The 144179-nt window shown below is 38.4% G+C and overlaps 1 protein-coding gene and 4 pseudogenes across 1 annotated transcript; 3 read left to right on the top strand and 2 right to left on the bottom strand.

Annotated features, from left to right (window-relative positions):
• The first annotated feature begins 13323 nt into the window (after nucleotides 1-13323).
• On the top strand, nucleotides 13324-15354 carry LOC127204418 (elongation factor 1-alpha 1-like; annotated as a pseudogene).
• An 8711-nt stretch (nucleotides 15355-24065) lies between these two features.
• On the top strand, nucleotides 24066-134653 carry Rock1 (Rho associated coiled-coil containing protein kinase 1). Its single transcript, XM_051163273.1, has 33 exons — nucleotides 24066-25062; nucleotides 53747-53828; nucleotides 58550-58650; nucleotides 59078-59215; nucleotides 63374-63549; nucleotides 64749-64833; nucleotides 66928-67072; nucleotides 67588-67726; nucleotides 69771-69862; nucleotides 79038-79197; nucleotides 83031-83091; nucleotides 86119-86207; nucleotides 92125-92173; nucleotides 96358-96493; nucleotides 98175-98266; nucleotides 98360-98606; nucleotides 103033-103139; nucleotides 104304-104454; nucleotides 106668-106828; nucleotides 108890-109074; nucleotides 110367-110436; nucleotides 111287-111381; nucleotides 112581-112746; nucleotides 114323-114416; nucleotides 115602-115690; nucleotides 117321-117509; nucleotides 118754-118913; nucleotides 128556-128626; nucleotides 128829-128917; nucleotides 130772-130850; nucleotides 131243-131504; nucleotides 132297-132504; nucleotides 134596-134653. Exons 1-33 carry the CDS (start codon nucleotides 24970-24972, stop codon nucleotides 134597-134599), a joined length of 4065 nt encoding a protein of 1354 aa, XP_051019230.1. The 5' UTR covers nucleotides 24066-24969; the 3' UTR covers nucleotides 134600-134653.
• Nucleotides 56509-56912, bottom strand: LOC127204340 (60S ribosomal protein L27-like; annotated as a pseudogene).
• Nucleotides 74575-75288, bottom strand: LOC127204454 (phosphatidylethanolamine-binding protein 1-like; annotated as a pseudogene).
• LOC127204339 (snurportin-1-like) lies at nucleotides 87536-88585 on the top strand (annotated as a pseudogene).
• Nucleotides 134654-144179: the final 9526 nt, after the last annotated feature.

Raw genomic sequence — 144179 nt, 5'->3', positions numbered from 1 at the left:
GTTTCCTTTTTACTTCTGCTTCTCTGTTGTCACAGAGGAAGCAATTTTGCAAGCATTTCTATGGCGTGAGCCATGTGTTAGTCACTTAAAATGGCTACTTTTTAAATCTCTCTAATGGCTTGTAAAACACACTGACCCCTTCACTCACACTGCCTCAGATTTGGATTCTGCCCTTCCGAGGAAGAATACCATGGAGGAAAGAAAGAAAGAGGGAGAAAAAGCATAAAGAGACCAGAACAGAAAGTATCAGACCGCCCTCTCTTCTTCTAAACAAGCTGTGCAAACTTCCTGAGATCTCTCTGAAACACATGCAATGTTTTTTTTTTAGTAACAGGGTCTAACAGATCCCCCCTCCCTGCCCCACCCTCCCCCGTCCCACCCCCGTCACAAACACACTTAGCTATGCTGCTTCTCAAAGTTGCATCTTCTTCCCTCAGAAGCTCTCTTTCTGTGAACACAGCTCTCTACAGAGAGATAGACAAGTAGCTCGGTCGTGTAAACAAAGCCTGTTCAGTATCCCTCAGTGCTGAACTGAACTAAATATAATAGACAAAAAAAAAAAAAAAAAAAAAAAAGAGTAGCATGCATGACACTAGAGCAGGAGGTAAACAGTATTTTAATCGCCTTCCTTCCTCTTTTCCTTCCTTCCTTCCTTTTACCCTTCATTCCTATGTGTTGACGAAGCTGATATTAATGCTATTTTACATCCCCCAAGCACAGAGCAGGTGCTTAAGGCCATCCATGGTAAGAACTAAGCTAAAATTATCCTGAAAAACTCCACCTCTCATATATGCTTTATGTGTCTGCATCACAAACATTCACTTGGCTTATCTTAATTAGATGATTAAATGCTATTTATCCTATGTGTATAGTCTACATAAGTCCACTGCTAGGAAGACAGGAGCGAGGACTACTTTTTATTTATGATGCACCCCAAGAATCCAGCCCAATATAGAATAAACACACTCAACAAATATTGAGGGGGAAAGTGCTTTTGTATCACTTTTTCTGAGCATTGACAAATAAACAAATAAAGAAAACCACTGAAGCAATCATGCAAAAACAGTTTGATCTTGGCAAAAAGTACACCATAGCTTCCATAATTTACATACTCAAGTCAAATTTCTTTTAACTAGCTTTCATCTACAGACAGAAACTTTATAGTCCTGTTTAGACCTCAAAGTGAGGCTGAGACGGAGGGCAGTCTGGGTAACACAATGGGACCTCATCGGAAAAACAAACAGAAAGCCTGTCAGCAGTTCAAAGCAATTGTAATAAGGACTAAATGGAATAGAACGCCCAGAAACAACCCATGTGTGACTAGCTGGTCCTTGCTGACAAAGGCAGAGGCAAATGAATACAGAGGGAACAGTCTTTTCAACGAATGGTGCTGGAATAATTGACTACCCACATGTGGAGAACTGTGGAAGGATCTAGACGGAGATTTACCTTTCAGAAACTTTGACTAAGTAAATCAAAGACCTAAGCGTAAAATGTTAAAACTGTGAAAACAGAGAAGGGGAACAGTGGCAATACAGTGAACTAAAGGAAAATCTGATAAAATGGACTTCATTAAAACAAAAAAAGCTCGGGCTGGAGAGATGGCTCAGAGGCTAAGAGCACTGCCTGCTCTTCCAAAGGTCCTGAGCTCAATTCCCAAGAACCACATGGTGGCTCACAACCATCTATAGTGAGATCTAGTGCCCTCTTCTGGTGTGTAGGCATGCATGTAGGCAGAATAGTATATAAATAATAAATAAATAAATCTTTTAAAAAACAACAAACAAACAAACAAACAAAAAAGCTGTGCGCTAAGAAGGGCATGATGGCAAGCATCTACAAGTCCAGTTCTACAAAGAAGCCGAAGGAAGATGATCACTAGCTCAAAGCCAGACAGAGCTGCAGAGCAAGACTGTCTTTATTTTATTTTACTTTATTTTATTTTTGGTTTTTCGAGACAGGGTTTCTCTATGTATCCTTGGCTGCCCTGAACTCACTTTGTAGACTAGGCTGGCCTCAAACTCATGGAGATCCGTCTGCCTCTGCTTCCACAAATGCTGGGATTAAAGGTGTGCACCACCGTGCCTGGTCCTACAAATAGTTCTTAAGCATAAAAACAAACAAACAGGGCTGGAAAGATGACCCAGAGGTTAAGAGCACTGACTGCTCTTCCAGAGGTCCTGAGTTCAATTCACAGCAACTACATGGTGGCTTACGACCATCTATAATGAGATCTGATACCCTCTTCTGTCCTGCAGGTGTACATGCAGGCAGAGCACTATATACATAATAAATAAATAAATATTTTAAAATACAAAACAAAACAACAAACAAACAAAAAACCACTTAATTCAAAATGGAAAAGATCTACACAATCAAACATTCCAGGAGACAAGTTATGTAAGTGGAAAATAAACATGAAATGATGCACAGTATGGTATGTTATAAGGAACTGGATGTTAAAACAACAGTAATATACCACTGCCTGTCTATCAAGGTAACCAAAATCCAAAACAGTAACATTAAATGCTGATAAGGATGTGGAGCTATGAGAACTCTCTACTGTAGGTGGGGATACAAGTTAAGAATGTTTCTTATAAGACTAAACTATCCGTATCACAAGCCAATAACATTAATCTTTATTTAGTCACGTGAGTTAAAACGTAACATCTACACAAACTTGAACATAGATACCTACTGCCTCTTTGTTCATAGTTGCTGCAAACTGGAAATTAGATCTTTCTGTGTGATATATCCAAACAATAGAAAAGAAATCATCAGAAAGGAAAAACACAAAGAAGCCTTGAATGCAAGTACTAAGTGAAGGAAGCTAATCCGGAAAGGTGACTGTATGACTTGAACACAGCATTGGACATAGCATTCTTTAAGCTTGTGTGCATGCTCCCACGCACACACACACACACACACAATAAAAATGATCAGTGGTTGCCAAGAGCAAAACAGAGGAATAGACAAAACATAGAGAATTTTTAGGGCAACGAAATTCTGTATGATACTATAATGGTAGTTACACATGCTATTTTATGTTTGCCAAGGCCCAAAAAATGTATTTGGTCAAAAAACGAGTCTTCACAAAAACTATAGGTGATAACAGTGTATGGTCATCAGCTGTAACAAAAGCCAGGCGCAGTGGCGCACGACTGTAGTCCCAGCACTCGGGAGGCAGAGGCAGGCACTCTGTGAGTTCGAGGCCAGCCTGGTCTACAAAGTGAGTCCAGAACATCCAGGCCTACACAGAGAAACCCTGTCTCAAGAAACAAACAAACAAAAAGTACCACTCTAATGTGGAAGGATGAGAGAGAGGGAGGCTGGTGTGTCTGAGGAGGCAGGGATGTAAAACTGGTTTCGCTGGGAGCCAGAAACTGACTTTAAAAAGTCTACTAAAACAACAACAGGAAAACAAAACTCAAGAAGGCTCATAAAGCTACTATACAATAAGAAAAACATTGAGATGAAAGGACATTACTATTACACTTTAGAATGGTAGAGAGCTTGTCCAGAAGCCTTCTAGAGACACAGAGCAAAAAGATAATAATCAGAATTGGATTGGATTTATCAGCAGTAACCTGGATGCTGGAAGACAATGAGTCAACTCTCTAAAAAAAAAAAAAATCACAGAATTATTATATTATTATTATTATTATTATTACTATTATTATTATTACTATTACTACTACTACTACTACTACTATTAGTTTTTTTGAGACAGGGTTTCTCTAGGTAGCCTTGGCTGTCCTAGACTCACTTTGTAGACCAGGCTGGTCTGGGACTCACAGCAATCCACCTGCCTCTGCCTCCCAAGTGCTGGGATTAAATGGGATTAAAGATGTGTGCCACCACGCCCAGCTAGAGCATGTTTTCAATAGTGCTTCATAAAGCTTCTACCAGTGGTCATCACATGTAGGTGCATGAAGTTGATGTTCAGAGATAGATTGCTAACACACCCTAGGACTGGAGAGATGGTTAAACTCAGTGTAATCGGTGCCAATTACAAATAAAACTACATTTTAGTTATTTTATTACTATCAAATGACTGGATATGAAATCTGAGAACCTGAGCTTCGGAATTCTTCTGAGAACTGGTATTTAGGGGTGCTGCATTTTTGAAAGAGCAGGGGATTTTTAGCTTTCAATTTTAGTCTGTACAAGATAAAATGCCCCATATATGTTCATGAAAAACTCTGTATGCTTGAAATACCAGCTTTAAATTAATATGAATTCTTCAAGAATAATGTGGGTGGATTTAATCATCATGTTGAAGATGGAAAGCAAAGCAGTAAATTAAAAGGATAAAAACTTTAAAACAATTTGCTGAGGGTTTGGGATTTAGCTTAGTGGCACACTGACCTACACTGCAAGGCCCTGGGTTCAGTCCCCAGCACTGGGTGAAAAATCCTGAAATGCCAACTGCCTGTCTCTCTAAAGTAAAACAATTTGAAGCCGCCCCCCCCCCCCCCGCCAACCCACATTCTTGAGGGATAAAAGCAGTAAGGTGATAAATCCTTTTGGTATATAGAGAAATGCGTATTAGTAGCAAACATCAGATGTTTCATAACATACTAAGCTCTAGTTAATTATTTTATTTTTAGTATATTTTATTTATGTATTGTGCTGTATATGAAGAGCAGAGAACAACTTGAAGCAGTCAGTTTCTCTCTCTATGTTGTGCGACCCAGGGACAGAGCTCAGGTCATTCATGCTTGGCAGGGAACGCCTTACTCTACTGAACAACAACCTCCTGAGGCGTGAGTTAGAATCCTCATGTTCCAGAAGAGAGACCTGAAACCCAGCAAGGATGCCCCCATTTTCGTCATGTAGCCTCTCTGCCAAATCTCACCAAAGCCAGTGCCCTCTCTCTGACTGTTTGGGCTCTTTTCTGGTTTGTAGCTTTTTTTGCTTTGGAAAGGGGTGTTCAAGGAAAATAACAGCCACGAAGTACATTTTCCCCCACCAATGGCACAGCCTGCTGTGTTGGTGTATGCTGCCTTGTTAGGACTAAAAACAACCTGACAAAATTCTCCACTGCCCACAGATCCAGAAATAGGTATCTTGTAGATCTTGGCTCTTTCAGGAATTTGGGTTGGCATCTAGGGAGTGTGTGTGTGTGTGTGTGTGTGTGTGTGTGTGTGTGTATGTGTATGTGTGTGTGTGTGTGTGCGTGTGTGTGAGAGCGTGCGTGCTTTGCATGCTCTGCCATGGTAAATGGGAGAGGGTGTTACTGAGATGCTTATTTGTCATGAAGTTTGCTGGGGAAAGGTTAGTTTTGAGAAAATATAACTAGAAACACAGGCTGGAGGTCCTAAAATGTAGGAGAAAATCTGAAATGTAGGGTTCTGTGTACCATTTTAATTTACGTTCAATATGCTAGTTCACAGAATACTTTCTAAAAGGTTTCCTTTTGGGGAATGCAAGATGGCCTTGTATGTGGAGTTATATGCTTTAGTCACACAATTCTCAAGTTGTCCCAAGTCCAATAGTTCTGTTTTTAGAAACATGTAAACTACTGGATTTTCTGACTAAATTAGATTAAGATATCTGACTTGGGAATGTGAGATGGAACAGTTCCAGGTCATGAATTTGGACAGCTTACATTGAAGGAGATTTAGGAAAAGAAGTATTATTATTGAGAAAAGAAGACATAGCACAATTGCAGATGGGTAGCCCACCAAAAGAAGTGATAATTCTAAATGTGCATATAGCTAACAATGGGCTTCAAAATATATGAAACAAACCAAATGGAGACAAAGGAAATACCAGAAACCCTTGCAACAATTCAGTTATTTATTTATTTATGTATTTATTTATTTGGGTTTTTTTTTTTTTTTGAGACAGGATTTCTCTGTGTAGGCTTGAGTGTGCTGGACTTGCTTTGTAGAGCAGACTAGCCTTGAACTCACAGCAATCCTCCTGCCTCTGCCTCCCGCTTGGCTCACACTTAAGTTTTAAAGTAGTGAAGTAGCTGGGGCTGAGGTTATAAGTATTTTATTTCTCAGGAGACTCAATCTGAAGGAGGATAAACTCTCCTTGGACTACAGCGTGAGTTAAAGGCCATCTGTGGCAGTTCTGCAAGACATTGTCTCAAAGTAACAAAAACAATAGGAGGGCTGCGATATAGCTCAGTGGTAGAGTACTTGCCTACCTTTTCTAGCACATGAAAGCCCTAGATTTAATTCCCAGAACCCAAAAAAGAGTGGAATATCACCTGTTGGAGACTAGAGTTAAGAATACTTGTTGCTCTTTCAGAGGACCTAGGTTTGGTCCCCAGCATCCACATGGTGGCTCACAACTATCCTTAGTCCAGATCAGGGGGATATGATGCTTTTTAAAAGTATATATATGTATTTTACATATAGATTCTTTCTTCTGATCTCTGTGGGCACGAGGCAAGCATGTGGTGCATCTACATACAAGCAGATAAAGCACCCAGAGATATACAATAAAAAATAAATGATCTTTGACCAATTTAACAATATTAACTTTTGGAGATTGTTCCACTAAACATCATCAGGATATACAAAAATAGAATAGCGTGAACCAAAAGACAAACTTAGTCTAAATAATCAATAACATGCCAGAAAAGGCATAAAGTAGCTACAGGAAATAGATTAGATGGTATGAGGGGGAAAGCAGATTAGAAGTCACAAGAATGGGTTATCTATATAGTTTTCCTCTCTCTCTCCCTCTCTCTTTCCGAGACGGGGTTTCTTTGTGTAGCTTTGGCTGTCCTGGACTCATTTTGTAGACCAGGCTGGCCTCAGACTCACAGAGACCCGCCTGCCTCTGCTTCCCCAAGTGCTGGGATTACAGATGTGAGCCACCTAGCCCAGTGGATTAATATTTTTCAATGGATGTGATTTTTAGCATATCAATGCAAAAAAACAAAAACAAAAAAACAAAGACAAACAAACAAACAGAAACAGACCAAAAAATCAAACAGAAAACAAAATAACAACAACAGAATTTCTGAAAAAGTTGGTCAGGCTATTGGCCACATGCTGGGTGGTTGAGTGCTTGATTGAGTGCTTGGTGCTCTGCCAGAGCTTTCATTTCCAGCACGTACATGGGGCAGCTCAGAACTGTTGCTCACTCCAATCCCAGGGGACCCAATACCCTCTTCTGGTCTCCGTAGGCATGTGCACACATGTGGCAATTACACTTAAAGGTACACACACACATATACACATATGCTTTTAGGTCTAAATAGATGTTTTATGTTGATAAAGATGTGATATGATAGATATTGATTTACATTCAGACACACCAAGGTAGGAAAGATGTTTTCTTCAAGGTTGCCAAATACAAATAGCCAAAGCACTATGAATGTGACATTTATATAATTCCTGATTGTTTCATGTTTCTTCTCGCTGTAGGTAGTTTATTATATATATGTGTCATAATATAAATGTATATGTAAAATGAAATAATAAAAAAGAAAATTTTTGAAAATAAACATGTATCAGACCATGTTAGGCATGGTGGCTTGTATCTACAATCTTAGGACTTAGGAGGCAGGTGCAGAAGATTGCCTCAACTGTGAGGACAACATGGCCACTGGGAGGTCTAGGTCAACCAGAGCTACATAAGACAACTTTGTGTCAAAAGCAAACAAAACAACCCCTTCTTTTGACAAACCAATGAAAAGTAGAAGGAAACACTCTTGGTTTTAATACATGCAGCTAATATAATGGTGCCAGTTTAAATGCTTTCCTCTAAAGATCAGGAGCAAGAGAGGTATCAAATGGCTATTCTCATTGCTTCTAACCACTGCATTGCCCAGCCAACCCAGCACAACAAAACAGGCAGAATGACATGACTACAAATTACAAGTAAATAGTTCTGGGCTGATGCCCTGCTATGTGGTGCTTTCTGGAGCAATGGTTTTGTGTGTGTGTGTGTGTGTGTGTGTGTGTGTGTGTGTGTGTGTGTGTGTGTGTGTGTGTATACATACCCACTCTCCCTCCTAAATGCATGCCATCATACATGATTTTTTTGAAGGAGGGATGATGAAAATGAGCATTAGTTACCTGTAACAGTGGTCAGTTAAAAGCTAAAACAAGGGCCAGATTGTACATTGTAGAAGAAGGAAGCAGTGTCATGAAAGCAATCCGATCAATGCTGGCAACTGAAGACATATCCTCAGTGGCTTTCCTTTGGAAAATTACTATTCTATCTATTGTGTGTGGTCCTTAGGCTGGTGTGTGGCTCAGGACCTGTGCACATTAGTGGGTGGCACTTGGTGGCTATGTAGGAAGACAGTCACAGAGGAAGAGGATGGGAAACGCCTGTATTTTTCTGGAAAGGCATAATCAGAGGTTGACCTCGTCTAGATAACTCTCCACAGGAATTCACAGAGGCTTGCCACCCCATGTTCCCCGCCCCAGCCGGGTGCTTCTAGATCCTGCACAACTGACCTTCTTAACCATCACAATCCATGCATCTCTTCTGTGACAGTGCTATGCTGTTCTGATTACTACAACTCTGTAATAGATTTTGAAGTTAGCTTTCTGTTTTCTTCTTTTTGCTCAAGATGGTTTTGGCTATTGCAGACTTTTTGTGTTTCCATATACATTCCAGGATTGGCTTTTTATTTTTTAAAGCTCTGTGTAAGTCATTGGGATTCCGTTGTCTACTTGTTCCCTTTATGTAATTTCATTCCTTTGCCAAGAAAAATATTTTTCTTTCCTTTTGTTTCATGTGTTTATTTTTATCTTGTGTAGCTTATTGATCAATACCTGCTTCAAAGCCTTTATCTGATCATTTAAACATACAGAGTATATTGATATTAGCATCTAATTTTTCCCTTGAGAATTAGTCATATTTTCCTGGTTCTTCATTTTTAGAGTCATTTTTATTGTGTTTAGGATTTTTTGAATATTTATTGTTTGGATATGAGTCTTGTAAAAACCTAAAAAGTGTTATCTTAAATAATTATTGTTAATTTTGAAGACAACCATATTAGCTTTAGATTGCGAGTTTTTAAAAATTCCATCTATAGACAATGTTTCTAACCTGTCCAGATCGTCATAAATTCCCATCTGTACAACACTTACACCTCTATGTACACTATAGACAGTGTTTCTAACCTTTCCAGATTTTTGTAAATTCCCACCTGTACAACCCTTACACCTCTATGTGCACTTCCAACGGCATGGTCTTTTGGGAGCTGCAGAGTTTGGCTGGCCCTAACTGGTGATAGGCATGCAGTGGATAGAGGTCAGAAGTGTTGTTGAACATCTTACATCGCACAGGACTGAACAATTAGTTATCTGGGTCAAAATAGCTGTGATGTTGAGGTTGAATGCCTCTATTCAGTTCTCAAAGTTATGAGTGTCTTCCCTTAGGCCTGTCTAATGTATCTACAGCTTTAGGGTAACTTGGGACTTTGGGGGCCTCTTACACACTTCTGGGGTCATTCTCTCTCTTCCTCGTTCACTTTTTTTTGCCCAGGATTCTTTCCACACTCTTTTTCTAGAGGTCTCTTTTCCCCAGATCTGTGCAGAGATCATTTCTTCCGAGAGTCTTAACACCCTGCATCATTGCTGCTAAGAAGTTTTGATGTTCAGTTTCCTCTTAGAGAAAAGCCACAGGAGAAGAGAGGGGGAAAGGTGGAAAACTCATTACATGTCAGTGCACTGTGTCTTTGGAGGCCTGAAGAGGGCACTGGATCCTTGAGAGCCACTATGTGGGTGCTAGGAATTGAGCCCAGGTCTTCTGAAAGAGCAGCTAGTACTCTGGAAGCCATGTCTCCAGCCCTGTGTTGTGTTTCTTTAAGTTTTGAGTCCATGTACGATTTGTCCACTGTGTTCACTCTGTAAAGTCCTGAGATAGCGTCTTAAAATTTTTTATCCAGTTTTGATTTGTAATCAGCTGGAGACAGAGGCCACTGCCAATGCCCTCTGTCTTGGTCAAAACTGGGAGTTACGTTCTGATATTTAATATAAAACAAAATGCCAAAGATACTTGGAGAGATTTTGTAAAATTAATCTAATGAAGCTCTTGGAGATCACACAGTGTGATGAAACTATATCAGTAGTTGCCTGGGGGAGGGAAAGGGCAAGTGCTATGTATAGACAACTAATCAAGTGGATTCTTAAAATAACTGGCTGTAGTCAAAACACAAGCATTCTAGTTATGCTAGATGACTTGGTGCATTTTCTCATACCCTTCTGCGGGGTAGTTTGCATAAATACCCCTCCATGGTATGTAGAATCCTGACTTAGAAATCATTTTACTCAGAGCCCTAGGCTGGGCACTTCTTGGGGCACTCCTGCTGTCAGAAGTGTTATGATGTGGTGAACTGCTGCTGCGGGCCTCCACCTCAACTAGAACAGCCCGTGTTTTAATTTTTTTCACATCTGAGCTGTTATAACTACCAAGTTTTATATTAGTAAATAGAATCATAGGGTCATAAATAAAACCACCAGTTTACAGTAAAGAACCTTTATTGCAATTCTGCTTGTAATCTATAGTCACTCTCAGGAGAATGGTTCAGCTTGGCGCTTTAGCACATATCGTTAACATTTCTTTTCATGCTTTGCCAGTTCTACATAGAAATAATCCATCTTAAATAATTTGCCAATTTCTGATATAAAAATCCTTTCTCACATAAACAGTGCCCTTCTCTTCACTGATGTATTAATAGCTACCAAATATTACTATGTCTATTACAACATGTATTTTTATTTGAATAACATTTTTCAATTGTGTCATTTTTTTAGGCTTAAATTTTGCTTTAAAAGGGAGCTGTATTATTACAGAAGGTGAGAAAACAAATGTATTTTCCAGCAGGAAAAGACACCCATAAAAGGAAAACACAAAACAATATTAGAAAATTCTGTTACTGTTGCTGGCTTTAAGCTTCAAAGTCTAATACCAACTTTTTTGGAGGGAAAACAAAATAAAACACATTAGTAAACACTAGAGAAGTATCAAAGGGCATCTATTCAGGTGGCTATGGATCAAGGCACCTGCTGTCAGCTCTGACAACCTGAGTCTGATCCCCAGACCCCACACGGTAGAAGTGAGAGCTGACTCCACACTTATCCACACACAAAACAAACTAATTTTAAAAGAAGTATTATATAAAATAAGTATATATTCTGTTGTATTTATGATGAATTATAGTGGTTATTAAAATATATTTAAGAATTTCAAAATAATTAAAGGCTTGTGGATACAGTAGGAGACTAGCAGAATGGCTGGGCAAAAGTATTAAGCATATCGTGTTCAACACTGTATTTTCATGTAATCAGGAAATAGTCAAGTCAAAAAACAAAACTCACAGTTAGGGTGGCAGCAAAATTTATATACTATCCAGAAATAACTACAGTAAGGAATATGTATGGCCATGTTGATATAATCCAGGAAATATATATATATATATATATATATGAAAAATTTTTTTTTTTGGTTTTTCGAGACAGGGTTTCTTTTTGTAGCCTTGGCTGTCCTAGACTCACTCTGTAGACCAGGCTATCCTCAAACTCACAGCGATCTGCCGGCCTCTTCCTCCTGAGTGCTGGGATTAAAGGTTCACGCCATCACTCCTGGCTAAGAAATATATTTTAAAATTAAAATTTTGTGTGAATGTTACCAATTGCTCATGGAGGAGATGGTATGTGCTGGGTATGGTGGCAGACACCTTTAATCCCAGCATTCAGGGAGGCAGATCACTGTGAGTTTGAGGCCAGTTTGGTCTACAAAGCAAGTCCAGGATAACCAAGAAACCCTGTCTCAAAAAACCAAAAGAAAAAAAAAAAAAAAAGAAAGAAAGAAAATGGAGAAGATGGTATGTCACAAAACTGTCTAAATTAAATTATACATTTAAAGTGTTTTGTCAATCAGGGCAGTCTGTGTCTGAAGTCCCAGATACTCATGTGGCTGAGTCGGAAGGATCACTTTAGTCCAGGACCTCAAGGCCAGCATGAGCTACAAAATTAGATCCCAGTTCAAAAATAAGTAAACAGTGTTGGAGTGTGGTCTGGTGCTTTGGGTTTTGTTGTTGTTGTTTACTTTTTAACTTTATTATGTATATGAGTGTTCAGTTTCCCTGTATGTCTGCATGACAGAAGAGGGCACCAGATTTCATTATAGATGGTTGTGAGCCACCATTTGGTTGCTGGGAATTGAACTCAGGACCTCTGGAAGAACAAACAGTGCTCTTAACCTTTGAGCCATCTCTCCAGGCCCTGGTGCTTTGCATCTGTTAATTGTTTGCCACCTCCCATTCTTACTGCAGACTGTCATGTACCCTAAGTATTGCTGTTTAACCTTGCCTCCCTGTTTGGCTAATAAAGAAAACCAGTAATTAGACATGGCTGGAGGAAGGTAGGTGTGGCAAAGGTTCCAGGGCTTTGGGGAACAGAGAGGATCTTGGGAAGGGAAGTGGAGAGACTGGGCTGGAGGAGGAGAATCACCATGGGATAGGAAAGAGTCATGTGGGCCCCAGAGGAGGAACTCTGAAGTTCCACATAAAAGAAATGGCCCAGATGAACAGCCTTACCGAGTATTTTGAGATTATGCAAGGGAGGTAGCCCAGATAGAACTTATTAGAACCGGCGGCATGGGATGGAAGTTGAGAGATACTGGAAGGCAGTTTAGAGGATTAGTATGTGCCCAGCTCGAGGTAAAATAAGGTGTATTCAAAATCACCATAGGTGTATGTCTTTTCTGTTATGATAGCAGGTTAGATATTACCACTGTAATAATTATAAGCCTAATAATAAACATTTATTAGGCCATACCATTAAACCAACAGCAACAAAACACAGTAAAACAATTGCAGCTAAAATTGAAACAGAAGGTGGGTGAGGTAAGGAGGTGCTCAAAGTTATTTTATAAATCATATTTAAGGACAAATAGTTAAAAAATTTAGCAACTTTTAAAAAAAAGAAAAGTAACAAAGTAATAATCTTGGTTGATGACCTTATATGTATGATAAAGGCCTCATAAGATTATCTTCATGGAGCTGATAGAGTTCACACTTAGCAGGTGTGAGATCCTGAGTTCAGTTCCCAGTCCTAAATAAAGTCATGGTCTGGCAACATTCATAGGCATTTATAGTCGTTAAACACTCTCTACAGTGTTTGTACAATAATTGCATAAGGACACATTTCTCATAACACACTCTAAGGGTGTGTGTATGTGTGTGTTTACTAGGTAATCAGAATTTTGTGTCAAGCAATTTTACCTTATCTCACTAGACTCATTTTCTGTTCTTAAGAGATGTACAACTGCTTTTTTGCAACAGGTTTGCCATCAGAATGCAAGTGTTGTGAGAACCACCACTGGTTCAAAGGTAGAATGGGAAAAGACAAGACTCACATCAACATCGTTGTCCTTGGACACATAGATTCCAGCAAGTCACCACAACCGGCCACCTGACCTACAAATGTGGTGGAACCAACAAACGAACCATTTTGAAAGTTTGAAAAGGAGACTGCTGAGATGGGAAAAGCCTCCTTCAAGTATATCTGGGTCCTGGACAAACTGAAGCTGAGTGTGAGTGTATTATCACTATTGACATCTCCTTGTGGAAATTTGAGACTAGCAAATACTATGTGACTATCACTCATGCCGCAGGACACAGAGACTTGATCAAAAACATGATTACAGGCACATCTCAGGCTGACTGTGCTGTCCTGGTTGGTTTTTTTTTTTTTTTTTTTTTTTCACTTTTTATTTTTTTTTTTATTTTTTAAATATATTTTATTAATTTATCCATAATACATCTCAATTGTTATCCCATCCCTTGTATCCTGCCATTCATCCCTCCCTCCCATTTTCCCCTTACTCCCCTCCCCTATGACTGTGACTGAGGGGGACCTCCTCCCCTGTATATGCTCATAGGGTATCAAGTCTCTTCTTGGTAGCCTGCTATCCTTCCTCTGAGTGTCTCCAGGCCTCCCCATTCAGGGGACGTGGTCAAATGTGAGACACCAGAGTTCTTGTAAAAGTCCCCACTCTCCACTCAACTATGGAGAATGTCCTACCCATTGGCTAGATCTAGGTAGAGGTTCGAAGTTTACGGCACACATTGTCCTTGGCTGGTGCCATGATTGTTGCTGCTGGTGATGGTGAATTTGAAGCTGGTCTCTCCATGAACGGGCAGACCCATAAGCATGCCCTACTTGCTTACACCCTGGGGGTGAAACAGCTGATTGTTGGTGTCAATAAAAGGGATTCCACTGAGCCAACCTTATAGCCAGAAGAGAGATGAGGAACTCGTTAAGGAAGGAAGGAAGGAAGGAAGGAAGGAACCTACATTAAGAAAAATGGCTACCACCCTGACACAGTAGCGTTTGTGCCAATTTTTGATTGGAATGGTGACATGCTGGAGCCAAGTTCCAATATGCCTTGGTTCAAGGGCTGGAAAGTCACCTGCAAAGATGGCAGTGCCAGTGGTAGCATACTGCTAAAAGCTTTGAATTGTATCCTGCCACCAACTCATCCAACTGACAAGCCCCTGTGATGGCCTCTCCAGGATGTCTATAAACTTGGTGGTATTGGTAACTGTCCCTGTGGTAACACCAGTGGAGACTGGTGTTCTCAAACCTAGCATGGTGGTTACCTTTGCTCCAGTCAGTGTCACAATAGAAGTAAAGTCTGTTGAAATGTACCATGAATCACTGAGTGAAGGTCTTCCTGGGGACAATGTGGGCTTCAATGTAAAGAACGTATCTCTCAAAAAATTTAGACATGGTAATATTGTTGGTGACAGCAAAAATGACCTACCAATGGAAGTAGCTGGCTTCACTGCTCAGGTGATTATCCTGAAACATCTGAACTAAATTAGTGTGGGCTATGCTCCTGTACTGGATTTTCACACAGCTCACATGGCATGCATGTTTGCTGAGCTTAAAGAAAAGATTGAATTTTTAAAAAAAGATTGACTGTTATTCTGGCAAGAAGCTGGAAGATGGCCCTAAAATCTTGAAGTCTGGTGATACAGCCAGTGTTGTGTGGTCTCTGGCAAGCCCATGTGTGTTGAGAGCCTTTTTGACTATCCTCCATTGGATTGTTTTGTGACATGAAGCAGGCAGTTGCTGTGGGTGTCATCAAAGCGGTGGACAAGAAGGCTGCTGAAGCTGGCAATGTCACCAAGTCTGCCCAGAAAGCTCAGAAGGCTAAATGAATAGCAACCCTAACACCTGCCACCCCACTCTTAATCGGGGCTGGAAGAACAGTCTCAGGCTATTTGTCTTAATTGGCCATTTAAGTTTAATAGTAAAAGACTGGTTAATGATAACAATGCATCATAAATCCTTCAGAGTGAAAGGAGAATGTTTTGTGGACGTGTGTGTGTGTGTGTGTGTGTGTGTGTGTGTGTGTGTGTGTGTGTGTTTGTCAGTTTTAAGTTATTAGTTTTCAAAATCAGTACTTTTTAATGGAAACAACTTGACCAAAAATCTGTCACAGAATTTTGAGACCCATTAAAACAAATTTAATGATTAAAAAAAAAAGAGAGAGAGATGTGCAACTATACATCTAGAATGGAATAGTATAAAAATATGTACAATTGTGTGGAACAATTCATGTTCATGCATATCAACAATGGTGTCATAATCATCAAGAAAAGTATTGTTTGGTGCTGTTAAAAGAATTGTCTAACAATTTAAAGGGCTGGAGAGATGAATCAATGGGTAAAGGTGCTTGCCGATGATATGCCTGATAATTTGAGTTGAATCCCCAGAACTCATACACTTGAAGGAGAGAACCAACAAACACAGTTGTCCTCTGATCTCCATACACATGCTGTGGTGCAGTGTACCCACTCACAAATAAATGAGTATTTTTAAATCGTTTAGCAATTTGAGAGCATACAATTTCTACCTTTATATCAATATTCCGGTTAGACTTCAGATGAAAACGCATACAACCAGGACATGGCAGAAGAGCAGAGGGACAAAAGAAAATATTACTAGAAGATGGAGAGACGGCTCCGTTGTTAAAAGCACCGGGTGCTCTTCCAGAGGTCCCGAAATGGATTCCCAGCACTTACACAGTAGCTAAGAACCTTCTGTAATTCCAGGGCTGGGGAATCCAGTGCCCTCTTCTGGTCTCCACAGACACTGCATGTATATGGCATACATAAGTACATGCAGGCAAAACACCCACACACATGAAAATTATTACTTTTTAAGTGGAACTAAAGCCGGGCGGTGTGGCATGTGCCTTTAATCCTAGCACTTGGGAAGCAGAGGCAGGTGAATCTCTGAGTTTGAGGTCAGCCTGGTCTACAGAGTTCGTTCTAGGACAGCCAGGGCTACACAGGGAAACCCTGTCTGAAAAAAAAAAAAAAAAAGCTCTTCGCCAGATCGCAGCCATCATGGGCCGCGTGCAGCCCATAAAGGTGGCTAGGGTAACCAAAGTGCTGGGCAGGACCGGGTCGCAGGGACAGCGCACGCAGGTGCATATGGAAATTAGGTATGGCACCAGCCTCTCTATCATCTGAAACGTCAAAGGCCCCGTTAGAGAGGGTGATGTGCTCACCCTATTGGAGTCAGAAAGAGGCTCGGAGGTTGCACTGACCCTGCTGCTGGGTCCTGGCTATCCACCACTTAACCCATGGGACGACCTGCAACTGTTAAAGAAAGCATTTGCATTAAAAATAATAAAATAAAAATAAATAAACATAAAAAAGAACCAAATGTACATCAAACCTTTAGAACACAGAAGGACACTTGAAACATAAAAAAATAGAAAAATTCTAAAGAAAAATGATGTCTTACAGAATTTTTAAAATATTTGGTTCTTAAAAATGTTCAAAATGTAAAAATCTGCAATTAGTTAAAGTTACAATATATATGTATATATATATGCATATGAATTTAGGAAGAATGTAAAACCAATAGATGAATATGTGCAAAGCATAAGTTAGTGCATAGAAAAATAAAAATCATGGGCTGGAGAGATGGCTCATTAGCTAAGAGCACTTGCTGCTCTTGCAAAGGACCTGGTTCTTACCACCTACATGGTGATTCAGAATCACCAGCAACTCCAATTCTCAGGGATTCAACACCCTTTTCTGACATCACTGGGCACTAGGCATGTATGTGATGTGCATACATGTTCTAATACATGTAAGATAAATAAATCTAAAAATTAAAAACATCAGCCAGTAAGTATGGAAAAAATCATCTTCAACCTCACAATTAAAGGTATATAATTAATACAAATGACTCAAATATAATGAAAAAGCCAGTGCTAAGAAGAGAATAAAAGGGCACAAAAATGCATTTTGAGAAATAACTTTACAAAATGATGTCCTCTAAAAGTGTTAAACTATTCTCACCTGGCTCTGAGAACCTCTTCTAAGGGAAAAAAAATTCTAAAGGAAAAAAACAAAACAAAACAAAAAAAAAGAAGTACATAATAGCACTATTTATAGATCAATAGGATGAAGGTTAGATAAATGATTATAATTTTCTGTTTGGAATATTATGCAGATATTAAAAGTAGGGTAAATAGGCTTGCAAGATTATATAAGCTGAGTGAAAAAATAGTATACAAGAATTATATATACAGCATGTAAAACAAATGTTTGCAGAGGGGAAAAAAAATCAAAAGAGACACCCCAAACACATCATTGGTGATTGTAACTGAGTGGTAAAGATATATAGGTGATTTTCTCTATGATTACTTTCTGTATTTTCCAAAATATTTTTAAAACATGTACTATTTTTATAATGAAAAGAAAACATGATGATTGCTTTTTAAATTTCTAGCTGTGCTCCAAGGAATCTATGAAGCAATACAGACAAGGCCACATAGATCAAATGTATACATTTAGCAAACAGATTATTTACACTATATGCAAATAAAAAGATATAAAGTATAAAAAGAATCATGTTTATTAATAAAATATACACAAAATAAAAAAATGGGCATGGTAGAGTTCACAGAGTCAGGAGAATCAAGAATTCAAGGGATCTTTAGCTACATAAGGACTTTGAGTCTAGCCTGGGCTACATTAAACTTGTATCGCCACCCCCCCCAAAGAAAAAAGGTGGGTGAGGGTGAAAAAAAATCAGTGGTTCTTTTCCATTTGCTGAGATTTTCCAGGAGATAACTGAATGATGGGAGTGGAAAACATTTTTCTTTTTCTCGGTACTTAGAAGGGCTGAAAGTTGGAAGTGGTATGCAATAAAAGAAAAGATGAAAGCCAAGTGCATCTTGGGTGGGAGCTGGTCGGTGCCAAAAAAGGCAACTTACCAAATAAAGAGCCTTAAAGAGAAATAAGTAAAAACCTGAAAAGCAATGGTTCTGAAAGCAAGCTCAGCTTTGGAATTTAATGGAGAGGTGTTTTTAGGTGGAACGAAGAAATCTAGATTGGGGACTTGGAAAAAATGAGAGGGAGTGTAACCAACTACGCGTGTTTCTATCACTGCCCTGAGCTGGGTGGTCACAGATAGACCACCGCAGAAGGTTCCAGATAGAAAATCCCCTACTTTGGTATATACTGGAATACTAGCCGTTTGCATGCTTGGGCTTGGGGCCGTGGTAACAGCAACGTCTCCGAGACAGCGATAGCATGAAGCAGGGGAGAAGCTAGTTTACAGACATCCCTTTCCTTCTATTTCTAGGGTCAACACAAGTATGTTTGCAGTTGAATGGAATAGCAGCTTCTAAGAAATACAAAACAGATGTTAGAGGAAAGCATTCCAGGGTGAGTCAGGAGAAGCATAAGGGCTCTGTGTGCTCCCAGCTTGCCATGCACTTTTCTTGCTGTAATCTTGACAGATTCCCGCATTCCCAACTCTGCCTAGGCAGGACCAAGGCTGTAGTAGATCTAAAAATGTCAAACTACATTTATTCCCAAGTCTGAATGTTCTGTGGAAAGAAAACAACACACACACACACTCTTGGCTGATCTCAGAAGAAATACTCTTAAGAAAAGGAACATATTCTTTCTAATTCACTTGTCAGACCAAGAAAAACATGTAAAAATAAACTACTTTGGGGTAAATATTAATCATGTAAAACCAACCTCTTGAAACAGAACTGAATCGAAGTTCTCATAACTTTCTGTTTACTAATGTTGCTCAGAATCTAGTGAAGTTGTTGTACACTTTAAAAAACATGATGCCTCTGGAAAGCTACATTAACCATAAAAACTATCACACTTTTCTGGAAGTGTTGGCTAAGGTTCTATTGGAACTTAGCTCCTTCTTCTTTTTCTTCTTCTTCTTCTTCTTCTTCTTCTTCTTCTTCTTCTTCTTCTTCTTCTTCTTCTTCTTCTTCTTCTTCTTCTTCTTCTTCTTCTTCTTCTTCTTCTTCTTCTTCTTCTTCTTCTTCTTCTTCCTTCTTCTTCTTCTTTGGGTTTTGGGTTTTTTTGGTTTTTCAAGACAGGGTTTCACAGTGTAACAGCCTGGGCTGTCCTGGACTCTCTTTGTAGACCAGGCTGGCCTTGAACTCAGAAAGATCTGCTTGCCTATGCCCCCTGAGTGCTGGGATTAAAGGTGTGTGCCACAATGCCTGGTGATACTTTTTTTTCTTTCTTTTTAAACAGGTAATTTTTTTTTTTAAAGTATATACTGTTTCCAGTTTCTCCTCTCCATATTTACTTGTGAATAAAACTTTTTTCTGGGGCAGAAGTGTTTTGTTTTCTATTTCTGAGAAACTACCTCAAAACAATAGACCAAAGCAAAAACTGTTTTGTTATTTTATGATTCTGGTGTGTAAGCAGTGCTTGACGGATCAGTCTCTTATTCCTTGTCTCACCAAAAGCTGGGGCTGGCAGGTATCTAAGTATCTGAGAGGCTAAGGAAAGAAGGTTGTAAGTTCAAGCACAGTCTGAGCTGTACAAAGGCCTGAGCTGCGGAGGGAGCTGGGCTTCCGGAACAGGCCAAGGGTGAGTTATCAATTTTCAGATACCCTCTGTGTGATTGCTTCTGGTGCTTGCGCCTCGGGGACTGTAGTTTAGTACAACTTCCGAGAGCACAAACCTGTTAGTTGTCGGACACCCTCAAAATCAGGCCTGGCCCAGTGCCTATGTTGCATCCTACTAGTAAAAGCACCCCCCCCCCCCTTGTTTCAGTGAGGGTGGGAATGCCACGAGGCTCACTAGAACCCAGTTTTGGAGGCTCACGACAATTTCCCCACAATACTTAGAAAAGAAATTCTATAAACCTTTAACCAAGTGTATTTTGCACCAAATAACCAAATGAGAGGAATGTGCAATTTAATTGTTTCACTATATTAAAGTCTACACCCCATCCTAATTTCCCCACGATCTCTCCCAACAATGCCTCATTCCAATTCAAGCACTGTAATTTCTTTACTGTTGGTTCTAGCACAAGTCTCATCTAAATTAAATGTTTCCAGATGTCTGAATCTCTAAGTCCATAAAAATTAAAAAGTATGACCAACTTAGTCTATGAATTTCTAAGTTTATAATCTTTTATCGCTAAGGACATTAAATAAAATATTCCAGGGGTTGGGGTTATAGCTTAGTCGCAAGACACACACTTAGCATATGTGAGGCCTCAGCCTCAGTCCTGAGCTACAACAACAAACCAAACAAAACCATTACATTCTTTAAAAGATTTTGTTGAACAACCTTTATAAACTCGCAAAATGTGTAAATACTTCATGGATTTGTTCTCCTGCACCCAGGTCACGTCAGCTTTTGATCACTTCAGAGCACTGAATGTAATGTGATCACTACGTTTTTTGTTTTTCTCGCTTTTGCTACAAATCATGGTAACTCAAAGGGATGCCACCGTTCCTTGGACCCAGTGTTTAGGAATGACAAGCCAATCCATTGTTATTAAACACTGTCAAGACCCTGTTTACTCTCAACCTACAAAATCATTTTACATCTTCCCTTAGGGACCATAGTCATATTGATCCTTACAAGGAATCATTTAAATCTGTGCCGATGCAAACAATACAGTGCACTGTTGGTTCTCCATTCAGATTGAACAGTTTTAACATAGTCAGTAGTGGCAAGTCTTCCCAGTGTTTACTACTGTTGGGAAATTGTCTTGGCCCTGTTCTGGTTCTTTTATGATTAATGAGCTTGCTAGGATCTTGAGCACGTGTCTCCCTATCTGTGCTACAGGTATGCGCATAACAGAGTTTGTTTGACATTATTATGTACATCTTTATTTCTATGTGTATGTGTGCATGTCTGAATGCCATGTGTGGAGGGGCAGAGGGAGGGAGGTTACCTTCAGTGGCCAGAAGATGTCAGATCCCCTGGAGCTGGAGTTACAGGTAGTTATGAGTTGCCTGAAACGGGTACTAGAAGTAAAACTCACAACTTCTACAAGAGCAGCCAAGTGCTAACTTCTGAGCCATCGCTTCAGTCCTTTAGAGGTTTTTTTTGTTGTTGTTTTTTTTTGTTTTTTTTTCCTCCCTCCAAACAGGGTTTGTCTGTGTAGCCCTGGCTGTCCTGGAGCTCACTCTGTAGACCAGGCTGGCCTTGAGCTCAGAGATCTGCCTTTCTCTGCCTTCTGAGTGCTGGGATTAAAGGCATGAGCCACCATTGCCTGGATCCCTTTGTTTAAGTTGTTTGTTTTGTTTTGAACACAGGATTTCTCTGTATGTAGCCCTGGCTGTCCTGGATCTCAATTTGTAGACCAGGCTAGCCACCAGTTCACAGAGATCTGCATGCTTCTGCCTCCCTGAGTGCTGGAAATAAAGGCGTATGCCACCACCCCAGTGCTCTTTGTTTAAGTTTTTTTTTTTTTTTTTTTCCAATACAAGGTTCTTTGTTTAAGTTTTAATGGGACAATATATAAAGTTTGTAGAGTAGTGGCTTGTCCTTGGCAAGCTATTTGTATGCATCTTAATATATTAAGTTTTAATAATAGAACATTATCCTCTATTACTTTTTGGGGGGGCTTTTTGAGACAGGGTCTTTCTGTGTAGCCTTGGCTGTCCTGGACTCACTTTGTAGACCAGGCTGGCCTGGAACTCACAGCAATCTGCCTGCCTCTGCCTCCCGAGTGCTGAGATTAAAGGCATGCTCCACCATCGCCCAGCTTATTTGTTTTTTGAGACAGGGTTTCTCTGTAATAGCTCTGGCTCTTCTGGACTCACTTTGCAGACTGGGCTGGCCTCAAACTCACAGCTAAAAGCCTGCCTCTGTCTCCCTGAGTGTTGGGATTAAAAGCATGCGCCACCATGTCTGGTTGGTATTAGTATTTTGTAATTGCATTTGGGATCTTAACATCCTTCAGTGTGATTTAAACTATAATTCCCTTGGAAAAAATTAGTCACATTTATACAAATATACACATATTTTTTAAGATTTCATTTAATATATTTTATGTGTATGTGCGCATGTCTGTGTTAGTGTATGCCATACACATATGGTGCCCCAGAGGACGAAAAGAGTGAGTTGTGAGCCTGACGTGGTGCTGGAACCCATCTCTGGTACTCTACCAGAGCAGCAAGCACTTCTTAACTATACCTCATTTCTCCAGCCCTCCTGTCCCTAATAGAATTTTAAAGATGGAGACTTGAATGCCATGGTTCTACTCTATAACACTTGGGTACTTTTTAATGTAAAAATAAATTTAGCTTGGTACCATGGCGTGCACCTGTAGTTTGGGCTACTTTGTCAAACATCTAATGCTAAAACATAAGTAATGGCACGTCCAGTTATCAGATAGCCTTGCAGGTAAATAAAGTATATTTATTCACATACACTTTCAGTAGCATTGTCTCAGTGTCTGAACTACCTGGACTTTCCTCATTTGTTTCCAAATGGAAAACAGCATAATGTTCAGTTCTCTGAGGGGGAAAAAATCCCAACAATACCTAAAAATGGTAATAAAGTAAAGGACAAGCAGGGTTTAGGAAATTTATTTCAGGGAAACTGCCAGATTATTTTAAGCCCTATGCTTAAAAATAAATCTAATTCACATGACTGACTTAAAATACTGGGGCCAAGAAAAGTCACTGCAAAAGAATTTAATGAAATACCTGGAGTTTGTGCCTAGTTTTCATCTTGGCTATGGTTTTCTGTGAAGGCTAACTTCCTATCCTGATTTACAAAGTCGATTTTACAGTTTATACATTTCTTGTATCTAATAAAATGAAAAAAAAAAAAAAAAAGAAAGAAAGAAAGAAACGTTTTCAAACAATGTAGTGCTTTCCTAACCTGTGGCTCCCTTGCTGACGTACTGTTCAGATGTCATGCATCGCGTTCTTAATATGGGGTCATTTGGTTCATTTGTCGCATTTTTCAATGTAGAGTAAAAGAGACCCACTTGTTCAATCAGCAATCTTTCTTTTGACCTGTGATCAAACCCAAGGGCTGATTAGAAATAAATACAGGTTGGACTACTGCTAAAGGCAGTGAAAAACATAATCAGAAAACTTCCAGCCTGTCACCCCACCAGTTAGTGAAGAAACTGAACTAGGAAATGCCCATTATTTTCATATCCCACATTAATTGTAATCAACCCCGCAAGCCGAACAGAACTACAAGTTGATGTGAGAAAACGAATAGGAATTGTTTAAAAACATTGATTTTTCTACGAAATTTTCCTCTTTAATTTAACTGCTTTTGACTTCTACTGATTCTACCTTCCAGAGTCAACATTTTAAGGCTCCCTTGACACACAGGGCTTGGGAACGCTGAGTGCTTTTTCCCATTGAATCATAAACAGGTTCAGCTTGGTGGGGCTCAAGAGGAGCCGACTAGAGTGCTCCGGAAAATCCGAACTGAAATAACTCTCAGGAACCTCCAGAAGAAAAGTACCCTCCTACTCCGCAGAAGGTATCTATCTCAGTGATAACAAGAGCCATTTTTTTTTTCCCTTGTTAGAATTCTGCCGACCACAGGCCGAAAGGAAACGACTGTAGGGAGCCTGCCAGCACCGCGACCAGTAGCTGGGAAAAGCGCCGCCGCCGGGACCTCCACTGCGGCTCCGACTCCTCCCCGCCGCCCCCGCCAGGCCCCGCCTCCCTCGCCAGGCCCCGCCTCCCCCGCCCGTCGCGACCTCGTCAGCCCCGCCCTGGCAGGCGCCAGCGTGCGCGCGCGCGCCGCCCGCCCGTTCCCCTTCCGAACGCCCGCGCCGCACATGCGCACTGCGCGCCGGCGGTCTCCGTTTGTTTGAACAGGAAGGCGGACATATTAGTCCCTCTCAGCCCTCCTCGCCCCACCCCCCAGGCATTCGCCTCCGCGACTCGCCCTTTTCCCAGCCGGGACCGCAGCCCCTCCCAGAAGCTCCCGCATCAGCAGCCGCTCGGACCCTGCGGTCGTCTTCCTCACCCGCTCGCCCTCTAGCCCGTCTTCCCCTGAGACTCCATCGGGCCACCGACCTCGCCCTGCCCGGCCGGACACCGCGGTAGCAGCCCCAGCAGCGACCGGATAAAATGGGAGAGTGAGCCTGTTGTGCGGGGACCAGCTCTTGGCCGAGGCCAGTCAACGCCGGGCCGGGCCGAGTGGGACCGGGGATGCTGGGCTAGTCCGCCTCCAGCGCCTCAGAGCGGAGCGGGGCGGCCCGGGGCCCAGGCGGCGGCGGCAGCAGCAGCTGGCGCAGCTCCTCACCCGCCCTTCGCTTTCGCCTTTTCCTCTTCGCCCTCCCTGGCTGCCCCGAGGGAGTCTCCACCCTGCTGCGCTCCCTCTTCCCGCCGCTGCCCTTCTCTGGACTGGGCCCCCGCCACGGCGAAGGCTGCCGGGGCCCGCTAGGCTGAGGCGCCTTGCCCGAGCGAGCGGGCTGCTGGCGACGGCGCTGTCGGCTGTCGCGAGGGGCTGCCGGGTGGGATGCGACTTTGGGCGTCCGAGCGGCTGCGGGTCGCTGTCACCCCCAGCCTGGGATCTGGAGAGCCGAGGTCCCCTCAGTGAGGGGGAGGAGAGGGTGCCGGGCGCACCTGGTGACCCCGAGGTTCCGGCTCCTCTGCCCCGCGGCTGCAAACCCACCGCGGAGGAAGTTGGTTGAACTTGCTTTCCGCCGCGGGTACGAAGATATTGTCACAAGTAGCAGCATCATGTCGACTGGGGACAGTTTTGAGACTCGGTTTGAAAAAATCGACAACCTGCTGCGGGATCCCAAATCGGAAGTGAATTCAGATTGTTTGCTGGTGAGTGCCGCTGTGTTCTCTGGGTTGCCTGGGGTTCCTCTTGTTTGCAGTCTACTTAACTGCAACTAGTCTCAGGTGTGCATAGTCATCTTGGGAAGATGCCAGGTTGCTCTTTTGCAAGAAGTTGGGAGCACCAGTAAACTATGAGGTTCAAGCCCCCCCCCCCCTTTTTTTAACAGTTTCACTGGTTCTGTGCTAGCTACTCTGAACTTCTGGTTTTGATTCAGCTCGACGTCAGTCCGCCGAACATACTTAGAAATTCCGAGTCCTATCAGAACGTTAACACGTTCATAATGTACAGTTTGTTGAAAGACTTAGTGTTAACCTTCCCGGCTTATTTGACAGAAGTATTGAAACATCTACTTTTTATTCACAGAATTAGTTCCCATGGGTTTGGAGTTTAGACTTGGAAATGGCAATGGAGAATTGATACCGAGGAAATGATTTTTAAGATAAAATTTTAGGTGTCTTGAGGCTAAAGAAGCTTTGCTGAACGTTAAGTGCAAACACCTAAGATAACTAATCTTAGGCCAGCACAAGGTTGATGGCTTCTAAAACACTGTTAGTAAATATATTTCATAATCGGTTTTGGTGGTGGTGAACTAATAATTGCTACTTTAAAGACATCCTAAAGCTCTTAGGTCACAGAAAGGCAAAATCCTACCTTAAAATGTGTCCAGTTGTTCATTGATAGCAAACATAATTATTTGTAAATAATAGGCATTTGAATACAGGCAGTACAGTTACTAACTGAATTTTTCCATTTGCTAACAACTGAAAATTATATATTAATACTTGTAGTTCAAACAAAACCACATGATCTCTAAAATCATATTTCAGTGTCTCTATGGACATGGGGACTTCAGAGAATTAGCTTTGTACACTCATAATTTGGAGACTTAAGAATAGTAGAATAGTGCCATTCAGAAAGATAACATTCTAAACTCATATTGGATCAGGAACTTTATAGATTAAAGTTAGTGTGCATTTCAGTTATTCTAAACATCCCTGTACAGTGTCAGTGTGTAAGGTTTCTCCCAAAGCTTTCACAATTGCTCTAAACATAATTAACTATGAAATGAGAACATGTGGGTAGTGTGTTTGAAGTGTCTCATCCACATTATAGATGTTCTTCATACTGAGAAACAAGGTTGATGCGTAACAAATTTGAAGTATTTTATTGAATAACTGAAGTGAAAGGAATTATAATACATATCTAATGTATTCCACATCTGATATATCTTTCAGTATTTATGTAAGTTGTTCTTAGATTTTATTGTTGTTGCTAGTGGTTCTGCCAGCTGAGCCCAGCACATGCTGGCAAGTACTCCATCATCCAGCTGCTCGTCCTGTTTTGCATTTGCTCCTCCTGTTATGAAGTAGATCATAAGGAAGGTGTAGGAGCATTTGTTTTGTTTTTTGTTTTTCTTTAATTGGTAGCTTTCACTTTTGCCACAGCATCATTTGGTAGGAATCTGATAGAGTTGAGAATACAAGGAAATAAGTGTATGTTACATGTACTGTTTGATTGAATCCACTTAGGAAAATATCCTTATACACACGAAGAAACAAAGTAAGAAAGTTTAAAGATTGAGAAAACTCCTGATTAATCTCAAATGACTATTTAGTATTTTTCTATCAATCATGTTATATTATGGAAACTGACGAGGAAAAATGGTTCTAAATTGAGAGTGCCAGGGTATGCTTAATGATCAGTTGGCTACTGAGTTGAGGATAGCATAAATAAAAGTTGGATGTGTCCATGACTGTGACATGTTTAAAGAAGATAAAGTTGGAAGGATGGGGTTAGAGTAGGATTTGAGTGCATTTAGGGCTGTCACAGAATGAATAAAGGTGATTAATCCAGTAGTTATATGTAAGGTAGGTTTGTATAGAAAAAGACTGGTGATAAAATGAGATTGGAGAATTTTCAGATTACCATAATAGTCCACACACAGTTGGAACACCAAGCTAGGACATGAAAATGAGGAAGGAAAAATTGATGGAACTTGATTGACAGAGATGAGAAACAGAGAAGCATTAATTAAATGATTCCAAAAATGTGAAGCCTGGCTTATTATGGTGAGAATGGTGAAAGTAATAAGGTTTGGTAATTGCTTGAGAAGAATAGACCTATAGATGTATTTTAAATTTGTTGTATTTGACAAGATAGTGGGTAGAGTGTGAAGAAATGGCCTGTAGACTTTTGGAGATGTGAAATTAAATTTACAGTAAAGAATGACGATTTGAAAATCATGTACATGTAATGAAAAAGAATAACCCAGAGAGAGAGATAAGGGTAAAAGATGAAGGTTGAGTAAAGAGGAAGAGCCAAAGAAGCAAGCGCTCAAGGTCTCAGTGTTAAGGCAGCCGCGTATTAGGAGCATAAGACTTTAAAGGAACGTTTGGAGAATGAATAGTGAATGGACAGATTTTATTACTTTCTCAGTGTTGTAATCTTACAATCTTGATCTTTTAAAAATTCTGTTATCAAAAGTGACTATTGAAATCTTATTATCAGATCACTCTGAACTTTAAAAGATTGGAATTTTCTTTGGAAACAGAACTCCATTTCCCAGTTTCATAGTGTCTAGAATGAATTTTCCTTGTACAATATTTTCTGTTTGCCATTGAGCATTCATTCATTCATTCACTCATTTACCGACTTTACTATTCATAGTGACTTATCAGGTCACTGTGCTTTTCAATGAGTCTGTTCTTGTTTTGTGTGGAGCGTGGACTTGTTTTAGATTGGAGAGATACTATCCCTTCCACCTTGGTTGCCTCTCTAGCTTTGTATATATGTGTGCCATGTGCATATAGGTGCTGTCAGAGGCCAGAAAAGGGGTCTCAGATCTCTTGGAGCTGGAGTTACAGGTGGCTGTGAGTCATCGTTTGAGTACCGGCAACTGAACCCAAGAGCAGCAGGACTTCTTAGCTTCTCTCCAGCCTCTGTTTAAATTAACCTTGCTGACTGATTTAGCTGATCCTGTGTTCATATTATTTGCCACATGTAGTACTTGTCATTCTAGTCTTTTAAAATCTCATTTATTTTATTTCCTTTTTTGGTTTTTTGAGACAAGGTCTCTCTTTGTTAGCCTTGGCTGTCCTGGAGTAGCTTTGTAGAACAGGCTGGCCTTGAACTCACAGCGATCCACCTGCCTCTGCCTCCCAAGTTCTGGAATTAAAGGTGTGCGCCACCATGCCAGGCTAATCTCATCATTAATAGCTGGTGGTTTTGTTTGCTTCTAGAACCACTCTTCAGTAATAAAAGCTTTGAAACTTTGTGGTTTCACAATAGTTTGTTGGCAAATGTCTTTAAATCTAACTATACCCAGAAAAAAAGTCCACTATTTTGGGGGGGGGGTGTGGATATGAGGCAGTAATAATACTATCAATATACCTGGAAGAAATGCTAATAAGAAGCTGTGCAACTATTTCTTCAAGAGCCTGACTTTCTTTTCAGTTTTCTTCTAACTGGTGAAGTGTAAGATGTGTGGGTAGATGAAGGGGAAGGAAACCATATTACTTACAGCATTTTAGCACTGTTGTGTCCCTTAGTCCATATTTGTAACTACTTTTTCTCAATTTTTTTTTCAGAATTTGAAATGCAAATGTAAAATGAATATTTGGATGCTGGTTTTCATTTTTCTTCCATGAAGTTATCTTTTCTGTATTCTTTTTTGTTGTTTGTTTGTTTGTTTGTTTGGAGACAGGGTTTCTCTGTAGCCTTGGCTGTCCTGGACTCACTTAGTAGACCAGGCTGGCCTTAAAATCACAAAGATCTGCCTGCCTCTGCCTCCCTGAGTGTTGTGATTACAAGTGTGTACCACAGCTCCTGGCTTCTTTTCTGTATTTTTAACTCGTACTTTCCCTATCTTTTCATTGCATATTTATCTTTTTTCTTTGCCTTTAATGTAATAGTTAATTCATTCCAAACTGGAAGCATCAGTTACTTACCACTCTCTCCATTATCTACAAATAATTTTATTTATATATTCATTAATTGTGTGTGTGTGTGTGTGTCTGTGTGTCTGTGCTTGCCATATAGATGTCAGAAGACAAATTTTGTGGAGTTGGTTCTTTTAGTTCACCTTTTTGTGGTTGCTGAGGAAGTAACTCAGGTTTCCAGGCTTGTGGTGCAAGTATCTTTATTGACTGAGTAACCTCGTTTGCCCTTTATTCTTTTATTTATTCCAAATCTTAAATATTCAACTGTCTTTTAGGCATCTCTACTTGTATAGCATGTTATGACCCAAATGTCTTATATTCTGAAATAAGATATTTGTGTTGTTAGTATCACTACTATCTCCATCACTCAACAGGACATTTTGCTTTTGGTAGTACTAGTCTGCATTTGAATTATTAAAAAAGACTGAGTAGATTGCTGCATAATCTTCATCCCTTTACCAGTTGGATTAATCACATTTGAGAATATGCTGCTGTTGGTAGAGTGAATAAAACCTAATATTCTTTTTACCTCAGTGCCTACTGGTTCATAGCTGTATGCCTGCTAATGTTCAAAGCTATGTGTCTTCTGTTGTCCAGAGCTGTGTGCCTATTAGTGCTCATGATTTTAAGTTTATGGGAGCTAGTAGGACATATGATTGATTTGGATCACATCTTTTTCCTTGGCCTTTTTTGTTTGTGTTTGTTTTTTTTTGTTTTAAAGAGATGGGGCTCTGTCTTAGTCACTGTTCTATAACTGTGAAGAGACACCACGACCAAGGCAATTTTTATAAAAGAAAGCATTTAATTGGGGCTTGCTTATAGTTTCAGAGGCTTAGTCCATAATCAGCTGAGAACTACATCCTGATCTGCAAGCAGAGAGAGAGACAGACACAGACAGACACACACACACACAGACAGACACACACACACACACACACACACACACACACACACACACTGAGCCTGGCTTGGGCTTTGAAAACATACTTCCTCCAGCAAGGCCACACTTACTAACCTTTCTCAAGTAATGCCACTTCCTTATGATTAAGAATATTCAAATATGTGAGCCTACGGGGAGCATTCTTACTCTAACCACAGGTTCTCACTATGATGCTGAAGGTAGCCCCCAAGAACTCCTGGCTTCAAGCAGTGAAATTCTTGCTTCAGTTTTGGAAACATGCATAGTTTAGACTAGACTGTTTTGATGTTCTGATTGTTAGTTTATAGCTAGGATATTTTAAAAAATTAGTCTATTTCACTTACACATTTAGTAAATGTTTTTGTAGATCTAAATATGACTTCAAATCTAGGCCTTGTCATGTGTGAGCTGGAGGATTTTAGGAGAGTTATTGTAACCTCTGAAAGCTCATTTTAGCCTCAAGAAAATGAGAGAGAGGTTATTGTACTAGTTTGTTAGAGAATTAAATAATATAAATTATCGTAGTTTATGATGGTTAGTAGTCTGATAATTGGTAACCATTATTGTCGTATTGTAGTGTTACTGGTACATTGTCTTCTTCAAGTACAGAGTAATTTACCTGACACTTAAGGCTATAATCCAGATATTGAAACAACCAAACCAAATATAACTGAAAATGTAGACATTTAGAGGAGGGGTTTCTGAAGACTCTTTACTTATGTTTTATTTTGTAGTTATGGGCATTAAGCCCAGGACCTTGCACATTCATGACAGATGAACCTCTGAGTTACATCTTCAGCCCTGTAGTCAGGATTTAAAATATATTTGTGGTTGTTTGACTAGGAATGGCCCTGTATGCTCACAGATTTGAATGCTTGGTCATTAGGGAATGGTGCTACTTGACACCATTAGGTGGGATTAGGAGGTGTGTTGGAGGAGTGTGCCACTCGGGGTGGGCTTTGAGGTTTCAGAAAGCCCGTTCTAAATGCAGAGACTCTCTGTCTTCCTGCTGCCTTTGTATCCATATCTGCCAGCCTCTTTCCATGCTCCCCACCTTGAGGATGATGGACTAAACCACTGAAACTGTAAGCAAGGCCCAATTAAATGCTTTCTTTTATAAGACTTGATGTTGTCATGGTGTCTCTTCACAGCCACAGAATATACTGACTAAGACAATACCTAATTTTACTAAGGTTTTAGGTTAGTACGAAAGGCAGTTGGGAGTTAATTAGGATTTAGATATTATCTTCTTCTCTTTTTATGTGTCTCCTCTGTACTTTGAGTGTGTCTTCTGTAAGGGGCCCTCTTGCACCACAAGTACACTATGGGTGTACAGAGAAGTGGATCACAGTGACAGGCAAGACATGAATCGGGTCATTCATTAAATCTGATTTAGATGTTTTTAACTCAGAAAAGGGAGCTGCATATAAGATTTATAAGATTTAGATTAATTAGCCTTTATAATATTGCAGTTCAGTTTTATGTCATGGTTATACATTTTGGTATACAGACAGTGAAAACTACAGATTCTATAGTGGAAATTACAGATGAGCTTATATATCAGGAAATGTAAAGATCCACTAGTATCACTTTCCTATTCCCATATTCACACAAAAAAGAACCATGTGGTTAGTTGAAGTCCACAGCATAGCTGTTTATAGCACACATGTTTATGTGTAAGAAGAGATGCATAGCTGCTCGTCACTTAAAGGAACAGCCTCAGCTATATCCTTGGGACCCACGTGGTGGAAGGAGAGATTGACTTCTCTTAGTTGTCTTCTGACTTCCGCATGTGTTATGTGTGCCTGCGCACACATACTGTCTTAGTCACTACCATAGTGCATGAGGAGACCCATGGCCATGGCAGCATCTAACTAGTCGCGTGCTTACAGTCTCAGAGGCTCAACTCTGTCATCATGGCAGGGAGCATGATGGCAGACCTGCTGCTGTAGCTATAGCTTGAGAGCCACATTCTGATCTGCAGGCAGGGGAGGGAGTCTGGGTCTGTCATGGGCTTTTGAGACCTCAAAACTCACCCCAAGTAACACTACTTCTTCCAGCTAGGCCATACCTCTTAATTCTTCACAAATAATGCCACTCCCTGAAGGCTTAGGCATTCAAATACATGAGTCTATGGAGGCATTCTTACTCAAATGACCACAAATACACATACAAAATAAGTCAGTGTACTTTTTTTTTTAAGAGGTGAACATCTAGATAGTACTGTAATTTATAACAGGAAATGATAATTAAAAAAAAAACCATGCTGTTGGCATGATGGTAGTGAAGAGAACACTGGACTGAACGTTCAAAGCATTCTCATAGTCTTGTTATTTATTAACTTCTTGCAACCAATTAAAATTTTTTCTTGTCAGCTACTTTTTGTAGAATGATAAAGAATTGGGTCAGATAGTTATTTATGAGCTTTGTATCTGTGCAGTCTAAGTCATTATAGTTTTTAAATTATCTTTGGGGCTGGAGTTAGCAGTTTCAAGAGCACCTGTTGCTCTTGCAGAAGACCCAGTTTTAGTTCCTAGCATTCAAATTGTGGTTCATAACCATCTGTAACTCCAGTTCCAAGCGATCTGATGCCCTTTTCTGACCTCCAAGGGCACCAGGCACATGTGTGGTATATATACATACGTGCAGGCAAAACAGTCATACACATAAAATAAGTCTAAACATTCTGAAGATTTATCATTGGTTTGTTACTTAAGCAATAAAATTTACAGATTTAAATGTACTGGGATAGAAGTACAACTATAGGAAATATCTTTGGGCCATGCTATTTTTGGAAGTAATTCCTAAACTAATTTTTAATTGTTCTATTTGGCACTTGGCTTTGTATTTTGTAACTTTTATAACTCAAGAGTACAGGTTCTCCAACCCTCCTAAGGCTGTGACCTGTTAATACAGTTCCTCATGTTGTGGTGGCTTCCAACTATAAAGTTATTTTTGTACTACTTAGTAATTGTAATATGTTTTCCAGTGGTCTTAGGCAACTCCTGTGAAAGGGTTGTTCAACACTCCCCAAAGGGGTCATGACCCACATGTTGAGAACTGCTGCTCTAGGGTTTGTGCATTTTGAACAGAAATGATAATCAAGATACTTGCTTTTATATCCACTATAATATATGTGTGAGCCCTGAGTGGTGCTACAAACGTGTGATCTCAGTATTTAGGAGGTACAGGCAGGGGGATCAGGAGTTCTAAGTCATCCTCAGCTATATTGTGAGTTTAAGGTTAGCCTGGGCTACTACAGAGCCTATCTTAAATTACAATATGTGTGCGTGCGCGCGCACACACACACAGTGTGCCAAGACGTAAAATATGTATATGTATTTTATTTTTCTAAAATGTAGCCCTTTTCTGTTTGGGATTATGAAATATAAAGTGTACTTTTCTGATAATTGCTAAATGGTTAGGAGGAGGCTAGGTATGCAAATTAAAGTCTGATATTCTAGAGAGGCAAGAGGTTTATTCTGCTTTACTTTCTTTACTTTAAAAGGTTGGCTAACCTCTAGCAATACTTCCTATACTAACTTTTGGCAGGAGATTGATGTTTTCTGAGATTGTTGTCTGATACTAACTTTGGAACGATGCATCATGTTAACTCCTTTTCCTTTTTGCTGTCATTCATTTACTCAACAATATTTATTTGGTATGTACTCTGCTTGGAACTGTAAAAAGCAGTGGGGACACCATGGTGAGTTAAAAACAAACATGGGTCATACTTTGATGGAATTCATAATTGTACGAAAAAGATACTAAAGTCTATCACACTAAGTGTTGGGGCAAGGCTTGAAGGGGAGATAGGGTATATATGACCCTTGCTTTTACTTTAAGGTATGGAATATATTTAAAGACATGTGCTAAAGTTGTTTGAGTGTATATGTTTTATATGTCTGTGGATTTTTTGAATCAGATTCATTTGAGGAACTTTGGTAATTTTATAATGAAAAGTTTCAAACATACAGAAGTAAGTTGCATACCCACCCCTGTTGCTCAGGGTTCTCATTTCCCAGAATTTGTGATGCTTCATCTGTTTATCATTCACCCTTTTCTTACCACAATGTGTTAAATTCTATGTATTGTTATTTCATCCTTAAGATGTTTTAGTATCTCTTAAAAAACAAAACAGAGGACATGTTCTTACCACCACAGTGACTTATTATATCTAACACAAACACTCCCTATTATCATTAATTTCCAGTTTATGTTTATATTTCTCTTGAGTATCTAAAATGATTTTGTTTTGTTTTTAATCATTACTTTATAAAAAACAAAAAAGCTGGGTCTGTGCAAACTAAATAGCCTATATTACATGTTACTGGCTTGGTATAGAGTTTTAAATATAGAATCTCCTTATCTCAACTTCTCATCTGTCATCTAAGTCTTTTTGAAGAGACCAGCCCAGTAATACTGTATCTTGTATCTGTTTTATCATCTAGAATTTTCCATTTCTATACCTACTGTATTTCTTGGATAAATTGATAAATCTGAAACCTTGGATTAACTGTGTTGGACTTTTTAGTAAATATTTCCATAGATGGTTTTGTTTTCTTTCATATTACAGCAAGAAACATGTATAATTTTTTTTATTACTTTCACATTTATTAACTAATTCTGTTGAGACAAGGACTTGTCATAACCTGTGGCTGTTTACTTTGAAATACTGATCATGATACAAAGGATGAACGCTTCAACTTCTAGTTGCTACTTTGCAGAGGAAGGTGGAGTCTTACTGTGATAGGCTTGGCACAGACAAACTGTTACAAAGGTAAGGTGATATTCAAGGAAACCCTTCAGTGAGGTGATGATGCAGTACCCCTGGGACTTCACCTGTCACTGTCTCAGGGACTGAAGGGAGGGCAGCAGAGAGAAGCTGGGGAAGGAAGCTCCATGGAAAGGGAGGGCCACACATTTCAAGTAGAAACAAGCATTTTTGATACAGCAGTTGACAATAAAGGAGCCCAGGGGATGATGCCTCTTAGCCTCCTCCTCAGCCCTACAGTCTCTCGTGGTCTTTCATTGCCTGAAAAGCTACTAGAGGTGCATCCCCCCCCCCCCCCACCATGTGGGTTGCAGAAATGAAACTCAGGTTGCCAGGCTTAGTGTGCAGCATCTTTCCCTGATGAGCTATCCAACTGACTGGACAATTTGGTCTGTTTTTGACTAATGGGAATCCTTGATGTCAGTTCTTATGTTTATATGTGATCCTAATAATTTTTGACAGAGCCCCCCTTTTCCACCCATAAGGTGCTGAGGCTCATCTTGCAGATTTCTTGTCTCAGGCTTGAAAATTAGCAATTATTCCAAGAACTTTTCTTTTGATGTTTTGAATTCTCATTGCTGCTGGCGTACAGTTGTTTCTTGTCCTTATTTGGTCAGTAGAGCTATTTTATTTTTGAATTTTAAGCAGCTTACTGTTACTAGGTTATTTCAACGTAAGTTGGTTTCAGTATTTAGGAATTTATCCTTTTTTTCTCCTTCTTTCCATCCCCTCTTCATATTTCAAGATATAGTTGATAAATTCTCATTTGTATATGTCATCTGTTTTTTCTTTCTTCTTTTTAGGCTTTAATTTTATTTAAAATTATTTAGGTTTATTTTTATTTTATATGTTTGTTTTGCTTGCATGTATGGCAGTGTACCCTATGCATGCATGGTGCTCATGGAGACCAGAGGGTGTTGGAACTAGAAATAGATGGTTGTGAGCCACCATGTGGGTGCTAGCAACTGAATGTGGATTTCCTGGAAGAGCAACAGGTGCTCTTAACCTTAACCATCTCTTTAGCCCCCTATTTTTATGCTTTAAAAATTATTCTTAGCATTTCTTTTTACAAATAAAGACAAATACACATGTGCTACATGTATCTATAAGTTTATATTCATATTTCTACCCCTTTCTGACTCCTAAAAATAGCTTATATCAAACTGTGGAATGGAATTCTTCATTCTTTTTTGTAACTGCACAGTGCTCCACTTTGTAGATGTTGTTTCTTCAGTCTCATATCAGTGAATACTGTGTTAAGTTTTTGCTGTTAGTAATATTGTATATAAGTCTTATTTTTGCCATTGTCATAACATATATACACACACATACATACATATATATGTGGGCTTATGCAATATTACTGACAGAGTTATTAGTTGATCACTTGTCCAGTGACAATTTAGATCACTTATTCAGTGCTATATTAAATAGTACATTTCAGGATAGACTTATAGTTCCAAGTTGCCCAACACTTTGAGAGAGAATATTTGAAACACTTATTTGGAGTACAGGGTGTTTGACTTCCAACTTTAAATTCTCCGTGGAATAAGAGTGTGACTCCCGTTACCGTCTCGCCAGCAAGAACGACGCTGCACACACAGGATCCTTCTGCAGTAAAGCTTTAATGCGTCTTAAGAGGGAGAGCATAAGCTTACGACAAGTAAAATGGAGACCCCAAACAGCAGAAACCCATCCCTTATATAGGAAACTGTTCTCCGCTTAGGATGTGTCAGTCCCTGATTGGCTGTTACTCATCAGGCGATATGACACCACGGGAGAGGCAGAGCACAACAAGTGGAAAGTTCCTTCGCACATGCGCAGATTACTTGTTTACCAGTTTGGGACACAGGAAGTCAGCGCCATCTTGTAATGGCGAATGTGAGTGCGGCCTCTCACATAAGAGTAGACCATTCTTTCATTTATGTGCGTAAAACACATTGCCCTTTCTGTCCTGCTTGTGCCATAATTCAGTATTGGTTACCTATAACATAACCTAAAAGCCGGTAACAGCTTGCACAAGCTTAAACAAGAATGGATGCTGCTGGAATAATGCTGCTTTCTTTGTGTGACAGATGAACACCCGTCTCTTGCTCCCTCAGAAGATTTCTGCATAAGGAATGGTTTAGTCTCATAATCCAGAGTGTCTTTAAAAGTTTATTTCTAGAAGTAAGATTGCAAGTAAGATTACATAAGTTTCGCTCATTATTTTAGGAGTCTGTCTTCTAGGAATGATGCTGTTCCCGTAGTAGAAGTGAGATTATTGTCCTTACCAATAGTATATTTCTTTAGTAGGTGAGGGGTAGTATCTTAGTCTATTTTTAATTTCCTTTTCTCTTACAAATAAGATTAATATATATATATTTAATTTGTGTGTGTGTGTGTGTGTGTGTTGCTTGCATGTATGCATATGTACCACTTGCATGTCTGGTGTCCTCAGGTTAGAAGAGGTTGGTTCTCTGAAACTGGAGTTAGAGGGTTGTGAGTGACCATGTGGTTACTGGGACCTGAACCAGAGTCCTCAGCAGGTGCTCTTAACTGCTAAGCCACCTCTCTAGGCACATTTTTCCATATTTTTATGGTCCTTTCTGGTTTTTGTTGTTGTTGTTGTTTGTTTGTTTTTTTTTGTTTTTCGGTTTTTTGAGACCAGGTTGGCCTTGAACTTGCAGCGATTTGCCTGCCTCTGCCTCCGGGGTGCTGGGATTAAAGGTGTGCACCACCATGCTTAGCTATGATCCATATTTTTAAGAACTCTTGAGTTTCTACTTATTTTTGTCTGGCTTTACAACTTTTTCTTCTGCATTTTAGGGGCTCTTTATATATTAGGACTTTAGTCCCCTTTCTAGAGTAAAATACAGTAAGGCAGTAAAAACAGCAAGGGAGGTTACTCCTCATCCTACATCTGTTTCCTTTACTCAGTTGTAATAGGTTCCTAGTTGAACCTATTACAGTAGGGGAAAGCATGAGTTCTGGTGCAGGTTCTGAAACCAACACGGTTAGCCACTTATTAGCCTGGTGATTTGGGCACGTTTCTTAGGACTTTTAAGATTCAAGCACATCATCTTCAAGTAAGAGTAAGCATAGTTTTTTCTTAGGACTCCTAGGAATGTTAGAAAGGGTAATGCCTAGAAAGTGCCTGATGCCGAGTCAGTATTAGCTATCATTGTCACCATCCTTGTTGTTAGTATCTTCATTATTGTGTCCTGTGGAAAAGAATTTGGGTTGATTAAGTGAATTATTGTTTACCTCCCCATTCTACAGTTCAGCTTTTTATTAGTTTTATTATCTTGGGCAAATTATCTAACTTAATTGAGCCTGAAGATATATAGTTTGTAAACTTGAGGATCGTGATAATACTTCATAGGTTTTAATTATGCAGATGAAATGAACAAGTATCAATAGTTACTCTTCTGCGATCTCGATAGAGGCCAGGGTAGCTGGGAGCTCATGAGCTCTAGCTGTCCGCCTCTGCCTCCTGAGTGCTGGGATGAAGGAGCTGAGCTACTATGCTGGCTGGGCACTTAATTTTAAATGTTCCTTGATTATGGTCTTTGCTTTCTGTTACTGTTTCTTCCATCCAAGTCTAAATTTTAATGCAACCTTCTTGGACTAATGGACTATTCTAGCAGTTTGTCAGTTGTAATCAATACTATATTTTTTGTTTGTTTTTGTTTTTCGAGATAAGGCTTCTCTTCTGGACTTGCATTGTGGACCAGATTGACCTCATACTCACAGAGATCCACATGCCTCTACAGGTGTGTGTGTACACACACACACACACACACACACACACACACACACACACACACACACGTTTTCTTTTTTTTTTCCTCCTCTGAATTGGATTATAGGTAATAGAACTCAGCTTAAATTTTTGCATGCAAAATGAATTTATAGACTCAGAGAAAACTGATGTGATTAAATGTGAAGATTGAGTAGCCCCTCCTCTCTCTTCTCTCACTCTATATTGGCATCATTTCTTCCTAGTCACATAGGAAAATACTGCTGCTAAGAGTACTACAGTGTCTTTGACCATTAAATCATTGACTGTCAAGTCTAGATCTCAGAAAGAAAAATTGATTGGTTATAAAGTTGGTTGCCCACTTAACAAATCAGTTATGCTGAGGATCACATGAGAACTCTGGGAGTGGCCAGTTTCTAGGAAAATGACAACAATATAGATGTTCATCATATATTTTTAGTTGTTGGCTATGTAACTTAAACTCTCATAAACTGAGTGGAGTTAAGAAAAATGTACTTTATAGGTTGTCACGAGAATAGGCATTTGATATTTTTTTTTGTAGCAGTGTTTGAAACTTCACAAGAACAGTAGAGCAACCTGATAAGTAGTTGGCTTTTGGCCCCCTTTATTAATGTGGCACATATTCTTCTGGCCTGGCTGCAAAGGGTTTTTACCTCTGGGAGTTTATCTTGCTGTTGGAGGTTGCTGACTGGCCTGCTGGCAGTACCCTATTCAGATGCATCTCTCGTACCATCTATAGCCTTACTAAGTAGAAGTTACTAACCTCTTGTTGCTTTTACAGTTTTAGATTATTATCTTAGTGAAAATAACAGGCCTGTTACTTTCTCTTCTGACATTAGAGCATTTTTAATTAGATCCAAGGACTGAATTGAAAACTACTAACTGGGATGCTGCTTTGCTGTGATCATTAGTCTTGAATGACATGGTGAAGGATTTCCAAATGCTTGTTCATTGATCAACTACCTCAGAACCACATACATATACCATGTCAAAAGCAGCTTCGACAGAGGTAGTGTGGTGGATTTTGTATTCTTAATAGGGTTTGTGTGTATGGGTTGGTAGATATTATGTCTCCTCTATCTCTTTTGGGAAACTACTGGTAGGAAATCAAAGTAAGAATAAATAGGAAAAGTCCCATTTAAGATACTTTTTTTTTTAAAGTTTGTGCCTGTACATGCTCATGCTTGTGATTGTGTATATGGGTGTGTTTTGGCAGAAGTCAGTTGTCTCCCACTGTGTGGATTCCAGGGCTGAAAATTAGGTACCAGTCTTGGTAGCAAGCACTTTCATCTGCTGAGTCCTCTAGCTGGTCCCTGGATCTTTTTTGGGTATGTGTGTCAAATTTTATATCAAATCTGAATAAAATGATCCTTTATTAAATTTCTTCAATTCCTGTTTCTTTTCCTGCCATAAGAAAAGGACTTGTTTTTTTTTTATTGTATTTGCTCATTGATTTTTGTGTCTATGGAATTATTTAATGTGAAAAAGCTATACAAGAATAGTTTACTATATGTAAGAACAAATATTTTCACAAAATCAAGTGATCAGAAATTTTACAATTTTTTTCTTCAATGAAAACTTATTTAGGCTGTTTTAAGACCTTGGATTCTGACCTATTATATTTGTGACACTAATGTTCTCCAGGTAAGCTCACGCAGGCAGCTATCTGATGATCTTGTTCACAGATGAGTTGCTTGTTTTTTGGAGTAGTAATCTCCCCCGTCATGTTTCTGAATTTCAGATGAGTAGTAATCTCCCCCGTCATGTTTCTGAATTTCAGATGAGAGATCACAGCTAGTAGTTATAACTGGTGTTCACTACTTTACGGGTTCTTCTTTCTTCCACCCTTCTCTACCCCCTTTCTTCTCTCCCTCTAGCCCCTAACACTAGGTAAGAGAGGAAAGGATCCCTGAATAAAGTTAGAAGTTAGGAAGGAGGCCATGGTAGACATTGTTGTCAGACTACTTCCTGCTGATTAAGAGTGCCATGTTCCTTGGGGCAAGTTTGGTTTTTGCCATCAGGATATATAATTTCTTGTTGTTGTTTCTTCTTTGGGCATTACTACTTAACAAACTGACAAACAACAGCCAACCAACAACCTCCCTGAATGACCAACAACCACCGATGCCTATGGGGCCATAGCATTTATATACCCTCTCAAAAGTTCCCAGAATTCTAAAGGTCACACAATCACAGCAACTATCTGCTGCTGGCAAAATCACACCTCTGCTAGAGCATGAGGCAAGTAATAGTCAGCTCCTGGGAAGCAGCCCCATATCCCCACATCTGGGATTAAACAAAACACATATACTTAAAATATTTCTGTGTTTGTTCATGAAACGAAAATTCCACCGTCACTACAAATAATCCTTATTTTAAGAAGATTTGGCACATTTATTTAATATTTATAATAGTCTGTGGACTAAGTGAAGCATATTATTGCCATATTTGAATACAATTACACCTCAGAAAAAGGTGCCTAGTAAGTGGCAGACTTGGTGATGTTTAGTATGTAGTATATCAGGATGAATATGACAATTAAATGTGCCTCAAAGATAAGTATTCCTGTAGGGAGTAGGAGAGAATATTTGGTATACAGAATGCAGTAAATGAAACTTTAAGTGAAACAAAAATAAAATGTAGATACCTATTAAAATGTGAATGGCGAGCTGGGCATGGTAGCGCACACCTTTAATCCCAGCACTCGGGAGGCAGAGGCAGGTGGATCGATGTGAGCTCGAGGTCAGCCTGGTCTACAAATCGAGGCTAGGACAGCTAAGGATACACAGAGAGACCTTTTCTCGAAAAACCAAACAACAACAACAAAATGTGAATGGCAAGGAGATATACAAAGCTATAAGGAAAAGACCTTAACAAATATTTATTGACAGGGTTATGAAACTAAGTCCTGTGATGTTTTATCTTAGAAGCTATAGTCACAAATTTGACCGGACAAGGAACTGGTAAAATGGGTCAGCCTGGTTACCTGAGTGTAATCCCTAAAGTCCATGGTAGAGAGAACTGACTCCCATAAAATGTCTTCTGACCTTCAAGTATATCCCATGCCCCCCACATGTAAAATATTAAATAAAAAAATTTTTGAAGACTATGATGAGATGAGGAGTAAACATGAGATCATTGTCTGAACCTGAATTATATTATAAGGTTAAGATAAGTGTCTACTGAGAACTAAGCTGCCTATGGAAGCAGCAGAAGAGAATTCAGGGGAAGAGATGCAGTGCTGTGCCTTAACATTTTAAAGAAACAGACAGCTGTTTATTAGCATGATTACTTTGAAAGCCACATGCACCTGGAATGTGGATATGAGCGTTGTCTCCAGTGCATTAACTCAGTGCAAAGCAGCTCCATGGAAACGGTTTTGTACTTCTATTAATTTCTGTTCCTTAAAGAGGACATCAAGGAACTATAGCTCCAATAAAACTATTTCATAGATAACAAGAGCTACAATTTTGGGTGTGGACACAACCAGTAAACATCTTGATTGAGGTAACTTGAGGAGTGTCTATTCTGGGTATTGGCAAATAGAATTGGAGGAATGTGCTGAGGCTCAGCTACTCACTTTGTGTTCTGGGTTTCCAAATGATTGCCATCAGGCTGCTACTGCTGTAAATTGAATGTAGGAGCAAGCAAAGATTGGAAGGATGTTTGCAGATAATCCATAGGGGTAATTTTGTTGTCTGGAGAACTTGCCTTCTGTACTGTAGACTTAGGAATTCTGCCATCACTAGCCTTTGACTGCTCTGTGGACGAATTTTCTGTTCAATTGAGTAATGGTTTTCCTTGCTATAGTTTGTTGACATCATTTGTTTCTCTGATGTAAGCTGTGGATCATGAATGTTATTGTTGAAGAGATATTGTATATAATACCCTGCAGATTCAAATTCAGGAGGATCATGGCTTCCTAGTAACCTGGTCAGTTCTCCAGTTTATCCTGGGCAAGACAAATAGATCTTTAAACACCTAGGTGTATTCATTCATTTCCCTCTCCTCTCCTCTCTCCTCTGCTCTGCTCTGCTCTGCTCGCCCCCCCCCCCCCCCACACACAGACTGCCTACTAAAACATGGATTTGTAGTGTCTGGAAAGTAGGTGTTACTAGACAGTATAAGCTACGAAGTGTGAAGCATGGTGTGGTGAATAGTTGGGGGTTGCTGATTAATGACACCATTATGCATACCTTTCAATTTTAAATAATAGTAACATGTTGCCAAGTTTAGGTAAAATAAGATAGGAAGTATCTTAGTTGGCTTTCTATTGCTGTGATAAAACTATGACCAAAAGCAACTTGAAAAGGAAAGGGTTTATTCTAGGCTAGAGTTTATTGGACAGAACAGAAACTCAAGGCAGGAACTGAAGCTGGGCCATGGAGGAACTCTTGCTTCCTGGCTTGCTCTCTAAACTCACTTTCTTACAGCTCCCAGGACTACCTGCCCAGGTGTGGCACTGCCCACAGTGGACTGAGCCTTCCAACATCAGTAATTAATCAAGAAGATGATCACTTACAGACAGGACAGGGGAGAGGAAATGGGTGCAGTGAGACCTATACTTATCTGTGGGTATAAGTATAAATATTTAAAATATAGTTAGGAATTATGGTCATTTAGTAAAGTGGAGGTTATAGGTTTTTTCTCTCAAGATCCATGATTTCACTAGCCCCAAGTAGTTGGCTAGGTTTCCAGTGCCAGGCATGGCTTTCTTCTTGTTGAGCATGCCTTAAGTCCAGTTAGAGAGCTGTTTGTTATCTCCAAGATATGCATGCCACTATTGCACCCTTAGGATTATTGTGCCATGCTGATTCATAGGCATCACATCTGGCTAGGACTATTTGCCACTTCCCTTTTTTGGAATCTTGTGGCACCTTCTGATAACAAGTTAGTCCTCAGGGATGAGGCCAGGATCCATTGAGGCTTGTGTCTGAAGTACATAGTATTTTCAGTAGTAAGGACTTAATTTTAATCCCTGGAAGGTAACCAGAGGCAACAGCAGTGGTTTATGTTTTGGGAGTCTCTTGGACAACCCTGATGAATGAAAGTGGCCTTCTCATGCCTGGCACAGGGGGTTTTGTTAGAGAGTCTACTGCTCTTGTGAGGAGAATTGTCACTCCAGATGGGAAGTTTTTAAATTTAAATTATGTATGTATATACACACATGTACTACAAGTAATTTTAGGAATATAGATAATATGATTCCTTATGACTTTTTTTCCAGATACCTTTACTGTTATTTTACCTTCTTCCTCTTTTTTTCCCCCCTGCATTTATCTTCTCTCTCCCTAATTAAAGCCTCTCCTTTCCTATTTCCTCCTTCAAATCACCTTTTATTTCCTCCCCCAAGACAGGATTTTTCTGTGTAGCTTTGGCTGTTCTGGAATTTTTTCCTGTAGACCAGCCTGGCCTCAAACTCACCAAATGCCCCTGCCTCCTACCTCCTGCCGCCTGCCTCCTCCCAGCTTCAAATCACTTTTTAAAAACCCGCAGCTTGGGTGTTTGGAAGAGCAGAGTTAATCTTGATTAAGACTGGTGTATTGGTTTTGATTTTTCTTTCTATGAGTCATACTTTTTGTGATGTCTAAGATGTCTCCACTAAGCTGTAGGTCTCAAAGTCTTTTCTGTTCTGTTCTGTTCTGTTGTTTGTTTGTTTGCTTGTTTGTTTTGAGACAGGGTTTCTCTGTGTAGCCTTGGCTGTCCTGGACCCGCTTTGTAGACCAGGTGGCCTCAAACTCACTGAGATCTGCTTGCTGGGTTTACAAGTATGCACCACTGCACCCAGCTGATCTCAAAGAATTTACTGTGTTTCTCCCTCCCGCTTCCCTGAAAGGTTTAATTTAACATTTAAATCAGTGAGTTAATATACATTGTGAAGTTTAAGTTCATTTTACTTGTGGTTATATATCACTGATCCAGAGTCATCCATTAAATTGCTTTTCTGCAAAATTATTTGGCTATGCATCATTGGTCTTTTTCTGGTGTTTCCTGGACTGTTATCTATTTTACAGTTTTGTCCTTCTATGAATAGTATAGGGTCTTGATTATTATGGCCATGTAATGATTCTCAAAGTTGGCTAAAATGGTTTCAAAATTATATTGCTACTTTATGTTTTTTTTTTGCCTTTTCATATTAATTTAAATATGTGACCATATCTGTGAAAACACTTGTTAGGATTTTGTAGAAATTGCATCAGATCTGTATTCATTCCTATGTTGGGAGCACTGGAGTCTGTTTCCTCTTTGATCTATGAATATCATAGTTATCTTTTCATTTATTTATCTAAAAATTTATTCTCTTGGTGTTTTATAGTTTTTAGAATAAGCCCTGTATATGTTTTGCTTTGTTTTTTTAATTTTTAAAAATTATTTTTTAAATAATACCAAAGTAGTCCCTTTTTATGTAACCAGATATATAATTGACATTGCAATTTTCATTTTCAAATATTCATTGTTAATATTTAGAAGTGCAGTTAGGTTTTGCATATTAATCTTCCGTATCCACTGATTTTGAGTATTGTTTGTGTCACCTGTAAGTATGAGTAGCTTAATTCTTTTTAGTCGGTTTGCCTTTCATTCCCTTTATTGCCATATTGAACTGGCTACAAGTTTCAAAACTGTGCTGACAGAAATGACTCACTCTTGATATTTGAGAGAATGCATTTGTGTGAATATAGGTTTCTTTTTTTAATTATGCTTTATCAAGTTAAGAAAGTCACCTATAGTTTTCTGAACTTCTGAGTATTGGATCCTTTCAAATGCATTGTTTGTATCTATTAATATAACCATGTGATTTTTCTCTATTTTAGAGAGAATGTCTTTAATTTCCTTTGAAACTAGCTATTCATAACATTGAGCTATAGTGGTTTACATTTTCTAAAAAATATTTTTAAAATTTGTTTTTATGCCGGGTGTGGTAGACTATGCCTTTAATCCCAGCATTGGGGAGGCAGAGGCAGGTGGATCTCTGTGAGTCCAAGTCCAGCCTGGTCTACAAAGAGAGTTCCAGGACAGCCAGGGCTGTTACATAGAGAAACCCTGTCTCAAACAAAACAAAACAAAAACAAATTTGTTTTACGTGTGTGGGTGTGCCATGCCTCAGCACATGTTTGGAGGTCATAGAACAATTTATGGTAGTCATTTTTCTCCTTCCATCATTTGGGTCATGTGGATTGAAGTGCTGAGTTATCCGGCCACGCCCTGTGGTTTTCTTTTTAAATACCTTGTAAGTTTTGCATCTTTGGAGTAAGGCCTCGTTGGTTTTGTTTAATGTTGTTGATCTACACTTGTTAATACTTCATAGCCATATTCACAAAAGGTACTGGTTTGTAGTTTTCTGCTTCATTTGGCTATAATGTCAGGTTATTATTGACTGTACAAAATGAGCTAAAAGTACTCTTCTATGTCCTAGAAGAAAGTATGTAAAATTGGTGCTAATTCTTTAAAGGTTTTATAGAATTATCTGGAGAAATTATCAAGCCCCAGCGATTGCTTTCTTTCTGGTAGTAGTAAATACTAATTAATATATTTATATTGAATTATTTGGTTAGCTTGTCCTTTCTAAGGAATTGTTGACTATCAAAATTGCCACTTATTATTATTATTATTGTTGTTGTTGTCGTCGTCACATTTCTTGTATTTTCAAGATCTTTTGTGATCACATCTATTTGATTTCTGATACTAATACTTTGTATTATCTGTTTTCCTCTGATGAGCTTGCTAGGTTGTTAGTTTAGTTATTACTGTCAGAGAACCAGCTCTCTGTTATCACTTTCCTCTGTGTATTTTATTAATATTTGTTCTCGATGACTTAACTTTCTCTGGTTTGCTTTAGGTTTAATTAGCTCTTGTCTGGTTTTTTTGAGAAAGGAATTCAGGTTGTTGATTGAAAATCATTTCCTCCCCCCCACCCCCAAGACAGGGTTTCTCTGTGTAGCTCTGGCTGTCCTGGAATCTACTCTGTAGACCAGGCTGGCCTTGAACTCGTAGAGATCCACCTGCCTCTGCCTTCCTGAGTGCTGGGATTAATGGCGAGCACCACCACTGTCAGGCTAATAACTTTTTGTTTTATACAAGCTGACATTTTACACCTGGGTTTTTCTGTAGCCCAGCTCTTTTCCGATAAAAGCATTTAGTACAGTTTCCTTTCAGCATTGCTTTAGTTGCATTTCACATATATTTTGGTATGTTGTATCTCTATTTCCTGTCAGTTCAATATAGATTTGTTGGTATATCCTTGAGACTTCCTTTGACTGGTGAATTACTTAGAAATCTTTTTTCCCCACCATGTGTTTGGATGTTTTCCGTTATCTTTTTGTTTAATGTGGCTTAATTACATTTTGATCAGACCACATATTGTATGTTTTTAATTCTTCTAAATGGTTGAGAAGTGATATGCAAAGGAGACAGACTGTCCTGGCAAGCACTTGTGGAAAGATACGAATATCAGGGTAAAGATATGGCTCACTGGTTAAGAGCACATTCTGAGTTCCCAGCATGCACATGATGGCTCCCAACCATCTGTGACTCAGCTCTAGAGGATCCAACACCCTCTTCTGACCTCCATTTGCACATGGCATGCATGTTGTACAGAGAGACATGTATGAAGGCAAAGCACGTATATACATAAAATAAATCATTTTAAGGAAGAATGTGAATACTGCTGTTTTGGGGTGGAGTGTTTCATGTTAGACCCTGTTGTTTCATGGTGTTGACTTTCTGTGGCTGTTCTTTTGCCTAGGTCTATCAGTTGTGGAAAGTGAAGTGTTTAGATTGCCGATTAAAATTGTGTATTTTTATTTCCATCAGGTTTTGCTTTTTCATTTCTATTTCTGAAGTTGTGCACATACATATTTAAAAAAGCTTTGCCTTTCTGGTGGATTGATACTCAACACAGTGTCATTTTTGCACTTCGCTTTGAGGATACCTTTCGTTTTGTTTTTCAAGCCTGGGTTTCTCTGTGTAGTCTTGGCTGTCCTAGACTTGCTTTGTAGACCAGGCTGGCCTTGAACTCACGAAGATCCACGAAGATCCTCCTGAGTGCTGGGATCACAGGCATGTACCACTGCATCCAGCATGAGGACAACTTTTAAAAGATGCTGATGTAACTTTTCTCTTTTGTAATGAATGTGTGCACCAAGTAATTTCTCATCTTTTTATGTTTAACCTTAGTGTATATTACCTTAGAAGTGAATTTCTTTTTCTTTGGTTAGTAAATCCAATGTGTAGGCTTCCTTGAGGATGCTTTCTGTACACTTATTTTATTATTTATTTATTTATTTACTTTAGTTTTTTTTGAGAAAGGGTTTCTTGGTGTAGCTTTGTCTGTCCTATAACTCACACTGTATGTTGACCAAGCTCATACTCAGAGATCTCCCTGCCTGCCACCTGGCTGCCGGTATACTTATTTTATTCTTCTAAATTAAGGCATGTTTTTCTGTGTCTACTTGTGGGTTTTAAATTTTAAAAAAATGCATTTGTTACAGTATGCTAACTTTGGAAATCAAGTTAAACTCTCTCTATTTTCCACTCTATTGTGTTATCTTTGTTTTGTTTTTTGAGACAAGGTAACTTCTCTTGCAAGTATCCCAGGCTGACTTTGAACTTGCTTTATAGATGAAGGTGATCTTGAACTTCTGATCCTTTTTCTCTACAGGCTTGAGCCATTGTGCCAGTTTATTCAGAGCTGTGAATCAAACCTAGAGCTTCCTGCATGCCAGACAGTCATTCTGCCAGCTAAGCTATATCCCTAGTCCTGTTTTTGCATATGATTACAATACCTCTTTGCTAGTGATTGCTGTACTCATCTAATGTTTATCTTGTTATTTAGATGAAAATTTCTTTTTAAATAAATGTACGAACATCAGAAACACATAAAAGCATCACAAAAAAGAAAACTACCTTTCTTAGTCTTTGCACTTGTTCTGTGCTGGCATATTCTTAACCGCTCAGCTAGCCAGGTTTGCCTAGTGGTGAAAGTATAAGGCCTAGTACGGTTTTGTTTGTTTGTTCATTTTTAAACATGCTTTTTTGCCTTGATCTGTGGGTGATTTTCTAAATACTGTCTTATATGTGGCTGATTTTGAGTATACATATACCCCAAATAGTCTCACTGAGTCTAGGTAGTCTATTACTGTGTTGTATCAGAAATCTCTCATCTGCTCCCAATCTCTTGTCTTGGTTCTCAGTGGAGCTTGTAGTAGCCGTTACGTAGCAAAATTTTATGAATAGCACATCCTGCCTACCTGCCTGCATTTTCTGTTATGTAAAACAGATAAGGCCATTGGTCCCTTAGTTACATACATAAATAGTATACCTTTACTGTGTGCTGTGTTGAGTTCAAGGTTTGTGGGAAGAGGATTTATTCTGTTAGTTGCCCAAGCCTTTTTGGTTGTCCTTGCCCAGGAATGGGTAGGAAAAGCAAATAACGGAAAGAAGCTTGTAAACACATTTTTTTGAAAATCCCAGATTGTTCTATTTTACCAATACTCAGGAGTCAAATGCTGGGGTGAAAAACCTGCTAGCTCAGAGTGGCAGAGAGAGCACTCAGATGACCTTCCTACTCAGCTCATGTCCCCATGGAGAAGGCCCAAAAGGCTTGCTAGCTTAAGGCCCAAAAAAAGCCAAAGGCCAAGGAGCTCAGGAGCTCAGGAACTATAGAGTAAGGAGCCAAAGAGCTAAAATCCTAAGAGTAAAACCCAATAGCTAAAAGTGCCAAAGACCCCTTCTGCTTCTACACGCTGTCTTAAATACCCCTCAACTCAAAATCCCTCCTACTCTTTAATGCCTGTCAGCTGGTTTCTTGCTCCACCTCTTGACCTAGGGTTAACTTTATTAAATCCTGTGTACAGAAAGCTCTTGGATTAAAGGTGTGTGCTAGGCTGGCTGAGACACATCTTAATCACCTGTTTACAATAAACAGAAAAGTTCTTATATTGAAGGTGTGTTAGGGCTCAACTACAAAAAACAGGGATTTACAGTTCAATCTCAGGAACCTCAATGGGTTCAGAGATAGGATTTAACAGTTCACAATCTCAGAGATCACATTGAGATCAAATATCCTGCAACAGAAGCTCCTTCCAGCTGTTTTAAAGATGGTTCTTATTTGCCTGTAAGCCTTAGTTTTACATGACTGACAAAATTACTGAAGCCACAGTCCACTCTGCTGTGTGTGTGTGTGTGTGTGTGTGTGTGTGTGTGTGTGTGTTTGTGTTTAATGGCTTATTGGTAGTATTTATGGGGAGAGGGGAGCTTAGAGCTCCCCAGTTTGCGAACTTAAAACAACTTAAACAAAGCAGAACATATATTGAACTAGGGTATGGTAAAGAATGCCTGTAATCCCAGTATTTGTAAAGATGAGGCAGGAGGATCAAGACTAGTTTGGCCTATGTAGTGCTTTGAAAAGCAAAACAGTGAAATACATGTAGAAGTATAAAACTCAATATTTTTATTATTTCTGAAATATATAGAGTTTACTGGCATTAAGTCATTCAAACATGGACAGGTGTCTACAGTGCCATTTAATTCCAAATGATTTGGCTTCTTTCTTGTTCTTTGTTGTACTTGGCCTTTGTGTTGCATTTTTCTTGCTCTTAAGTTCTTCTAGGTGTTTCTTCAGTTTTCTCAAGGGTTTTGTATCTTTGCTTCTCTATGTTTCCCCTTCTATATTTTTACCTTGTTTACTTCTCAGATGTTGTTGTTTCCCAGGATTTTATTTTTCACTCTTTTCATTCTTTATTTACTTTTGTTGGACAACTAACTATTTTCTGGAACTAAGTGTACCCTCATGACTCCTAAACATGACTCAAAAGTTAAAAACAAAACTTTGACGTAAAACTCAAATTGTTAGCTGCCAATTTGTTATTCATAACTTAAGCTCATTGGTGTCCTTAAATTTAGTATGTCCAAGACATCTTCTCCAGTTTGTATTCTGTGCATTTGAACAAAGCCACAGTTCTTATAGGCTAGAAGATACAGCATGAACATTCTTAAACATATGCAGTCCTTCTCAGCTCATCCTGCCCCTTTGTTAGTTATTCACAGAGTTCTTTTGTTTCTTGTCTCCACTTAGTTTTAATGTTTAGTTCAGTCTTTTATCTGGTTTACATTATCCTAATTGCTCCTTTTCTAACTGTTCTAGTTCTAATTCATCATGTTGTTTTAGTGCCAGACTTACTAAATTAGAGATGTCATATGACACTCTCCTTTTTCCTCTTACACTCCTGTTTCTGAGTGGGTATTGGAAGATAAAACACCCAGATTCCTAGCCAGTATGTCATACCTTAATGCCCCCTCGCCCATTTTTCACAGGTTTACCTCAGGCAGGTCCTTCTTACCCTTTCTAGTCAGGAGCATTCTCCTTTCTCTTCACTCCTTGCTTTTCTTCCTTGCTTCCCCCTATCTTTATCTTACTCATTCTAGGTTTATCTTTACGATTCAGCTCTCTTATTTCCCTTCCCTTAAGCCCTCAAAATTAGACAATCCTTCTATTTATGTAGACTCTTTTTTTTTTTTTTTTTTTTAATGTAGACTCTTCTTAAAGTAGTTGGTAGGTATTTTATTTTTAGGGATTTTTGCCTACCTTTTGAACTCTGAGAGACAAGTTTTTGGGTTTTTTTTTTTTTTTTTTTTAAACAGAAGACTGATTAATTAATCATAATATGACCTTTTAGAGATGCAGAATTCGATGAGTGTGGTGGTACATTCCTGCACTCAGAGAGGCAGAGGCAGGTGGATCTCAATGAGTTCAAGGCCAGCCTGGTCTACAAAACAAGTCCAAGATAGCCAAGGCTACACAGAGAAACCCTGTCTCAAAAATCAAAAAAAAAAAAAAAAAAAAAGCAAAGCAAAGAAAAGAAGACTCCCTGAGAGGGGTGCTAAAGAGATCGACACACCTCCAAGGACCCTACATAGTGAGGACCTAGACCTGCTGCTCAGATGTTGCAGATAGGCAGCACAGTTTCCCTGTGGGTCTCATAATATGGGGAATAGGAGCAGCCTTACCAGGGCACAGAGGAGTAAGATGCAGGCAGTCTAGATAAGACTTAATAGGCTGAGTTCAGATGATAGGGGAGGAGGGCTACCCCTTTCTGAGGGGTAGGAGATGGGAGAAGGGGAGTTGAGGAAGGGAGGGTAGGATGGAGGGGAAGGGAGGGAGGGGGCTACAATCGGGTTGTAAAATGAACAAATTAAAATGTAAAAAAGTAAAAAGAAATGCAGAATTCGTCATTTTTATTTTTTTAGTTTACTTTTATTTATGTGTATATGTACCGTGTGTGTGTGTGTGTGTGTGTGTGTGTGTGTGTTTGTGTGAGTGTGTGTATAGTTACCTTCAGAGGCCAGAAGAAGGTATTGGGACCCCTGAAACTGGAGTAACAAACCTGATGTAGGTGCTGGGAATCAAATTTAGGTCTTCTGGAAGAGCAGCAGGTGGTCTTAACCACTGAGTGATCTCTGCATCCTTATATTTTATGGCTGAATAGTCACATTGCTTGTATTGTACAGTTTTTCTACTGTATCAAAGTAGAAGCCTGAACCCCTCTTTTTTTACTCTAGTGTCTTAATTTCTTTTAACCTTAGTTGGTGTATGCTTTGATTACACTAGAGTATTTTTCATTAATTTTATTTCTTTACTTAAAACACCTTGGGTTATGCATGTGGATGGTAGTGAAAAATACAGACCATTGCATCTTAGTATAGAGTTAAAATATTTGATGGTAGGGTTAAACATCTAGTGGCCAGGTGCAACTAGTAGTGCCAGATTTTCATTAATAAGTACATTACCAAGCTCAGTGATCCAGCAAAAGGCAGGTATGGAATTGCTGCTTTAGGGAAGTTTTTTTTTTTTTTTTTTTTTTTTGGTTTTCGAAACAGGGTTTCTCTGTGTAGTCTTGGCTGTAGGCTTGTAGACTAGACTGGCCTCAAACTCAGCAATCACAGCAATCCACCTGCCTCTGCCTCCCGATTGCTGGGATTAAAGGCATGTGCCACCACGCCTGGCTTGGTAAGAGTTTTAACATCATGACCTGAGTTTACTCTTATGATTTTATAACCACGCCCGGGCGTGGTTGCACACTCCTTTAATCCGAGCATTTGGGCGGCAGAGGCAGGTGGATCTCTGTGAGTTCGAGGCCAGCCTGGTCTACAAAACAAGTCCAGGACAGCCAGGGGTACAAGAGAAACCCTGTCTCAAAACAAAAAACAAAACAAAACAAAACAAAACAAAAACAACAACAACAAAATGTATAACCACATAACTAAAATGCATAATTTGTCATTTCTAGCAATAGGGAGACAAACTACAGACATAATAAAAGGAAAGTGGGAATATTTAGGATTTCACATGCTTGGCCTAGTCTCACTAATCTGATGCAAGTTATAAATAGATACTAATTCTCATTTTACAGTCAAGAAAACATAGGCTCAAAAATCTTATGTGATTTGTCTTTTCAGTAGCATATAAGTGTGTTTTTCTTTGGAATGTAATTGTTTGATTTCCTTTTTAAGCTTGAAAATTTTGTGACCTATCTGGAGTGCATCACTTTATTAAGATGATCAGAAATCATCTTGTCTCTCTATCTCTCATCAGTACATAAACCACATCCACAAAAAGAACAACTCTTCGTAATGAACACACTTTAGGTTTCCCTGAATATGCCTTCTACTACAGCATATAGCAAGACAGAGTCTCAGTACAAACTTTCCCTTGGTTGTATGGGTTGTTGTACCTTCACATTGCCTAGCACTTGCTTACGTATTTAAATGTCTAGTTTTGAAAAGAAAAAAGCTTCAATTTGTCCTTTCCCATTTGTTGTCTTTAAAGAGTAAAAATGACCCTTGTGAACACCTGGTATATTTTTATAATTAAATATGTGTATAGCTTGCATATGTGATTACATATGATTTAGTTTAAATTTTATGCTTCATTAAATACTATTTAGCTATTACCCTGTAAAACATTTATAGTCACAAAAGTTTATGCTGAACACCTGTGGCATAAAGATAAATGTAGAAGTCAGGGTAACTGGGATGTAAACTTTCATATCCTTGTAAAGAGAGCACATGAGCCATAATCACATGGAGTCAGTAGTGATTTTCCTGTCTCACCGACTGCAAGATTTAGAAGGTGTATATGAAATAAAACATAGAACCTTTCCCTGTTACTATGTAACCATGTAAAGGATGTAAAATGAACACAAGATAAGTTGAAGAGAGGACATAAACTTTTCAAAACAAAATACTCTGATATGCTAACACTTCCTGTTTGTTTCTTTAGGATGGATTGGATGCTTTGGTTTATGATTTGGATTTTCCTGCTTTAAGAAAAAACAAAAATATTGACAACTTTTTAAGCAGATGTAAGTACTTTCTGTAGAGTTTAATTTTACTGCACATGTAGCTATGTATCAGATTATTCAAGCCTCCTTTCCTCTTCTGTTGACTCTTACTATTTTATCAGTGAATTCTACATATAGTAGTACAAAGACTAACACTAGCTACTGTCCTAACAAGGCACATTATGAAGAAATTTTAGAAGCTAGTTTAGGTTCCTATCAAAAAGAGTGTACAAAGTAATTTTTGGAAAAGAGGATGAAATAGTAAATAGCTAAAATAAATAAATATTTGTATTTTAAAATGCATGCATGTACATATTCAAGTTTAATACTATATTTGGTCCCTACTTTGTTTACAAAAGAGTTAGTTACAATTTTGGAACCCCGCAGGGTTAAGAAAAAAGATTAAGCTTGGAATTTAAATAATTAGCAGTAAGAAATAGATTATAAAATTCTTCCTATCCCATTTATTTCTGTTCCTAAACCCTAAATAGTCATAAAAAATAGTTATATATTTTTTCCTTTTTGTAATTTCTTTCTTCTTTCTTTCTTTCTTTTTTTGGTTTTTTGAGACAGGGTTTCTCTGTAGCCTTAGCTGTTCTAGACTCACTTTGTAGACTAGGCTGGTTTCAAGATCAAAGTGATCTGCCTGCCTCTGCCTCCCGAGTGCTGGGATTAAAGGCGTGCAACACCATGGCCGGCTGTAATTTTTTAAAATTATTCTACACTGTAGAGGTTTTTGTTGTTGTGGTTTTTTTGAGACAGGGTTTCTCTGTATAGCCTCATAAATCTTTTGTAAACAAAGTAGGGATCAAATACAGTGTTAAAATTTGAATATGCACATGCATGCATTTTAAAATATATATATTTATTCATGTGATCATGACTATGTATGGGCTGTAAAGTATTAGGAATATCACAAAGACTTTGCAGTACAAAACGTAATTATTTGCAAATTGAAAAGCTTGCTTATGGCCAGATGTAGAGGCCCATGCCTGTAATCTTCCAGTTGGGAGTCATGAACTTGAAGCTTTCTTGGACTTCTGAATTAGCAAAAACCTTAGAGGTAAAAAGCTTAGGAGAAAGAGGGGGCACTTACTAGATGTTGACTGCCAGCTAGTGAAAATATAATGGTTCAGACATTGCGTTAAAATAGAAATATTGTGCTAGGTGTGGTGGCGCACGCCTTTAATCCCAGCATTCATGGGAGGCAGAGGCAGGCAGATCTCTGTGAGTTCGAGGCCAGCCTGATCTACAAAATGAGTTCAGGACAGCCAAGACTACACAGAGAAACCGTGTCTCCAAGAAAGAAAAAAAAAAGATGCATTATTGCAAATATGTATACACGTGCTAGAAAGTGAAAAGTGAATATATACATTCAGTGTACAAATGCCTCATGGTAACCTGGCAATTCTCTGACTGCTCCATTTGTTTCAGTATAATAACCAGTCAGTGTGAGTGAAAATCAGTGGGAGATGTAAGAGGAAAAAACACAAAAATGTGAGATATAGTGTCTTACTTGGATTTTCTGTTGTGTGATACAACATCAAGATTGAAAACAGCAGGCGAAGGAAAGGGTTTCTTTCAGCTTACAGTTCCACATCACAGTCCGTCATTGACAGAGCTGATACAGAGGCAGTGGAGGAATACTACTTGCTGGATTGCTCCTTACAGATTGCACAGCCTGTTTTCTTATATTACTTAAGACCACCAGCCTAAGGGTGGCAGCACAGCGGCACACAGTGAGACTAGGCCCTTCCATATAAATTATCTTTTTTGATTTTTTTTTTTGGTTTTTCGAGACAGGGTTTCTCTGTGTAGCCTTGGCTGTCCTGGACTCACTTTGTAGACCAGGCTGGCCTCGAACTCACAGTGATCCGCCTGCCTCTGCCTCCTGAGTGCTGGGATTAAAGGCATGCGCCACCATGCCCGGCTCTTCCATATCAATTATCAATCAAGAAAAAGCCCCACATTTTCACATGACTCTAGTTTATGCCCAGTTTACATACTAGCCAGTACCTATACTATGTTGCAAAGTGGGAGAATGTTAGAAATTAAGAGTATATATTGAAAGTAAGTTAGGGAACTACATGATTGATAAACAGAATTAAAGCTACCTTTATATGTGAGTTTAAATAGGTTTTATATGCTTATCTAGACATGCTAAGCTGTATAAGTGCAAACATAGAGTAATTGGAGAGTTGGATTTAAGTAGGGTTGTGGTTTATTGAACTACGTACAGCAGCAAGATATGTGCAACAGAGTGAGCATCTACGCCTTTAGAAGGATTAAAACAGGTGAATGTTGGAGAAATCAGTAAACTAAAAAAATTGTCTAGGTGACCTGAGAGTCAGTAGATTTACAGCCATAGTGAGAGATTGTGTGTGGAGATGGCAACTGACTTCACCTATTCTGCTTCTGGGACCAAGTAGCCTAAATGAGGTGGGAGAGTAGAGGTTATCATTTAAGAGCTGCCAGGAGAAGCAATGTTCTCAAATGAACCCAAGCTAAGGGTAAGTTTACATTTTTAATAATTGGAAAAGTTAGAGGAAGATGAATAATATATCATGATGTAAAGTGATATGAAATCCAGATTTTCAGTATCTATAAATAACAGCTTTATTGGAACATTATCACGCTTGGGTTTTTTGTTGTTGTTGTTGTTTTTGTTTTTTAATTTTTAATGATGGAAATGAAAATATACCTAAAAACAAAGCTTCTGGAAAAACCATTTGTTCTTCCCTGTCTTGTATGGTTCCTCAAACTTGACCTTCGCCTCCCGCCTGGCCTTGCATTTCAGGGCTAGGTCTCTAAAGACATCCTTGTTGACAACAGTCTTGTCCAAGGGGATATCTACAGAATACCTGGTAGGCGTCAGGTGATTGTAGTTATAAACTTTCACAAAGGACTTGACCTCTTGGCGATTTTCTTCTTGCCCATGGCAGCTGTCACTTTTCGGGGATAGCGGTCAATTCCAGCCACCAGGGCATGGCTGTCAGGGCCGTCTGAGGTGCCATCATCGATGTTCTTCACGATGACAGCTTTGCATCTGGAGTAGTGTCCAGCCAGGACCAGCACCACTTTCCCAGGTTTCATGAACTTGCCCATTTCGACAGCAAGCAGCCGGCATCCAGCTACTTGGGGTTTTTTGTTTTTTTGTGTTTTTCCCCTTTGTTGCTTGTTTTGTTTTGTTTTTCTAGACAACAGTTTCTTTGTGTAGACCATGCTGGCCTTGAACTCCAAGATTCACCTTCCTCTGCCTCTTGAGTGCTAGGATTAAAGGTGTGTACCACCGTACCCAGCATCTGCTTAGTTTTTAATGCCTCATTTATGGCTGCTTTTTGGACTATAGTGGTTGAGTCGGATAGTTGTAACAGAGACCATATGTGGCCATTTTATTGCTTATGCAGTGTAGTGTAAATGATACTGATAAAATTACAATTTGTATTTTGAGTGCCACATGTATCAAATGCTTTACTTTTTTTGTTTGTTTGTTTTTGTTTTGTTTTGCTTCTCTCCAAGACAGAGTGTCTCTGTGTTAGCCTTGGCTGTCTTGGACTCACTTTGTAGAACAGGCTGGCCTCGAACTCACAGTGATCTGCTTGCCTCTCCACTTTTTATTTTAGTACATAACTATTATGTACAAGCAAGGATAGAAAAAAAATGTACTTTAACTGTACTCTCTCTCTCTCTCTCTCTCTCTCTCTCTCTCTCTCTCTCTCTCTCTCTCTCTCTCTCGCTCACATGTATGTGGATAACACTGAAATGTGAGGCCTTTCCATGCAATCTCATACCACCATTGACCCATGTGGATAAAATAGCCCTTTTAAAAATTATGATCAAATGAGGGGTTAGACTGTCCGTCCAGAGGGGCTTTGTAAATTATTGTCATCTGTAGTATGACAGGTTTATATGAATAATTGCAATGATCTCCACTGCATGTTTTAAAGTCTAGCTTCAGATTAATACTATAAGATTGCCAGGTAGAAATTTAATTTTAATTCCTTAGTACATGTGTCTTTGATATATTGAGTTTGTATCTTTTTTTCTTTGGGGTGGGAGGATGACAGGGTTTCTTTGTCCCTGGCTGCCCTGGAGCTGTCTGTAGTCTAGGCTGGCCTCACACTGGCCAGAATTTGTGTCTTTTTCAAAGGATCATCATAAGTGATGAACAGAACATTTTATTTTGTTGATATATACAACATCTACTTATGTTTCCTAAATAAAATCTGATATTTGCCTAAAATACCAGAAATTAATTAATTAATTATTATTATTAATGCAGCATTTTTATTTAGCTTGGGAATATAGTTCAGTTGGTAAAATATACTTGCCTACCGTAAACAGCCCTGGGCTTGACCTCCAGCACCACATAAACCTAGGATACTTGAGATACTCTCTTTAAAAAAAAAAAAAAAAAAGCACAGCAGTTTTTGTGTTAAAAACATCGTCATTAGATTTTTATAAAAACTTTTGGTATAATATTGAAATATTATAGAATTTATTTGAAACAATTCTTAGCATATTAAGTATTTCTCTATTTTATAATTTGCGATTTCACATATATCAATTATTTTAAGGGACAAAGTTCTGGGATTTGAACCCAGAGCCACATGAGGCAAGCATTTCACCACTGACCTACATCCCAGCTCTATTTTGTAATGCAGTGTTTTTCAGTAACTTAATTATAAAATATGTAATATTCATTATAATGCTTTAGATACTTAATTATATTTTTCATACAGATAAAGACACAATAAATAAAATTAGAGATTTACGGATGAAAGCTGAAGATTATGAAGTAGTGAAGGTGATCGGCAGAGGTGCATTTGGAGAAGTTCAATTGGTAGGTTTCCCTACTCAGTTTTAAAGCATCTTTTTTTTTTTTTAAAGTGAAAAACAACAGCTCCCCATTTAACATAATGTTTGGAAAAATAATTGTTCATAGAACTATTTCTTCAAATGGCTCTGGCATTTTTGCCCAAGACATGAAAACTTTGGGTAAGATCTCAAAGTATTAGGGAAGTGTTTTCCCCAACATTTCAATAAATATGTTTCACTGAGGAAAAAAAAAATCTTTTCTCTTAATATTATCCTATGTAGAATGTTTTCATAGCATTCCTTCAGGTAATTAAAGTCTTCACATTATGTAATTGTGATAAACAGAAGAAACAAAAGCAGCTACATGACTAAGAATTAAAGGCACATAATAAATTGCTCAGTGAAACATTGAGCTTTAAATGTTAACCAATGATGTGTTTTCCATTTTAAAGGTAAGGCATAAATCTACCAGGAAGGTATATGCTATGAAGCTTCTCAGCAAATTTGAAATGATTAAGAGATCTGATTCTGCCTTTTTCTGGGAAGAAAGAGATATCATGGCTTTTGCCAACAGCCCTTGGGTTGTTCAGGTATGGTTTTGATCCTGTTTTCTTAATGCTGTACTAGTTTGTAAAAAACCTATCTGAGAAATTTAGTTTATTTTTTTAGAGTAGTAATTTATTGGTGATTATAAAATTGTCTAATATCTCATTTTTAAGGTCATGAAATTAATTTTGTTAAATTATGTTTAGAAAGGTCTGAACAAAATAATTGTTTTTTGGGGCTGGGCGTGGTGCCACACACCTTTAATCCCAGCACTCGGGAGGCAGAGGTAGACGGATCGCTGTGAGTTTAAGGCCAGCCTCATCTACAAAGTGAGTCTAGGATAGCCAAGGCTACACAGAGAAACCCTGTCTTGAAACACACACACACACTAATTTTTTGTAGAATTTAATTTGCTTTGATTTGAGGAAAGTTTAATAATGATATTTTTGTGTATGAAGACATGAGTCCTCTTACCTTTTTTAACTGCCCAGTCATGCAAATATGTCTCTTTTATTGAAATAAAAGAATGGGGCCATCAGAAGAATGAGTTCTCAGTAAGCCAACAAGTCATCCTGTGTTAACCTTAAGTTTTTAGTACCAAGGAATATATACTGTAAAGTCAGCATATTATAGCATAGCTTCTGTGGAAGCAGAGGCATGAGGGTCTACAGTTACAGGCAAGACCTTCTCTCAAAGGAAATATGTAAGTCCTAGAATAGTATTGACTGCCATTGGCCAAATTATTTAAAGTTCATGGGCCATAATTTCTTTGTTTATAAATATGAAACTGTCTTTAAGATTTTTTTTAAAACTCGGGACAGAATCTCATGCTAGACCTCACTCTTGCTATGTAGCTAAAAATAGTTTTGAGCTCTGATTCTCCTTCCTCTACTTCTGAGTGCTGATATACTAGGCACATGCCACACCTAACTGATTATTGTAATTGTGAAGTAGAGTGATAGGCTCAAGCCCCACTAAGTTATTCTGCGTTTTCTACCTATGATTCAACTAGGGCACCTTCATTTCTTTCTGTTTTTAATTTTGAATGGATGTTTAGTAACCTAGATGATTTCCAACTCCTAACATATATTCTATTATTTACTTACAATATCTATTGAATATATTCCAAATAAATATCCTAATAATTGAAATAAAAAGATTTGGAAAATGTTGTTTACTTATATATAATATATTTTAAAAACTGCTTTTTTGTGCATGTGTGCACCTGAGTGTATATATGTATACCACATACTTGCAGGAGTCCATGGAGGCCAGAAGAGAACATCCAATCTCCTGAAACTGGAGTTAAAGATGGTTGTGAGCTACTATGTGGGTGTTGGAAACCAAACCCAGGTCCTCTACAAGAGCAGGCAGTGCTTAATAATCACTGAGCCATCTCTCTAGCCCTCCACATTTTAAACTTCAAGTCTCTTTTTTTGTTACTCATGTGTATTAGGGTTTCTTAGTTTCAGTGTTTGTGTGCCAGGTAATGCATTTTGTCCTTTTTGTTTGTTTTTGAGGTAAAGTTTCACTAATGTAACATTGATGGCCTGGAACTCTCTCTCTAGGTCAAGGCAGCCTCAGACTAGTCATTAAAGGCATGTGGCACCATACTTGATCCTAGATAGTTGTTCATTATGAAGAACTGTTATACTAGTTACTTTTCTGTTTCTGTGATAAAACACTATGACTAAAGCAACTCATAGAGGAAGGGTTTATTTGGGCTTGTGGTTCCAGAGGGATGAGTCCCTCATGTCATGGTGGGAAGGCATGGCAGCAGGTGGACACAGTGGCTGGAGCAAAAAGGTGAGAACTCATATCTTGAATTGCAAACACAAAGCAGATTTGAATAAACTAGAAATTATGGGAGCCATTAAATTCTCAAAGCCTTCTGGTAGCATACTTCTTCTAACAAGGCCAACATCCTAAGCCACTCCAAATGGCCATCAGCTGAGGACCAACTTCTCAGAATACATGAGTTGTGGGGGACATTCTCATTCAAACCACCATAGTTATCCTCTGTATTATTCCAATTACTAGTGTGTTTATGATGTTTGACATTCTTTATCCAGAATATACCTGTGACACATCTTTCTCATTCTGCATTACTAATTGCAGCAGCTAAAAATGCATTTAGACATTGTTGACTATCTGTTGACTGATATAAGTGGGGACAAGAGAGAGGGAGACAGCATTGCCTTTGTTGATGAAAATGGATATTTAGTGTTATTTCTTCAAAGACTAAATATCTGTGTCATAATTTTTCAATTTGCAATTTAGATATCTTAGAGTTTTATTTTACTTACTACATTGTATGTAAATAGGGTAAACTGCCACCAGAATAACAATGTTTCTTTAATTATGGTGATCAAATGAGAAATTTTACATTTAGTCTGGGGCAGTCATAACACTTTCCTTATCCTTACTCCTAATTTTGGCTGGTTTTTTTTTTAATGATATGTGGACATGTGTGTGTGTGTTTGAGTGCTTGTGCTCAAGTGTGCACAGGTGCATGTGCATTTATTGAAGCAGGACAAGTGCCATTTGTCTACCTCCTTCAAAACACAGTTTCTCACTGGTATGGAGTACACAAATTAGTCGATACTGGCTAGCCAGCAAGTCCCAACTATTCTGTCTCCATCTCTCCAGCACATCCTGCATTTTCACATAGGTTCTAGGGATCAAATTCAGTTTTTTTGTGTGTGTGTGTTTGTAAAGGCGAGTGCTTTCCCAACCGAGCCATCTGTTCCTGATTAGTTTTTAAATTAATATAAGTGGAACTACAGAGACTGTTCAGTGGGTAAAAGCATTTATTCTTGTGAGCATGAAAAACTAAGTTCAAATCCTCCATACCCACGTTAGTAGTGAAGAGCACCAGAGAACCCAGGTTTCATTCTAAACATCCACATGCAGCTCACAACCCTCTGTAATGCTAGTTCCAAGGGATCTGTTGCCTTTTTCTGGCTTCCATAGACACTAGGCATGTACTTTGTCCACAGGCTAATTGCAGGCAAAATCCATATGCACGAAATAAAAATTAAGTGGAAGGGAAGCTGCAAGTGCCTATAACCCCAGCACTGGAGACAGAAACAAGCAGATCCTCACAACTTGTTCGCTGGCTGGCCTAGATGACACAGCAAGCTTCCGGTTCAGTGGAGAACCTTACCACAATGATGGAGAGCAACACCTAGTGTCATGCTCTGACTTCAGCATCAGCATACTTCATGTGAATCCACCACACACATGCACACACAGCACATAAAACAAACAAGTAAAATTATTTAAAATACGCCTATAACTAAAATGATTAAACACTGTTGAAAATGAAACATGAAGGCTTTTAAGACATCTTATAGCTTATAAGGCTTATGTACATCTGCTGTTGTTTTCCTTGGCATTTGCTTTTAGTTTTGTTTTAAGCTTGTGTTTACTTAAAAATTGCTCCATTTTTACTTCATCTCTGAACACAGTAGATTTATGGCTGATGTTCTTGACAGTATCTTGCTAATGATTTTGGTTTGCCTTCTAATGGTCCAGAAAGACAATTGTACTTAGGCAGTCCAAGTTGGAGGTTAATAATGATTGCTTTGTTCATTAAAATTTTGGTAAACCTGTGTGTTGCTGCCAGGCATCCAGATGCTAGCTGAATAGTACGCTTGCAAGTAAAAAAAAACAAAAAACAATTTAGTTCCTTATACTGTTGTAGAAGAGATGATTGTCAGAAACATGGAGGGGCTAAGCAGATTTCCAGAACCAGGCAGCTAATGAACAGTGAAGCCAAAGCCGAGTTTATCAGACCTCAGAGTTCTGATGTTCATTGTAAAGGCAGCAGTAAATTTCTCCTGTGCATGTTAAAAACCAGAGTATGGTATTCCTTTGCCTAAGAAATTTGTGTGCTCCGTATTGAAGCTATTAGAAATAAAAACCTCAGTATAAAAAAAAAGTAGAGGTAGTATAGAGAGCTATGAAGAGATAGTGGCTCCAGTTGCCTCTTTGGAATACTCACTTTACAGTTCTTTGGTGTGTACAGGAGTCCTTGTGGCGTTTATGCTTGCCCTAAGAATTAGCTGGCACTTACAGCTATCCTGCAAGTCAACCAAGTACTTCTTCCATCTTCCATTAGTACTTTTTGGCAGGTTATATATGAAAACAAAATATTACAAAAGTAATTCTAATGGTTTTGTTTTTGTTTTGTTTTGTAGCTTTTTTATGCATTCCAAGATGACCGGTATCTTTACATGGTGATGGAGTACATGCCTGGTGGAGACCTTGTAAACCTGATGAGCAACTATGATGTGCCTGAAAAATGGGCACGATTCTATACTGCAGAAGTAGTTCTTGCATTGGATGCAATCCATTCCATGGGTTTTATTCATAGGTAAAGATAGCAGTGCTTTCACTTTCTTATTTTTTTTGAAAGGAGTAGTGAAAGAGAACTTAAACATCACTTGATTAATGTTTCCTACTTCCAACCTACCTAATTTCCTCCCCTGTGACACAGATGGAATTTTAGTGCATTTAGTTTCATCTTGTTGTAAATACATTCTTTAATAATCTTAGTCTAGCTTTCATATTGTATATTAAAATATAAAAACTGTAAAGTGATTTCCAAAAGTTATGTGATAAGCATTTTTATTACCATATTATATATAATAGATTTGTTATATCTCACACCTATATAAAATATATTTTGGTCATTCACTACCCATTTCCCATTTATGTCCTCCTACTACTGATCTTCCTGTACCCAACCAATCTCCCTCCTACTTTAATATCTTAAAATCCCATGACTTTTAACTGAAGTTTCTTATAGGAGTGTGGTTGAGGGGTTATTTTCAGAAACATAGGCACTTACCAGTGGCAACACCACTGAAGAACATATCTTTCATTCCCCAGGCAAACATTAACTATTAGTAGTTCCTGAGAGGACTGAGGGTGGGATTTAATTGTTTTAAGTTTAGTCTATTAAGGTAGTGAATAATTAAAAATATGTTCATTGTAATTAATTTGTCCTAAAAACACCTCTTGGGTCTTATGTGTAGCTACTGTACTGCATACCAGGGATCACAAATGAAAATGAATTAGATGTTATCCTGGGGTCATTCATAACTCTCTTCCTACGTTTTGTCTGACTTGTATGTCTACATAATAGTGTATTTTGTGCTTAATCTCTGAAGTCACTGATTTTATTACCATCAAACTGTAGCTGGGAGGTGGCAGCACACACTTTTAACCCCAGCACTTGGGAGGCAGAGGCAGGCAGATCTCTGAGGTTGAAACCAACCTGGTGTACAGAGTGAGTTCCAGGACTGCCAGGACTACACAGAGAAACCCTATCTGGAAAAACCAAAATAAATGAATAAAACTGTGCCCTGTAAAAAAAAGAAAAAGAAATGACAGTATATAAAGGAATGTTTGGATGCACTTGAGCCTGTAGGTATGGGTAAGGAGCACATGCAGATTGAAGACTGCTTCATGTAGGTTAAGGGTACTTGATCTGAAGTAACTGTTTCATAGCCTTTATCAGTGTCTGATCTGTTTTAGCAATACTCTGTTGTTTGTTTTTCTATCCCTCAGAGATGTAAAGCCTGATAACATGCTGCTGGATAAGTCTGGACATTTGAAGTTAGCAGATTTTGGTACTTGTATGAAGATGAATAAGGTTAGTTTAAAAATTCTAATTTTATTTTCTAAATCAAGATTGTATTTCCTTAGAAAATGCTATTAAGAATTCACTAGCCAGCTGGGTGGCGGTGACATATACCTTTAATCCAAGTTCTTTCGAGGCAGAAACAGGCGGATCTCTGAGTTTGAGGCCAGCCTAGTCTACAGAGTTCCAGGACAGCCAGGGCTATACGGAGAAACCCTGTACACACACAAAGAATTCATTAACCATATCTGGATTTGTCCAAAATCGGTGACACCCTATTTGTTGTCTTATTCCGTGGTTGCAGTGTTGTATTAGTAACTTGTCACTATTTTATTTTCTCTCTCTATTCTAGAATAAATGTAGATTGTCAGATTTATTAAATCCTTCATAACAACTCTGTCACATACACTACTGGTAACTAGAAATGGAATTAGTGTAAACGTCACTGAGTTAAAATTAAGACTTTCATAAAAATTGATTTAGATGGTTCAGAAATATTTTATGAATACTTTAGTTGCCTTCTCTTAACATACACAAAAATTTATGGCTCAGTTTAAAAGAGAGTTGTAAGAGGAACTTATGCTCACTATTTTGTTGTTGTTTTGTTTGTTTCTTGAGACAAGATTTTCCTATGTAGCCTTGGCTGTCTTGGAGTCTCTTTATAGACCAAGTGGCCTTGAACTCAACAGAGATCCGCCCACCTCTGTCTCCCTGAGTGCTGGGATTACAGGGCCCCCCCCGCACCTGGCTCATTCACTATTTGTATAACAATAGTAATTTATATATATAACCAAAAGAGAAAATATGCAACCTTTTTTCTTTGGTTATAAAGGTGTATGCATTTTAGTTTTACAACAGAGTAATTAAAAATATGTAGTTGTCATTTTGAAAGGTAAATTGATTAAAAGGAAACATTACATGAGAACTATTTTTCAACATTTATTTTTAATTAATTGCATTAATAAAGTAGGTAAAATAAATAATTTTGGAAGAGGATATCATAGTTCGTGTTAACACCATTAAGCCCTTATGCCTTATGTACTGCTCCATTTCATATCTGTACATTAGCTTTTGTATATTTTTATCACAGTTCCTAGCACAGTTAAGTTGGTCAGATATTTTGATTAAATAATGAAATCATGGCGCACGCCTTTAATCCCAGCACTTGGGAGGCAGAGGCAGGCGGATCGCTGTGAGTTTGAGGCCAGCCTGGTCTACAAAGCGAGTTCAGGATAGTCAAGGCTAACACAGAGAGACCCTGTCTCAAAAAAAAGAAATCAGTATTTATGTGCTGTAAAATGCTTTGGTATATAATCCTTTCAATCTGTTTGCCTTGATTTGGTCTCTGCAATTAATATGCAGTCATTATATTGGCAGTTAGTAGAGTAGATGGCGGAATCTAAGAGTGTTACAGAACAAAAGAGCCTGAGTTTGTGCACTCATTAATATTTATATAATATTATGTTACATGCAATGTGTATCTATGATTTAGGAAGACTTACTCATTTAAGTTTGTAGTTAAATATATTTTTTGTTAGAATAGAGAAGTGAGTTTTACTGTGCTGTGTCCATACATTATCCTTTGTTCTTATTCATCCGCAGCACCCTGTGCCTCCTTATTGGTCCCTCTCTTCCCCCTGAATAGTCCCCTCTTCTGTTTTCGTGTTATATGTATTCCATTATCACTCTTCTCCCTTTGCCTTCTCTCCTCTCATGGTATCTTTTCTGCCTTGACATTACACACAGGTGTGTGTATGTACACACACACACACACACACACACATGCACACATACAAACTTAATCCTAGATTCAACATATGAGAGAAAACTTGCATTTGTCTTTTGTAAGTCTGACTTTGCTTAACATAACCTCTAGATTCCACTTAAGTTGCTGTGATTTCATTTTTTTATATAGCTGGATAAAATCCCATTGTTTATGTACTCCATTGTTTTTATTCATCTAATGATGGATATCTAGACTGTTCTTAATAATTGTGAATAATGTGTTAATTTGATCTATTATATAACCCAGTTCTTTTGGAGTATATGAAGAAGAAAACCATTGAAAATGATTAAATCCTAATTGAGGCTTGCTGCTTCTTTTAGGAAGGTATGGTACGATGCGATACAGCAGTTGGAACGCCTGATTATATTTCACCTGAAGTATTAAAATCCCAAGGCGGTGATGGCTATTATGGACGAGAGTGTGACTGGTGGTCAGTTGGGGTATTTTTATATGAAATGCTTGTAGGTGAGTAAAGCAGGTTTTTTTAGTTGGGATGTGTGTGTATATGTGTATGTTTGAATTTATTTTATGTGTATGGGTAGTTTGTGTGTGCACCATGTGCATACCTGGTGTCTGCACAGTCCAGAAGAAGGTGGGGAACAGAACTAGGTTCTGTGTGAGAGCAGCAAGTGTTCTTAGCTGCCGAGGTAGCTCTTCAGCTCCTGTTTTGTTTTGTTTAAGCATCTACTGTTTTTCATCCCAAACTCACCACTTGGCTTTCTCTCATATAATACTTACTATATAAGCAGTGTTAATTTGTAGTAAATAAACAAGATCACTAACCTGTTTTGTCTGTGTTTTAAAGGCTGTTTATAGGCTAACCTTGTGATACGTTAACTTTTCTGAATTAAATGTATGCTTTTAGTTTAACAAATACTTAATGGGGTTTTAAAAAAATCAGGTAACTGATTGTTCCTTTAAAATATATATTTTTGTAAGTGTATTTCTTTGGTTTTCATTTTTCCTGTCAAATTTTTCAGGTGACACACCTTTTTATGCAGATTCTTTGGTTGGGACTTACAGTAAAATTATGAACCATAAAAATTCACTTACTTTTCCTGATGATAATGACATATCAAAAGAGGCAAAAAATCTCATTTGTGCCTTCCTTACCGACAGGTAAATACTTTTGACACTTGAGTTTCCTTTTGTTACTGTTACTGTGTGTGTGCTGATGCCCCAACATACAGGTTAGCCCTCCTCTCCTCTCTAATCCAGGTTGTCAGGCATGCACAGTGTGTGTTTTCCCCTGCTCAGCCCTCTCAGTGAAGCCTGACGTAAGGTTAGGGCGTTCTGATATCCTTTCTAGCTATCAGCTTAGTGCACATAAGCAGTCAGAGATGGCCACATAAGCTTTTTCTTTTCTTGTATTTTAACTTGACTAATTATCAGACCTTTTTTTTTTTTTTTTTTCCTTCCCACACAGCCCTGCCTGTCCCAAGAACTCTTAAACCAGACTGGCCTTGAACTCAGAGACCTGCCTCTGACTCCCAAGTGCTGGGGTTAAAGTTATGTGACACCATACATTTTTTTTTTTTCTTCATGCATTGAAACCTCTGTAATTTGGTGCATTTCTCATCATTGATCTGCACTAATGGAAAGCTTGTTCCCCTTAGTTATGTGAAAGTGTAGCACACCTTCAGTTTATGAGTTTCTATTATTAACATGAATACTCTTCTGTAGACATAGTTATGGCTGTTATGTTTTCCAGTTGCAACAAGTGTTTATAAGCTTATGTGTTTTTGAAAAAAAATGTAACACTGCATACATTTTTTGTAGTTCACTGTGATGTTTATGTTTGCAGTGCTGGGAATTGAACCTAGGACTTACAGTGTGAGACAGGAAAAGTGGGAGATTAGGTCAATGGCGTTCTTGCATAAGAACTTGAATTTAATTCTATTTAATGAACAAAACAACCAAATGACCTTTAAAGATTATATTTAATGTTGGTTGTATATTGCTAATTTAAATAGTAACAGAAGCCTAGTACTTATAAATACATTTCAATTTGAGATTTACTTTAATTAAAATTATTTTATGTCCATTTGTGCTTAAAAGACAGTTTTTAGATTCTTACATCTCAGTGTAAGGAACTGTCTTGTGCTGTATATTTGGTGCTAACCATATAAGAACCAACACGTTACATGACACCTGCTTCAGGTAACCTCATAGTTCTTTTGGGAGAAAACAGACAAACATTATGCAGAGAAAGAGTCAGCGAACATTGTTAACAAATGCTGCACATGGAAAAGCATGTTTTTAACTTTTTAAGAGTGTCCATTAAGGTCTGCTAGAGAACACATAGCGCTGAGCTCTCTTCTCGTCAGGTGAAGACCAGCTTTAGTCCATGGTGCTTTTCAACAGGGAGCTGGTGATGGTTGTGGGTTTTGTTCTGTTCGTGGTAAGGCATGAGTGATTGTTATGCTGCACACTGAGCCCAGGGCTTTATGCCCTCTGAGTCAGTGTTCTGCCACTGAACTACGGGCTCAATGTAACTCTAGCTGGCCTTGACTTTGCAATCCTCCTGCCTGTCAAGATACAGTCATTTCCCCCATGTCCTGCTTTGTCATTATCAGGTTTAATCAATTAAAACTGCTGAATAGGTTTTTTTAAATGAAGTGAAAATTAAAATTTTAAACGTATTTCTGAATCTTTGGTAGAATTTGATATGAATTAAAGTTGTTACCCAAAAACCTTAGAACTTTCCCACAAACTTTTAAAAGCGTCAAGAAAAGCCATTGTGTTTAGCTTATCAGATAAATCTGCTCATCTGGATTTTCATTAAGAATAGAAAAGAGGAACAAGCCTGGGCTTTGATGTTTTTTCTTTAAAAAAAATTTTTTTTCATAGCCAGGTATGCTGGTGCACACCTTTAATCCCAACGCTTGGGGAAGCAGAGGCAGGTGGATCTCTGAGTTTGAAGCCAGCCTGGTCTAGGAAACCAAGGCTACATAGAGGGAAGAACCCTGTTTCAAAAAACAAAACAAAAAAACTTTTTTTCTTAATATCAGTCTGCTCTTTATTTTGTGAAATTTTTGCCAATAATGGATTTTTAACATGGCAGATCTGCTCATGTTTAGGATTCTGTCACAAAGAAACTTAGATCTAAGTTAAAATAACACCTTAAATGATTAATTACTTTTCTCCTTCTCCCTCTATTTAGAGAAGTGAGATTGGGCAGAAATGGTGTAGAGGAAATTAAACGTCATCTCTTCTTCAAAAACGATCAGTGGGCTTGGGAGACCCTCCGAGACAGTAAGTTATGATCCCGAACATTCGTGAGTGTTTGAGATTAGTTGCAGAAAGTCACTGGTTATCTGGGTCCAGTTCACAGTCCTGTGTAAACATTGTCTAAACCTAGTTAAAAGGGATATTTGATACTGTGGAGAACAGTGGGAATGGAGCTAGGCTCCACAGTCCTAGTTGGTAATTGAGCGTTTTTGAGTTGTTCTTCATTTAGACTTAGTCCTTTCTATATGAAAAAGATAAATAATTAGGAACAAATGAAATCAAAATGTTTTCTATTAAAAAAAAAGACATTTTTCTCTTACTTTAATTAAAACTTAAGCTGTCAGGTGGCTATGTTACTGCTAAGTCCATAGTATAATTCAGTTTTATTTATGTGGACATTGGAACTTGTGGTATAATTGATTTCATTAGGGCTTTGCAGATTGCAGTTGTGAAATAAATACATACTGGCATTTAATTTTTAGTCATTGTAGAACATTTACTTTTTTTTTTTAAACAAAGTTAAAATTATAACTTGATCTGAAGAAAACTGTAACACAATTATATTAAAATTATATTTATATATAAAACATAATATATGTATGTAATATGTTATAATATATAAGCACCAAATTATATATCACCAAAGATGACCCAGATTTAGAAGACTAAGAATTCATCTTTTTCCATACTGAGGTTTTAGACGGTTTTTTCCTTTTTTATTTATCAAAAGAAGAATACTGCTGTTATGTCATTAGCCACGAACAGTAATAGAAATGAGCTCTCCTGGATAGTATTAGGAACGTTAGGACTGTGGAATTCATTGAGACAGTGAGTAGTAGTTCTTACTTGATGGTGAAATTTTTAATTAATTTTGAAGAAGATTTTCCAGTTTTAGTGATGTATTCTATTTATCAGAGATTACTAAAAGAAACAGTTACATTGCTTACATATATTGTCCTATACTATAAAATTATTCACTGAGAAGAAGGGAAAACAAGTTACTCCAGAGGTCAATATAGACTGTACTATAGCCAGGAGTGTCACTGACTGTGTGCTTATAGGCTTATTAGAGAAGCTACGGCAGCAGCTGCAGCCAGGGGGCAGCGTGCTCTATTAATAAGTGTGATGTCATTGTTCTTAGGCTGTAGAGTAGATTTTTGCTAGAGAGCAATAAACAGGAAATGAGGCAAATAGTTACATTGAAAAGCTTTGTTCTAAATTCATACGTGCTTTCAGTAAAGCTTAGGAAGGCTGAAAATAAAAAATTTTAAAACTATATAAGAGAAGAAAAATATTTGAACCCCTTGTGCAGGCCAAGCATGATTTTATTCCAGGTGTTGGAAGAACAAAAGTATCAAACCAAGTTTCCCCTTGAGCAGCTCATAGTTATATGGAAATTGGGGTCCACATCCCTGTCACTTTTATTATAACCCTGCATATCATTAATAAAACTGCCTTTACTTATGCAAATAGTGAGCTTATAGCTTTAAATCAAATGAAATGTATACTTAAAGATGATAATTGTCTTTTGTGATTTTATTAGTATTGTCATTTCTTTATGTTTTAAAGATCTGCATTGCTGTCTGTTTTTTAGAGGGTTTTTGTTGCTTTTGTTTGTTGGTGAGCATCAAGCCTAGGATTTTGTACATTCCAAGCAAGCACTCTGCCATTGAGGCACATGTCTACCTTTATGGTTTTGTTATAGTCTTAGATTCAGCATACTCAGGAGCATTTTTGTATTTTTTTTCCTAAACTTAATCTGTTCTGCTATGTGATTATTGAAAAACTGAAAGGTGTAGTACTTACTATCACATTTTCTTCTCCTTCCCTCTTCCTGCCCTTCTTCACAGCCCGCTCCTAAAATACCAAGAATGCTTTCTTCTGAACTGAACTTTCTGACCTAATAACTTATAATGGTTATTAGTCCTTTTAAAGATTTCCTTATTTTTACTGTCTGAATGTTTGCTTACATGTATGTATGTGCAATATGTGTGTGCCTGGTGCCTGCAGTGATAAGAGGAAGGCATTGCATTGCTAGAACAGAAACAATAGAGAGTCGTCCGCTGCCATGTGGGTACTGGGTGTCAAACAGGCTCCCAAAGAGCAGCCAGTACTCCTTTTAAAAAATTATTTATCTATTTGTTTATTATATTTACAGTGTTCTGCCTACAAAAACACCTGCAAGCCAAAGAAGGCACCAGGTCTCACTAGGGATGGTTGTGAGCCACCATGTAGTTGCTGAGACTTGAACTCAGGACCTCTGGAAGAGAACACAGTGCTCTTAACTTCTGAGCCATCTCTCCAGCCCCAGCAAGTACTGTTAATGGCTGAGCATCTCTACAGTTCCAGTTATTAGTACTTTTAATTTTTTTGAATTTCTATTTTTCTTTGGTAAAATTGCTTTCTTTTACAACTAGTTTTACCACTTAAATGTTTTAAAGTAATGATGACAGTCTCCTGTCAACCTGTTTTTTGTTTTTTTGTTTTTGTTTTTTTGGCTGTGCAGTACACCCTATCTCCTAGTCTCCTGAATCTGTTTGCCTTTTAAAGGTATAAGATGTTAAATTATAAAGAAGAAATGACAAGAGTATGAGGTTAAGACTAAAGAAGTGAAAATACCCTCTCCCCTGGAAAAGCCTTATCCCACTACAAGCACACTGTGAGCCATTAACAGTGCAGGGATGCAGATCTAAACCTGTGTGCCTCTCTAGCCCTTGATCATTGAAGAAATGTAAGGAATCAGCATGTTGCAGTTATATTTTGTAAGAAAGTCTATGGTCTGATATTTATTACATACAACGTAGTGTTAATAAAGCTATGTTAACCATAATGTGGTGGCCTGCAAAACATTTTCTCATTCATCATCTCATTGGAAATAAAAACACTGCTGTTGCTTAATCTACCTGTAGCTGGTGAGAAATAAATAAGGTACTGTGAGTGGTAGTCTGTCTGTTGGCTTATGTCCTATCACTTTGTGATAAGCAAACATGTACTTTATCCTAAGTTTTATGGATTTATTAAGACACTTTCAGAATTTTACATTCTGGTGGTAAAGATTAATAATGTATTCTTCATTAATAAGGTATTTGGGGCCTAACTTTCTAGTCAGGGCTCTTTAAAAGCTTAGACTTTTTGTTGACATTGTAATGAATTCATTTTTGTTTTAAGTAGTTTTCTTTTCGGGGAGTAAAGTGGGTATGACAAAGCCCTCTACTTGAATCATATTTAACTTTCAGTCACTAGCATCAAGTATAGTGACATTGCCATACAACTGTCTTCAGTGAGTTTCTCCAAAACGTTCACCATTCCAGATTTAAAATCTTTATTCATTAAATACTAATTTTCCTTTCTTCTTCCCAATTGGCTCTCATTAAACATTGTGTATCAGCTGGGTGGTGGTGGCACGTGCCTGTAATTCCAGCGCTCGGGAGGCAGAGGCAGGCAGATCTCTGGGAGTTTGAGGCCATCCTGGTTTACAGAGCTAATCCAGGACAGCCAAGGCTACCCAGAGAAACCCTGCCTACAAAAACAAAAATTATAAGCAAAACAAACATTGTGTATCTTTCAGTCTCTATGAATTTGTTTATTCAGGGTACCTCACCTTTTTATGACTGGCTTGTTTGACCTAGAAGACATTTGTGTCTCGTCTTTGATGGAGTATCAGTCTTACTTTCCACTGTTTATGTGTGTGCCAGGTTTCGTTAAATCCATTTATCAACCATTAAACATTTAGATTTCTCCACTTTCCAGCTGATTCAATCTATTCTTTAACCAATGTTAGTGCAGAAATATTTTTGTTATATTATGACTATTTTATACCCATGTAGAGTATATATGGATACTTGGGGAAATGTCCTGTCTGTTTGAATAAACTATCAACAAAGAATCATTTTCATTTCTGTGTTTAGATTTTTGAAGAATCAATCATTACCCACCCTGATGTTGTCTCATAGTAGTTTTGGTTTGAAATTTAACTCTTTTCCTCATTTTTAATTGGTTCAGTTTTTGTTTCTAATTATTCTACGGAGTTTTTAAAATCACACAACTAAAAGAGCAGTCATCAATAAATAATCCCTGGGTTTTACATTTATCTGTGTAGTTATCTTTTCCTACTTTTTAATCATACAGCTGAGATTAATTACACTGTTGACTATGCATTTTCATGTGGTTCTTTTGGAGGCTTTCTTTCTTTATTTTTTTTTTTTTTTTCAGCTTCCTAGATGTGTATGTTCATTTTTTTTTTTTTTTTAAATCAGATTTGTGGAGCTCTGGCCCTTTTTGTTTGTTTGTTTGTTTTTTGTCTGAATCCAGTGCCTTTATTTTTATTTGAAGATGAACAGGATTGACACACCTGGCAACCCCATGCTCACATCACCGATTAGCAGGGTCTCTCCCTGGCAGTGCGTCTGCACAGTGGCCCCGTTCTTTGAGCTACAGGGCATCGACAACTGTGCAGCCACCAGAACAAGCTGAACTGTCAAGGCTTAGCTGAGATGGGATTCTTGGGTTGTCTCAGTCAGGGGACAGGACCCTAAAACACACCTCAAAAGATGCCACTGCCTGGTTCTGGACCAAATCACCTTGTTAAACCACTAACCCTGGTCCTGGCAGAACATTGACTTTTTCAGAGTTGCTCTTCTTAAATCAACACTATAACGACTCCATCAGAATACCAAACGTCCCCCAGATAGAGTCTAACACAACACAAACAGGATGTGGCAGTGGGAAAACTCACCCTAAAACCTCAGCTCAGACTCCCTGCAAGGGAGTAGGAAGGAAGGGGAGAAACGGCATGCTTTGCACCACTTGACAATACTGCGAATGGGGGATCCCCAGGATTGCTGGCCTCGGTAGCGCCTCTGCTTCCCAGACAGCTGCTCATACGGTGTGGGCACGCAGTCATCCCATCCTGCCTGGTAGCACGTGCCTGCAACCAGGGTTCCCAGGTGATACTTCTTGTGGACAGCCGCCTCCTTGAACTTGTGGCGGTGGTCTCCAGGCCTTTTGCTGAGGATCAGCTTGTCACAGTTCAGTGGCTTGTCCTGCTCGTACACCAGCCAGATGTAGCGTGGAAGCCTGGGCCACTGCTGAGGTCATTGCCCTTCATGTTGACCACTAGAAAATGGTGCCACTCCCTGAATCTAGGGTCCTTCCTGCTAGGAGCATCGGGGTCTGTGAGGAACAGGGTATAGAGTTTTCCTGGATTGAGGCCATCCCAGGAAACGCTGCTGGGCCTATTCTTAACCTAAGTGGGCAGCAGCGCTTTGCCCAGCCACCTCCACCCCAACGAAGGCGACATTCCTCCTGCCGGCTCAGCAGCCCGGCCCACTGGTTGATGTTGGCGGGCATGGCAATGGCAGGACGGAGGACACACGCACTGAATCCCGAGTGGACATTATTTCTTTAAATATTCTTTCTGCCTCTTTTTCTCCTTTTCTTCTAGAACTCTTATGATGCGTATGTTGGTGAGTTGATGGTGTGCCACAATTCCTTTAGGCTTTGCTTACTTTCTCATTTCAGTGCCAGGATTTCTATTTGGTTCCTTTTTCTATCTCCTGACAGTTAAGGCATCATTCTCTTACATCCTTATAGTTCAGTGTTCATAGTATCCTTTAGTATTTATACATATAAAGAATATTTATTATAAAGTTGTATTTCATAATTCAAATGTCTGGGATTCACCAGGGCTGATTTTTGTTTGTTTGTTCATTTGTTTTTTGTTTTTGTTTTGGTTCTTCAGAAATTCCCTGTGAACAAACCATACATTCTTTTTAAACAAAATATATATGCTTTGTAATTTTTTTATCATGAACTTGACACTTTGAATGTTACAGTGTTAACTCTGAAAATCAGATTATTTCTCTAAAGGTTATTGTGACCTATGAGCATTGCTTGTCCAAACCAGTTTTACAAATTTCATGTCCCATCTTTTGTGATTACTGTGGTCTCTAATCTGTTAACCAATGAAAGAAATTTCCCGAAATACCAAAATCCTGATGTTTTTTAAAAATTTTCTTTGTTTTTATTTTATTAATTTATGTGTATGTGTGTATACCTGTGCATCTGAGCATCAGCAGAAGGCAAAGGAAGCCACAGATCCCTGCAAACTATAATTAGAGGTAGTTGTGAACCACCTGATGAAGGGGCTAGAAACAGAACTTGGGTCTTCTTCAAGAGTGGTAAATGCTCTTGACTGCTGCCCCATCTCTCCAGGTCCATAAGTCCCTCTCTTTATTAAACACTTCCTCTCATTTTAAGATCTGCATTAGGCTATATAGTTCTCAAGAAACTTGCTTCTCACAGTCTTTACCAACACAGTGTTTACTTCAGTAGAGAAAGGTGTTTTTTAGGGAAGCTCTTACTTTGTTGATGCCCACCAGGGTACTTGTTATTTATTAGCAAAGCCTATATTTAATTACTCTATTACTGATAAGTCAGGAAAGTAGTTACCTCTCCAACTAGTTCTCACATGATTAGGTGCTCTTAACCTCTGAGCCATCTCTCCAGCCTCTACATGATAATTTTAAAAGGAAAATTTATGTCTTAGCAATTGAATGGATAAGTCTGTTTGAGGGCATGGGAGCAAGGGCTATTGTTCTTAGCATTATAAGTTATTTAACAGTATTCATGGATTCAGATACCAATATCACGTCTCTACCCTTTCATGATGGCTACAAACATCTCAATTCAGAAGCAGGGTTGTTTTTGTTTTTGTTTTTGTTTTTTTTTTTAATAGAAAAACCTTGACACATTTTAAACTACTCTGATGGGCCATTGAGATAGCTCATTAGGTAAAGGTGCTTGCGACCAAAGGTTGACCAGAAGTTTTTTCTCAGGATCCACAGTACCCACAAGTTGTCCTCTGACTTCCATAAAATGCCATGCTGTGGACATGTATGCACACATAAGCAAACTGTAATAATGCATTTTTTAAAAATTAATATGTAAAAAAAACAGTTCATTGATAGCTGTAGGAGAAAATAGAGCACACTGGTTGGCATCTTTAAAATACTACATAATTTTTAAAAATATTAATTAATTAATTAATTAATTATTATGTATACATTTTTCTGCTGCATATATACCTACTTGCTGTAAGAGGGCACCAGATCTCATTATAGATGGTCTTGAGCCACCATGATGGGAGTTGAACTTGGTACCTTTGGAAAAGCAGCCAGTGCTCTTAACCTCTGAGCCATCTCTCCAGCCTCTACATGATAATTTTAAAAGGAAAATTTATGTCTTAGCAATTGAATGGATAAGTCTGTTTGAGGGCATGGGAGCAAGGACTATTGTCCTTAGCATTATAAGTTATTTAACAGTATTCATGGATTCAGATAGCAATATCACGTCCCTACCCTTTCATGATGGCTACAAATGTATACACATTGTCAAATGTTATTTCAGTGGATGAAAAATTCAGGTTGAGGGCTGGAGAGATGGCTCAGAGGCTAAGAACATGGCCTGTTCTTCCAAAGGTCCCGAGTTCAATTCCCAGCAACCACATGGTGGCTCACAACCATCTATAATGAGATCTGGTGCCCTCTTCTGATGCGCAGATGTACATGCAGCCAAAACACTGTATGCTTAATAAATAAATCTAAAAAAAAAAAAAAAAATCTATTAAAAAATAAAATAAAAAAATAAAGAAAAATTCAGGTTGAAAGCTACTGTTTTAAGAAGTAATTTTGCCAGGCATGGTGGTGCACTGGGACATGGAAGTCAGCACTCAGAAGGTAGATGCAGGCAGGTCTCAGTGAGTTTGAGGCCATCCCAGGTGGCCTCAAAAACAAACAAAACAGTGAGACTCTATCTTCAAAGAAAAAAGGGGAATTCCTGAAGGAGGGAGGGGGAGAAGGAAGGAAAGGAAAAAAGATTGATTTTGCCAAGGCCATAGTTTACTTGCCAGGGAGCAGCGAGCTTTATTTACTTTCCATTGTATAAACTAGGCAGCTGCTGTTCCTGGGAGGGCAGCATATCTAGACAGGCACTTTTTTTGACCATGAAAGTAGAAAGGCTGCCTTTTCCTTTTTGTTGCTACTGTTGGTTAATGCTACAGCTTTATTTATGCCTAAGATTAGACTTGATTGATATTTTTTGCCTGGATCCCAGTGATTCAAAGAAAAATAGCTCCCTTATATAAGAAAGCCCATGAAACGAGCTCGTTTGGACTTGCTTATATTCATCTTTTTCTCTAAAGGAAAGTTAGGTAATTGTATCTAAGGCAATGATCCAGTATTTTCTTGGGTACTCTGTCTTTATACTGAAGACTTTACTACTTGAGTTGTTTCATTCATTCTTTTCTTTGTTTGCTTTTTGAGAGTGTTTCTCTGTGTAACAGCCTTGGCTGTCCTGGAACTCACTCTGTAGACCAGGCTGGCCTTGAACTTACAGAGATCCCCCTGCCTCTGCCTCCCTAGTACTAGAATTAAAAAACATAAAGCTGCCACCATTGCAGCTTTATACTTAGTTTTTAGGTGTACTCTTTTGTATCATATTCAAGCTCCAGAAGACATTAGTTACATTAATTTCATGTGGTATTTTCTATTGTATTTTGAATATTTAAATATTTAAACATTGTCACTAAAGTGACACCATTGACACTAAGATTTAACTATCATGTATGATTCCCTTCCTCCTCTTTACTAAGAAATAACTTTGATTTTTGGTTTTCTGTATAACAAATTAACAACTTAAAAAGCAATCCAATACTTATAACTTTTTTAAAGTACACTTTGTTAAGCCATAGGTTCTAGAAATTAACTTATGTATTCCCAGATGCTTTTTGAGTATTCTAAACTATGTTGTGTTCTGTAGTAAGTCTTAATTTTGCTTGTAGCATTCAATTTAAGCTTGAAGCATAAGTAATTGCAAGTATATAATCATTTTTATTTAATTTTGAATTCTAGTCAATCTTAGTATTATAAAAATGCATTTTATATTGTGACTCACAGGCTATTTAGAAGCAAGAAACCATCAGTATTTAGTTTGGAATTCTGTTTGCTTGCTTTAGATAAGGTCTGTCTTGTTGTTCAGTCTACCCACCCTGAACCCATGGGTTCATGCGTTCTTGACCGACCCCTTGAGTAGCTGGGACTGTAGGTGTGCGCTGCCTGGCTGGGCTAGTGTAGTAGATCTTTGTGCCACTCTATTTGTATACTAAGTTTGAAAAGAACAACTACTTTCTTTCTGTTTTTAGCTGTAGCACCAGTTGTACCTGATTTAAGTAGCGACATTGATACTAGTAATTTTGATGATTTAGAAGAAGATAAAGGAGATGAAGAAACATTTCCTATTCCTAAAGCTTTTGTTGGCAATCAGCTACCTTTTGTAGGATTTACATATTACAGCAATCGTAGGTAAGTACACCAAGCAGTAATTTAGGGGTAAGTGATAATTCTTTTATATTCACCATGTTTTCTTAAAGATAACTAAATATAATTTTTATATGAATATTTATTTTTAGTATTTCGTAGTTTGGGTTTTTTCTCAGTCTCATGTTCAGAATATAGTTTTTCAGGAAAACCTATGTTGAATTATATAATATATCTTCTAGTGAAAATAAAAGATGAAACAATTCTGTTAGGCCTGACATTTCAGTTACTTTTCTATTTAAAGAGTTAAGGCTCAAAAAAATTGGAACAACATAATTCATTTACCTAGCATTTCATCACTCTATTAGTGTTACTGAAAGCCCATCTTTTTAGTTTTTGAACAATTGATTTCTTCCCCTCCCGCAAAAAATTATAATGAGTATCCCCATGAACTATAGCATACAGTAGTACATAGAAAGGAGTGTTTAACAAATAACTGGAGCCTTTATGTTTCCATCTCCTGAGAATAGGGGTAATGATCCAGCTGTGGTGGTGCACAGAATGCAAGATGTTAATGACAGGAACAAAAAACTCAGGCTGAAGAGATGGCTCAGAGGTTAAGAGCATTAAGAGCACCGCCCTGAGTTCAATTCCCAGCAACCACATGGTGCCTCACGACTATCTGTAATGAGATCTGATGCTTTCTTGTGGTGGGCAGGCACACATGCAGGCAGAATAGAATACTGTATAAATAATAAATAAATCTTTTTAAAAAGAAACAAAAACCTGATTTGTTAATTTATTAGCTGGGTGTGGTGGCGATCGCCTTTAATCCTAGCACTCAGGAGAGGCAGAGGCAGGCAGGTCTCTTGAGTTCAAGGCCAGCTTGGTCTACAAAGTGAGTCCAGGACAACCAAGGCTACACAGAGAAACCCTGTCCCAAAAGAAGAAGAAGAAGAAGAAGAGGAGGAGGAGGAGGAGGAGGAGGAGGAGGAGGAGGAGGAGGAGGAGGAGGAGAAAAGACAAGACAAGACAGAAAATAGGGATAATGGTAACAGCAACTCTTACCTAAGTCTGGGTTGACTTACGGGTCACGTGAATAAAAAGCATAGTAAAGCACAGCTGTGCTATGCATGAAGTAAGCACTCATGTAACTGTTATTACCACGGGTACCACCTAATGTTAGCTTCTGTCTTTGTGTTTAAAGTATAAGCTTAACCTTCAGCATTAATCTGTTCAACAGATATATTTGATAATTTGTTTTTTGTGACATACATGGTCAATACTATGGTACGGAATATGATGCAGTGCCTGTCCAGTGAGGAAATGAATGAGCTGTACAATGGAAGTCAGTTCTACTTAATAGAAACAGAGTGCTAGACCAGTGCCGTGCAGCAAAGCATATGACAGCACTTCTGTTTTAAATCTGCACACCCATTATTTTTCATTGCTTTAAACTTTTGTTCTCATTAGTTTATTCTTCACAGTGTAGTTTTACATAATTAATTTACTTGGTGTGATTATTAAATTTGCGTTATTATAAGTAATTTTACTTGGAAGAGTCATTATTTTAGTCAAAACTTTCATATGAAGGACTTGGGCCTACTGTAGAAAACAAGAAGGCAGTGTAGTCACGCCTCCAAACTCACCTCTCCAAGATTTAACTTAGAACTTCCCTGGGCGCTGGTGCAGCATCACTACCATTTAGCTCACACCTGAACTTTGACCATAGAAAGGTCTAATATTTACTTCATTCCTCCTGACACCAACATAATACTGTAGCTACTTTGTGTTGACAGATGTACACAGGAGAGTTTTTAGATAAGTTTTTCTGAAGTCTAATTTTATGTTATAATACCTAAGTTATAATGTTGGTCAAAAAGCTTTGCCTGCTTTTATGAAAGTACTAAATATGTAGATAAACAATTCCTAGTATTTTTGGATTCTCTATGTGGAGTCCAGCAATTACTGTATTTTCTGGCATATAAGACTCCCCCAACTTTAACTTTAACATTTTCAGTTAAAATATAGAGTTTGCAGCCCGAGTCTGCTATACAGGCTATGCATTGGAAGAGGAGTAGTCTTATACTTCAAGTATATTCCAAACACTATATTTTAACTGGAAAAGTTAAAGTTGAAGGTTGTCTTATACACCATAAAATATGGTAATTAATACTTATACAAAGTTAATTTTTAGTTAAACTATACTATATTGATTTGAACTTCATTGTATTATCTAATTTCTTTTTATTCATGCTTCATGTTCTAAATTAATGTTTTTCTTAAAAATAGTATGTATTAGCTGGGTGTGGTAGTGCACGCCTTTAATCCCAGCACTTGGGAGACAGAGGCAGGCAGATCGCTGTGAGTTCAAGGCCAGCCTGGTCTACAAAGTGAGTCCAGGACAGCCAAGGCTACACAGAGAAACCTTGTCTCAAAAAACCAAAAAAAAAAAAAAAAAAAAAAAGTATGTATTATATTCTTAAATATTATAGTCTTATAAATATATAGTTAATATAACTATTTATTATTTTATTTTATATGTATGTGTATAGGTGTATGTGTATGTAGACCATGCATGCTAAAATATAGTGCTTTTTAAAAGTAATTGCTTATGACATGAAAAGGTGAAAATGCAGGTGTTTTTCATAAAGAATCGTCAGTTAGGCATGGTGGTACACATCTGTAATCTGAGCACATGGAAGGTTTAGACAAAAGTATCTACAAATTGAAAGGCCAGTCTGGGCTCAATACATCTCTTCATTGAACATGAAATATATCTTATTCTCTACCATAGTGTTTACTATTCATGTGACAAAGAGCAACATCCTGTCTTTAAAAAGATAAAAACAGTGAACAAAATATTTCAGTAGCTTACTGTAATCTAAAAGAGTAGTTTGACTATACTTACATGAGATAGAAAACTTGTGAAAAGTTCATCCTGAAATCCAAGAGCTCTTTATTTCTAAAGTGTAACTATAAAATGTGATTATCAGAATACCTTGAGTATTCAGCTGCATTCCTAATAAGATGTTATAAGTTATTCAAATGTCCACATTTTATGGAAACGCAACCAATATGTGTAATACAAAGAGACCTTGAAACACAAAACGACAAGATGGAAGGAGCTACGGATAGACGACATCCTTGTATTCCCTGCTGCAGTCAGAGAACCTTTTACTACTAGTTTGGTGGAATGCGAGTTATGTAGTGTAGTAAATCTGTAAGACTCTGAGATAACTGACAGGCCTAGTTCAGATTCCCTGGCAGACTTTAGTGCACTATGGAGCTTCCTGATTTTATGCGCTTTTATTTGTGCCATTTTATAGCAAATCTAAAACGTAAGATAGAAGGCAATGGAAGAGCCGAAAGTGTGTTGCTAATGTTTAAGAACGTCTGGAATCCTTCTCTTTCTTGGGATATTAAAGATGAAAAATAAAAAAATACTAAAAGTTCAAAGCTTCGATGAAGTTAAAAGCAAAATTAGAAAAAACATACTGAAGTGGCGATTTCTTTGAATTTCAACAGCAATTATTGGAGTGTTTCATGTAATAAATACCACTTTGTTTCTTGGTTTTGATGCATCATTAATATGTTTTAATTTAAGAATGTTTAAAATTTGGCTAGTTTTTGTTTTTAATTTATCCTGTACAGTAAAAATATTGATATATTTTCCTATAGGAATGTTGAATTATAATCACAGTATTACTTAAGAACTGTTTAATTTATATATCATGTGTTTCTAAAAAAGTTAAACTTGTACCTAATTTTTTAAAAATTAGCTAGTGTAACATAAAACAGGCACACAATACTTAACTATTAGTTGCTGTATATTAAAGAGCTGTTTAATTTTTAAATTCCTTACCTTTGCCCTGTAGATACTTACCTTCAGCAAATCCCAGTGAGAACAGAACCACCTCCAATGTGGATAAAAGCTTGGTAGGTAATTCCTACTGTCAGTATGGTGCTTATTGTTAAATTCACAGATAATGTATTTGTGTATTCGCAGATAATGCTGTTGAGTAAGCATATGTATTGCTTGTGAATGTGCAGTTAGTGAGTGTAGATATTTATGACATTTATTATCTATGCAATATTTATTAAATCTGTTATGTATACATTATACATATATAGGCATAGTTAATAAATTATGAATTGCTCCTGATTGACAATTACTATCCTTTTAATCATAATTCCATGCTGAAAATTGTCTTAAACAATAACTCCTCATTTTATCACCCTTTCCTCAGGGCTTCGTAACCATTACTCTATTTTCTCTCCCAATGAGTTTATTCTATCATCCTCCTTTTATGGGAATTAGATACATCTGTCTTTATGTGATAAGCTTAAGGCTTCTTTCACTTACCTTAATTCATCTACACTGTGGTGTGTATTAGACTTTCCTTCCTTTTTGAGGCCGAATAGTATCTCAGCGTACATGTCTACTATATTTGTATATACGTGCATTAAATGAAAGGAGTTAAATGAAGGGGCTTTTATGCTACAAACATCAATCAAACAGAACAGTAAAGGATGAGAAAGCACCTTTGGACTAACAGCAGTGGAAAGCCATTGCTCCTGTACGGCTGGGAGCAAGGAGACTTATGTTGCTGTAGCCTTTAGAAAGCCTGGCATCATAGAAGGGAACACAGAATGTAGAACAAGGGGTGTTCAGAGCAACTTCATATCTCCACCTTTCTTGTTTTTCTTTGTTGTTTTATTTTTCCTTACGGTCTCTGAGACTAATCATATATAGCACAACAGATCTAGTAATGTAATCTGTAGATTTTATGACAAAAATAGAAGGTAGCTCTTTAAGACCAAAAGAGACTTAGGGAAATAGAGAATAGCCAGTATTGCCTGCATAATTTAATTTGTTCATTCTTGGAATTTGTAATATATGATAAATAAGCATATTATTAAGGAACTTGGTATGTTCTAGTAACAAATTCTTTCTGTTGTTCATGTGGCTGAAAAATAAGCCTACCTTCCTTCCTTTTAGGAATAATTATTTTGTTATCCTTTAAAGTGTCCTTAAAATACCTTGTGTACACAGGACTTTTTCCATCCCCTCTCCCCCTTTGATGTTTAAGATAGGGCATTCTTGGTGTAGTCCTGGCTGTCCTGGCTTTGAATTTAGAGATCCACCCATCTCACGGGATGCTTTCCTTTGAGGATTTGGGGGCTTTGTAACACTGGGGATCAAAGGCAGTGTCTTATATAAGCTTGACTACTGAGCTATATCCTCATCCTCTTGACTATATGCTTTTAATCAAGAAGCAAAAGTAGCCAGGCATGGTGGTGCACATCTATAATCCCAGCACTCTGGGAGGCAGAGGCAGGTGGATCTTTGTGAGTTTGAGGCCAGCCGGGTCTACAAAGAAAGAGTTCAGGACAGCTAAGGCCACACAGAGAAGCCCTGTCTTGAAAAACCAAGGGGGAAGGGAAGCAAAAGAGTAGCAATTTTTTTTAATTGTTGTTTCTTTACATTTTTTCAGGACTTGAGATTTTTATGCATGTGTGTGTGTATACACCTGAGTGAATGTTGGTATACCATGTGAGTGACAGTTACCTGAGGAAAATAGGAGAGCTACAGGTTCTTGTGAACTATCCCATGTGGGTGCTAAGAGCTGAACTCTGGTCCTCTTTTAGAGTAGTAAGTGCTTATAACTACTGAGCCCTTACTGGCCTCAAATTCGGTGTCTAATCAAAGATGAGCATGAACTTGATCTTTGTACCCCTCAATCCCCTGTGTTGATATTACAGGTATCGGTCACGTATCTAGTTTATGTGGTATTGAAGAGTAGATGCCAGGGTTTCATGCATTCTAGGTCAGTAGTCTTATCAACTGAGCCATTTTCCCCAGTACCAATTTTGGTTTGGTTTCTTGAGGTAGTATCAAATAGCTTAGGATGGTTCCTTGAACCTCTGATATTTCCCATTCCACTTCTGAACTGCCAGCAGTCATTTTAAAAAGCAAATAAAATCTTTTTCTTTTTATATATTTCCTTTTAAATATAAGAGAAGTTGTGATAGAAGAGAAAGTAGGAAAGGGGGAAAGGAACTATACAAGTACTTTTTTGCTCTGGTCATTTAAAAAATGTGTGTGTGTGTGTGTGTGTGTGTGTGTGTGTGTGTGTGTGTGTGTGTGTATTTGCAGAGTCCAGATTCAATATTGTCTCTATTGCTCTCCACCTTGTTCTTTGATTCAAGGTCCCTCCCTAATCCTGTAGCTCAGTGATTGGCCAAGCTGGCTGACCAGCAAACCCTAGACATCATCCTGTCCCCTCCCTATCTAACACTGGGATTACAGTCATGGGCCACCATGCCCAGTTTTTCATGTGGATGCTGTGTGGCAAGTGCTATCTGTTGAACTAACTTTTATCCCTAAAATATTAAGATATCAATATTATGTCACAAATTATTATTGTTCATTCTAGGATCATGGTCCTTATTTCTTAAAGTTTGACATGAGTTAATTCTGCTGTGCAATACTTGATTTCTTCCCATTACCAAATACCATACTTTATTCTCTCCTTTTGGATTCCTTGTTCTTGCTATGCCTTCTTTCTACCCCCTTCTCCCTAAGACTAATTTTGTTATCTGTTAGATCCATCTTAAAGCATTTATTTTCTTGGTAAGTTTAGAAGTGACTCCTTCTTTTCTTTAGAACATTCTGTATGTAATTTTATTATCACCACATTGTAATTGTGCCTTTGTCTTTGGATTATTGTGTATTAACTAGTATGTAAAACACAAAAAACTGTACATATTGGGCTAATATATAATGTTTTGATAAACACGAGCTATGCACAACTGTATTGAGAAAATACCAATTAATATTATTCAGAAAGATAAGCTAAATAATCATATTCTAAACAGCCATAAAATGTTAACAAAATGTGTTACTTTTAATCTGTCTGAACATTAACAGAATGAAGTGTTTTTTTCATTTTCCAATTAAAGCAAGAAAGTTTACAGAAAACAATCTACAAGCTTGAAGAACAACTGCATAATGAAATGCAACTAAAAGATGAAATGGAGCAGAAGTGCAGGTGAGACTGTCCTTCAGTGATACTCTCATGTGAGAAGTTTTGTACATGTTATAGAATGTATATTCTGTGAACACCTGGAGCTGTATGGAAGATGGGATATGAAAGTTGCTACTTACACACGCTCATGAAGAGTGTCTAGGCTAGAATTGAAAATAATCTTAATGGCTTGGAATGTAGATTTCTAGTAGAGTGAGTATCTAACCTGTACATGGCGCTGGTCCTGCATTTGATTCCCAGCATTTCAAAAAGAAGAGGAAGGAAACATGTGTGTTGGTATTAGTTACAGATGTGTTCTCTTTCAACTGTTTAAGCTTTATTTGCTATAGTAGCTTGTTTTGTTTTGTTTTGTTTTTCAAGATAGGGTTTCTCTGTGTAACCTTGACTGTCCTGGACTCGCTTTGTAGACCAGGCTGGCCTCGAACTCGGAGATCCCCTTGCCTCTGCCTCCCGAGTGCTGGGATTAAAGGCATGTGCCACCACCGCCTGGCTGCTATAGTTGCTTTTTAAAAGTGTGTTTAGTTTTAATTCATTTAGTTGTCTTATTCATTTTGTTTCCTTCCATTTATATTTTAATTAACTAATTGAAAATTTCTGAAATGCAAAATAATCTTCTGAGCTAAAATGACTAATTTTTATACTTCCACTGAGATTTTATACAGCATAATTTCTGTTTTTTCTGGTTGACTCAAATTCTATTAATAACATGTATTTATGGAATAGAGCAGTAGTTCTCAACCTGTGGATCAGGTTAACTCTAAGGGTCAAACAATCCTTTCACAGAGGTTGCCTAAGACCTTCCTGAATATTGGGTGTTTACATTCCAATTCATAACAGTAGCAAAATTACAATTATGAGATAGTGATGGAAATAACTTTATCTTTGCAGCGGGGGAGGGGTTGATGGTCATCACAACATGAGGAATTGTATTAAAGGGTCACAGCATTAGGAAGGTTGAAAATGACTGAAATAGAAGATGTTCAAGATATTTTAAAATAACTTAGCATAATGTTGGTACTGGTTAACTACAAATAATAACTTTATAGTTACATTTTATGACTGTTATTGAATAATAAGTCAAATATTATAACAGATTTAGTATTCAATAAATGGAATTGGGAAAACTTGAAAGTACTAGAAGCATAGGAAATAGTTTAAAATTTTGCCTGTCTACCTTCCCTGGTACATTATATAGCTAAGTGTATAATTAAAACAAACAAACAAACAAAAAACAGGCAATGACCAAACAATTAAAGCCAGTATTTGGAAGGAATCTCTGAGGGTAAAGTATTGAAATAAGGGAGTATTGAAATAAGAATAGATTAAAAAAACATACAAATAGGCATAAGCAAGTGGCACCTTGGTACGGAAAGATGCAAGAACTAAGTCAAGCCCTAGCTAGTAGCTTTTCTGTGTCTTCAAGAGCTGAATAGCACAACTGCCCCACGCCTCGACTGTCCCAATACAAGGCTAAGTACAGTTCCTTGGAGCAGATTGAGTGGTGCCACCAATTGCTAGAACTACTAAATCCAATTGCTTGGATTATGTGAACCATGCCAGAAGACTGGCTGGGGATGACTAGACAGGGATGGAGAGTGGAGAAGAAGACGATAAGAATGATGAAGAGGAAGTGGACATTGACCCTGCCAAGAAGTTACCAAAGCGTTTTGCTAATCAATTAATGCTTTCTGAGTGGTTAATTGATGTCCCTTTAGATTTGGACAAGAATGGATTACAATAGCCCTTACCATGAGCAATGCCTACACCAAGAATGGCTACTATGTCCATAGGCTTTCTTCCCTTCTGCCAGGAAGCAACAAGAGAAACTTAACAACAGCCGAAGACTACACCATCTGGACTGCCTTTACAGTGAGACCTACTTTGTTCTGGATGTACTATGCTGTGGGGACACCCTTTTTATGACTATCAGACTGGTTTCCCATTCTACTGGTTGCATTCAAAGTTATCAGAAGAAGGAGGACTCAGAGAAAAAACCAAGATTAATCCTTCTTAAGTTTGTGAGGCTAAAGAATTTCTGGTGTACCCCGAGGAGCCTGTATAAGGTGCTGTCTATGGATTTTCCTTTTGAGGTAGATGGACTTTTTTTCTACCATAAACAGACCCACGATAGCCTGGGAGTACTCCCTTGGTGCGCCCCTAGGTGGTGTCAGATATTTTAGGCATAGTCACGCCAGCTGGTCGGCTGACAGTATGCTGGGCACCAGCTCCCACAGATTATTGAGCACAGAGGAGCCAGGAGGGCGTGAGGGAGAGACTCACACACAAGGCTTCTGAGAATGGGCACTATGAGCTGGAGTACCTGCCCACTCCCAAGTTGAGGACTCCTCCCCACAGCCCTGAGAGCATCATGGACAACTAAAGTGGACAACCCATGAAAGATTGGGGAACAGGACAGTGATGATAGGTGACTTTACTTCAGAGTACGCTTTCCAAACTCACACTGCCAGAAACAGCTTGACCCCTGTCTGGCATGTTGGCTCAGGGGGAGGTGGGTCCCTTTTGGATGGAGTTGAAATGCAGGTAGATTTGAATATCTCTTGCTGTGGTGAGTATGTCCCAGGTCCACAAGGTAAATGGATGTGACTCTTAAGGGGAAAAATTTTTTTACACACATACACACACACAATGAGAAGTTTCTACATTAAAAAAAATGGGGTTGGAAAGATGGCTCAGCAATTTAAAAAGTGCTTACTGCTCTTGAAGCAGCTATGTGGAGTGGCTCACAACTACCTGTACCTCCATCTCCAGGGCATCCAACATCTTCTCCTGGACTCTGTGGACATCTGTGCTAAAGTGTTTGCATAACTTGCACACAGGCATACATGGACACATATTCTAAAATAAAATAAATCTTAAAAATTTTTAAAACAAAATTAAAAGTGACTAGTGGTGTTGGTGATAATGAGGGTTTGAGGAAGAAATCAGAATGGCCAAAACAGGTAATCATATGAAAATTACAAGAAATGGAAATGACTGATTGAGTCCCAGCCCTTAGGAGGCTGAGGCAAGAGGATTAAAAGTTTTTAGCTCTCCTCTTGGGCATGGTGGAGCATGTCTTTAATCTCAGCATTCAGGAGGCAGAGGCAGGTGGATCACTGTAAATTCAAGGCCAGCCTGGTCTACAAAGTAAGTCGAGGACAGTCAAGGCTACACAGAGAAACCCTGTCTCGGAAAGAAAGATTTTTTTTAGCTCAGACGCTCAGTTTTAATTACATTCAATAAAGATTTTAGTTTATGCCAAATAATGTGCATACCAACAATATAATACTAAATAAAAGATGACATAGCCCCTATTTATGTGGAGCTTTAAACATCAGACAAGATAATGTAATTATAGATTAGTATGACATATGGTAAGTTAGGGAGAATAAAGTGATACAGGAATGTATTAGAAGTATGACATGCTTGCATGGTGGCCCACCCCTAATTCCAGCACTGAGGGGGTAGAACATGAAGATTACAAGTTCAAGGCCAGCCTCAGCCCTCAAAAAATAGATGAGGATTATTTCAACAGATACTTACATCACTTTATTGGAGGCCTGATGGCACTCAAAGAAAGAATAAGGAGGCTACCAAGATGAGACCTGATAGCTTATGACCGTATAATGGGGGAGGAGGTACCCCTCCGTCTTAGACCTAGGGGAAGGGAATAGGGTAAAAGCGGGAGGGAAGGAGGAACAGGCGGATACAAGTGATGGGATAAGAATTGAGTTGTAATCTGAATAAATTAATTAATTAAAAAAAGAGGATATATTAAAAAAAAAAAAAAAAAAAAAAAAAAGACCAGAACCAGAAAGTTGGGTGAGAAGACTGAAGTGGAAAGAGTCGAAGAAAATGTTAACGTCCAGGTATTATACGTATGTGGAGGCCTTGTTGTAAGGGAACTTGTTAGCTTGTTAGATAAGAAGAAAAGAGAGATGACCCTAGGAAGGCAGAGGGACTTTGTTTTTTACGAGCTAAGTGATTGGCAGTTTACCTTAAGTATGATGTGAATACAGTGAAAGTTATTTAAAAAGTGAAAATTGGTTCTCCATCCACTAGCTGATAGGCCAGGTAGGCATGGCAGCTGCCTGTAATACCAGTACTCTATAGGCAGTGCAGAGATGGATCTTCTGAGCAGCTGGCTAGCCAGACAAGGTAAAATTGACAAGCTCTGGGTTCCCAGACTGCCGTAATTTTAAAAATTGGAGTATAATCAAAGAAGGCAGGCACCTGAGGTGAGTTTCTGGGCTCCACACTGTACCCACACCTGCATACCTGTGCACATGCACCTACAAACATGCACACCTACAGATCAGAAATAACTCCCAGATTAATTGGCAACACTTGGGCTTTTTATTTTTCACCTAAGTCATTAAAAAGGGGGATGTGGGAGATAAGTCAAGGATAATTCCCTGTTGATATAAAGTACTCGAACATTCTAGAAAAAAATAGTATTGTAGGGAGCTGTATAGAACAGATTAGTTTGGGGTGTATAGAATGAGGTATTTGAGGCATTTGAATGGGCATATTAGACACAGTGTGTGTAAAACAGGAGTTTCCAGCCTTCCTGATGCTGTAATACTTCTCATTGTGTGACCCTCTCCACCACAAAATTACTTTGTTGCTACTTCATTGATTTTGCTACTGTTATAAACCATAATCTGATGCAGGATATCTGATATGTGACTCCCCCAAGTGGTCATGACCTACAGTTTGAAAATCACTATGTTAGAATCACAATGCTTAGAGACAAAGAAAACAAATTGTGGTGGAGATAATAAACTTTGAGTAGATCTCAGAATTTTGCCTACATTGACCAATGTATTTCCTTATTTGCTGTAGGCTACTTTTCCCATCATTCACTTAGTCTTTTATAACAGGCGAGTAGCAGTTATTGTATTAGGAAGTTGACAAATGCTTTGGCAGGACAGGCTCTGAGACAGGGTTGTGTGTGTGTGTGTGTGTGCGTGCGTGCGTGCGTGCGTGCGTGCGTGCGTGCGTGCGTGTATGTATGTATGTATGTATGTATCTTGGCTGTCCTGGAACTCAATCCATAGGCCAGGCTGGCCTCAAACTCAGATCTGCCAGAGTCTGCCTCTCTGGTGCTGGGATTAAAGGCCTGTGCCACCACTGCCTGGCAGTTGAGGAATTCTTATTCTTAGATCCATAGACCCCTTCCTAAGAATCTAAGTGTACAATTTGAGGTCTTTAAACTTGGAGGAGAAAAGTTACTTTTTAAAAATGTTTATTAGTATTTTGTGTATGAGTGCAAAGGTATGTGTTTGTGACGTATACGTGTGTGGAGGGTGTTAATTGGAACCCAGCTAAGATCATGAGGCACACAGCAGGCACTGTTACTGCTGGGCTATCTTGCTGGCCCCAGAGTTTTTCTTTTTCTTCACCCCCACCCCCCCAGAGTTTTTCTTTTTCTTCACCCCCACCCCCGAGCAATAATCTACAGATGATAGACTGTGGCTATGAGTTTTTGCCAGTAGAAGTCAAGATGTTGTCCAGTATTGCTATTGCTGCATTATCTCTCAGCTTACTCTTTGTTTTGTTTTCCAAGATAAGAGTTTCTCTGTCTTTCTTCTTACTCTTATTCAACACTACTTTGAGATTATTGCTATTGCACCATGCCAATTAGTATATTAATAAGAAAACACCTAACTATACATGCTTTTAAGTTTTTGTATCTGTATTCAGTATAATTTGCATCTTTTAATTTTACATAACTTGTATGCCTTTAAAAAATATATTTATTGCTCCACAGAAGCACATGTCTTTGTCAGACAGCCATGATATCATATACACACATACAAATTTTAAGAAAATCAAGTGAAAAAGTAAAGATGTAGGTGTTAACACTGGGTAATGAAAGTAAATTGATTTGTAATCTGTATTGCTTTTGTTTTTACAGAACTTCAAACATAAAACTAGACAAGATAATGAAAGAACTGGACGAAGAGGTACTTTTTAATTTACTAATTATAAGTAGTTTTTCTTCATGCCATTTTCTCCTTTTCACATTGATATATTTCTAGAGGAAATTTCATTTGACATTACAAAATGTAACCAGAAAATTAAGATGAAAAATTTACCTTACACTCCAGGTTCAACTGCATAGATTATACTTTGGTTTCATTCATACAACTTGACTATAAAACAGTTGAAATTTTAGTACATAAATTTTATTTTGATGGTTTTTGATAGTTGAAAGACAAAAATGAAGCAAGGATCAAAAATAGAAGCAGCAACTATGTCAGAAAGGCAGACTGAGAAGAAAAATAAATATTTCAAAATGATTGATATAGACATGATACCTTATGACTAGTAAGGCTTAGATTTGGGTTTAGAAGTATTCATGTTTCTCTGATTTCCTACCCGCCTGGGTTGATTAGCAGAGAAACAGTATATCCTGATGGATGTCTGTGTGCAAATATATAGTACATTTATATTCATAGTTACCTTTCTACTGTGTGTGATAACTCCCTTAGACAGAAATAGACAGTCTCTGTAGGCTTTTTTTAATGTATAATTTCCTTTGTCTTTTAGATTTAACCTTTGATAAACTTTATGTTGTCTTGTTTTTTCCCCTGAGGTAATCATATCTGTTACTGGTGTTTTTTCCCTTTAATTTGTGGCTTAAAATATAATTGTAGTCATCTAAAGATTTTTGACAGCATTTTACCGTTAACCACAGGTCAGTGTGGACATCCACAGGTCACTGTGGACATCGTCACTCGGTTTCATTCTGAGTCTTCAAGGAATCAATCCTAAATTCAGATAAACTATGAGTTTAAGTTACTCTCTCTTCTGAATTCAAGATTGAGAGGAAGTTCTTGATTATTAAGCCAGCACAGTCCTACTTAGAGGCAAAGGCAAAGTACTATTCCTTCTTCCTACCACTAAGTACAGTACAGCTCCTATACATTAAAGGGGAAACAAATGTGAAGAGATCCTAAAAAGTGTGAAGAAAGCAGACCAGTTGTGGGGCACTTGATTTATAAAACACCACAGAGATGGGGCTGAGGCTGTAGCTCAGTGGTAGAGTGCTTGTGTAGCATGAGTTCCGTCCTTAGGACCTCATAAAGTAGGAATGCTGGCACATACCTATATGCCTGGGAAATGGAGGCTGCAAGAACAGAAGTTCAAGGTCATCTTGAGAAGTATAGCAAGTTCTGGGCCAGCTTGATACACATCAGACTCTGTCTCAGAAAATAGAATAAATAGCAAGAATACTATGGGTTCCTCCTCCCCTGGCCTTGAGATAACAAGAGCAGAATTTACAGAACACAACTACATTATTAACAGCATCTCTTCAACTGTGGCAGAATATACATTCTTTTTCAAGTGCTTAAGGACCACATATCAAGATAGAGCATTTCCTGAGCCATAAAGTAAACTTAAAAGAATCAGAGTGATAGTGTGGCCTGACCAAAATGTAATCAAGCCAGAATGAGTAAGAGGTACATAGCAGAAAAACTGAACAAATGAAAGTCAGATGACAAAAAGAAGTACTCTCAAGGGGATTAAAAAAAAAAAAAAAACCCAAAACATTGTAATATTGATTTTATCTTCAAGCTTTTATGTTTAAAAAAAAAAAAAAAGTTAAAGCTTTTCATCATTGAAAATACTTACATGGGCTGGAGAGATGGCTCAGTAGTTTAGAGCACTGGCTCTTCCAGAGGGCCTGAATTCAATTCCCAGCAACCGCATGGTGGCTCACAACCATCTGTACTCTCTAATGCCCTCTTTGGCATGCAAGTATACATGCAGATAGAAATTCACATACATAAAATAAGTTTAAAAAATTTTTTTAAAGAAAAGAAAATACATAATGAAGTAAAAATACAAAATCAAAATTTGTGAGATGCAGGCTGGAGAGATGGCTCAGAGGTTAAGAGCACTGACTGTTCTTCCCAGAGGTCCTGAGTTAAATTCCCAGCAATCACATGGTGGCTCACAACCATCTGCAATGTGATCTGATGTCCTCTCTGGCAGGCAGAGCATTGTATACATAATAAATAAATCTTAAAAAAGAAATTTTTGTGAGATGTAGTTAACACAGGCACTTAAAAAGGGAAGATTATAGCATGCATGTTCATATTAGGAGAAGAAAAGTTGCTAATGACTAATCTTAACAAAAGCCCTGAGAATGGTCAAAGCAGAGGTCACTGCAACTGGAAATGACAATGAAGAAAATGGATGGAACAAAACAACTTGTGTGAAAAGATCCACAAATTTGGCAAATGTCTGGCAAAGCTGACAAAGGGAAAAAAGATAGAACCAGCATCAGGAATGAAAGGCAGCGTGAGGGAGTAATGTGAACAACTGTCACCATGTCATTTAAGTGAATTAAGTCAATTGCTTGAAAGACCCAACATGCTGCAACTCACACAGTGTGGAAATAGATAATTTCAGTAGCTGTGTAGAACTATAAAGAAAGTTAATCCATGGTTTTAAAACTCTCTCTATCCCCCACAAAAATATGAATGTCTTTGACAAGAGAACCTCACTAGAGAGTTCTGCCAAGTTCAATTAGAACACCAAATATAATTTATAACACCTCCAAAATAACAGTTCCTAATTCATTTTGTTACACCAAGTCATAGACTATAGAGAAAATTAAAGATCACCGTCACCCACAGCTACAGTCTTTAGCAAAATATTAACATAGATCTCAGGAGCACATAAAGAGATACCATATCTGACTGTGGTTTATTTCAGAAATGCAATATTCATTTAATATTTTAAAAATCAATAAGTTTAATTCTCCATATTAATAGTCTAAAAGAAAAAAAAGCCAAATGGTCTTATCATTTGATACAGAAAGAACATTAAATAAATGCAGTATCCATTTACAGTTTTTAAAAAAGGTTTAGGAAACTCAAGTTGATAAACAACATATTCATAACCTGTAGTTCATTTCATACCTAATTGTAAAAGTAGTGCCCCAAGGCCTGTTACAGCAGAACCACATCAGCTTCGATCATTATTCAGCGAGTGCTAGACGTTTTAGTCAGAACAGTAACTCACATAATCAAAAAAAGACCAGAAAGGAAGCACTAAGCTTGTCCAGATGTTTTTATGAAAGAAACACGATGCTGCGTTTAGAAAAATCTTAACTATAGTGATCAAAACTGCATGATATTCACTGAAGACCATAGACTTGGAAAACAGAATGAAGAGCAGAAATAAACTCACACAATTATGGCCATCTGACCCTTGACAAAGTTGCAAAGGCATTTCCATGAAGGAAAGGTAATCCCTTCAACAAACAGTACCAAAGCAATTGTGAGCCAAGATCTGAACCTTAATGTGTCATACCTTGTGGCCATTAACCTAAATAGTTAAGTGTAAAGCTTTAAAAGGAGCTTGGCTTGGTGACTCAAGTCTTATAATCTTACCACAACCTCCTGAGTGCTGAGATTACACATGTGTGCCACCATGCCCAGCTTCAAGTTGTGTTTAAAGTTAAAAGAGGGGACTCAGTAGGCAGAGGCTTTTGTGTGTAGGCCTAATAACTAAGTACCTCCCCTACATCCTATAAAGTGGCAGGAGGAAATGGATTCCCAAGAAGTGTGCTCTAATCTTCCACACTCAGTAAGTTTTAAAGCTAAAATGACAAAATCTTAGAACTGTAAGTACTATGGAGTTATCACCTCTACAAATATCTTTGATAATATCTATATAAAAGATAGTACTTATTTACAGGTAGGAAATGTACAAAATCACAATAGTGAAGCAGAGTTTCCTGATGTCCAGTATGAAATATAAAAAGAAAGCCACAAAAACCTGGTAATACTATAATACTGGTGATGGTGGTTCAGACACAGAAGCTGTATCTATGTCTAGTTCAAGTAGGAGTGTCTTATTTTGTAAGACATGTTTTACCTGTCACTGCAAAGCTGTCATTAGAATGTACTACCTGGGTCTTAGGACATAGCTGAGCATGACTGTAACCTTAGCACAGGAAAGCAGAGACAGGTGGGCCTCAACGCTCACTGTCAGCCAGTCTTGCTAGTTGTGAGGAAGGCGCCTGACAGGACACTGGATCTTAAATGTTTCGTCTGAGATGTTTCTAAAGAGCAGAGTAAGCTGTGTTGATTAGTATTGCTTGCAGTTGTAACTGTCGTCATTATAATTTTAGGGGAATCAAAGAAGAAATCTAGAATCTGCAGTGTCTCAAATTGAGAAAGAAAAGATGTTGCTACAACATAGAATTAATGAGTACCAAAGAAAAGTGGAACAGGAAAATGAGAAGAGAAGAAATGTAGAAAATGAAGGTAAATTGTTTTTGAAAAATACTGGATTATGTAGGTAGACACTATCACTGAGCTAAAACTGCAACCCCCAGAGTTTTTGTCTAATACTGAATGAACTATCTTTATCATGAAGTTGTAGTTCACTTAATAGATTGATGAACCTATAATAATATACAGTCAGTACATTACTTCATGAGTTAAATAACCCAAATTTTCAGTTACATTTAAAACTTTCTAAAGCCTCTCAGTGGTGTTTAGCTAAGATAATGATCGGCACAGTTATGTGCATACCAGAATCACCTGAGCAGTGCTGAAGAACAGTAGACCCAGGCTGGGGCGATAACTACAGTTAAGAGCACTGGCTGTTCTTTCAAAGGACACAGGTTTTAATTCTCAGCACCCATACAGTGGCAAACACAAAACACCCACTTGTAATTTCAGTTTCAAGGCATCCAACACCATCTTCTGGCCTCCATACACATAGGGCAGGCAGAACTCTCATACACAAAAACTTTAAAAACAGAATACTCTAAATCCCAGAGAGTTCTAGTTAAGTTATGGTGTATATAAGTGGCCTGCATCAATATTTATAAACTCTTGAGACATTTCTAACAAGCAGCAGCATTTGAGAACTGTTAAGGTAGAGTTGCCATCCCCCCACTCCCTAGTAGTAGTAGCCCAGGCTAGCCTTGATTTCACAGAGATCCATCTGCCTCTGTCTTCCAAGTGCTGGAATTAAAGGCATGTGCCATCACTCTTGGCTAGAATTTTTATTTTAATGCCAGTGTTGCAATTGTATAACATATAAAAGTTTTTATGCCCTTTGATAACAATGATTTTATTTTTAGTTTATTTTATATATATATATATATGCAATCTATATATGCAATTATATATATAGTATATATACATGCAATCTCATGTATACACAAGGCTCTTCGTATAGGATTGATAAAGTATAAACAATGTATTCAGTGATAAAATAGATACTGGAATGTCTGTCATAAAAGAATATAAAGTTTAAGATAAAAAAGCGTCTTTTTATATCACTAAATATGTATGTATTTCTGTGGACATGCCTGTGAAACATATATATCTTTTTACCTTAGGTTCATCTTAGGATATAGATTCATATATTGTCCTAAGAAGGAGGAAGAACTAATAGTAGTTGTAGAAGAGTCAGTTAGGGGAAAAGAAGCGTGAGAAGAATCCTCATTGTTCTACCACTTACTATCTTTTGATTTTTGTGCCATTTTTAAAAATGCTGAATTATTCAAGTTATTTAGCGTTCAAAAGCAAATAAACAACTAGCTTTATTAGTGTGATGGTACATTCCTGTATCCCAGTGCTTCTTAGGAGGTTAAGGCAGGAGAGTCATGTGACCAGTTGTGTTCAAGAAGAGCCTGCAGGACATAGCGGATCACATCTCAGAGTAGCTTTGTACTATACACCAATAGATTGGTCCCATGAAAGCAATAAAAAAGAATTTGGAATGCTACAGTATCAGAAACAAAGCTGTTTTACTCTATATTACAAAACTGTGCTCCACTTTTTGATAGATTTAGAATATAAGAGTTTACAAGATAGAATTTGGTTTGAGGGTGGGAATGGACCTAATTTCACTGATTGTTGTGGTCTAAGAATAAATTTTACTTTTTAAAAAGATGTATGTTTTTTTCTAACATATTCTTTGACTTCCTAGTTTCTACACTAAAGGACCAGTTGGAAGACCTACGGAAAGCAAGTCAGAGCTCACAGCTTGCTAATGAGAAGCTGACACAGTTACAGAAGCAGGTCAGTTCTTCAGCAGGATTCTTTTCAAATTACAGTGTATTAAAAGAAATGTGATTGTGTTTGGTCAAACCTCTTTCTTTCTTTTTTTAATAGTTAGAAGAAGCCAATGACTTACTTAGGACAGAATCAGACACAGCTGTAAGATTGAGGAAGAGTCACACAGAGATGAGCAAGTCAATTAGTCAGCTAGAATCTCTGAACAGAGAATTACAGGAAAGAAACAGAATTTTAGAGAATTCCAAGTCACAAGCAGACAAGGATTACTACCAATTGCAAGCTGTATTGGAAGCTGAACGAAGAGACCGAGGGCATGATTCTGAGATGATTGGAGACCTCCAAGGTAAGACCTTTTCTCATACTATTATGTGTGTGGTGCGTGGTAGAAAGAGCTGTGTGATGCCGTGGGGTGTGTATGGGTGGCCAGAGAAAAACTTGGTAGAATTAACTCGTTCTTTCTATCTTTACTTCAATCCGGGAATTGAGCTCACGTTGTAGACTTGGTTAGTAAGCGCTTTACCTAAAACACCATCTTGCCAGCCCCATTTTAGCTTTTTTGTTTTGTTTTTCGAGACAGGGTTTCTCTGGGTAGCCGTGGTTGTCCTGGACTTGCTTTGTAGACCAGGCTGGCCTCAAACTCACAGAGATCCGCCTGCCTCTGCCTCCTGTGCGCCACTACCACCCGGCCCATTTTAGCTTTTTTAGGTGTATATTTCAGTGTCATTGAATACACTCTGCATTACTGTGCATCATTCCACAGATTTCCAGACCACCTTAGTTATCCCAAACAAAACTGTGCCTGATAAACAGCAACCCTCTTTCCTTGCTTCCTGCAGTGGGCTCTAACCACCATTCTGCTTTCTGTACCTATTAGCTTGACTACTCCACGTTCCTCATACAAATAGAATTACAAGAGGAATTCCTCAGTTGTGGGAACAGAACGCCTTAGCAAAAAAAAAAAAAAAAAAAAAAAAAAAAAGATGCAGGGTACAAGGAAAGGTTGGGATTAGAGTTAATAGCATTCTTTGTGGAACTGAAAAGCAGATTAAACATAACTAACAGTGAATAAAAAGAACAGTTTTTAAAGGTAAATACCACTTGATTTGTTTTTCAAAGATGACTGCCTTTACTTCCCTTATATTTTCCTGGTTTTGTTGCTGTTCAGTAGCAGCAGCTACACTACCTACGCAGAAGATGAAGAGAATTGCCAGGCCTCTCAGGAAAGACTGGAAGATTAAGGAGAGTATGTTTTAACCTTAGTCATGGAAGGGAACATATTTTGGGTCTCATGGGACTCGATGATTAGCTATAGTTCTGTGGAGAGAGGTCAGGTCAGTTTTTGTGACTATGGAAACAGAAATTAGGAGCTCCATTGGCTCAAAGCTGAAGAGAGTTGTGCAATCTTTGAGGCACCAGGCTTAAAATAGATCTAGATATAACCAAGAAAGGAGCCTCTTTGCAGTAACTCACAATTGTTTTAAGTCAAGTTCTTCTCACTGCAATTTTTAAAAATAATTTCTTTATTTTTCATGCATTGGTGTTTTGCCTGCATGTATATCTGTGTAAGGGTGTCATATCTTGGAGTTACAGACAGTTGCCAACTGCCATGTGGTTGCTGGGAATTGAACTCAGGATCTCTGGAAGAGCAGTCAATGCTCTTAACCACTGAGCCATCTCTCCAGCCCCTCACTGCATTTATACAGAAAATTAGCCATATGAAAACCTCATAGCTCAAAGATTAATTCCATAAATCCTTGCAGTTCTTAAAGTTATTTTTGTTCTATTTCGCTTATGACTAAACTTTGAACTACTTGCTCCAAGGCTCTATCATCATGTTTATTGTTTTTATCTTTGTTTTTACAGAATCGTTTAGATATTGATGAAAGTTAAGACAAATTTGTAGTATGATTTATTACATACTTGTCCTTTTCATTGCTTATTTTGTTTTTTACTTAACAGAAAATCCCATTTTGTAGTCTTTTTGTTTTGTCTGAAACCATCTCGGTGTATGGCCCTGCTGGCCGGAGAACTCACAAAGATCTGCTTGCTTCTCTTGAGTGTTGAGATGTCCTGTTCTGAATGTGCTGGTTTCACCCACCTGTATAAGTTAACATGTTATCTCGCCCTTATAGCACTATAAATTGGGATTTAGATCTAAAAGCTTGATCTGTCATGCAGGGTTTGAACAAGAAATCTTAGTAACAGTTAGATGTAAGGAAGCACATGACATCTGGCTGTTTTTACTGGTAGCTTTTAGTGGTTGCCCAGTTCTTCATTTCCTTTAGGCATTTGCAAAATGATACCCACCTATTATTACACTTCTAGCATTTATTATATTCAGAAGAGTGTACAACTGTCTCCTCTAGTTCCAAAATTTCTTTATCAACTGTTAAACACCATTCACCCATTAAACTGTCCTTCTCTGCTCCGTTTTCATCTAGCCACTGTAAGTCACCAATTTTTTTTTCTGAATTTACATGATCTGTATATTTTCTGTAGGCATCATGTAATAATGTAATCAAACATGAGGCTTCTTTTGTAATATTGTTCTTTAATGTTTGTAGAATGTATTAGTATCTCATTAAAGGCCAAGTCTGTTGTACAGTTTTCATATCCATTCTGTTGTTGGGAGAGCATTAGAATGTTTTCTTTTTGTTGTTGTAAATAACAATGTCGTGAACATTAATTTAATACTGTTTGCTGTCTGTATTCTCTTTTGTTCTGTTTTTTGAGACAGGATTTCTCTTTGTATCCTTGGCTGTCCTGGAACTCACTCTATAGACCAGGCTAGTCTCGAACTCAGAGATCTTCCTGCCTCTACCTCCTTAGTGCTGAGATATATATATTTGAATGGATAGTTAGGTTGTAAAAGTGTGCTTAACTTTTTGGAGCTGTTTTCTACATTGCCTGTGCCATTTCATTTGCCCTCACCAAGAAATTGGGATTCTGATTTTTCCATGTTGTTGTTAACACTAGGAAACTGCCTGAATAGGAATGAAATCCTATATTACTGCACTTCTGATTTTTATTTCCTAATTAGTAATGATGTTGAGCATTTGATATACCCAGTTGTTTCAGCAGCACCAATTGTTTAAGAGGCTGTTCTTCCCTTCCGTGTGTTTGTGTGTGTATACACAAGAGAGAGTGTGCATACATGCTCACATATGGAGACCAGAGGTCAGTGTATTTCTCTGGCACCACTCCTTCTTCTTTAAATGGTTTTGACATTTTTGTTAATTATTGATTGTCCATGGCTGAGATGTATTTGAGTACTTACCTAGCATTCATGCATAAAGCCTTAGGTCTGATCTCCAGGACTTGGGGAAAATTGATTGAAAAAGATAGGGGGAAAATGCCTTAAATAAATATATGGATTTGGCTGTGGAGGTGGCACCGTGGAGTGGGTAAAGTGCAAGTACAAGGACCTGAGTTCAGCTCCCTAGCACCCATGTAAAAGCTCAAGGGGGAGTGAATATCTACAACCTTAGTTCAGGGTGAGTAGAGGCAAGCAGATCACCAGGGCCTCACTGGCCAGCCAGTGTAGCTGCAATAAAATAAATGAGCTTCAAGTTCAGTAAAACAGGTAGAGAAGTAATTGTAGTTTTATAGCAGGTTTTTGAAACTGGGGAGTTTGATTTACCCAATGTTATTTTTCTCCCACAATATTATTTTAACTGTTCTTTGTAATTCCTAATTCGTTTTTTCATTTCTGCAGAAGATACTTTTGGAATCTTAATAGCTCTACAAAGTCTTTATTAATTGTTTTAGATAGTTATTGTCTCTGAATACACTTTCCATTTATTTATCATTGTTTTGAGGTTTGTTTGTTTGGTTGGTTGGTTGGTTGGTTGTTGTTGGGTTTTTTTTGTTTGTTTGTTTGTTTTGTTTTTTGTTTTTCGAGACAGGGTTTCTCTGTGTAGCCTTGGCCATCCTGGACTCACTTTGTAGACCAGGCTGGCCTCGAACTCACAGCGATCCGCCTGCCTCTGCCTCCCGAGTGCTGGGATTAAAGGCGTGCACCACCACGCCCGGCTTGTTTTGAGGTTTTATAGTATTTTGTGCTTCATTGGTTTTGAGACAAGGTCTGGTCATGGGGCCTAAGGTATCCTTGAACTGCTGGGCCCAAACACTCTTGCCTCGCTGAGGTTATGGTCGTCCTCCTCTGCAGCTGGGTTAGCAGTGGTTTCAGTGAACAGACCTTGTTCTTTCTTGGTTAACTGTCACTCTAGACCAGCAGTTCTCAACTTGTGGTTCATGACCCCCTTTGGGGTTGAATGCCCCTTTCACAGGGGCCTAAGACCATCGGAAACCACAGATGTTTATGTTATGATTCGTAACAGCAAAATTATAGATAGAATTAACAAAGATAATTTTGTAGTTGCTGGTCAGCACAACATGAAGAACTCTTTTAAAGGGTCACTGTAGTAGGAAGGTTGAGAACTGGCCTAGAGAGATGATTCAGCAGTTAAGAGCACTTGCTACTTTTGCAAAGGACCTGGATCAAGTTACCAGCACCTATCTGGCAGCTTACAACTCTCTGTAACTCCAGTTCCAGTGGACCTGTTGCCCTCTTCTGGCCTCTATGGGCAATGGATACAAGTGAGGCACAACATACATGAGGCAAAACACTCATACATAAAATAAAAATTCGAAACTGAACATTAACAATCACCAACAAGTCCCATGAAATTCCTCCATCCCAAATAATCATAATTCTGATTTATAATACCATAAATTAGTTTTGCTTTAATGGTTTTCTCACTTTATAGCACGAATTATATCTTTACAAGAGGAGGTGAAACATCTCAAACATAATCTTGAAAGAGTCGAAGAAGAAAGAAAAGAGGCTCAAGACATGCTTAATCATTCAGAAAAGGTAAGTGACTTACTGTCCTAATTATGATGTAATATTCTGATTATCGAAGGTTACAAGGTAGTTTTAGAGCATTTGTAATGTTTGTGTTTTTATTGTGTGATTGGTTTCTTGGTGTATGGCATGTATGGTATATTGGTCATCTTGTTAACATATTATTTTTGTTTGTACTCTAAAAAGCTTTAGATGTTTAATAGATAATTACATTACTTTGGTTTAGAAGTAGCTTTTAATAAGAAAATTGTTCCTAGTTCCTTTGTACATAGGTAAGAGGGGAAGGCATTAATCCTTGCTCATCATATGAAGAGAGAAAATAAAGGAATGGACCCTTACACACTATGTATGATTATACCATGTTGTTAGTAAAAAAGTAAAATTTTTAAAAATCCAAAGCAATTGGCTTTTGCATCTTCTCCCCTATCCCTCTTTCTCCCTCCTTCCAGTAGGGTCAAGCATCATGGCACATGCTTATTCAGCACATCTTATTGTGGTCTGGGACGCACTGTCATGTCTCTTTTTTTACTACATGAGCTCCAGAGACCTAACTAGGGTCATCAGCCTTAGTGGCGATTGTCTTTACCCAGCCTAGTCATCCTGCTGGACCCTGCATTTATTTAGAATTTTATCAAGTTTCACTGCTAAGTAGCTTGCTGAGGAAAGGACCTAACAATTATTTTACAAATCTAGGTCTCAACTTCAGTGTTTCCCCCAGGAAAAAATTATTTTAAAAGCCACTGCTTTGATATGTTCTATCCCAGAGTAGTTTTTGTTAGCCAATCAGATATAAATGTGGAAATAGGATGAAAAAAGGAATAATGAACTTTCAAAAGACTGGAATTTATTCTTACTGTTCTTACCTAAACATTTCACTACCTTGTCCCAAGATGATTCATTTTTTAAGGGAAGTAAATATGAATTTAGATAATACTATAGATGAGTTTCTTATATTTTTAAGGCAAAACTTGAATAATAAAGTGAAAAATTGTTTCATTCATTTGTGTAAACCTGCAGCACAGAGAGAGCTGCATCCCTGTGGTGAATGCTTCAGATGGGGAGGGTGGTTAGGACAGTGCTTATCTTCTGTGGAGTGTTGAGGAATGTATGGTTTAATTGTATGCCTCCTGCACAGTTTGTTATAGTTCATGACTCTGGTTCTAATTTTTTTAGGAAAAGAATAATTTAGAGATAGATTTGAACTATAAGCTCAAGTCTTTACAGCAGAGGTTAGAACAAGAAGTAAATGAACACAAAGTAACCAAAGCACGGTTGACTGACAAGCACCAGTCTATTGAAGAGGCAAAGTCTGCTGCCATGTGTGGTGAGTGCCACTTACATGAGTATTTTCTGTGATTAGTTTTAAATAATATTTGCAGAAGTTTGGTTTTGATCAAAACTTCACTTCTTTGGTAGAGTGTATAAGTAAACGTTGTTATCCAAGAATAGAATACCTTTTATTATATCTTCTCTTTTTATCACAGTTTTACCTTTTATAGTTTCCTTACTTTACCTACTACTATGTCTTCACTATAAAAGTTGGTGGAATCATACTAAGCATGGCAGCCCCACTTGTAATCTCAGCACTGGAGAAGCTAAGGCATTCGTGACCTCGGGGCTTGAGTCTAAAACAAAACAAAACTCTATTCTCCCAGTTTTTCTTTTTTCTCTCTTTTTTAAATTAATTCATTATTGTAAATATATATTTTATTTATTATCATTTACTAACATTGCATCCCTATTGTTACCCACTCGCTCTTATCTTCCCATTCCCACCCTCCCTCCACCTTCTGCCTATTCCCCTCCCCTAGACATTTTTGGTTCTTCAAGACAGGGTTTCTCTGTGTAGCCTTGGCTGTCCTGGACTTGCTTTGTAGACCAGGCTGGCCTCAAACTCACAGAGATTCACCTGCCCCTGCCTCCCGAGTGCTGGGATTACAGGCGTGAGCCACCGTATCTGGTTTCTTCCAGTTTTTCTTTCTTTTCCTTTTTTCTTTCTTTCTTTCTTTTTTTCCCTTAAGATGTATTTATTTATTTATTATGTATACAGTGCTCTGCCTGCATAACAGAAGAGGGCATTAGATCCCGTTATAGATGGGTGTGAGCCACCATGTGGTTGCTGAGTTTTGAAATCAGGACCTCTGGAAGCGCCGACAATTCTCTTAACCACGGAGCCATTTTTCCAGCCCCTCTCCCAGTTTTTCAATCAATCACTTGGTTTTTCTTTATGATCCATTCTGGACCTCATTGTCAGTTGCCTTTCGCTTCAATTTTTTATTCCTTTATATTTACTTTGCTTTTATGGCTTCCAGTCACAATCCTTGTTTAGACCAACCAGTTACCTCATTTTCTTACTACCTCAAATGTACTTAAGATCAATGTTAATCCATTGTATTGTCTCCAACTACAATTATAACTCATGTTTGTAAAAAGCTACTCTTATTATCTGGAGGATGCTTTGAAAATCGGAACAGTGGAAGTAGGGTGATCTGATGGTAGCAGAAGCACAAAGGGTAACAAAATGTGATAAAAGGTGGAAAGAAAAGGAAGCAAGAAAGACTCAGGTGTTTAGTTTGAACAACTGAATTGGTGGAAAATCCTATACAGAGATTGATATAAGTGCAATAGAAGTGACCTGGGGGTAGGAAAGAAAGGTAACTATTTCAGTATGTTAGCTTGCGGGCTAGGGATGTTGTTCAGTAGCAGAACACATGCGTAGCTTGCTTGAGGTTCTGAGTTCAAAGTCAGCACATCCCTGAAAACTACAACTTCGATCATTTTATTAGATCGATCTATCTATCTGTCCATCTAAACTACTCAATTGTTTTGTATGCCTGAAACTCAAGGACAAATATCTGGAGTCAAAACATAAGTGAAATGGATTTCTGTTGGGTTGGAGAGAAGGGAATTGGGAGCTAATGATTATGTTAGCACAGCTGTATTTGTAAGGTTAGGGGGAAGTGAACTTCCACTTTGTCACACAGAAGGCAGGACCTAAGGATAGCAGAAAGACTTAATTATGCAACTTGCTACTGGCATGACTGGAAAAGCTAAAAATCTCAGAAATTGACTTACCATATCCTAGAATAAGGTACCTGGTAAACGCTAGAATCTTTGGATAATAACTCGACCATCGAATCTTGTCATTGAATTGCACAGAGATCCTATCCTAAGAGCTTCTTTGAAAAGTTTTCCAGACCAATGCAACATAGAGATTAATAACTGCACTCATGTTTCTCAGTTCTTTGCCTTTGTTTCAGTCTTCATTATTGTATTCTTCCCAGCTACACCCTTTATCTTCTAATGTAAATGGTATTGGATTATCTCCTCTCCTTTGGGCAAGGGCTTGATTGAGACATTTTTTTTTAATTACTATATTTTGTAACTTTTTCTTCTGAGATTCTTATAAATTACTTAACTGCTCTTAGAACTTTTATAATTAGTCAGAGATTTTTAAAGACCATTTCCCAGACCATTTAAAGTGAAAATTATTAAGGTGCTCTTTAAATGTACGTTCGTAACTTTTTTCTATTGCAGAAATGGAAAAAAAGCTGAAGGAAGAGAGAGAAGCTCGAGAGAAGGCTGAAAATAGAGTTGTTGAGACCGAGAAACAGTGCTCTATGCTAGATGTTGATCTGAAACAGTCTCAACAGAAGTTAGAGCATTTGACTGAAAATAAAGACAGGATGGAGGACGAAGTAAGACACAGTGCTAATTTTATCCATCTTTTAAGAGAAACTATTGTAGGTTGTGGCTGGAGAACTCCTAATGTGTATTTGAAACACAGAAGAAGATTTGAGAAGTGTATGTTTACTGTTTACACTGTCATCCCAGCACTTAGAAATTTCATTTTAAATAGCTGTGAAGCCAGATGGTAGTCAGCCTGCCTCTGCCTCCCAGCACCTGGAAGGCACAGCAGGTGGATCTCTGTGAGTTTGAGGCCAGCCTGGTTTATAGAGCCAGTTCCAGAGAAACCCTGTCTCAAAAAAATAAGGGGGAAAAAAAAAAGCTATGAAACATTCACTCCCTAGGATCTGTTCATCTGTGCCATGGTATTTCACAGCAATGCATGCAACGGTATCAAAATGTCTTAGTTCCTCCTAGGAAACACTACTTCCTTACAAAACAGACTATCCAAAAGTATTAGTGATATCTAAGAAAGCACTTTTTGAAATTAATTGCTACTTAGAATGTCTCACATTGATAGAAAACATGTAGTACATATTTATAATACTATTGATAAAACAATTAAAGGCTTTTTGTTGGTCCTCTCTGGCCTAGAAATTATTTGTAAGTAGTTTCCAAGACTTGACTTGATGGAGGCAACACTGTTAGTACAGATTGTGTGCTTGGTGAGAAGGTAGGTAAGTCATGGCAAAGGGAGGTGAAAGCACAAAGGTTAAGTGGAGCTGACACTTGGGCTCTAAAGTGACTGGTGAGATGCTATAGGCAAAAACTGCCTTTTAGAAAAATTAATGTATTTATTGGTATAGAGAATTGACTAAAAGAGATTAGAAATAAACTAGCAAGGAGGATAACTGTATATCTAAAATTAGGAAGATGGAGCCTGGAGATGGCTCAAATGTTAAGGATTTTAACTACTCTTCAGGAGAACACGGGATTTAATTCCCAGGACCCTCTTCTGGCTTCTTCAGGCACCAGGCACATACATGATCCAAACACATAACATGTAGGCTAAATACCATATACATAACGTAAAATTTCTTTTTAATTAAAAAATTTAAAAGGCCTCTTCTCCCAAAATTAGGGTTATTTAAGGTGAATAAGATATATATAGTCTATAGCGGGAGAGGAAGTCCCCCTCGGTCATAGACCTAAGGAAGGGGAATAGGGTGAAAGCGGGAGGGAGGGAAGGGGGGAGCATATAGGTGATGGGATAACAATTTAGTTGTAATCTGAATAAGTTAATAAAAAATATATATATAATCTTAGACCAATCATAATTACAAGCACAGCAACATATGTGTGTTCCTACTAAAGTTAACAAGAGCCTTGCTAAGGATGTGGCATTTGGGAGCTGCAGAATAAACACAGTTTAAGATTGTTCATTAAGTCTGAACATGTTGTAGTGTCAAACTATCCCGGGAAGGGACAGAAAGGAGTGCATGTACAGGACAGAGGTGAAGGAGCTTGTGCTGTACCATGATCTCTGTGGTAACCACCTTGCAGACAGCAGATAATGAACACGGTGTAAACTACTGTAAGAGTTTTGAGTTCATTGGCTCCTACACTAATAAGTACTATTCCCTAAGTTTAAGGACTGTATAAAATAGAATATATAAACATTTGTCAATGAACAGATAAATTAAAGAACTCATTTGAAGCCAGGTGGTAGTGGCACACGCCTTAAATCCCAGCATTTGGGAGGCAGAAGCAGGCAGATCTCTGTGAGGTCAAGGCCAGCCTGGTCTACAGAATGAGTTCCAGGACAGCCAAAACTGTTATACAGAGAAACTCTGTCTCAAAAAAAATAGAGGCCCCATTTGGAATGTCCCCTCACACAATTTTCCAAAATTTCCAGACTAGTTGAAAGTAAGCTTTTTCTTTTTTGTACAGATTCCATATCTAAAATGTATATATACTATTTTTACTTAGAATAAATATACAGTAGTAGACATAGGAAGAATTAGAGTAGTGCAAGGGATAATAATGTTCTTGAGATTTGATTAGTTAGTATCCTTTTAGATATCTAATAAGTTCCAAAAAATTAAGATGTTAATCATTTTTTTCATTCATAGGTTAAGAATCTCACTCTGCAGCTGGAACAGGAATCAAATAAACGGCTCTTGCTACAGAATGAATTGAAGACTCAAGCATTTGAAGCTGACAATTTAAAAGGTTTAGAAAAACAGATGAAACAGGAAATAAATACTTTATTAGAAGCAAAGAGATTGTTAGAATTTGAGTTAGCTCAACTTACAAAGTAAGTCTTAAAAATATCTTTTTGTGTTTTCATTAGCTTAGAGATGCTTGATATTTTATATGTTCATATGATCTCAAATTTTGTGGAAGAAAAACAAAATTTTGATAAAAGAATTTACTTACTTGCAAAGAAGATTTGCAAGCATCACAAAAGTGAAGCTACTCTACCTGACAGGAAGTGTTCCAGGTTGCTTTACTTTAGAGATTACAATTAGACATAGTTTTGGGGTGGGTGTGAAGCTGTTTTGTTTCTTTGGTTCATCTCAAAATTGCAGTCTTTTTATTTTTCCATTAGTGCTGAGATGTCATGTGCGTACTTACTTGAGATCAAAACAAAGCCAGAGTGTCATTATTTTCAGAACATATGCGGGCCTGCTTTAAAAATATAGAATGAAAGATTGGTACTCCTTATTCCAAGTTTTGATTTTATTTCTTCCAGATACATACTATACTGTTAGGCCTGGTTTTGGTTTTGTTTTTCCCTGAGACAGAGTTTCTCTTTGTTCCCCTCAATGTCCTATTCACTCTGTAGACTAGGCTGGTCTTACCTGCCGCTACCTCCTAAATGCTGAGATTAAAGGCATGTGCCATCACCATCCATCATTAGGCATGTTTCAATGCAATAAATAATTTTGGTGTTTTGTTTTTTGTTTTTTTTTTTTGTTTGTTTGTTTGTTTGTTTTTTCATTTAGAAGCCCCATTTTTATCAGAAAATACACATAATACTTTTCCCCCCAAGCACTTAGCACTCAATGGACATTTATTATGTACTTTATATCAACTACATGGCTTGTTACTAAACTACAAAGCAATTGCTGTCTAATATTAACTCCTAGCAGCCTGGGATAAAATTAATTATTGATTAATCCTTGAAAATCTGGGTCTATTGTGGCCTTACGGATTTGAGTATTTTTCTCTCCCGAATTATCCTTTTTCCTGTGAGATGCATTTATGTGTGTGATGTATACGTATTTTGTCTTTCTCCTTACCAATTTATTGTTCTGATTCTCTATGTAATTACTTTTTATACCTCTTCATGTATTTAATTGCCAAAGTATGTTACACCTCATTTTTTTTTTACTTAAATAATTTATGACCTCTGCTTTTGTTTACCACATAAGACATTTAAAATGTTTTTCTGTGACTTTTTCTGCCTCCCCAGATTAGCTAGAAAAGTAACATGATTTTGAAATATTTTTCTTGCATAAGTTATTGAACCTTTGCATTTTAGCAATTTAAATGAAATCTATCATAAATAGGAAGATTTAATTACTGATCTTCTTTTATCTAAAGGCAATACAGAGGAAATGAAGGGCAGATGCGGGAGTTACAAGATCAACTTGAAGCTGAGCAATATTTCTCTGTAAGTGAAAATTATTTTTAATATAGAAACTTTTTATTTTTTAAGACAAGGTTTCTCTGTGCAGCTTTGACTGATTTAAACAAGGAACTTAAGAGTTTTAATCCCAGCACTTAGGAGGCAAAGGCAGGTGGATCTCTTTGAGTTCGAGGCCAACCTGGTCTACCAAGTGAGTCCAGGACAGCCAAGGCTACAAAGAGAAAGAAACCCTGACTTGAAAAACCAAAATAAGGTTTTTTCTATAAATTACATTTCTTTTTAAGGTTTGTGGTCTATTTAAATTGTTAAAGAGGAAAAAAAACCATTTTTTGGTGCAATTTTTCAGCAGTTACCATCAAATTACAACTGTAAATAACACTGTATTAGTTCGGCATGGTGGTGCAGGCTTTAAGTCTACCCTCCAGAGGTAGAGGCAGGTGGATCCAGGCTACAGAGTAAGACCTTGTGTTGAACCAAGAAAGACTTTGTTGCTAAACATGGAGGCTACGGTGTGGTGGGGATGGGGTTTCCTGAGTTGTAGTCCAACACTGACTTAATATTTATCAAATTGTGCCCTCTACCTGTTTTTTCTTTTTGGTTTTTCGAGATAGGGTGCTCCTGTGTAGCTGCGTCTGCCCTAGAAATTGTTCTGGCCTCGAACTTAAGAGATCCATCTGCCTCTGCCTCCCAAATGCTGGGTGTGTTCCACCACAGAATGCTGGGCATGTACCACCACCATCCAGCTTGTTTGTTTCTTCTGTAAGTTCCAGTGTTCTGGAAGAGCAGATAACCACTGAGCCAACTTTTAAAGTAAAGAAACTGCTAAATGATTTATAACCATAAAAACGTAATTTTTATCACTCATTTTTTACAGACACTTTATAAAACCCAGGTAAAGGAACTTAAAGAAGAAATTGAAGAAAAAAACAGAGAAAATTTAAAGAAAATACAGGAGCTGCAAAGTGAAAAGTATGTCTGTTTTGCTTTGGAACAGAACAGGAACCTATACTTGAGAAAGGCATTCATAAATTTAAGTTGAAAGATAGGTAGTAGGGCTAATTTATTTGGCTAATTAATACCAAATCAGACTAGTCTGCCTTAAGATTCCAGTTTGAAAGCATTGGCTCTCTCTTCTGGCTACTATGAGCTCCAAGCAACGTATTGTGCACTTAAATACATGCAAGCAAAATCTCATACATATGAAATAAAAATAAATATTTATAAAAACAAAAAAGAGAAAGAAGAGACATTGGTGGTCATGATTAGGGATAATCCAAATTTACTATCCAAATTTACTGAGACCCTACAAAAGTCAGGAAAGTATACAGATGACCAAGATGGCTTGTCTAAGAGAGGATCTTTGGGACAAATAGACAGATGATAGCAATCAAATCCTAGTGTAAATGTCAATTCCGAAAAGTTTGTTTTTTGAGATAGAATCTCTTATATCCAAGGCTGGCCTTGATCGGTCCTGCTGCCTCTGCCTTCCAAGTGGTAGATTCTGTAACTGACCCCATACTCTGAGAATTCTGAAAAGCTTCAAAGTGTATTGTCTAATAACATTTCCTAATAGTTAACAGTAGTTTGAATCTGTATCCTTTCCTAATCTCATTGAATTACTCACGGATAACTTAGTTTTAACTTTCTAGTTTAATGACTTGATGAAATTAAGTCCAGGAAGTACAAGGAACTTGCCCAGAGTCTGTATCCAGTAGAAATAGGGATGAAGTATCTTGAATCTGACCTCCTGGTCAGTGGCTTTCAACTTCTCCTCTCTATTTTATATTCCAGACCCACAGCAAAGTCTTTTTCTAAAAGTAAATGGCTTAAGTAGTTAAGGTCATTACTTTTATTTAAAAAATGTTGTAATGGATTTAAAGTTTATTTTAAGAAGTAAAATCCTTGGTTCTGTTATTAAGAGAAAATTGTGTGATTTGGGCAGGGGTCGCTGGGGAAAGTTTTTTGGTTTGTTGTTGTTTCCAGAGATAATGTCACTATGTAGTCTAGGCTGGCCTTAAATTCTCAATCCTTCTGCTTCAAGACTTAGTTGTTAGATTTACAGGTATAAACAGCTATATCTAGCATGGTAATTGTTGTGATTTATGTGATCAAGTAAGGAAAATGAACTAAATTTGTTTTTATTCATTTCACCTAAAACTGTGTTGCAGAGAAACTCTTTCTACTCAGTTGGATCTAGCAGAAACAAAAGCTGAGTCTGAGCAGTTGGCTCGAGGACTTTTGGAAGAGCAGTATTTTGAGTTGACTCAAGAAAGCAAGAAAGCTGCTTCAAGAACTAGACAGGAGATGACAGATAAGGATCACACCGTTAGTCGGGTAAGTGGTATGTGGATGGATGTCTAACTGAAACTGACTTACGTCACACTTAAAGTGTTGGGTGTGTAGATGTGCATGCGTACTTATGCTTCCTGCCTTCTTGTACTGTGTTTATCAAAAACAGTTGGTAATGACAGAAAGCCCTACTGTAGATAGATCTCTGTTGTATTTTATGTGAAGACATGCTTATCTTAAACTCACTTTTTATTCTCTTTACTATGTTGAGAGTAGTTGTATGAATTAGATTTCTTTGAAATTCAGAGAAACCATTCTGGGATAAGAAACTCCTTGTTGATACTCAACTAATCCATTGTGATAAAAGCCAATCCTACTAATTCCCTATTCTTTCAATTCAGACTGTATTTTCTATGTAATGTGGGATAAGTGGGAGTTACAGAAGCTTTTTTTTTTAGGTTAACAAGTACTCTGTTGTAAGCATGCCTGAGTTCAAATCCTGCCTTTGCCTCCGAGAAGCTATGTGATCTTGGCAAAACTGAGGTGTAGAGGATTAATATATTATTCTCAGAGGCAAGGACTTGAGTTTGAATCTCCGAATACCCATATAAAAACATGGACATGGCTGCCGATATCTGTAATCTCAGCATTGGGAAAGGAGACAAGCAGACCCTGAGAGCTTCCTGGTCAGCCAGACTAGCCAAAATAGTGAGTTTTCTGTTCAGTAAGAGACTCTACCTCAATACCTTAAAGAGATCCTGTGTCCTGCTCTCGACTCTACATGAGTGTGCTCCAGCATGTACACGTACATGTATAGACACACACACACACAGTGGGGGGAGGGTGGGAAGAGAGAGAAATGATAAGCCATGCATGGTTTATAATCCCAGCACTTAGTGACTGATCATTAGGTCTAAGAAGTGCCTCAGCTGCATAGCTCCACGCCAACCTGGAGTATATTACTAGATCATATCTCAACTCTCTCCCCACTTGCTGCCTCATCCAACTAAAGGGGGGAAATAACACTCCTTCAATGCAATTGTTGTTATGAGTAAAACTGGTCAGTGGTGAACATAGTATTTCATCCTCGTCACATGAAGAAACTGAGATACAGGAGGATGGCATGCCCAGGGCCATACAGGTTAACAGTAGAGCTAGGAATAAGTGCAATTTCCTAGTCTTCTATCTAGTTCTCTTTATAATATACTTTTTTACTTTATTTTACTTAATATGTGTAAACACATAAACATACACACATATATGTGTGTATACCTACCGTTTTTGGAAGGTAATTGTTCCTAAAACATTTAGAATTTAATTCTATATTCAATTTGGGGGGGATGGTTTTGGTTTTTCAAAACAGGGTTCTCTGTGTATCCCTGGCTATCCTGGAATTCACTCTGGAGACCAGGCTGGCCTTGAACTCAGAGATCTGACAGCCTCGGCCCGCTGTGTGCTGGGAGTTAAAGGTGTGTGCACGATTCATTCACATACTTTAAACTGGAAACTAGGTATTTTCTATAGTTAAGCAATGTTTGACCTGCTTCATCTACAGGTGTTAAGTATTATTTTAAAGATATTTAGCTTTAAGTATGAAATAACCTTTGTTTGCTTTCTTTAGCTTGAAGAAACAAACAGTGTGCTAACCAAAGATATTGAAATACTAAGAAAAGAAAATGAAGAGCTAACAGAAAGGATGAGGACAGCAGAAGAAGGTATACAGAATTTCCTTAACAGACAACAGTGTGGGCCTGCAGAGAAAGCTCAGTAATTATGAGCAGTTGCTGTTCATGAAGAAGACACAGGTTCAGTTCCCAGCACCCACATGGTGGCTCACAGTTTTCCCTACTCCAGGATATCCAACACTTTTTATTTTTAAAGACAGGGTTTTTGTGTTACACAGAGCCCTGGCTGTCCTGGACTCACTTTGTGGATCAGGCTGGCCTTAAACTCACAGAGATCTGCCTGCCTCTGCCTCCCCAGAGCTAGGATTAAAGGTGTGCGCCACCACGCCTGGCCAACTTCAGTATTGTTTTTTAATTGATAATATGAGGGCTAGAGAGATGGCTCATCCATTAAGAGAGCTTGCTGTTCTTCTAGAAGACCCAAATTGGGTTCCCAGCATCCACATTGAGCAGCTTATAACCCCCTGTGACTCCAGTTCCAGAGGGTCTGATGCCCTCCCTCTTCTGGCCTCTGATTGTCTAAGTGCTCCCATACTACAGGGCGCCCATGCAACAGTGTAGCTATTCATGATGGTGCTCACCTTTAATTCCTGCACTTGGAAGGCAGAAGCAGACTCTATAAGTTCCAAGTTAGCCTGATTGATACCATGTCAAAAAAGAAAGAAGATGTAAAACTAATTCTGAGATTAATCTTTAGTTACGTTTTACATTAGGTTTTTAAGTACTTGTTTTCATATATTGACTACTTATATAGCCTTAAGAATTAATATTAATGAAGCTGGGCTCAGTGGCCCATGCGTGTAATCCCAGCACTTAAAAGGCAGAGGCAGGTGTATTTCTGTGAGTTCAAGGCAAACCTGGTCTATAAAAGGAGTCCAGGACAGCCAAGGATACTCAGAGAAACCCTGTCTGGGCCAGGGAAGGGGTGGGTGGGTGGAGATGGAGGACAGGGGGTAGGGGGAATTAATGAGCTGGACAAATCATGCAGTCCCAACATTTGGGAGGTAGAGGCAAGAGAACTAGGAGTTCAAGGGCAGCCTGGGCTACATGTATTTAAAAACAAAATTAACCAGTTACCTTAGTAAAATTACTGAAACATACCATGCATTACTATGTAATGTATACTAACTTCAGTAATTGAGGACATTGCTAGTTTGGAGTGCAGATAAAATAACTTAATGCTGTGCAGTAATGGTTTACACAATTTATTGGCAGAATATAAATTGAAGAAGGAGGAAGAAATAAATAATCTTAAGACTGCCTTTGAGAAGAATATCAGTACTGAACGGACCCTTAAAACACAGGTACACGTGCCATCAGCTCTTCCCATGGGTTTTCATTTGAGTATCAGAAAATTAATAATTGTTCTTTATGTTTTTACTAAATGAAGGTTGGCTTTAGCTTTTCATTAGAACAAAGTCAAACTCTATTAATTATTGAAGACTTACTGAGACATAGGATTGCAGTTAAGAGAGTTGACATGTCTAGTAACTTCACTAGTATGATCCCACTGTTATCACTAGCATATCACAAGTATATGATAACACAATTCTGTAGTAGGGCAGTTGCTTAGTAAGCATGAGGTCCTGGCTTCCATTCCTAGCACTCCAAGGGGAAATATAACAGGTCAAAAGCCGGAGAAGTAGTTTGGGAATAAGTAAAAAACTGTAGGGTGGTTGCTTACCATTTTGTTTTGCATCTTGCATTTTGTAATGCATCTAGGTCAGTTTTTGTTTGTTTGATTTTGTCATTAAAACATGATGGGTGATATCATGACATGAAATACTATATCAAGAAAAAAAAAAGGTGGGAGAAAAACTTGTGTGTCTTGTCATCTTACTCAGTTACCCAGTAATTCAGAAACTAAGTGCTTGAGTTTTTTTTTTTTTACAGTAATTGTTTTCCTCTCATTTTAGTATGATTTAATTAAATAATGAGCATAGACAGTAATTTTACATTTAAGTAAATACATGTTAAGTTTATTACTTAATAATCTAAATCCATATTAAAATTACTTGGGTAGGTGCCTCAATCTTACAGGAATCTTTAAGGTTACCTACTTTGCTTCTCAGTCCTTTATGTTGCAACTAAAAATAATCTTAAAAATGCACTTGACGGATGTTTTAAAAAAATCCCTCAAGTGCAAGCTGAGTGTGGTGGCACATGCCTTTAATCCCAGCACTTGGGAGGCAGAGGCAGATGGATCTCCATGAGTTCGAGGCCAGCCTGGTGTACAGAGTGAGTTCCAGGTCAGCCAAGACTACACAGAGAAACTCTGTCTCGGGGGGGGGGGGGGGGGGGAGGAAGCTATTGAAGAAGCCACTGAATATCAACCTTTGTCTTCTGCACACATGTATGTATACACACATGTGCATACACGCATGCACACATAAACATTGCAAAAGAAAAGGGGCATCTATATGACCTAATCAGATGTTTGGTCCCCTTGCTTTCCTGGTTGTCCAAAGGAAAGAGATTTCTCTCTGGCCTTCTTACCTGTGTTTACAATGCTATTGCTGCCTTCCTTCCATGTGTTTTCCTTGCTTATCCATCTCAAGAAACACATGGAACTGAGTGCAGTGGCACATGCCTTTAATCCCAGCACTCACGAGGCAGAGGCCAGTGGAGCTCTGCATTTGAGGCCAGTATGGGCTATGTAATAAGGTCCAGGCCAGCTAGCTACATAATGAGCCATAAAGAGAGAGGAGGAAGGGGAAAGAAAGGAAGGAAGAAGACATGTGACACATATGCAAGCTTTCTAGGGAGTGTCCTTAACCTCTCATAGGGCAGTTGTCTCCATAGCGCCATTGCATATATCTCTGTACCAAGAAAAAATCCTGCATAACCTTGAAAACCAATACATTTTAATAGACATTAAAGTTGAGTGGCTACAGTATATAGATCCTTACAAATACTATTTTAATGTTTGAACAGGCTGTTAACAAGTTGGCAGAAATAATGAATCGCAAAGATTTTAAAATTGATAGGAAGAAAGCTAATACTCAAGATTTGAGAAAAAAAGAAAAGGAAAATAGAAAGCTGCAGCTGGAGCTTAATCAAGAAAGAGAGAAATTTAACCAAATGGTGGTGAAGTACCAGAAGGAGCTGAACGACATGCAGGCGGTAAGGTCTGTGCGAGTGCACGGAGGCCCCTCACTGTGTCAGTCTACTTGTAGCTGCCTTGCTTACAGTGGACTGACTGTTGTAAAAATTTATATTTTAATTTACAGCATTTACAGTTTGATCATATATGCTCTAATATAAACTTTCTCTTAAAAATGTCAAAGAAGGGGCTGGAAAGGTGGCTCAGAGGTTAAGAGCACAGTCTGCTCTTCCAGAGGTCCTGAGTTCAATTCCCAGCAGCCACATGATGGCCCACAATCAATCTTCAAAAAAATTTTTTTCAGAGATGCTCTCTCGCCTCTAAATTGTCATGGCTTGAGTTATTTTTACTAATTATAAGTTGCTTGATTAGAGGCCCTGGTTTAAGAGAGGCATTTAAGGATTTTGTTTTTAGATTGCAACTGAATTTGGAATATGGTTGTTAAATTGATTGTGCTTAGGCTAGAGGGTTTTTTAAAAATATAAGTAGCTTGTTTTTCTACTTGGTATCTACTTTTCTAAAATAAAATACCAATAATATTTTATATTTTTTGACATGTCAAGAATATAAAATTGTCTTAAGACTCATTTACATCCAGGCTTTGATTCTATTATTTATGATTTTATCCTGAGTTTTCTGTGCTTTTAATTTTAATTCATTCAGAGCCAGAAAATAAAAAATAGTTTGCTGATATTTTAAGTATTTTTTCATACCTTATATTTAAAAAAGAAAAAAGAAACATTTCTTAACAAAGTAAGGTTAGGGGCTGGAGAGATGTCACTGTGGTTAAGAGTACTTGTTGCTCTACAGAAAAGCTGGGTTTGATTCCCAGCATTCATATGGTGGCTCAAAATCATCTGTAACAGCAGTTCTGGGGGATCCAATGGTACAAATACATGCATGCAAGCAAAACATTCATGTACACAAAGTAAAATCTTACACAAAAAAAGTAAAAGGAATTTACCGTTAGCATTGAACTGAGAAAGAACCTTGTTTCTACAGAACATCCTCATCTGTGGTAGTTGCCAGGCATAGTAGCTTACTCCTGTCCCAGCTACTTAGAGCTGCCAGGAAGACTACTTGGGCTAAGAAGGTCTGGCCCAGCCAGGCATGTCTCAAAAAACCTAAAAAAAAGAAAAAGAAGAAATTATTGTTCTGGGCCATCCTGACTAACCATGTTTCACACTCACAATTTAATTACTCATTTACATTTCATTTATTAATGTTGAAATTGTTTGGTTTTTATTTTATTTTTCAAAAATAGCAATTAGTAGAAGAATGTACACATAGAAATGAACTTCAAATGCAGTTGGCTAGCAAAGAGAGTGATATTGAGCAACTGCGTGCAAAGCTCTTGGACCTTTCGGATTCAACTAGTGTTGCTAGTTTTCCTAGTGCTGATGAAGCGGATGGAAACCTTCCAGGTAAGAGGAGTTCTCTCTGCTGCCCAAGTCTGCTCAAGTATTGTGGAAATGTTCTCCTTTTTCTATTTTGTCATTTTGTCCCTAACTATTTAAGGAGTTGTTTTTAATAGCCAAGACATGTGATGGTTGTTTATTTAAGTGCATTTTGTAAAATAAAACCAGTCATAAGCAGGCTATTCAGATGTGCTAAGAGGCTGTACCTGAGAAACTCCTTGAAGATGTTTTAAAAAAATAACATATATCTTTTTTGTTTTTCAAGACAGGGTTTCTCTGTGTAGCCCTGGTTGTCCTGGAACTTACCTTTTAGACCATGTTGGCCTCAAACTCAAGAGATCTGCCTGCCTCTGCCTCCTCCCTGAACCCCGACCTGTGCTTAGAGGTGTGCACAACTATGCCTGGCTTTAATATGTTTTTATTGTTGATATTGTTTTGCTTTGGGTTTTTTTTTTTTTTTTTTCAAGACAAGATCTCTCTGTGTAGCCTTGGCTGTCCTAGACTCACTTTGTAGACCAAGCTGGCCTCAAACTCACAGTGATCTATCTGCCTCTGCCTCCCGAGTGCTGGGATTAAAGACGTGCAGCACCACTGCCCGCATTGTTGTTGTTTTGTGTTTTTGTTTTTTGAGACAGGGTTTCTCTGTGTATAATATGTTTTTATGAATGTCCACTGCTTAGTGCTTATGTATTTATATAATGTGTGTGTGTATGTGTGTGTGTGTGTGTGTGTGTGTGTGTACTCATAGCAGAACCATCGCAGCTATATGTAGAAAACCTACCCACTGTAATAGCAAGGAACCTTCAGTAGACTTTGTCAAGTTTTAAGTTTGGAGAAGTAGAGAAAAGGTGATTCAGTTAAGAGGACGGGATTGGAGTGCCGAAAAAGTGAGTAGAAGTAAATGGCTAATGTTTCCTTTTTTCTCTTTCCCTAATTAAAATAAGTAAAAAAAAAAAAAACAAAAAAAAACGCATTCTTGGCTTAATTGGAGTTCAAGTGAAGTGAATGGGTTATAAATAGTGAAGCATAAAAACTGGGTGCTGTGGCACACTCCTGTAATCCCAGCACTCAGGAGGCAGAGGCAGATGGATCTGTGTGAGGTAGAGGCCAGCCTGGTCTACACAGGGAGTCCAGGACAGACAGCGCTACACAGAGAAGCCCTGTCTTGAAAAACCAAAAGCAAGCAAACAAAACCCCAAAAATTAAGAAAAAAAAAAATTAAAACATGTAGCTAGAGAGATGGCTTAGTGGTTAAGAATATTTTTGTTCTTTCATAGGGCCTGGGTTCAGTTCCCAGCACCTCCACAGTAGTTCACACTGTCTGTAACTCCAGTTCTAAGGGATCCAGCACCCTTCTTTGGCTTCGCACAGGCACCAGGCCTACACATGGTACATAAACATACAGACAGGCAAAAAGAAACAAAACAAAAAACATAAAAATAAGGTAAAGATAAATCTAAAAAAATTAAAACATGCATTTATATATACTATATATACTTGCCATGCCAACATTCTTAGTTCACTATTTTAGAAGTGTTTTGTTTTAACAAAGTAGTGGAAAATAGATTTTAGTTAGTGTATTTCCCAAGTGAGTAAAGACAAATAATATATTTTAGCATCATATACTGTTGTTGTTTCTAGTATCATAAAGTAGATAGACTAGGAATTTTTTTTCTTGTTCAGGAAAGTGGTACTCAAAGGACCATCTACTTATATCATGTGGTTTCTGCCCTGGTGAGGTGGGTATCTTTTGTTTGTTTGTTTGTTTTTTGTTTTTTCGAGACAGGGTTTCTCTGTGTAGCCTTGGCTGTCCTAGACTCACTTTGTAGACCAGGCTGGCCTCAAACTCAAGAGATCCAACTGCCTCTGCCTCCTCAGTGCTGGGTTTAAAGGGGTGTGCCACCATGCCCAGCCTGAGATCCTTTTTTGCCCAAAATCAGGATTCTGTGAGGGTAAGTTGAACAGGGTAACCTTCCTGTTCTGAAGGTTAGGGGTTCCTTCTGTTTGTTAGTGTTTGCCTCTCGTACACAGTTTCTGCCTCTGGAAACTTGTAGCTTTCTCCCATAGGAAGATGGCTGTGGCTTAGTAAGAGCCTGTGTTTCAGCTCTTCAGACATCTGAGGTCAGACTTAGTAAAAAATATGACTTCTGGAGGTCTTTGACTGTTGTCTTAACGTTTTTATTGCTGTGATAAAAAATCATGACCAAAAGCACCTTGGGTCTGGAGAGATGACTGAGTGGTTAAGAGCAATACCTACTCTTCTAGAGGCTCTGGCTTCCACTCAGAGCACAGCACCCACGGTGGCTCACAAGCATCTGTGAGCATCCCAAGGGAGCCGGCACTCTCTTCTGGCCTCCAGAGGCACCAGGCACTTACGTGGTACACAGATAACATGCAGACAAAACACTCATACACATTGTATAAATAAATAAAAATTTTTTTGAAGAACAGCTTGGAGTGTTTAGGTCACACTGTGTCTCTGAGGGAAGTCAGGGAAAGACTTCAAGCAGGAGCTCAAGCAGGAGCCATGGAGGGCTTTCTTCTCCTTTTATATTTTTGGTTGGTTGGTTGGTTTTGTTTTTGTTTTTTGTTTTTTTCAAGACAGGGTTTCTCTCTGTATCCTTGGCTGTTCTGGACTCACTTTGTAGACCAGGCTGGCCTCGAACTCACAGAGATCCACCTGCTTCTGCCTCCTGAGTGCTGGGATTATAGACGAGCACTGCTGCACCTGGCTTTAGCCTGCTTTCTTACATATTCTAGGACTGCCTCTTCAGAGGTGGTGCTGTGTAAAGTGAGCTGGGCTGTCCCACATCAGTTATTAATTAAGAAAAGTACACCATGGACTTGGCTGTAGGCAATCTGATAAAAGCATTTTCTCATCTGGGGTTCCTCTTCCCAGATAACTCTAGTTTATATTAAGTTCAAGGGGTGGAGGACAGCCAGGACAGTTATAGTGATTTAGTTTTTAAACTAAAGTTGTGAACTCATTGTTTGTTCACCACAGGATACTTCTGGAGTAAATGGGGTCTAATTAACGTCAATCAAAAATCTCAAGCATGTTTATCCCATGCATTTCCATTAGCTTTATAGTATTCTTCTGGTTTTGTGTAAATTTTCAGCATCTTCTGTTTTATTCGTGAACATAATTAGAAGACTTGAATCAAAAGATAAGTTGATGAGATCCAGATTGGCCGAACTCATGAGGTAACCAGGTTTGATTGGCAGACTTCAGGTTATAAATCCACTTTGATTTTAGAATCCTGATCTAGTAGATTAACTTGGGAATCATTTGGCAAAGGGATTGAGTTGTTTTAAAGTATTTGTTTCTGAGGCTATCAGATGTTGGTGTACTCTTAGCTGTTCTTCATCATCACCGTGATGTTAGTATTGGAACCTTTAGAAAAATAAAACAGGCTGAACCCTGACTTCCCTATTGGATGTAGAAATTAAAGGACACTCTTTAACAAAATCACTTTTCCCTCAAGGCTGGAGAATGGTTCAGAGCACTTGCTCTTGCAGAGGACCTGCATTTTGTTCCCAGCATTTTAATTATATATTACTTCACCCTCTCTGCATTAGGTATTTTGCTTCTCAGTTGAAAATTCTTATTAAGGTTGCCATCTACTATATGCTTAAAAATGGTTTTCATAAATAAGAAAGTTTTATAGTAAGATCTAGGAGAAATCCTTAAAAGTATTTTTAATATTCTTCCATAATATATGCTGTATATCATTTTCCTGAATAGTTCTTAAAGATGACAGTTTTTCCTTTTTTTACTTTAGATTAGTAATTGAGAGCTGGAGAAACAGCTCAGGAGTGGCTGCTGAGTTCCATACCCAGCACCCACAAGATGGTTCACAACCATCTGTAAATGTTACCCGATGCCCTTTTCTGGTGTGCAGAAATACGTATAGACAAAACATCCATATACATAAATTTGGGGATGGGATTCCAAACAGGATTTTTCTGTTTCCCTGGCTGTCTTAGAGCTTCCTATATAGGCCAGGCTGGCTTTGAACACAGATCCACCTGCCTCTGTGTTCTTGAGTGCTGGGATAAAGGTGTGCACCACCACAGCCTGCCTAAATAAATCTTTTTTTAAAAAGAAAAGTAGAAAATGAGTCTGCATTCTATAAAAGGATAATATTGAGTGTGGATAGTTATTCAACAGTTATAATGACTTTTTTTTTTTTTTTTTTTTAAGTACAGGCTATTTTTAGTTCAATGATTTGGCTTGTTTCTCTTTTTTTATGTATTTTTCTGTATTTTTAATTTAATTTAATTAATTCAGATTACATCGCAATTGTTATCCTGTCCCTTGTATCCTCCCGTTCTACTCTCCGTCCTGCTTTCACCCTATTCCCTTCCCCTAGGTCTGTGACCGAGGAGGACCTCCTCCCCCTCTATATGATCATAGGGTATCAAGTCTCATCTTGGTAGCCTACTTATCCTTTCTCTGAATGCCACCAGGCCTCCCCACCAAGGAGAAGTGGTCCCCTTGATTTTGTTTTTCGAGACAGGGTTTTTCTGTGTAGCCTTGGCTGTCCTGGATTCACTTTGTAGACCAGGTTGGCCTCAAACTCACAGCGATCCACCTGCCTCTTCCACCACGCCCGGCTCAATTTGGTTTTCTTAATGGTTGTATGAATGAAGTAATCTCTTTCTGTCATTATTTCTCTGAAATGTCCATGTAATATAGAAATTCTAACATATCTTAGATGTCCAGCTCTCAGCCTCTATCGTGTTTTTCATGAGTATCTTGTCATTAGTTAGATCAAATTTCTCCTAAATTTCCCAATTCTAAAAATCTTAGAAATGCATGTTACTTCTCTCACTTATCACTGAAGTTCCTAGAGAAGTTTTCTTTTCTTGCTCTACCCTTGGTTCTGCCAGGTGGCCATCTGGCACACTGTGAATGTGGAGATTATTTTAGGGTTACAGTTTGTCTTAAACCCAAATGACAAAATAACTTCAGTATAATAAAGGCCTTTGGGGAGCTAGAGAGATTTCTTAGTGGTTAAGAGCACTGTCTGCCCTTCCAGAGAATCTGGGTTCAATTCCCAGCACCCACATGGCAGCTTACAGGGTATCCAACACCCTTACACTAACATACATGCAGGCAAAACACCAATGTACATATAATAAGAATAAATAAGTTATTTTTAAAAATGACTTTCTATTCTTTCTCTTGCCTTCTCATGGAATTGTTGACTTAGTTATCTGAAGAGAGTGTAGGGGGATAAAACATTAGCAAAGTCGTTGGTGTCAGCCCTCATTATCTCTATATCTGTATCATTTTCTTTTCCATTCACTTGGATCTCACACTCTATAACTTAAGCCTGATAGTAGTGAATCACTGGGTGAGTTTCCAACTATGCAAATATGTGAGGGTTTCTGACCTTACCCAATTGGAAGCCGTGCTTCTATTTATTTGAGCATTAATTGATTGCATTTGTTTTGTATGTCACTTTTAAAACATAGCTAAAACACTGCGCTGTGGCTCTCTACTTCTATTAAATTGTATGTAGTATATTAAAATAAACTTTGGTAGTCTTAAAAAATTGGCTTTGAAGGATTGAGGGAACCCGAAGTGTCAAGGCCACCACAAGAAGACCTATAGAGTAAATTAACCTGGGCTCATGAAGCCTCACATGACTGAACCACCAACCAAGGCCCTACACATATGTAGCACATGTGTAGCTTGTTCTTCGGGTGGGCCCCCTAACAATTAGAGCAGGGCAGCTGAGCGTAGTGGCACACACCTTTAATCCCAGCACTCGGGAGGCAGAGGTAGGCAGATCTCTGTGAGTTTGAGGCCAGCCTGGACTATAGTGCAAGTCCAACATAACCTAGGAGAAACCTTGTCTTGAAAAAAATTAGAGCAGAGGCTGTCTCTGACTCTCTTGCCTGCTTTTGGATCCCCTTCACATAGCTGGGCTGCCTTGTCTAGCCTCAGTGGGAGGGGATGCACCTAGTCCTGCTGCAGCTTAAGGTGCCAGGATAGGTTGGTGCCCATGGGTGGCCTCCCTTTTTCTGAGAATAAAGGGATAGGGAAATTGGGAAGAGGGTGTGAGTGTGGGACTGGGAGAAGAAGAGGGAGGGGTCCTTCCATCAGGGTTAACAATGGCTTTGCTATTTAAGCTGCCCATGTTAACTATTAATTTACATCCAGTTGGGCTCAGTCTGTTATTTGGATGAAAGAGTCAGTTTTTGGTATTATAATACTACAGTGAAGGTTTGTTGTTGTTGTTGTTAGAATTACTTTATATATTGTGTAAAATCCACGTTGTTTTTATACTTCTGTGGCAAATTGTTAATGAAAATCTAGTTCTAAGTTCTGAGTTCCTTTTACTTTCTAGAGAATCTAACTTCTGTGTGTGGTGTGAAAAATGGAATTTACAGCACTTGACTTGCACATTTAGTTGTGGCTTTCAGGAATTCTGCATTTAGATGCATTAAGAAGGAGAGGAAACAGAGAGGCCAGTGCCAGTGTTGCTATGTTGTGAGCTTAGCCTCTATTCTGAGCTATCTCTTCAGAGAGAGAGAGAGAGAGAGAGAGAGAGAGAGAGAGAGAGAGAGAGAGAGGGAGGGAGGGAGAGGTAAATCTATAATCACTGGTCTTAATTCTGTTCTCAGCTCAAATGTACAACTAGATAACATGAATTTCGTTTTGTTGGAGGGAGTCTTATTAATGATTAAAAAAAATAAGATGCCAGGCCGCAGGTATTACATAGAGAGCATGGGAGAGAAGGAAAGGAGGAGGGTACCCCAGAGAGAAACAGAGATAGCAAAGAGGAAGAGAATAAGAGGTGAGAAAGAAGGAGGTGAGGGGGTCTGTCTTTTTATATATGGGCAGGGTCACGCCCAGTGCCAGGTAGGCAACAACATCACAGGTAGGCATACTGGGGCAGAATCCTAAAGGTTCTTAGGTTGGTTAGATTGGGTTGCAGTTTTTTGGTTTTTTGAGATAGGGTTTCTCTACACAGCCCTGACTGTCCTGGTACTTGCTCTGTAGACCAGGCTAACAGAGCTCCACCTGCCTCTACTTCCAGAATGCTGGGATCAAAAGTGTGCACCACTCCCACTCCCACCCCCCCATCCCACCCCTCCGACTTTGTTTTTGTTTTTAAGCATTTATTCACTTAGAGAAATTACTGCAGTGGGTAGGATAGGGTATTTTAGAATGCACTATTTTGTATAAATGTCAAAATTCAAGGGCCTTATTTTAGTAAGGAATTGCTAATATTAGATACCCTAAACCACACTTTAAAATGAGAGCTTCCGTTTTTGCCATATTAATAGGAAAACTTCCTAGTAGTATTCCTCCTTTTATAAGATAAAATGTTTATGCATCATCAGTATATGAGGAGCAACCTTCCACACATTATTTAATATGAAACTGCCTGTTTGGTTTTTAAATTGCAACCACTATTTAGAGTTATTTGGCTAATTTAGAAAAAAAGGCAGAATAGCAAAGTAATAAAAAATATATTATCAACTATACATTTTCTGTGTATTAGATTCCAAGTGCTAGGTTGTGGTGCCTGTTCTCTCAAAACTTACAAAGGAACTATTTATGAGAAAAATAATTGTCAACAAAGTAAATAGTAAAAGGCCAAGTAGAAATAGAGAAATTTTGGTTTTTAACTTGCCACAAGTTCATTTAATGACCTGTAGCTTACATGAGGTTGACTAACATAAACAAAAGCTTGGAGACTGTTAAGTAACTGGTGGGAGTAGCAACAAGAAGAATATTACAGCTAGTAACTTAGTACTGTGAAACTTGTTTGGAAATAAGACTGCCATTGCATTTTAAAAACATAAGCTCAGAAGTTAAGACATGGCGTTTGATCCTGGAGCTTTACTGATACAGACAGAGGACACACCTTTGTAAAGCCTTGGTGTCATAATTCTCTTTAAGTGGAAAGTGACAATAGAACTACATGTAAGAATATGATGTCCTGGGCTGGAGAGATGGCTGGCTCAGCAGTGAAGAGCACTGACTGCTCTTCCAGGGGTCTGAGTTCAATTCCTAGAAACCATATGGTGGCTCATAACCATCTGTAACGGAATCTTATTTTCTCTTGTGGCATGTATGAAGATTCATATATGTAAAATATTTGTAAAAAGAATGTGATAATCTATACTCTTAAGACTATACAAGTCTTAAATATAAGATATCACTTGCAAAGCATTTTGGCAATCAGATGCTCAGAGATCTTCAACTTGATATAACTATCTCTATATACCTCAGACACTTCTAATAAACTCTAGATGTAATTAACCAGATATATTTAACCAGTGACCTCAACACTCAGGAGATTAATTCAAGTCTAGCCTGGGTTACACAGTAAGTTCAAGTCATGTAGTGAGGCTGTCTCTAAAAGTTAGAAACTGAGCCGGACGTGGTGGCACACATCTTTAATCCCAGCACTCGGGGGGCAGAGGCAGGTAGATCTCTGTGAGTTTGAGGCCAGCCTGGTCTACAAAGTGAGTCCATGACAGCCAGGGCTACACAGAAAAACCCTGTCTCAAAAAAAAAAAAAAAAAAAAAAAAAAAAAATAGAAGCTGGTGAAGTAACTGTGGTAGTGCAGTGGCCTAGCATTGATCCATCCTGCACAGAAGGAATGAACATTATGTGATACTAGCAACAGTTGCCATAGAAGGCTTTGAGTATAAATAGTCAACAGTTATAGTATTAATGCTAGCAGTTAACCTACTTATTTTTGGTTTTCCTTTGTTTATTGAGTTAAATAAGCAGCTGGGCGTGGTGGCGCATGCCTTTAATCTCAGCACTTGGGAAGCAGAAGCAGGCAGATCCACTGTTAGTTCGAGGCTAGCCTGGCCTACAAAGTGAGTCCAGGACAGCCAAGATGACACATAGAGACCCTGTCTTGAAAAACCAAAAAATAAAAATAAAAATAATAAATAAGTAAGCAAACACAAAACATGTTTATTGAGTTAATTGTATTTCATTAGTTTGAGAAGGCTTAGAACTGGACTTTATATAGATAATGAAGTGCTTCCCAACCAAATTTGAACAATTTTAATGAAATTGTTGACTTTTTACTCAAATATTTAACTAAGAAAACAAATAAAATGCTTGTCTCTTATTCTTTGTATCTAGTTGATTCTGCCTGCATTCCTTATTTATTTATCTTCTACTCTTGTCTTCTGTGAGTAATAGGACACCTCAGTACCTTTGCCTGCTCTTGTGTAATCCATGGCTCTTAATTGTTCAACTTGCTGCATTTTTTTTCTTTTTTCCTTTCTTTCTTTTGGCTGAGTATTTTTATATGAATGTTGTGTAATATTGGAAGTATTGTATATCACATTCCATTTAAGCTGTCATCCACTCCAGTCTTGCCTGGCTCTTAAAGACATTGTTTTTTCATAGCTTTTCAATTGGGTACTAAATGTTAATTTTTTGAAGAAAGTGGCTTGGGATTTTTTTTTTTTTTCCTGCAGTCTTCGTTTGGCCATTAAAAGTTAATTTGTGTGATTGAAGCATGAAAGAGCAAACCGCAGCATTTTTTCATTTAGCTGTTTTCTGTTGCCTGTTGCTGCATGCGATCAGACAACTTGTAGTTTTTCATTTGGTTTTAAATTTTAAGATTGACACCTATACCTATGTTTATTCCTCCTAGAGTCAAGAATTGAAGGTTGGCTTTCTGTACCAAACAGAGGAAATATCAAAAGATACGGCTGGAAGAAACAGGTATCATATACCTAATTTCTTCTCATTGATGATCTTGTTACATGTTTTACTGTAAAGCATAGAACTTGTATTAACTGCTGTATTACTAAAATTTATTTTAAATTAATACAATAAAATGTAAACACAAATGGAAATTATGCTAGTCAATTTAAATTAAGTTAGTGTTACTCCTTTCATTCTTCTTCCCTTTTTGTCATTTTAGTATGTTGTGGTAAGCAGCAAGAAAATCCTGTTCTACAATGACGAACAAGACAAGGAGCAGTCCAGCCCATCCATGGTGTTAGACATAGAGTAAGTAGCCTTTGCCTGGATCTTTTTCATCATTTTACTCTTATACTTAATGAGTTATTTTTAGAACTGCTTGACATTCTGTGTTATTTAGACAATGTTATGTATTCTAAACAAGATGGCCCAGTGGGTAAAATTGGCATTTGCTATATAAGCCTAAGTACCCAAGTTCTGGTCCCCGAGCCCATGTAAAAGGTGGATGCAGAAGAGTAAACATCTAGCCCCAGTTTCCACCGCAAGCTGTCAGGAGGCGCAGAGCACCTCCAGAAGCTGGAAGGCCAGCAGCAAAGACCCTCTGTCTCATGGAAGGTGGAAAAATAAGGACCAACACTCAAACATTGTCCTCTGACCACATGTATGCACCATGGCATGTTTGCACTCACATTTACGCAAACAAGCACACATGATGTACAAGTTTAAAAGTCTAACCTTAGCAAAAAAAAAAAAAAAGTCTAATCTTAGCAAAGTGTGAGAAGGAAAAGGAAAATTTGTATACAAGATTTATATAGTGTGAAAAGCAAAATTTTATTAGTGATCTTGAGTTCCCTGATCATCTCAGAAAGTAAAATAGGGGTAGCTCAGAGATCAAGAATGCTTGATGCCCTTGCCCAGGTTTGTTTCTCAGCACCCACATAGCAGCTCACAACTATAGCTACAGTTCTAGGGGCTCCAACAGTTTCTTCTGGCTTCCACAAGCACCAGGCACACACGTGATGCGCATACAAACTTGCAGACAAAACACTTACACACAAGAGATTAAATCCTTTTTCAATTTAAATTTTTATTTTATATGCATTGGCATTTTGCCTATATATATGTCTCTGTGAGGGTGTTGGAACTGCCATGTGGGTGTTGGGAATTGAATCCAGGCTGTCTGGAAGAGCAGCCAGTCCTCTTAACCTCTGAGCCATCTCTCCAGCCCCAAACCTTTTTCTTTTTTTAAGTATAACATTATTTGATTGTCACACTGATACCATTAGTGGTTTATGCCAAGTAATATAAACAAAAATCTGTTCTTTTAAAATAATATATTAAAGGTTTTTTACATTGTCTATATTATCATAGAGGTGTGTATGTAGTATATGTAAAGATAAATACATTCTATATTTAAGATGCTTAGAGACAACTAGTTGGAAATTTTTAAGTGTATAACATAAATTCAACATGAAGTTTGTTTGGTGAGTACGATTCAAGTTATAAAAGGTTAAGTGAAGGACCCTCAAGATTGCTCAGTGGGTAAGGATGCTTGTTACCAAGTTTGATCCCTGGAATCCACAAGGTGGAAGAAGAGAGTTGTTGTCTAGCTTCCGCACATACTCTGTGGCATGTACACCCACACCTAAAATGTTAGCTATTTTTATTTTAAGTATTCTGGAGCTGGTACTGGTTGAATGTAAAGGAAGTTGAGCAAGCTCTGGTGATGGTTCACTAGTTATGAGTGATGAGCTTGAGTGGATAATAAAAATGAGAGTGAGTCTAGTTTATAAAACAAATGGCCATGTTTTTCAAATAGATATGCAATTCTGCCAGTAATATATGAGTGAATCTAACTTCTCTACATTTTCATCAATAGTTGGTGTTATTAGTTTATTTTTAAACTTTAAGTTCTGAAAAGTATACTGTGATGTCCTGTTTCTCCAAACACACAGACAGACAGACAGACAGACAGACACACAGACACACACACAGACACACACACACACACACACACACACACACACACTCCAAATGAGTATTGATGCTGAACGTCTTTTTATTTGCTTCTTTGCCCTTTATATGTTCTCTTCAGTGAAATGTGTGCCTTTTGTTACCAATGAGATTCGTATAATGGGTTTATATAATTTATTTCTGTCTTAGTAAATTGTTTCATGTCCGACCTGTAACCCAAGGAGATGTGTACAGAGCTGAAACTGAAGAAATTCCTAAAATATTTCAGGTACAAATTTACATTGTAATTCTAAAGGCTCTTTTACCAAAGCAATAAGTGTTTTTGTGAAATAGATATCAGTGTTTTCTTTTTTTTTTTTTTTTTTTTTTTTTTTTTTTTCTTTTTTTTTTTTTTTTTTTTTGGTTTTTTCGAGACAGGGTTTCTCTGTGTAGCCTTGGCCATCCTGGACTCATTTTGTAGACCAGGCTGGCCTCGAACTCACAGCGATCCGCCTGCCTCTGCCTCCCGAGTGCTGGGATTAAAGGCGTGCGCCACCACGCCCGGCTGATATCAGTGTTTTCATGTATTTAGAATTTTTATTTGCAGAGTAACAGGTCGTTTTTTTTTTTGTTTTGTTTGTTTTGTTTTTTTCAATTTTTCTCTATTACTCCTGAATTTAGATACTGTATGCAAATGAAGGTGAATGTAGAAAAGATATAGAAATGGAACCAGTTCAACAAAGTGAAAAAACTAACTTCCAGAATCACAAAGGCCATGAGTTCATTCCTACACTCTACCACTTCCCTGCCAACTGTGAGGCCTGTGCCAAACCTCTGTGGCATGTCTTTAAGCCACCCCCTGCCCTGGAGTGTCGAAGATGCCATGTTAAGTGCCACAGGGATCACCTAGACAAGAAAGAGGACTTGATCTCCCCATGCAAAGGTAAGGTGCAGTGTGTGAGATGACTCGGTGCTGTGAGTTCTAAGAGGGAATGTCTTGGCACCTGAGGGACTGTGCAGCAGTCCTTTCACAGAGCTAGTGATTCAGCCTTTAGCAGGTTTTGAAAGCAGATCATCCCCTTTTCCAAAGGCAGGCACTATAAAACTTGTAAGTTGAGAAGAGCTGAGCCTGAGTCCTACTGATCCCTTTGAGCTCTTACCTTTCCTTATTTCCTATGTGCCTCACCAGTGTGCTCATCATAGCCCCTCACAGTGAGACAGAGGAGACGTACATAGACTGTTGTAAGTAAGAGATGTAGGTTCTGCAAATACATGTGTTTGTTTCACTGTTGCATTGTTCATATTTCTAATTTGACACTATTTTTCTGTGCTTATGACTATTGATTTTGATCTTACTGGTTTTTAGAAAAAATTTCAGTCTTAGTCAAATTGAGACAAAGTTATTGTCCAGGTATAATAAACTATAGTATGTTAGGAATTAAGAACTTAGGGGACTGGAGAGGTAGCTCAGAGGTTAAGAACACTGTCTGCTCTTCCAAAGGTCCTGAGTTCAATTCCCAGCAACCACATGGTGGCTCACACCATCTATAATGAGGTTGCTGCCCTCTTCTGGTGTGCAGGTGTACATGCAGGCAGGATACTATATACATAAAAATAAATCTTTTTTTTAAAAAAGAGAACTTGTGAAAATTATGAATTTAATAGTTTTTAATACCATATTATGGTTTTAATTGTAAAAGTTTTGTGGGTTTTTGTTCTTTGTCTTTCAATGTAGTGAGTTACGATGTAACATCAGCAAGAGATATGCTGCTGTTAGCATGTTCTCAGGATGAACAAAAAAAATGGGTAACTCACCTAGTAAAGAAGATCCCTAAGAACCCACCATCTGGCTTTGTCCGTGCCTCTCCTCGAACATTGTCGACAAGATCCACTGCAAATCAGTCTTTCCGGAAAGTAGTCAAAAATACATCTGGAAAAACTAGGTAAAGACTAAAATATTAATCTCTTTCATAATACAAAAATTGTTGGGAACTTTATTAAAATTAGAAACCTACTCAAGTCAGGCGCAGTGGTGCATGCCTATAATCTCAGCACTCAGGGAGGCAGAGGCAGGCTGGTCTCTGTGAGTTTGAGGCCAGCCTGGTCTTAAAAATTAGAGGGATGGCGGCTGGAGAGATGGCTCAGTGGTTAAGAGCACTGTTTGCTCTTCCAGAGGTTCTGGGTTTGATTCCCAGCGACCACATGGTGGCTCACAACCGTCTATACCCTCTGATCCCCTCTTCTGGCAATCAGGTATACATGGTAGATAGAGCACTCATATACATAAAAATAAATAAATAAAATATTTTTTAAAAAAATTTAGAGGGCTGGAAAGATGGCTCAGCGGTTAAGAGCACTGACTGCTCTTTCAGAGGTCCTGAGTTCAAATCCCAGCAACCACATGGTGGCTCACAACCATCTGTAGTGTGATCTGATGCCCTCTTCTGGCCTGCAGGTGAACATACAGGCAGAGCATTCATATATATTAAACACATAAATAGATCTTTAAAAAAATTTAAAAAATTAGAAACTTAGGCATGATGACCATATCTTTAGGCCAACACTCAGAGGCTATGTGAGTTTGAGGCCAGCCTGGTCTATAATAGAACAAGTTCCAGGACAGACTGGTCTACATAGACTGTATCGCAACAACAACAACAATAATAATAATAATAGTTGTTGTTATTGTTATTATTATTATCATCATCATCATTATTATAAGCCTTGTGCTACTCAGGAGGCAGAGGCAGGCAGATCGCTGTGAGTTTGAAGCCAGCCTGGTTACAAAAGTGAGTCCAGGACAGCCCAGACTATTACACAAAGAAGCCCTGTATCAGAAAACAACAACAACAACAACAAAACCCACCTTGTGCTAGCTTTGGCAGCACAGATACCAAAATCAGAAACTGAATTGTTTTCACCATAGAGAACATCATTTATAGGTAGGCCTTAATATAAATTGATTGCTATTAGGAATTAGAACATAGAACACTTTCATACTCAGTTTCTGTCATACGTTAGGGTGTGTGAGACATATAGTTAGCCTTTGGGTTTTGCTGTTGTTGCTGCTGCTCTTGGTTTGTTGTTGTTGGGTTTTGTTTTGTTTTTCTTAGACAGGGTATCTGTTTGTAGCCTTGGCTGCCCTGTATTCATTCTGTAGACAAGACTGGCCTCAAACTCACAGAGATCCGCCTGCCTCTGCCTCTGGAGTGCCGGGGTTCAAGGCGTGTGCCACCACGCCCAGCTTAGAATCATATTTTTAAATGCAAATGGGTCATTGTAAAATGTTCCTCATCTTTTACAGTGTTGGAATTGGGTTCTTTTGAAAGTCAACAGCGTTTGTTAGTTATGATGAATATTGTATTATAAACAAATTTAGTTAAGTCCCTCTTTGTAAGTCTTTGCATTTTTTTTTTTTTTTTTTTTCAAAAATGCTGTCTGTGCTATGACAGCAACAGGACCTGAACAAGCCCTACTCCTGTCCTGTTTGGCTTTATGGGACAGGGTTTCTCTGTTGTAGCCCTGACTGCCCTGGAACTCAATCTGTAGACCATGCTGTCCTGGAACTCGCAGAGAGACACCACCGCCCCCTTCCAACCCCTACTCCCGCCTCTGCCTCGGAGTGCTGGGGTTAAAGGCTGGGCCATACTGCTTGGCTTGAAGTATCTTTAGTTATTTTCTTTACTCTCTGCTGCCTTATTCCTTGAAATGATCCATGGCCTTTTTGTCTGTCTTCTCAAACCTTTATACTATTACAGTATATCATAGTATTCAACTGAACCCTGTAGAACACTGTGTCAGCCAACTAGGAGAAGGGTATAAACTAGACCCAAAACAATTTAAGTAAGTGTTTGAGGAAGACAGTGTTTTAGGAGTAGGGGTGGTACTGATGGGGTTTGAATCCAGGGCCTCATGCATGCTAGCCAAACAGTCTACCACTGAGCCACACCCTTAACCTTTCTTTCAGTTGTTGCTTCTGTATTTTTGAACCAAGTATCTTTCTTAAATTACAATGTTTTTTTTTCCTTCAACAGTTAACCGTGTGACCTCCTGCTGTGTTGGAATCATGTGGGATGCTGCCTGGTAAACCAGGCTGTTCACCTATGCTAGGCAGACAGGCTGTTTCTTTGACACAGATACCACAGGCTTTTCAGGGTTGTGATTGCTGTTATTTGTCCTTGCTTTGGCACAAAAAGCACACTGAGGATTGTTTTTGTTTTTGTTTTCTTGCGGGTTTGCCTACAGGTAGATTAGATTAATTATTACTATGTAATGCAAGTACAATTGGGGAAAGCTTAGCTAGATATATTTTTTTAAGGTGCTGCCTTTTTAAATTTATATGAAAATGCCTGTCAGTCATGATAGAACAGTTTTCCTCATGTGAGCTAGAGGAGGGAACTTTCACTTTCAGTGGAATGGCCATCACTATCAAGATCAGCGTGTGGAAGGAGTAAAGAAAATATCTCAAAATGAGACAAGTTTTTTTTTTTAATGACTTAAGTTTTTGTGCTCTTGCAAGACTGTACAGAACTATTTTAAGAACACAGTGATGTCACTTGAAGCTCAGTGCACTCGCTGTAGAATTAAAAGCCTTACTGTTGATTGCCCACAGTGGGCTTTATGGAGAAATTAAATATCATACATTATGCTTTACAAAATACTGTATATGTTTCAGCAAGTTTGTAGATTGAGGACTGAGAGAAGACAAAAGAATTACATGTAATCTATGCATTTGCCAAGCCATATTGAGTTATTTTACTACTAGAGACATTAAGAACTAACTGTACAAGAGAACCAAGTTTAAAAGCATTTTGTGGGGTACATCATTTCTGTAATTATATAATGTATTTCTTTGTGGTTTTAAGTGAAAAGACATTAAGTTAACAAACATATAAAAGTGTATGCACTGTTTGAAATGTAAATTATTCGTAGAACACTTTCAGTGGGAGTTACATTACCCTATTAGTGCCTTAATTTGAGAGAATTTTTTTACTGCCATAAGTACAGACTTTTCAGAAAACAGATTTTACAAAAAAAATTATGTGTGTCAGTGGAGTTTTTCCGTTGGTAATTGGTTTAATTTAAAATATATAGAGGTTTGTTGGACTTTTGTAAATTAAGTACAATCTTTGCACCAAACTACCTGCTACAATAATGAAAGACTATAAAACTATCTGCAAAAAAATATACAAAGTTGCACCAATAGGAAAGAATTATGAACTGTATCTGTGATGTTTTCCAGTTAACATAGGAATTACCATATAAATACTGTTCAACTCTCCTCCGGTAACAAGAGTTGATTTGTATGGGCAGTGTGATTTATTGTTTATTTTTTTAACCAAATACCTCCTCAGTAATTTATAATGGCTTTGCAGTAATGTGTATCAAATAAGCACTGGAAAACTGATCTTCTCTAGGGTGATATGCATGTTTCATGTGGTATTGAAAGCCGCACTGATGGATATGTAATAATAAACATATCTGTTATTAATATGCTAGTGACTCTGTGCTCATTTAATGAGAAATAAAGTAATTTATGAATGGATACTTTTAATATTGACTACTATAGTATTTTCTCATGGCTGGAATGAATAGATGGCATACTAAAAATTATTTCATGATTGTATGCAAATGTTTCCTAATTTTGTGTATAGATTAAAATTATTTTTTAAAAGATAAACTTGGCTTGGGCTCTAAAACAAGAGGTGCTATTGTTCCAATGAAAATATGTCCAACATTTGTTGGAAAACAATTCCTTGTGGATCTCTTGCAGTTGTGCACATCTTGTAGTACCTGCTGTTTGCACCATCAAACAACCAGCAGCACCCTTGAGGACAGAATGCTTCCCTGCAGAGGGCCCTGTATTGCTACTGTCTCCCTGCATGGTTAAAATCAAGCAACTTTGCTTAAGCTTATTATAAAACAATTCAGATTCCAGAACTGGAGAGACCGGTCAGTGGTTAAGACCACATTTGCCTTTCATACAGGACACAGTTCAGTTCTCAGCACCCAGTGTCAGGCAGCTCACGACTTCTGTAACTCCTACTCCAAAGGATCTGATGCCCTCTTTTGATCTCTTTAAGCACCAACACAAAGCTACCATACACACACACACATGCACATAATTAAAAACAAAAAGACTGGTTCTTTATGCTTGTTGTTCCTTACTTGTTACCCAAAACCATGCGGAGTTGAGCACCCATCTGAGCCACCCTCCATCGTCCACCTTGGGAGCTGATGAAACATGAAGCTCATGCTGCTTGCTATGCTGGGGGCAAAATAGTGGTCATTTCTCTCGTCCACATGTCTCATGTTGTCTCCCAAGCCCTGTGAACTGTAACAGACTTAACTTCTGGCTTGCAGACGGGGTATATATAGGATGCTGATCCTTTACTGCCTAACAGTTTACATACCATTCTTAGAACCATTAAATAATATGTTGAGGTTGAGTAGCAGCCAGCATAGTCAGTACTGAGTATAAGGATTCTTAAGTGAAATATTAATCTGAGCATCACACTGTGGGGAAGAACTGCCCCTCTACGTATTCCCAGCATATTCTAGCTCTGTGATGGCTGGAGCATGCTGGAACCAAGAAGCCAGTGTGTGACAATGCTTCAGGTGTCTGCTGCATGACCAGTCTGGCACTTTGCACTTTTGCCACTTAACAGTTTCATATTGCACATGTGAGTAGTCACTGCCCGTCTTGCCTCAGCAAACAACTTCTTTGGCCAAACATTGTCTTACTCAGAACCCCAGCTCATGGTTGTCTGAAAAATGTATTACAACTTCTGGATTCCTCACCACGTTGTTCCTGGAAGACATACTAATGGAGGTTTAACAGTCCACCTGAGAGAAATGGGCTGGGGGTGGGGGTACTCGTAGCAGCCAGAGGTTGGTATTGGGTATCTCTTTCAATTGCTCCCTACATTATTTATGTAACATGGCCTCCCACTGGCCTGGAGCTCACCAATTTGGCTAGACTAGCTGGCCGTCAAGTGCCAGGCACACCACTGTGCCTAGCTTCTTTTCATGGGCACTGGGGGACTGAACTCTGGTCTTCATGCTCCCGTGTCAAGCACTTTACCAACTGAGCCATTACCCTAACCCTATTTCTGACCTGAAATGGTTATTTTTCTGTACGCTGCTGCACACTCTTCTTTAGGTTTGGTTTAGTCTTGTTTTTCCAAGGCCTGTTTAAGGTTCATTATGAAGTTACAGTGCTTATTTTAGTTCTGTGTTGTTTTAAATGAAAATTCCAGATGTTCTATATTACCAATAAAGACTCAGGAGCCAGATGCTGAGGTAAAAAACCTGCTAGCTCAGAGAGGCAGAGAAAGACTTCCTGCTTGTGTCATGTGCCAATGGAAAAGGCCCAAAAGGTTCAGCTGATAGCCCAGAAGAAAAGGCCAAAAAGCTGAAGAGCTAAAAGCTAAAGAGCTCTAGCTAAAATCCCAAGAGCTATATCTGCCAAAGGCCCCTTCTGCATGCTGTCTTAAGTACCCCTCAACTCAGGTCTCTCCTACTCTTTAATACCTGTCAGCTGGTTTCTTGCTCCATCTCTTGACCTAGGGTTAACTTTATTAAATCCTGTGTACAGAAAGCTCTTGGATTAAAGGTGTGTGCTAGGCTGGCTGAGACACATCTTAATCACCTGTTTACAATAAACAGAAAAGTTCTTATATTGAAGGTGTGTTAGGGCTCAACCACAAAAAAGAGGAATTTACAGTTCAATCTCAGGAATCAAAATGGGATCAAAGACAGGTTTTTGCAGTTCACAGTCTCATGGATCACATTGAGATCAAATACCCTGCAACAGTTCTGGTTATTTTAATGTAAACAGAACACCCTCAGCTCCCAGAAACTGGTCTCACCCCTGGGAGCTCCTCTGTGGTGGACAGCTCTGTCTTCTCATCTAGATCCAATCAGATGATATCTCAAGTGCTGGTTAGACGTCTCTGCATTTCTCTAAGCCTCCTGGAAACAGTGTGGCTGCCCGAGAAGGTAGCAGCAGTCTTACACTCTCCCGGGTACTAGAAAGGTGGCAGTGCTGTCCCTAGAGGTAATAACCGGACCAGTATGCTGGCCTGTGGGCAGCACTCCAGGTCATCCACACTGCCTGAGGCCCCCAATTTAACACTGACAAGGGATTACAGAGAATCCAAACCTGCATGATAGCCTTCAAGGAAAAGGGGTGGTACAAGACCCTTCCCTCAGACTTCACTAGCTAGTTAGGCAGATACACCAAAGCACACACGGGGGAAACAAGGATTGAGGACCTAATCTGAAGACCTAAGGCCAAAAGCAGAGGAAGCCACAGCGCCATGTCCTATCTGCCATATAGTCAACACCAAGCATGGGGTGACCTCCGGATCAGGATCAAGGGAGAGAGGAATTCGACTCCGAGTAAACTGGGAGATAAACTTTACAGAAACCAAGCCTGGTTGTACGGATTCAGGTACTTGATAGTTTTGGTAGACACCTTTTCAGGATGGATGGAGGCTTCTCCCACAAAACATGAGGCTGTCCTTTAGCTTGTTGTTTTAAGTGAACATGTTTCAGTGTGATAGGGAGTTGTATGGAAAGGAAGTTCTTTAAAGAAAAAAGCTAGGTATAATGAATGTAAGAAATCATTGTACCACCTTAGAGAAACAATTGTGTTAGAATCCATTTCGCTGAGTTCTGAGGGAGCCTAACAGGAGGATAAGAGAGACTCACCTGAATGCTTTAGCTTAGCCTATTGTAGGCATAGTTATTGTGTAATGCAAACGCTGATTTCTGTACCTCCCCCCAATATCTATTGCAATCCTTGTTCTGAGAATTTTTCGCAATACTGTGTAAACACTACTCCCCAAATTGTCCCTTCATATGCCAGTAAGGCAGCTTACAGCAGGGGAGAGAATAGGGCTGGACTTCCTGCCAGCCAGGGGGGTGGAAGTGGGGGATTCAGCCGTGGGGACCATCCAGTAGACATCAGGAGAAGGAGCTGGAGCAGGAAAGCTACAAAGTGCCAGTGTCCCTGGGATGTGCACTGGGAGGAAACCAGGTTAGCTTAGAGAGCTAAGAATATAGTAATAACTGCTCAGTTCTTGCATTGTGAAGCTTGTTTAAATAATATGATCGAGTCTCAATTATTGGGTTGATAGCTGGGTTAAGAGAGAAACAGAACCACAGTTTTATAAAAATAACTTTAACAGATTATCATGGGTAAATGTCCAATAGTCACTTGTTACCACCTGCTACAATACTGTGTGACCAATACATTATCATTTGAGTGTTTTTATTAAAACATGAAAAAAGAAAACGGACAGATGAAGAATCTAAACAAGTTGGATTTATTTCTTTTACAAGGAATATAGATGAAAACAATGATGCCTTAGAAAAGCTAATGGGCATTAAATATGATGAGAAAACATATTTAACCTTTTAAAAAGGGTATGATAAGGATCTGCCTTCCACCCCCAGGTACACAAGAAAAGAGGGTGGAAGAGAAAAGGAAAGAAAGAAAAGGAGCAGGAGGAAAAGGAAGGATAGAAGGCAGGCAGACTGACAGGAAGCAGCTTTTGATTATCTGCTCCAAATCCTGGCTTAATAAAGACGTATTTGTCAGGGGTGGGGTTGGGGGGAGGTCCTGAGCATCCAGGTGTCCACAAAAAATCATTCCTATTATCATATTTTCTTTTTTGCTTGACATGTACAAAGCCCTATGTCTGAGCTTACTACCACCACCAACAAAACAGTAATGACAACAAAAGGTAAATATGAAGGAATCTCTTAAACTGGGCATGGTGGCACATGCCTTTAATCCCACCACTTGAGAGGCAGAGGCAGGCAAGTTGCTCTGAGTTCGAGGCCAGCCTGGTCTACAAAGTGAGTCCAGGACGGCCAAGGCCACACAGAGAAACTCTTATGTCGGGAGTGGCGGGGGGGGGGGGGGGGGGGGGGGGAGCAAACAAAAAAAACAATTGAAACAAAGATTGTGGTGACACACACCTTTAATTGCAGCACTCAGGGAGGCAGAGCCAGGCAGATCTCTGTGAGTTCAAGGCCAGCCTTGAGTGAGTTCAGAACAGCCAAGGCTACACACAGAAACCCTGTCTCAAATAGGTAAATAAATATTAAAAAGTAAAGAGAAGCTAAATGTAACTGTACTTGCAAAAGACAGGCTAAGCAACATGCAAAGAGGGATTGGGTTCTGCTGTTACTGTTTGGTTTGGTTTGGTTTGGTTTTGGTTTTTTGAGACTGGATTTCTCTGTGTAGGCCTGGCTATCCTGGAACTTGCTCTGAGGTCCAGGTTGGCCTCATAGACCTGCCTGCCTCTGCCTCCCATTTAAAGGCTTGTACTCACCTATCCCAGATGGCTTCAAAAGCAAGTCTAATCTCAAAACTTTCTGATTAGGATTGAGAAGACTGTTAGATCCCCCAACACGTACACCTATTGTAATGAAACTACAGAGAACAGAAGTTTACCAGCAAGAAAAGAATTTACCTATAAGTTAAAAGCAATTACACCGAACAAACAATTCCCTTTTTTCTTTTTTCTCTCTTTGTTTTGTTTGTTTGTTTGTTTGTTGTTTGTTTTTGAGACAGGGTTTCTGGGTAGCCATGGCTGTCCTGGAACTCTGTGACCAGGCTGTCCTCAAACTCACAGAGATCCGCCTGCCTCTGCTTCCGGAGTGCTGGGATTAAAGGCCTGTGCCACCACACCTGGCTCCAACAATTTCTTATCAGCAACAAGAGAGAATGAAATATCTCTAAAGTGCTGAGGGAAAATTACTCTGAATCTATTCATCTCAAGGCAACAAAATTATCTTCAAGAACATGAATAAAGCAGCCAGGCAGTGGAGGCATTGCAAGTTTCAGGATAGCCAGGACTACATAGAGAAACCCTATCTCAAAAAAACAAAAGAAAGAAGAATAAACCGGGAATGTAGCTCAGTGGTAGAGTGCTTGCCTAGCACATATGATGACCTCAGTTTGATCCCTAGCACTGCAAAACTAAATAAAAGAAAAGAAAAAAATCAGATATTTAAAGTTTAAAAGCTAGTAAAGTCATATAGTTGTTAGCCTGGGGATGGTGGTACACATCTTTGATCCCAGGAGGTGGCAGTTCAAGACTAGGCTGGTCGAAGTAGTGAGCTCCAGGCCAGCCAGGGTTACAAAGTGAGAACCTGTCTTAAGAGATATGATGGTACAGTGCAGCTGCTTCGCCTCACATGTGGGCCTACAGCTCCAGAAGTTCCATGATCAGACAGACTCTGGTGGGTCACGGGATGGCAGAAAACTTCTTCGTTATCCGGGACCAGTCAGAGGTCATTTACATCAGTGGCCCCAGGGGGGAGGATGGCAGAGAAGGCACCCCCACACAGTGGGCACTTTCTGGTGGGCTCCATAGATCTAGGACTTCAGTCTGGACATTAGCAAGGTTTTAAAGAAACCTACATGGGCCTTCGAGGCATCACCTGCCCCAGGATTCCTGGTCACTTCCGAGATTTCATCTTAACCCAGTCAGAATGGCCAAGATCAGTAAAACGAATGGCGCTCATGCTGGCAAGGATGAAGAGTAAGGGGAACACTCATCTGTTACTGGTAGAAGTGCAAACATTTCATTTTTTAAAGATTTATTTATTATATATACAGCGTTCTGCCTGCATGTACACCTGCCTGGAGGCATGCGTGCAGGCAGAATACTTAACCCAGTACTCTTAACCTCTGAGCCATCTCTTCAGCCCCAATAAATCTTTTCTTTTTAAAGTTCATCCAAATGATTTCTTAAAAGAAAGAGAAGAGTTGGGCGTGGTGGCGCATGCCTTTAATCCCAGCACTCGGGAAGCAGAGGCAGGTGGATCACTGTGAGTTCGAGGCTAGCCTGGTCTACAAAGTGAGTCCAGGACAGCCAAGGCTAAGACAGAGAGACCCTGTCTCGAAAAAAAACAAAAAGAAAAAAAAGAAGAGAGAAGGAGAAGAAATAATTGTGGAATCTGTGGATAAACAGATGGAGCTAGGGAAAAAAATCATTGAGTCAGGAAACTAAGACAACAAAAGATAAGTATTTATGTAGGCATTAGCTTTTAAGCCTTCAATGGGCATTTTACAATTCATATAACCATAGAAGCTGAGTGTAGAGAAAAGGTCTAGTAGGGAGGGAAGGATCTCCCAAGGAAGAGAACAAAATACATGGTTATAGAAAGACGGGGCAGACTGCAGCAGGAAGAGCAAATGGGAGGGGAGGGGAAAAAGGGCAGTCAGCGACAGAACATGGAGGGACAAGGAACGTCAGGCCATTCCAGGAGCCATAGGAAATCTTACTACTGTAGGAGCTTCTTTTTCCTTATTTCTTTTTTTAATTAATTGTAACATATACATTTATATTATTATACTTGAATAAAATAAACTACATACATTAGGAAGAACCATGAGACAATCAGGAGTTACATAAATGTTACGTTCATAATGATTTCGCTATTTGTATTTGTCAAACTTGAAGAAAGCATCTTTCCTATCTTGTTGGGTCTAAATTTCTGAATGAAAATCAATATCTATCATATCTCATCTCTATTAACTTAAAACATCTATTTTGATCTAAAAACATCTTAACCCCTAACCAACTAAGCTTAATTGTAAGACTAAATTATCTGGTCTTCAACCTCATCAGAGACTCAGGGACATCTCTCTTTTCCTTTATCTTTCTTTCATAGGTAAGAAGATAGGAGCTGAAAAGAAAGAAAGGGGGATATAGAAATGTAGATTGTAGATTCTACTCAACTTAATTGTTACAAATAAAGTTATTTTTAATTAATTAATATATAATTTTGTATATTGATGCAAATTAAGGTCATGTCAAAAACTGGTCTAATTTTACCACAAGAATATAGGTCCTAGGTCTAGCAGATAGATATGATTCTACAGATACATAAGGTAAAATAGTTAAATAAGATCTTCAAAAGCCTCAGAGACCTACAGAATATAGCATCTAAAGATGTTTTTATTATCCTAAAGATTCTTTGACAACAAGATAAATTAACTCCTAGCAACACCCAGCCTACCTCAATGAAGATGATTAACATCAAAGAACCTCCTTATGGAGATGGCTCCAAGTGTGGCAAACAAGCCACTGTGCAAACTGTCCCCGTTTCTGCCACAGACAGAATTCTGCCTAAAAATGGGCAAGCTTAGATGTAGGCAGAGTCAATGGCCGAACTCTGTCAAAACAGGGTAAGCAAGTCCTCAATAGTTCTTGCCTTGTCTGTCAAAGATGTTGGGCTAGAAGGCTGAAGATGATGCTCCAACGTTATAGAGAGTGTTGGGTGACTGTACAGGAAGTAAACTATCTCAGTCATTTTTTCATTTTGGAAGCTGCTAACCTGCACTTCAGGTTTGCTCAAGTATTTAAGAAGCTTCTTTTTCTTTAAAAAAAAAAAAAAAAAAAAAAAAAAAGATTTATTTCATGTATTTATTTCATGTGCTCTATCAGCATGTACACCTGCTGCCAGAAGAGGGCATCAGATCACATTATAGATGAATGTGAGACACCATTGAACTCAAGACCTCTGGAAGAACACACAGTGCTCTTAAACACTGAACCATCTCTCCAGCCTCAAATTAAAACTTCAATGATCC

The sequence above is a fragment of the Acomys russatus genome, chromosome 20, assembly GCF_903995435.1.
Source record: "Acomys russatus chromosome 20, mAcoRus1.1, whole genome shotgun sequence".
NCBI classification, from domain to species: domain Eukaryota; kingdom Metazoa; phylum Chordata; class Mammalia; order Rodentia; family Muridae; genus Acomys; species Acomys russatus.
Note: the sequence above shows the minus strand (reverse complement) of the source record. Positions and strands in the feature narration are given on the sequence as shown.

Coding starts and splice junctions, on each gene's coding strand:
- Rock1 (XM_051163273.1), top strand. CDS start 24,970: ATGTCGACTGGGGACAGTTTTGAGACTCGGTTTGAAAAAATCGACAAC. Junction 79,198..83,030: donor ACATATTACAGCAATCGTAG/GTAAGTACACCA, acceptor TTTGCCCTGTAG/ATACTTACCTTCAGCAAATC. Junction 109,075..110,366: donor GAGTTAGCTCAACTTACAAA/GTAAGTCTTAAA, acceptor TTTTATCTAAAG/GCAATACAGAGGAAATGAAG.